General features: G+C 64.0%; 2 protein-coding genes across 3 annotated transcripts; one reads left to right on the top strand and one right to left on the bottom strand.

The window, feature by feature from the left end:
- Positions 1 to 33,526: 33,526 nt before the first annotated feature.
- WFS1 (wolframin ER transmembrane glycoprotein) lies at positions 33,527 to 64,680 on the top strand. The gene is made up of 10 exons (XM_028507156.2): positions 33,527 to 33,684; positions 37,880 to 38,112; positions 41,121 to 41,203; positions 41,886 to 42,030; positions 42,993 to 43,163; positions 43,962 to 44,042; positions 44,837 to 44,988; positions 48,157 to 49,963; positions 57,068 to 57,072; positions 64,669 to 64,680. Exons 2-8 carry the CDS (start codon positions 37,881 to 37,883, stop codon positions 49,960 to 49,962), a joined length of 2,670 nt encoding a protein of 889 aa, XP_028362957.1. The 5' UTR covers positions 33,527 to 33,684; position 37,880; the 3' UTR covers position 49,963; positions 57,068 to 57,072; positions 64,669 to 64,680.
- PPP2R2C (protein phosphatase 2 regulatory subunit Bgamma) lies at positions 59,674 to 135,757 on the bottom strand. Of its 2 annotated transcripts, none has more exons than XM_028507130.2 (9): positions 135,532 to 135,757; positions 93,652 to 93,749; positions 91,456 to 91,621; positions 90,201 to 90,313; positions 87,759 to 87,936; positions 76,763 to 76,927; positions 68,949 to 69,118; positions 66,615 to 66,706; positions 59,674 to 61,103 (listed from the first exon to the last, which is right to left on the bottom strand). In XM_028507130.2, exons 1-9 carry the CDS (start codon positions 135,599 to 135,601, stop codon positions 60,812 to 60,814), a joined length of 1,344 nt encoding a protein of 447 aa, XP_028362931.1. In that variant the 5' UTR covers positions 135,602 to 135,757; the 3' UTR covers positions 59,674 to 60,811. The 2 variants fall into 2 exon arrangements, with proteins under 2 accessions (XP_028362931.1, XP_035874535.1); XM_036018642.1 differs by lacking the exon at positions 135,532 to 135,757 and adding an exon at positions 135,455 to 135,524.
- Between the last annotated feature and the right edge of the window lie 2,311 nt (positions 135,758 to 138,068).

The raw sequence follows: 138,068 nt of genomic DNA, 5'->3' as shown, positions 1-138,068 counted from the left end.
CCCCGCAGGCGGGTGGGGAGCACCAGAAAAGGGCAGGTGCCTGGGCCCCTCTGCGCCCCACTGAGGTGGGGCCTCTGAGTAGCAGGGCCCAGGAATTGGGATTTTGCTGAGTGCCCCGGTGATTCCCACTCGGGCTGAGCGGTCCTGGACTAGGGGATTCCCAGCTCGCCTGGTGACTCGGAAGGTTTGCAAGTCCAGGTCTCCCTGTTGGAAGAATCACCTGGTACACCTGGCGTCTCCTCCTCCACCCAGAGACTCTGGTGCCAGGCCCCCTAACACACGTTCTGACCCTGCAACCCTGGGTGGGCACAGCATGGGGGAGGGCAATCGTGGAAGCCATTATACCTACCCGGGGAGTGGGAGCTTGACCTTCGCAGGTGGGCTGGGAGCCATATAAACACAGCCCATGAAACTCAGATGAAGGCGTGGCTGACCCAGCTTCCTTCCACTGCTTCCCCTAATGCCCTCGGCCACCTCAGCACCCTCTGGTATGAGAGGAAGTGTGGTAACAGGAAGTCAGAGGGAAAGACAGCGGGTGTTACGGGCTAACTATGTCCCCTCAAAATCCATATGTCGAAGTCCTAACCCTTAGGACCTCAGAATGTGACTGTACTTGGTCATCAGGTCTTTAAATACGTGAAGCCATCGGGGTGGGTCCTGATCCAACCTGAGTGGTGTCCTTATAAGGAAAAGTGACGGGACACAGGCACAGAGGGACGACTGTATGGGGACACAGGGAACAGACGCACCAAGGAGAGGGGCCTCAGAAGGAACCAGCCCTGCCCCAACCCTGACCGTGGACTTCTGGCCTCCAGAGGTGTGATACAATGAGTTTCTGGGCTGCCCCAGCCGCAGCACTTGTTACGGCAGCCCGAGCAAACCGATACAACCTAACCCACTCACACACGGCGGGGCATCTGCCCAGGCACCAGGGACATGGCACGCAAACAGCCAGTGTCTGTCGTCAAGAGCTCGTGGGCGGTGGGAGAGACAGAAGAGCTCGCGGATCCCTGTGACGGGGGAGCCCAGGGCGGTGGGAGGGCAGGGGAAGGAGCTCCTAGAGACGCCTCAATGAATCAGAGGGGCTTCCTGGAGGAGGGAACACTCAAACTGAGTTTAAACAAGGAGGGAGGAAGCACAGGGAACAGCATGGAAGGATGAAGACCATGACACGGGTGTCTGGCCTGCTGCCCCCTAGAGGACACACACATTTAAGAGGGGACTGCTGGTGATGAGGGCATTTGGAAGAGGGCGGGCACGGCTGCAGTGGGGGCAGACTCCTGCAAGAGCATGGAGGCCGATGGGAAGTGGAGGGGAGAGGCAGGTCGAGGGCCAGATCCGGGGCAGTTTCAGCCACGGTCCCACCAGGACAGGTCAGGACCCTCTAGGTGGCACATCCTCCCCCCCCCTTAACCGGGTGGTTGAAAACGATCCGAGGGATAAGACTTGCTTTCTGTGTGGTGAGCTGTCCTGGGCTGGGGTGATGGGGGGTGGGGGCGAGCAGCAGTAGTAACAAGAGCAAACAATGGTGGGGCTGGCTCTGAGCAGGCCCCCAAGCCCGGTGCTCCGTGAGGATCAGCTACTCAGTCTGCACAACAGCCCTTGGCAGGTCGCGGTTGGGTCATTTGCCAAAGATCACACAGCCAGTGCAAGCAGGACTCAACCCCCAGCAGCCTGGCCCTGGGGGTACGGGAGTGATTACATCATTAACTGACAGTTATTGAGCACTTACTGGGTTCCAGGTACTATGCTGAGCCTCACGTACATTAACTCATTTTGATCCTTAGAAACCACGATCCTTTGCCCATGTCCTTAGAAACTGAGGAATGGAAAGGTTCAGTAATTTTCCCCAGGTCACAGGTGGATGAGCCGCATAGCCATCTCCTACTATAGCAGAAGGGGACTCAGCTCCCGCCCTGCTGCAAAGGGACAGCCCCAGGTGTCCCCCTCCCCAGGTGAGGGGCACGGAAAACCAGTGCTGGGCAAGGAATGGGGAGTGCTGGCCTTGGTCCTTGGCTCGGCCACAAGTTGGCTGTGTCCCTGTGACACCTCTCCATCGCCTCCCTGTCAACTAGAAATGATGCCACCCCCACTCCCGCCAGACAGTCTGGAATGTGGATTCTGCCCCACTGTTGGCCTCCTATGTCATCTTGAGCCTCAGTTCCCTCATCTGAGTAATGGGGATAGCAGCACCTACCTCACGGGCCGGTGAGGCTATCGAAATACCACGAGGTCGGTCCACAAAGTATGCAGCCATGTGATAGGAAAAATAGAGACATTTACTGAAGAAGGTACAAGAAACATTGCACATAGGACAATGACACCTCAGTCCCCTTTAAAGTAAGCACTCTGGGATCTCACACAGTTCTCCCAGTCGCCATCAGCTGCCCCACCGTATCTCCCTGAATCTTCTTGATGGTCTGAAATCTCTTCCCTTTCAAAGGTGGTTTTAATTCTGGGAAAAGCTGGAAGTTGCAGGGCACCAAATTTGGGCTCTAGGGGGGCTGAGTCACCTGAGTGATTTGATGTTTCACCCAAAAAACGCATAAAACGTGGTGCATGAGTGGGCGCATTGTTATGACGATCACCAGCGGCCCACAGCTGAGGCCTTCTGAACCATCCAAATAGTTCCTGCAGAGGAATGTTCAGGCTTAACACAAAATTGGATGCAGACTCATTGCTCTACTCGCTCAGTCATTTTGAAGGTGACGGCCACACAGCACACATGCTCACTCCGTGGCATCTACCGCCCCCACTGACTAGTGCAGTGAAGTCGTCATTGTTCACACGTGTGCATTCCAGCCCACGCTCCTTGGCTGCCAGGTTACATTGGTGTCGTGCAAACCGTTCTCATTATAGTAACAATGGCTGGACTTTTTCAAGACAGACCTCCTCGATCATGACCGTGGGGCACCTCAGACTGAGCCGGGGCTGCTCACTGTGCCCAGGTGGTGAGCACCACGTGTATCCAGAGCAGAAGAGCTTGCCTCTTTCTGTCCCTGCAGAGGGGGCTCTGTGAGACCCATTTCCAGAGGGGACAACCAAGACCTGGGGAGTCCCAGGGACGCTGATGAAAAGGATCTGGAAACCCCAGCCGGGTCTCTGTGACCCTGAGGCCACGCCCTCCACCAGTCAGTCCCCTTTCAAGCCCAAGAGGACGAAGACGAGACCTGGGCTGCGTGACGCTGAGCTGCCCGGCCCCACGGACGTCACCTTATCGAAGTGACAGATTGGTGAAACGGAGAACTGATTAGTGGTTGCCAGTAGGTGGGGGGCGGGGCGGGGGCGGGGAGGCGGCTGCAGCTATAAAGCGTCAGCAGGAAGGTTCCTGGTTTGGAACTGCCCTGCATCTTGACCGTGGAGGGGGGCACATGAATCCCCACTTGGTAAAATTACACAGAACTGAACACACACACACATGCACACACACGCGAGCTCACGTGAAGGCAGGGAGATCTGAGTCAGCTGGGTGGACTGTGTCCAAGCTGATTTACCTGCTTCGTCCTGTCGCCCTATCGCCCTCCCGTCTCGGGAGACGGCACCACGGGGGAGTCTGGGCGAAGGGTGTACTGGGTCGGTCTCTCTGTACTGTCTCGTACGGCGGCATGTGACTCTACACATTGTCTCAGAATGAAACGTTGTCCAAGCAGACACCGGGGGACACGAAGGCCACAGACCGAGGCTCTGGCACGGGGCACAGGGGGCCCATGGGCTTCTCCCCCAGCGTCAGGTTGAGCCACCAGGAGCGGGGTGAGGCGGGCAGAGCGCCCATGTTCTCCGTCACCGTGTCCCCGTCAGTACAGGGGGCGTCCGGCCTTGTCAGGGTCGAGGTCCCTGCGCCAGGGCATGCTTTTTGCCTCTCCTCGGATACCTTTCCGTAAAAGCAGCTTTCTGTGGGCTATTTCTGGGTCTATGAATAATGCATGCTCGTTGTAAACCATGCAGACAATGCAGGCAGCCCTAGAGAGGAAAACGCCGGTCACCTTGAATCTCGCCACGCCTGCTAGCCCCCACGGGCCCTCGAGTGACCAGGCCATGGTGCCTCCCACGCGTGCCAATGCACAGGTGTTGGTGCACAGGAACAGGCCCTTTTGTGGGCACTGCCTTTACTTCGGGTGCCCCCCCTACTCCCACAACACCCCCCACCAGGTGGCCCACGTTCACTGCCTCGCTGGCTTTGTTTCATTGTTTTCTCCGTAAACCCGTGTGTAAGTACATACCACACACGCACGCACATTGACACATGCATACAGGGGCTTGGAGGGGGGGTCACTCTTTTACAAAATGAATCCATCATATTTGCATGTACCTGCTTCTCACTTTTCACGCTGATTGTCACCTGGTGAGAATCCCTGCCATCGCCTCAGGGAACTAGCATCACCCTGTGAAAGTCCGGCGGCACCCCAGGCTGCAGCCTCATCCTCACTGACTCAGGGCAAGGGGGGTACATCACCTTGCGCGTCCATAGGGGTCAGTGCTTCTGTTTCTGTGGATGAATTCCCAGCAGTGGAATCGACGGTACAAAGATCTATCCTAATAGATGCTGCCAGCCAGATGACCTCCCCAAGGCTCTGTGACATGTTGCCCTTCGGCCTCCAAGCACGGCCTTTCGGCTTTCCGTCCACGGCCAATGCCACAGTGCGCTGTGAGGGCGGCCACTCCGCCGGGCGGGAAGGCGTATGACCCTGTGATTTTAGTTTGCATTCCCTGCCTACTGGGGAACCGGAGGAATTCCACGTATATGCTTGAAAATATATGCCTTCAGCTTCAGTTCCTTCAGAATCGTCCATGTAGATCCTTGGTCCACTTTTGTCGGGCTTTCTGTTGGTCCATTTTAAGCGCTTCCGGCAGAGCAGGTGCCCCTCCGCCCGTGTCCAGGCCCAGCGACCATCTCCCGACTTTGCTTGTCACGCCTCTTGCCACGAGACGACAAGCTTTTTATGGAGTCAGCGTGTAACTCTGTCTCCCACTCTCCTGGCTATTTCTAACTGTTTAGAATTACGATTGAAATTGTATTTTGAATTTTTTAACGTAAAGGAGGCATACTAATAAGTGACCAGGTGCTTGGCTCGGAAGTGCCGGATTCCTGAGAGGGGCTGCTCTGAATTTTCTAATTTCCCCACAATGTATTGTGCATTTCTGTATGATGTAAACATATTAAAATACGTATAAATAATTTAGAGATGAGCCTTCGCTGATCAGCTCTTTCCAGCTAATTGGGTACACTTACGTAACTGCGGGGGATGGCAGTGGGAGGGCGCTGGCGGGGCTGAGGGGCGGGGCTTCTGGCCTCCGCCCCGCCCACTCACCCGCCCCGCCCCTCGCCCCGCCCAGCCCGGGCTGCTCAGAAAGCCTGGAGCACGGAGTACCCAACGCGGGTGGGACTTTCGCCCGCCAGCCCTCCCAGGACCCCCGCGGTGCGGCGCTGTGCGGTCTGGAGCGGACCGAGCCAGCACCCAGAGGTCCGCAGCGCGCTTCGAGTCGCGGGCCCCGGCGCTGCTGATCGTGCGGGTCCCTCAAGTCTGAGCGCAGGGCCGGGGGTGGGTGGCGAAAAAGAGGGCACAGGGAGGAGCGAAGCCGGAGCTGAGTGCATAGGGCGGCGACCCTGGTGGACGGGAGAAATGCATCGGGGCAGCGGCCAGTCTGCGGGTCCCTGGCTGGACTTGCGGCTCCCTCCGCGTAGCGCGCGCCCCTCTTCCTGGGAGTGTGGGTGTCGTCCCCGGGCCGGGGTCGGGGCGCCCCGGTGTTGCCGAGTCAGGCCGCACGGGTGCAGATGCCGGGGTGATGCCCAGGCCCTGGCACGTGACTCGGGTCTGCGCTCCGGTGCAGTCGGCTTCCTGGTGTCCGGCCAGTCCCCGTGCCACGGTGACCTCACCCGGCCCAGCCCGGCTCCGTGCGGCCCTTGAGGGGGTCCGGCGCCCTTCGCGGCCGCCAGTGCTGAAGGAGATGCGGCCCGGGCTCCAGAGCCGTCCTGCAATCCTGGCGCCACCGCCTTCTCGGGGCGCACCGGACACTCGGGCCCCATCGTGACCTGAGTTGCCAGCTCTGTGGGCATCACGGCTTGTGAAGTAATACCCAAGGAGAAACTGATGTGGCCACCCTGAGGACGATGCCTTGAGAGCTGTCACCGGCCACTCAGGATGGCTCCGACCCCCGGGCTGGCAGCCGGAGAGCTGGGAGCCGGAACTCACCTGGCCGGCCCCACCTGTGTGATTCTGGGCCATCACCCTGCCTCCCTGTGGGCTTCGGTCTCCCTCGCTGTGCACCGCCTGTGTGTGTGTGTGTGTGTGTGTGTGTGGCGTGTGGGGGTGGGGTGGGTGGGAGGGAGCAGGTCCTGCGTGCCCCTCGTAGACCTGAGCTCCGCAGGGCCCGCCCCCACCTTCCGCCCGTCTGAAAATGAGGTCATCGTCACCATGCCGCCCCCTGTCTGCGGACCGGGGGATAACCTGACTGCAGTCGGCATTCTGGAGGGACAGGTTTCTGCAAATGCGCCAATTTAAAATGCCACTGAAATGCCACAGTGACATTTCCTGAGAGCCTACTAAGTGCCGCGTGCTGTGCTGAGGAATTTACAAGGTTTGGTTTAAGCCCCGCCCCCACAACGTGGACTCCAGGCACCGAGTTTCCGTCTGCTCTGCGCACGGATGCCCGCCACGCCCAGCTCCCAGCGGGCGCCCTGTGAGCGCCTGTTGTGTGAGCAGGCCTCGCCACAGCGCCTCGGAGCGCATCTGCATCCGCCCTCACCTACGAGGGGGAACGGCCATCCCCACAGTGAAGCGAGCTGCTCATGGCAAGAAGCTGATCGGCGGGAGCTGGGGTTGAACCGCATGGTCCGGGTCCAGAGCCCGCACCTGTAACCACGACGCCCCACTGAATGCGGGGCCCTAAGCCAAGTCCAACAGAGTGGGACTTGAGGGACAGGCCCTGGGCCCTTGGCTGTGCCTGCCCACCAGGAGCAACTTGCTTCTACGTACCGCCCCCCCCCCCCATGTAGCTAGCATGTGTGCCCTGGGAAAGTGACCACCACCCCAGTTTCAGGCGTTGCTGTCACCCGTGAGCATTTGAAAATGTGAAAGTCGCACTGCAGAGTGCCTGTGCTGGACAGGCTCTAGGCACGGCGAGGATGTCAGTCTCTCCGACCCTGCGGGCCGTTCCTCGCCGCTGCAGTGCCTGCAGAACCCGCCCTCCCACTGCCACACGGGACAGGCAGCCTGCTGGCCGCGAGCCCCATGACCCAGACCCTCCGCCAGGACCCGGCATCTCTGCCTGTGCAGCACATCGTGCGGGCCGAGAGGGGTGACGCAAAGGGGCAGGCCACGGAGGGGCCAGAGGCACGTGCGGTGCCCAGACCCGGAGCGGAGGACAGCACGCGCTGCGCCGGCATCGTACTGAGCGGCAGCACGGCTCACTCTGCTCCTTCGGTCCTCCGAGCTCGGGGCCCGCCGTTCCTGCGCATCGTCTCTTTGAGCCCTCTCAGCCCTCCGAAATCGGTGGTTTTACCCCCATGTTTCCAACACAGATAAAATTGAGGCACAGAGAGGTCAAGGAACTTGTCCGGGGTCACACAGCAAATGGCAGAGCAGAATTTGAGCTCTGGGAGTCTGGCTTCTACCCTAACCATTCCAGAGAACTTGGGGTTCCTGGGGAAGGTTCTGGGGTGAGGGGAGCAGTTCCGATCTGGGGGGCAGCCCCAATCCATGCTCTGTGTTTGAAAAGCAGCTGGGGAGGCGTGGAGGGCACAGTGGGGGCTAAGTGGGGGGCGGGTGGGCTTTGGAGGCAGACACTTGGGTACTGGGGTCCCAGTTCACCACCTCCCAGCTGTGGCACTTAGCACAAGGCACGCCAGCTCTTTAAGCCTCAGTTTCTTCTGGGTGAAATGGGGGTACACTGCCCACTTTAAAGGAGTTCCTGAAGACTGAATGATGGCAGTCACCTGACAGGGGGTCTCTGGTCCCTTGTAGCTGCGCAACAACGGTTTTTTTCCTTTTCGTCTTTTTCTCGTAATAGCTCGGCTGAGAGAGCGCCGGGTCTGCTGGGAAGTTCCAGAAAGGAGCAGTGACCCCTTCTGGGCCAGGGCCAGGCTCAGCGGCACGTGACAGAAACCCCGTGCCGTGCACAGCAGCGGTGCAGAGGAGACAGAGTCCGCTGCCTTCTCGAGCCCGGGGAGGGTGCCCGGAGGGAGGTGGCCCAGGGCTGGAGGGGAAGCGTCACAGGCGCTGCCTGTTGCGGTGTGACCAGGGAAGGCCCGGGCCGGTCAAGAATCCTATCGGAGTGGGTTTTTCTCCCTGGAATGTCGCCAATCGGTTGATTCTTCTGCTCTGCCGTTGGCTACACTTTAAAAAAAAAAAATCCACCTTCCTCCACTCCATTGTCTCCCACCTCTCCCCTCCCCGTTCAGCTGACAGACCTGGGTGCGTGGGAAATGCCCTCACGTAGTGACACCCTGCGCTAATGATGACCAGCCCCCGGGGCGCACGGCTCCATGCAGGGCAGGCCGCTCTGGCGCGGACCCTGCGAGAGAAGTTCAGCGGGAACAGTGGTGCCTCAGAGGAAAGCCCGCTGGCAGCCTTTCCCGGCGCCTTTGTCTCGGTAACTACGGTTTCTGGGCGAGCGAAGAGAACACGCAGAAAAGCTTTTCTTTTAATAAAGGAGCTGAAGCGAAGAGCCCAGGGTGGCAGTGAAATGACAAGCCCCTTCACTGTGAATGTTGACTTAGAGTACCAGAATGTAGAGAAGCATGATAAAATGGATTCAAGTATTACTTCCAGTTAACAAAAAAAAAAAAATTTTTTTTAGAAACAGCCTTCTTTCTGTGCTACAGCAGGGGGGCTGAGCAGGGGAGGACGGAGGGTGGCTGCTGTGCTGCGGAGCACAGGTGACCTGACCCACGTCCCGCGGGACCCCGGCGGCCGGGGGGCTGCCCTCGGGGGGCGTGGCTCTAGCAGAAGCGGGGTGTGCTCCTGGCTGTCCGCTCCGCACTGCCACTCGGCGGCCAGCTCGCGCCATGGCTGTGAGTGTCTTCCTCAGACGCGGTGTGACGACATGTGCTGTGACCGGGGAAGGAGACCCGCACTCAGCGGTGCTATCGGAAAGCCCCAGCGACGATTGGAAAGGGTGGTTGCCGTCCGCGGTTATTGCAGAAATCAGGGCCAGCGGGCCCTGGGAGCTCTCCGTGGTGCTGAAAGGGCGGCCTCCTTCCCTTTCCGACTGACTCCCGGGAACAGCACCAGGGACTGGGACGGGAGGGAGGTAGGAAGCGAGTCCTTGACTGTGCACTCACCGCTCCCAGGCGCCTGCAGCCCTGTCGCACTGATGCACGTGTTTGGCTACCGGCTCTTGGCCTCTGCCTGGCCCGCCCTTGACCCTCCCGCGATGCCCACACCTCTTCTGTCCTTTGGTCCTCGGCACACCTGGCAGGTGCCAGGGCCTCACCCAGCAGCCTTTTGGGCCACTGCCCAGCTTAGTGCCTCCTGACCCTTGGGAAGGCCACAGTGGGCATGTCCGGGAGGGAGCGTTGAAAGCTAGAAAGCCCAGATGGTTGAAACAGATTTTCGAGGCCACATTTTTATTTACTCTCCACCTTTTCTGGTGCCTGTGTGCGTTTGGTTTAGGAAAATGTGAAACTGGGCCCTGAATGCAGGACGTCCAGGCTGCCGCTGTGGACCCTCTTCCCCAGGAGCAAATCATTGTGACTGTTTCATACCAGTCAGTCTCCACCATTAGCCTGTGAGCTGCCGAGGCCGGGCCTGTGCCTTATTCAGCCCTCTGGCCTCCGGGCATGGGGTGGGGTTCTGAGGATACAGCAAGGGCTCAGGCACTGCCAGTGGACCAAGGCATTGGGTGAAGGGCGAGCCTGAGTCTCCCTCCCGAGAGCCGGCTTCAGCGGGAGAGGGCCCTGTGTCCGGGCCCAGCAGCCAGCGCCAAGTGGCCGCTTCCTGGGTGCCTGGCTCTGTTCTAAGAACTACACACACATTAACACATTTAGTCCTCACTGCACGCCACACACTAAGGGCTGTTTTGATTCCCCAGCTTATAAGTGGGGAAACTGAGGCACAGGGATGTTTCTGATTTACCCAAGGCCACGTGGCGAGTAAGTGGCGGAGCTGAGATGTGGATCCAGGCTGAGGGCCAGTCAAGCTCAGATTTTAGCCCCCCCACCTCCCAGTGCCGAGGCTCAGCCCCAGCCCCCTGTGAGCCCAGTAACCTGACCCTGGGGGTGCTTTCTTGATTGTGCCCCATGAATGCCGTGCAGTCTTAACACAAGGGGTGGGACCGTCCCAGCTCCTGCACCCACTGGGGGACACTGGTCCCCTCATCTTCCAGGGGTGATTGCTGCTACTCTGCAAAGGTGCTCGGAGGTTGGAGGCCATGCGGGTGGAGCCCAAGGAGGACACTCCGGCCTGTTGTCATTATTGTTGGGAACTGTGATTCGCATCTGGTAGGTCATGGCTGACAGTCTTGGGGTTTCCCCTGCTTCAGAAAAGGAGAGGAGGCCGGCCCAAAGGCAAGCAAAGGAAACCCCCGAGGGACCTCTCTGTTCCCCGAGCTCCTACAGCAGGGTAAGATCGGGGCACTTGCCTGCCCTGGTGTGAAGGGACGTTTGGGCTCTCCTCGTGGCCTGTGCTGTGTGCCGGGCACCGCCACGATCCCATCCCAGCTGTCACCCCTTTTCCAGGGCCCCTGGTCGTGAGGGCTTCACACCGCAGGGGGTGAGGGCGGGCGTTTGGCTCCTGAACCTGGGAGGAAGTTCGCACGCTCAAAGGAGAGGCCAGAAGAGCTGGGCTTGGGCCACGGTCGGGAAGGGGGTGGCTGTGGGGCCGGCGTCCGGGCTCCCTTCCAGCTCACAGACACGGGCGTCCTGGGGCCTGGGGCGGGGGTCAACCTTCCTCAAGCCTTGAAAGCCCCTCCCAGCACCCTGAGACCTTGTCCCCTGTCCCCTGACGTCTTGGACCGCAGAGGAGAGGTCCCATGCTCCTCCCTTCCCCTCGCTCTGGGGGTCTCTGCTCCTCTGGACGCCCATGTGATTTCTTCTTTGTCCTCAGGGCCCACCACTCATTTCTGAGAGCGAGGGGGGTCTTTTCTGTTTTCTCGCTGGTCCCCAGACTGGTTTGTCCCACTTCAGACCCTTCTGGCCGGCAGGGTGTGGGGCCCGTGCCTGGAGCACGGAGGCCACACGATAACCCTGTTAGCAGGGGACATTGTGTCCATCAGACGGAGGGGAAACTGAGGCTCCAGCAGTCACGTGACATGCCCACCCAGGCTTCATGCGCCTCGTGCCCCTCTCCTGAGTCCTCGTCTCCCATCGGTCCCTTGATGAACCGCCATTCGAGCATTTCCCCTGTTGGATTAACCTCCGTCCCACGGGTTAGCCTGACGAATATTGGCAGCGCCACGATGGTTTCTTTCCATGGAAACGAAAGTAGAAGCAGCTGCACGGGCCCCACTGACGCCCCTCCCACCGGTCCTCAGAGCTGCTGTGTCTGTTCCGTCCTGGAACAGGTACCTGATATTCCTAAACCAACAGAAAAGCCAGCTGAGGGCCCAGCACCCAGACCTGCCACTTACGGAAATTACAAAGCGGCTGGCAGTGCAGTGGGCTCAGCTGTCGAGAGAGAAAAAGCAAGTGAGTCCTTTTCCGTGAAGAACCAGGAAAGCAGCCCGCGGTCCGCAGCCCCGATTAGGGGCTGCTCCTCCTAGACTGTCTTTTCTCTCTGGAGGCAGAAGGAACTTTCTGGAACGCAGGCACAAGTCGCTTCTCCCCCCTCCCCTTAAAAGCGATGGCTGGTTCTCTGCTGCTTCTGGCACGCGCCCTCCCCCAAAGGGCACGATGGTTCCTCCAGCAACTGGGATCAGCGTGGGAAGCCCTGGAGCGAGCGCCCTCTGCAGGAGCTTTCGGAGCACTTAGTATAAGTCTGTGCACGGAAAACACTGCAGCAGAGGCCGTGCTGTCCGGGGGTGAGGAGTGGGGGGAGGTGGAGCAGAGAACCTGGGGGGGATGAGGAGCTCTGGGGCCATCCAGCACTGATGTGAGGCGTTTCTCAAATGCATTCTACCACGGAACCCCCCTTCCCCGCGCCTGTTAACCTCCTGCACAAGGATGCTGCGGGGCCACCTGGAAGGAAGCACCAGCTTACGGGACACAGTCAAAGCCCTTCAGGAACACATGCTTCCAGTGCCCACCTCTGCCCGCCCCCACCCTGGACGGCTCAGCCGCACTGACCAAGGCACGCCCTCTCCGACCTCGCCTCCCCCAGGAAGCCCTTCCACACCCGCCTGAGTGTGTCCCACCTCAAAGCCTCTACTTTTCCCGAACCACCCTAGATTGCCCCAAGCAGGTTGGACAGGAGGACCCCCAGCCCCCCACATCAGAAGGGTCTCAGAACCTCCGTGTCCCTTCCCGAGGTACATTTACGAAGCAGATGAGGACAAGCGGTGCTACCTCCGCGAGCTGCAGGCCCCCCAGAGCTCCGCGGCCCGCCGGGACTTCTTGCGGAGGCGGGCGGCCCCCGCGGCGCAGGCGCTGTGCGGTGAGTGGGCCTGGGGTCGACCCCTCCTCGGACGTGTGCCTCGAAAGCATTTCCCCCATTCTGTGGGCCACCCGTTTTCCTTCTGTTGACTGTTTGCTGTGCAGCGCCGTCCAGTCTGCTGTGGGCTCCCTCGTTCCCTGTTGCTGTGGCCGGCTGCGCTGCGGGTGTGCGGGCCCCGCGGTCAGGAGCTTCCGCCAGGTTTCCTTCTAGGCGTCACGTGGCGGCCAGTCTCACGTGTAGGTCCTGAGTCCGTTTCACGTTCGGTTTTGCGTGGGGGTGAGATTAGGGCCCAACATCACTCCCCGACGTGGGGCCGTCCATCTGTCCTTTCCCTGCCGTGTGCTGGGATGTGCTGAGAGGGTAGATCGAGTGTTCTTATCACACACGCAAAAAAAAAAAGGGGGGGTGACCATGTGAAGTGGCGGATGTGTTAATTGGCTTGGTTGTGTTCATCATTTCACAGCGGACACGTATATCCATCATCATCTTGTACACATTAAATATATACATCTTTTACTTATCCGTGAAGCAGGTTGGGGTTCGGGGGAGCCACGGCTTCCCTGCACAAAGCAGCTGGCCACACGACCTTCCTTGTCGGTGAGTGTGGCCAAGGTCAGACACACCCTGAACCTGATGACCCCGGAGAGGTGTCTCCCTCCCTCCCACTCAGCGGGTCCCGGAGCCGCCAGGCACTGCTGGGGCCAGCCGTTAGGTTCAGTCCTTTGGAAAGGGAAAAAGGAGCGGCGGTGAGGGAGCTCACCGCGTCGCGAACCCGAAAGCACCGCTTGGATCCCGGGGAATCCTGTTGAAATGCGGTTCCCATCCAGCGGGTCTGGGGCTGCGTTTCTAGCCTGGTGCTGCGGCGGCTGGAGGCCCCTGTCCCTGCAACAGCCACAGCCCCCCCAGTGAGCGTCCTACCGCAGGAGACCCCGGCCGGGCCCGGCCAGAGGCACACCAGATCTGCCGGGGATTCACACGCCGAGCATCTGCAAACCAGTGCGTACGGGAAGTGGCAGGCAGATCCCCGGTCTCACTCTCCGCCCTCCAACGGTGCGACAACTCTGAGAGTTTGCGTGCACCCCCTAGAGGCTCCTTGCGGGACTGCACCCCATGGACTGTGGTGGCCAGTGCTCAGCCAGGCCCACCATACTGGCTTTCTTCCTTCCCCCGACTCCCTCCCGCACTCCTCTCCCAGTGTCTCCTGGGACCACTGCCCAGAAAACCCACTCGCACCAAAACCGGCGCCTCAGGGTCGGCCTCTGGGGGTCCTAGGGGCCTAGGAGAGGAAGGGAACCCCACATTCTGAATATCTCCCCTGGTCCCCTGTATTTATGGGTTTCCACTTCACATCTGTCTTCCATCAAGCACCTGCGGCTAAAAGCACCCAACGGGGAACCCCCCGGGGCTCACAGGGAAGCATCAGCACATACCTGAACCCCTGGGCCTCGTGGGGTCTCTGGCGGTTCTGGGGGGCGGTCGTGAGGCCCCTGGTCTCCTCAGAAGTGCCAGCGCTGTGCCCAGCAGTCCCCAAGAGCCGCTGTCACTCCCTGCTCCTGCTTTTCTTCCTGAAAACACCACATGTCGGACTCGGCAGCAAGCCCGTCCTCGTGCGTGCCCCCCGGGCGCGCTGGAGTCCCGCGGCCTCTCCCGGTTTCCGTGGCCGCTGGCAGATTCCGGCCCAGGTGAAGCCGGCGTGTTGCGGTGAGAGGCCACAAAGATCTTAATTTATTTATTTTTAGAGAGGGAAGGGAGGGAGAAAGAGAGAGAGAGAGAGAGAGAAACATCAATGTGCGGTTGCTGGGGGCCATGGCCTGCAACCCAGGCATGTGCCCGGACTGGGAATCGAACCTGCGATGCTTTGGTTAGCAGCCCGTCCTCAATCCACTAAGCTACGCCAGCCAGGGTTGGTTTATTTTTTTTTAACAAACAAATAAGGTGTGTCGCTGCCTTATTTAAACATAGTCATTTCTAAAGTGTATATAAATGTGATCATTATAGGGAACAAGCGTTAAAACATCACCCAGAATCTGCCATGCCAGTAACAAACGAACCCTGTCCGTTTCCCCTCCTCCCCCTCCAGCCTTTGCTCCACACCCGGCCCGGCGTCCCCATACCGGACTCGGAGGCCGGGGTCTCCTCGGGCTACGGGGTTTTCAGACTCAGCTGAAACCGAGCAGCGGAGCCCAGCCCGGAGCCCCCACTGGAAGGGTGGCAGCCTGCAGACCCCCGGCTCAGCCCCAGAGGGCACCTCTGACCCTCGAGTGGGCCCCCACCCCCCTCCCAAATCAAAGCTGAGCCCTCTTCTGAGACAAATGCTTTTTAAAAGGATGCCGTTTGTTTCTTTGTCCGGAACAGGCACACCAGGAAGTGACTTTCAGAGCAAGAGCCTCGAGTGCTTGGCAGTTGATGTAAGTGTTTTGGGGGTAAAAAGGTGGTTTTAAGGTCATCACACTCCCTGGGGATGGCCAGTGGCCAGATGTCCCCCGCCCCACAGATGTGGGTCCCAGTCCCTGGGGCCCATGGATGTCACCCTCTGGGGTGACTCAGGGGTGGTCTGAGAGGGTGTGGTTAGGATCTGCAGATGGAGGGCATTACACAGTCATGGTGATGTGGAGTGGGGTGTCCCCAGGGGGGACTTGAGCCCCAAGCCCAGAGGGCTCTTGGCTTCGTGCAGGAAGGAATTCAAGATGCCAGCCAGATGAGAGGCTGGAGAAAAGCAGGTTTTACGCAGCGGAGAGAACAGCAGGAAGAGCCACTCGGTTGTCAGGGCAGCGGGCTCTCCCCCCGAGAGAGGGAGCAGACCCCACATGGTCTCTGAGCTTTCACCTGTTTGCCGTGGGTGTGCAGAGTGGCCGGTGTGAGGAAACAGAGAGCAGGGAAACGCTAGGACTGGCCTCAGCCTCTACAAGGTGCATTTGGTGGCCTCGCCTGTCCCCTCTATGCAGAGCTCTGTGGCGTTGGTACACGGGAGGGTGTGGGCCAGCAGCTACTGATCCACGCCGGCGGGAATTTCTTTGTCCGGGGGCCCTTGGCGGTGGGCTGGCATCTCAGGCCGGCCGTGTCCTGTACCGGGCAGCATGTGGCAGGCCCCTGACGCACCTTGGCCTTGAGTGACTTTGTGCAGGCCGTTCTCCTGCCCCTCTCCTCCACCAGCGGTGCCCTTACCGGGAGGAGCCGTGCATGACGAAGCGTTTCTGCAAGCCCAAGGGAGGGTGCGGAGCGGTCGTCCACCCGTATCTGCAGCTCCCGGGCGATTGGCGCCGCAGCGCTCTCTCCCGCCCCGAAGCCCCTTCCAGACCCAGCGCTCCCCGCCCGCCCCCTCCCCCACCCCCGTCTCCCTCTCCTCCCTGGAGCTCCCAGGGCTGCTGCATGGCCTCATCTCAGCAGGGCCTTTCTGCTCCCTCGGCGAGAGCCAGAGCCGCACCTCACAGAGGGGGTGGGGGGAGCTGCACCCCACTTCCCCCAGGTCAGGGCACATCTGGGGGCTGAAGGAGCCCCCCTCTGACAAAGGAAGGGGCTCCTGAGCCTCAGCGAGTCCTCAGCGTGGTCACTCCCTGGCTGGCTGGCCAGAGAGACCTAAATGGAGTCTTTGTCAGGGACCACCCCTGGTCAGAGCCGGGGGCCGGGGGCAGGGTTCACATCTCTGAACCCGTGAACACAAGCAAGTGCAACACAGCTACACACAAGGTGTTCGGCTCAAAAAAAAATAACACGTGCGTGGCACAAAGCATGATGCACACAGTGCACAGCGGCTCTCAGTGACGGGAGGGTCCCGACCACAGGCCGGAGCCCCATCCCTGGCGTCCCCCACCCCACCCGCACCTCCCCAGGTGACCTCTGACCCGTTTCCAGTGCCACTTCCAGAGCCGGCCCGTGGACACTCAGGCTCCCACGGGTTGGCCTGCTGGTATTGGGAAAAGGGTGCATCCTTGTCATTTAGTCACAGCGTCCGTCGGCTTTAGGATTTCAAAGCCAGCTCTTTCAGGCCTGGCTGTGGGCTGCTCCGACAGCACCTTCGATCCTCAGCAACTGCCAGGCGTTCCCTCTGCCACGGGCCTAGCACGTCCTCTCCCAGTGGAGCCCGGGGGCCTTGGGATGATCGGCAAGTCTGCCCTGTGCTCGGAAAGGCCTCCGGCCGAAGGTGGTTTCACAGGGGGAGAAGGGCCCGGCCAGCCCCCTACTCCCTGGCATCCCCATGCCCTGTGCCTCCTCCCTGCTCCCTGCTCCCCGCTCTGTCTGCAGGGGGAGGAGAGCAAGGACCCGCCCTGTCGGACCTGCAGGCAGTCCTCCAGCTCCCTGCGCAATGAGAGAGAGCACCTGCTGGGGAGGCCGCACCTGCAGACGCTCACAGGTGAGCCCCGGGTGTGCATGGAGGAGCGGCGAGGGCAGGAGTGGGCGGACGGATGGATGACATGTTCAGCCAGTGACCCCTGAGCGAGTGTTCTGTCCCAGGTGCCGAGCCAGGTGCTGAGGACAGTGAGCCAGAGCTGAGCCCCCAAGACACTGCATCCACGGACTGAGAGGCCTTGCGCTCAAGGGAGCCGAGACCCATGGATTGCAGCCAGGCCCCACAGCGGCACCGGCCACAGAAACCCCGGGGTGCTGGGGCAGCCAAGCTCCCCTAAGGATGAACACAGTCCGACCAGGAGCTGCAGTAAAGGGGGACTTTTTTCTCTCTTTTTTTTCACTTACGCTTCAATGTTATTAAAACAGGTAGACCTGACTTAAGTCCCTGCTTTGCACCGAGCTTGCTGAGTGCCTTGGGGCCAGTTGCTTAACCTCTCTGTGCTTCCACTGCCCCATCTGTACGGCGAGCATGGAATCGCCTGCCTCGCGGGGCTCTTCTGAGGATGTCCATCAGAACGTGCTGGCCTGGCGCAGCCGAGAGGTCACCTCCCCCAGGAAGTCTTCCCTGACCCCCAACTTGGGTGGGCTCAGGAAAGTGCGATGCTCCTGGGCCTCCTTTCCTTTGTAATGATCGCCCGTCATTGTCACCACCACCCCGCAGCACTCACACGTGCACACGCACACAGAGACACGCACACATAGGAGACGCTCGATGCACGTTGACGAGGGAGGCACGGATGTGCGGGAGGCCCGTGCGGAGGCCGGTGTTGGAAAGGAAACGAGCTGTTTCCAGGGACGTCTTGTTTCAGGTGACTAATGGCAACGCAGACGAAAATGCATCTCATTACCTGCCCTTGGGAGCAGCGTGTGCTCCGGTGCGGGGAGTCGTGCTGCTCCAACTGCCCGCTGGAGAGGGCTGGGCTCATTCTGGGACCTGCAGACCCGCGTGCTGGGCGCCGCGAGGCCGTGGGTGGGTGTGGCTGTGCCCCGGGGGGCTCTTGGAAGGCCTCTGCGGGTGCTTAAAAGGACACAGGCATGGACAGTCCCCACTTCGCCCTCCCTCTGAACCACCTGCAGATTTCACAGGGGCAGCCGGGCCCTGGAGAGCTTTTCCTTGTCTGGTTTCATTGCGGCGATGCCGCTGGAAGCGGGGCCCTGGCGGCTGGAGCCTCCGAGGCTGGTCCTGGCCAGAGCGGGGGGTAGCCTCCCACCCTTCAGCATTCACATGGACACCCCGGGCCAGGGTGAGCCCAGGAATCGCCTCCCCCACACCTGAGCTGTCCCGCCCCCAGGCCCCCGCTGCCTTGCAGTGGAGCAGACGGGGGAGCCAGGTCCCAGACCTGTGTTTTAACCGAGTTGTTGAGATCCAATCCTCGGACCGTGCAACTCACCCGCGGAGAGCGGTTTCTAGTGTATTCACGGATGCCCGCAGCCGGGCCCGCACACGCCTTTGGGAGGAACATTTTCGCCACCCAGAAAGAAACCTGGTGCCAATTCCCCCCCACCCCTAGGCACCCGAGAATGTGCATTCTGTCTCGTGGGAGGGCCCGGTGTTTCGAGATGCCCTGTCTCCTGTCCTTGGAGGGGCCACCAGACGCATCCACCGCAGTGACCCCGGAGATGGGCTCTTCCCTGTCACTGGGAAGGGCCGGAGTGCGAATCCCTGCCCTGCCACTCACTGCCCTCCATGCCCTGGGCAGACCGCCCACCCGTCTCCTTCGTTCCCTCGAGGGCAGACACGGGCGTAGCACCCTCGAGGGCATGCTGCTGGCCGACCGCACGGTGCCACTGTGGGGCTTAAGAATTAATCACGGGACGGCCTGTAGCCAGGCCAGCAGGACCCGGTCAGTGTCCACGGTGGCTGTAACCGGGCTTGGGGTGAGGCATAGCCGCAACCCCCTACCTCCCACCAGCCTTTGCAGGACTCCCAAATGGCCAGTGCCTCCCACAGCCCCCTGCTCCTCGGTCCCTTCGTGCCCCGCAAGCTGGCCTTCCCGCCTCAGTGTGCCCGTCCACTCCTGTTCGTCCTTCAAAACCTGACCCCAAAGACTTGAGAGAGCAAGGGTGGGGGCAGAAGTGGAGGGATTGTCGCTGGGTTCGCTGCCTGTGGGGACGGCCGAGACTGCGGCCGCCGTGGAGGCCATCTGGCGGCTCCCCAAAAGGGGAAACGTGGAGTCGCCCCCCGCCCAGCGATGCCGGTCCCGGGTGTGGACCCGAGAGAACTGGAAGCCTGTGTGCACACGGCGTGCTGGGTGTGCGTAGCGGCATGGTGTCCCAACGTGGGAGCCGCCCGAACATCCGTGGGCTGATGACAGACACAGTAAATGGCCCGTCCATTCTGTGGAACAGTATTCAGCCACGAAAAAGAATGAGGTGTTAACACGTGGGTGAACCTTGGAAACGTGGTGAGTTACAAAACCAGCCTCAAAGGAGCCCGTACTGCGTGATTTCACGCACAGAAAATGTCCGGAACAGGGGGATCACGGCAGACAGAAGGCCCCACTGTGGCCGCCTGGGGCGGGCGGAGGGGCTGGGGGTGGGCGGGGGGGGGCTACAGGGTACCGCTTCCCTTCAGGAATGACGATTGCGCTCTAAAACAGACTGTGGCGATGCTGCACGTATCTGACTGTCCTAAAAGCCATTGCATTGTCTACTTTAAACAGGTGGGTTGTATGGCGTGGGAATTAGATCTTCATTAAGCTGTCAGGACAGTTACCCATCTCAGCCAAGGACCCCCTCCTCCAGGGAGCCTCCCCTGCTGCCCTCCATCCAACACTGGCCCCGTGCACTGTGCCTGCGTGTCTGTCCGCACCCCTGCCCCGACTGGGGTCCGGAGGAGCTGCTGTTTTTTTCTCGTGGGCTGCCCTTTGCCACGGGATTTCTTTGCTTCTTAGGGGAATTCAAGAGAGATTCCGCCGAGTGCTGAAAGCACGTAGGACCCCCGCAGGAGGAGGACGGCCGGGATGTGAACGAAGGGGACCCCGGGCGCCCTGACCTGCTCCCCTCGGACCCCCGGTTGCACAGACGGGTTTCACCCACTTCTCTTGACTTGTGTTTAGTGCAAGAGTTGATCTCCAAACTTCTGAAAAGTGAGTGGCCGGGTTCGGCAACCCCCTGGCCACTCGGGCGATCTAGAATGTTCCGCCCTAGTCCGAACCACCTACAGGGCAGGTTGTGCCGTGACGTGGAACAAAAAGAGAAAGGCCGATGCCTGGGGGAACGACAGTACGTCGGACAACAAGCAGGTGGGGAACCCCCGAGGCCCCGCCGAGCCAGGCTCCGGTCTACCCGGTTTACGCCGATTACCGTGTAAGCAAGCCCCACAAAGTCCTGTGAGCGCGGTGACGGCCTCTCCGCCTTTCAAAGAAGAGGGCGGGGCAGCACAGAGAGGTTCAGGAGCGTGCCCAGGCTGGCACGGCCCGTGAGTGGTCGAGCTAAGTGTCGAACCCAGGCCACCGGGTTCTCCCCGACTTCCCAACAGTCTCAGCTGCGTCAGGTTACGAGTGTGCGGCTGCTCCCTCCAACGGCCGGGCATCTGGGAGCCTCAAGGGGGGCGTGTCCCACGTTCACGCCTTCCTGTACCGGCCACCGTCCCCCACGGACAGATGTCCCTTACGTGTGCCGAGAAGGAAAGCAACTCCGTTAAAGTGGATTGTGAGCAGGGCCCCGGCACCTGCCTGGGGGAGCTCTGGTTCGGAAGGGAGGGCGGGTTCGTAAGCTGGAAAGAACAGAAAATAAGGGTTTTCTCTCACCTTTCCTCCCAGTCAAGGAGTTTGAGCTGAGAGCTGAGGAAGGCTCTAGAAAGAGCTCGGGTGGAGCGGGAGGCCCTCCAGCGGCAGCTGGCGGAGTTCCAGGTGAGGCGCCCCAGAGAGAGCCCCCACGGCTCTGTCGCCCACTGCCCAGTGGGGTCCGGAAACGGGGTGCAGGCTGCGTGGTCCACGTGATACACCACAAACCCCAGCGCCCCTGGCCTCGTGGGCACTTAGGTGTCCCTAGAAGGCAGAGAGCGTCCTGGCTGTGCTCTCGCTGCGTGGAAACGAGCCGTGGGCCTTCTGGTGCGGCGTGCTCCCCGTGCCCGGCACCTGCGCTCTTCCACACGCCACGTGGCCTCCCAACTGTGACCCCGTCCCCGCCGCTCGATGCCGGCCCACTCCCTTCCCCGTGGCCCCAGTGGGTCCCCGCACCCCAGGGTGCAGCTGAGGCGCCACGGAGGAGCTGGCTTATACGTCTCCAGCTGTGATGGGCGGCCCGGGCCACACCCCGGGGGCTGCCCCGGGTACACCGAACCCGGCAACGTATGCCGGGGTCGAGGGGGGTGGGTGTTTTCATGAAATCGAAGAGAAGAAAATGAGGCAAAACCATGCATAAGGTCACAATTTTAGATGTGATGTTATTCTGGCTACAAAATCACCTTACCGCGTGTTTGTTGGAGAGCGTTTGAAATTCCGGAAGGGTCCGTGAAGGAAACTCAAATGCAGTCGTCAGAGACGCATTGTTAACACCCCAGCGCGGCGGCTCCTAGTGTCGTTGTCATAAACATCTGACTCCGTCCGTTCCTGCGGGCAGGTGTGTTTGTAGGCCGTTTGCCATATTTCTGTATCTGTATAGTCGCCTCAGGAGCATGTCTGTCCCACGGAGATGGCAGGAGGGCAGGTGGGAAGGGAGGGACAGACGCAGGGACAGAACTGGCTGTGCGTCCCAGCACCGGGCGTTTCGGTCGCACCCGTCTCCACGGTAACCCTGGGCGGGGCGCCATGTCTGTCTTCGTGCTCGTCCCACCGGGTGGCCCCCTGGGAGGGAGCCCCGGAACACAAGGCCGACTTAAAGAGCAGGAACCTCCGAGGTCCCGGAAAGGAGCAGGGCTGGTGAGCCCCCGGAGCACAGGTTCTGGGGTCCGAGCCCGGGCTCTGCCCTCTGCATCTGGGTCAGCGTTCCTGTATCAGCTGTAGGCCGGGGCGGGGGGGGGGTTGCCCCTTATTGTCTGGGGCCTTGTTAGCAAGGCGGCTCAACGAGCTCCCAGCCCACGTCTTCGGAGGAAGCAGCTGTGCCCACCTCTCGGGGACATGGGGAGGGTCCGAGGCCTGGCAGGCACCCTTTCTCCGGCGGGAGCCCACTCCCTGCACACACACCCCTCGCCCTGGGGCCGCCCAGCGGCTGTCTGCCCTGATTTCCGCGGTGGGGCTGCAGAGGGGCTGGCTGGGAAATCAGGCCCAGCTCCCCCCACCCCCGAAACCTTGCTCCCAGGCCTATAAAACGAGGCGGGGACACCCTGAAGAACACAGAGCTGGGCTGTTAGGAGCATGCACTCTGGGGCCAGACTGGGTGTCCAGACACTGCCACTGACGGGCTGGGTGGCCCCGTCTGTGAAACGGGGACGAGAGCAGACCGCGCCGGACTGCTGGGGGATGAGGTGGGTCCTGACCAGCACCTGGCGCTCGGTGAGGGCCAGAAACGGTGGCGAGGGTGCTGGTAGGGCTGGCTTCACCGGCGGCGGCCTCTGCAGGCACACAGGGCCCCACCCCTCAGGGGCCTGGCACTCGCTCAGAATGATGCTCCCCTGTCACGGCCTTGAAAGTCTCAGGGATTTGTCTCGGAGCTTGTGTCTTGTAACGTGCAATAGGGCAGCAGGGCGTGCGTGTGAGCAGAGGGGGTGCACGCAGGTGAGGTGGGGAGTACTCCAGGCAGTTGTCCTGGCCACAGGGTGACACGCATGCCTGGGACAGGCCGGGGCACTTGTGGGGCCGGGTGGCCAGGCCTGGGACTTAGGCCTGGGTGCTGGTGGTGATGGTGGCAGCAGACAGGGACCCTGGGACACAGGAAGGGCTTCCCGTGGGGTGAGTGCCCAGACCATGGTGGGAGACCCACGGGCCCCTTGGTCCCTGGGGCCTGTCCCTGCCGCACCTGCTTATACATTAAGTGTCGCTCCTGCGCACCAGGATGGGACCTGCCGGGGCCCAGGCAGTGGGCGTCCGCAGTGAGCGGTCACAGCCCGGAAGTGCGCCGGCAGGCGCGGCAGCACAGCATCCGGGAGCTGCCAGAGCCCCCTGCCGTGAGCCCAGCACCCCCGGCGTGGCCAGCTGTGGGGCAGCTGAGGGGGGCCTGCTCCAGTGTGGTTGGCAGGGGAGTGACGTGGCTGCGATCATTTACAGGGTCATTCGCCTAAATGTCATAGGGTGTGTCCGAGTGTGATATTGTTATGTTACAGAATTACATGCTTATAATTTGGTGATAAAACAGGGGCGTTATCTGTGCCGGATCCCGCATTGTAACATTGCAAATATCCAAAGGCTCAGAAATATAAATTAAATGCACACATGGTCTCATCTGATGGAAGAAAATCCTATTTCTGCGTCAAGCTTGGATGAACCACTTGTGAAACAGAAAGACTATATTTTAAAAAATTAAGTTTCCTGGAAAGTCTGGACAGAGTGAAAGAACACACGAACAAACGAGTGGACTGGACACAATCATGAGGGCCACGTCTGATTTCTTGTGTGATCCCCCCCCCCCCAGTTACACGAGACAGACATCGAAGGAGTGCCAGACGTTAAACAAATACCGTCGTACGAATTCACGTTTCAAACCGAGTTCGGACTGACATGGACCGCTTTGTTTGAGGAGTTACATCTTTTTAGGTAGGATATTCTGCCCAGATGCCAGTTCTAGATGAGTTACCATCTGTAGTTCAGAATTATGAAATCTGTCTCAACATTATCACGGGCTGCACACGTCCCTTCAGAGCGCCAGTGCCGGTCTCCTCGGCAGGGAAGTTCTCAGAACGGAAACTTACCAAAGGCGACTTGCGGTCTTGCATTTGCCAAGAGCCACAGACGCCACTTTCCATGATACCGATTAAAAGTGAGTTGCTAGCCCTGGCTGGTGTAGCCCAGTGGATTGAGCTCGGGCTGCGAACCAAAGTGTCCCAGGTTCGATTCCCAGTCAGGGCACATGCCTGGGTTGCAGGCCACGACCCCCAGCAACCGCACATGGATGTCTCTCTGTCTCTCTCTCTCTCTCTCTCTCTCTCTCCCTCCCTCCCTTCCCTCTCTAGAAATAAATAATAAAAATAAAATCTTAAAAAAAAAGTGAGTTGCTAAAAATGTGAGTTTTGGTGACCTACTACATGAACTTGCAGAAAAGCAGGACACAGACCTTTATCATCAAGTCATGACAATGACAAGGTATGATTTGTCATATGACATAAATTGTGACAGCAAAATATCCTTTTACAGGGTGTAATTTAAGGTGTTACACGTTGCTATTGTTTCTGCTATTGTGTCTAAGTGGTCACCTGTTCTGCGGGGGGAAAGCTTTGTATTTAACACCTTGAACCGGACTTGACCCTGCTTTTGGGGGCCCCACATTTTCACTCCCCACTGGGCCACGCGACGGTGATGCAGGTGAAAACTCAACCATTGCCAGGGGCTGCCCGTGGTGTTTTCTGTCACGTTACTGTGGATGGGGGGCCGCTGGCTCTTCGAGGTCCCCGGTGAAAGCCCCACCTCACCCGCAGCAGGTGTCTGGGGCCTGTCTCTGCCGTCAGGGTGGTGACGCAGCGCGGGGAAGCTCCTCCCACGGCCACCTGCTCAGAAGCAGGCAGGTGGGAGTCCTCCTGTTCTCCCTACTCACGTGCGGCAGCAGCCGCATGCACGGATGTCCCCTGGGAACATGTCACGAATGCGGAACCTCGTGCCCACTCCAGACCTGCGGAGGCAGACTCTGGGCCGTCATGACATCCCCGGGCGATCTGTAGGCGGGGACAGTCTAAGAGCACAGCCCTCCACGCGCTGCTTGGGGGAACTTGGTCTGGTCCCCTATCCCTGTCATTGCAGTCAACGTTGCAATTAAAGGTCTGTCCACTAGAGGTCGCCAGAGCCAAGTGATTATTTATTTGGTTTGACAACCAGGAGCTTGAATGGAGCTGGGAGAGAGTCAAAAAGTCATCCTCCTCCCCAAGTACACACCACCACCACCACCCCGCCCGCCCCCCATACCTGCTCCAATACAAGCACTTTCTCCCCACCTCCTCACAGGCCTGTTTGATCAGGAATCTGCATTTGCACAGGAGGTGTGCCCTGGGGCCGAGCCCTGGCGTTCCCAGTGAGAACCCCCTCAGTAGGGACCTGGAGCCCGGGGAACCGAGTGTTCACACTGCTCCCGCTGCCGCGGGGCGACCTCAGCAAGTGGCTGCTCTCTCACCTGCATGTCTACAACTATAAAGTGTGGGCAGTTGGGCCACGGAGATCCCCAGGGGCCCTTCCAGTCCCAGAGCCGAAGCTTGGGTGGCCTGGGTCTCCTCTGTTGCAGCTTTCTGTCCTGCGCCCCCCACTTTTCCAAGGAAATTGCCCCAGCCGGGAAGCTCACTTAGCTGGAGCACCACCCCTATGCAACAAGGTTGCAGGTTCAATCCCCAGTCAGGGCGTGTACAGGAATCAACCAGCGAGTGTACAACAAAATTGCCCTCTCTCTCTCTCCCTCTCTCTCTCTCTCTCTCTCCCTCTCATCAATGAGTAAAAATTTAGAAAAGAAATAAAGAAACAAAGCAACAGAACCAAGCTCCAGGCTCCTGTCTCTACAGAGAAGATGTTTTCTGCTTCCTGACATCGAGTACTTGGGAGGCCGGGGCCCAGGGCTGGCCCTGGGAACTCGGGGTGCTGGCAGGCAGGCCTGGACCGTTGTGGGGCCCGGCATTCTGGAGCCAGTGGCACCTTCATCTCTGTGCCAAGCCGGGTGGGTTCTGGCGTGGGGGGAGAGGTGTCAGGTGATGGAGGGACAGAGCAGGACCAACCCAGCCATTTCGCAGATGGGGAAAGTGAGGTTTCAGCAAGGGTGTGACAGTACCCCTGGCCCCTCTAGCCCAGGGTCAGCGTGGGGCTGGGCCTGGGTCCTACGCACCCCAGGGCTGAGGGCAGAGGCCTGTGCTGAGTCTTCCCCACAGCGGAGCTGGACAGATTCTCACTGCCTGGCTCCCTGGGGGCGGGGGGGGGGCACTTAGTGCTCACTGACCCACGTTCTCCCAGGGACCTGCCGCCCAGAGCGGAGCCCAGGGCCTCGGCCAGCGGAGCGAGCCCAGGTCAGCAGGGGCAGGCTTCTGCCAGGGGGACCAGAGCAGGGGTGTCTCTGCCCACAGCGGAGGTTTGGCCGGGTCTCCACCTGGCCCCGGAGACCTTAACTGGAGCCCTCGAGCTGTGTGGGCCCCAGCAGTGGGCTGTCGTCCCGGAGTGCAGCCCCCACCGGGCCACGCCCTGCTCAGAAGGCCTGGTGGCTCCTCACTGCAGAAACCGTCTCACTCCTCCTCAGCCTGGCTGCCCTGTGCCCCTGCACCAGGACTCCCCGCCTTGGCAATGCACACGCGGCTGCCCTGCCCAGCAGGCCCCGTTGCTGGTGGGCCCTTGTCACCCCAAACTCTTGCCCCTGCGCAGCCTGTCCTCACCCTCCTGCCTCTACAGCCCCAGTCTTCTTCCAGGAAGGCCCTTCCCACCTCTCGTTTCAGACCTAATTGCAGGTTAGCCTGTCCCAGCTGCCCCCAGCCCGCTCTGGCCTCGATGGGCCTCCACGGGCCTCCATGGGCAAGTCTGAACCTAATTCTGGCAACAACTGTCTACTGCCCTTGGTGTGGTGCACACCCTGGGCCCCAGCACCCCCGGGTGGGATCTGTGTGCTGCCACAGGCGAGACCGAGGGCAGAGGTGCACCCAGGGTGGCAGCTTGGGGGGTGCCCCGGGTCGGGGCCAGGATAGAAGCCAGCTGAGCTGAGTATAGCCACCGGAAACTGTCCAATCCAACACATTCACGCAGCAGACCATGCCCGCACGGGAGCAGTCCCAAAGCACGGCCCAGATCCCCCCTCACCCCCACGATCCTTCTCCTTTCTCGCCCACAGGGTCACTGGCATGTCACAAAGCAAGTGGCAGCCAGGAGTCTGACAGCCTCCATTGTATCAAAATGTAAGGAAAACAATTATCTAGGATCACAGTGAGCTTTCCGGGTAATTTATATTGTTAACAAATGTCAAAAACGGTATTTCTTTTGTACAGCCATCCAAACTGCTCCCACAAATTTCACGAGTGCTGCGCCCTCCCCCGGCTCTCCCTGCCAGCCCGCACATTGACGCGGGTCCGCGCCCTTCGGGGTGCTGTTGCTGGGCCGGGCGGGCGTTGGCAACGCCTGGGGGAGGGGTGCAGCGGGGTGGGTTTCAGCTGCTCCTCATTCGTCCTGAGTGCCCCGAGTGCCCTATGCCTGCGTTTGCTCTATTGTTTCCTGCTAAAGTGACAGGAAGTTCCCCCTCCCACCACCTGTGGGCTTTGTCAAGCTGACAGTAGGAGCTCAGGCCCGAAAGCTCATCACTTCGGGCGGGGGGGGGGGGGGGGGGGGGGGGGGGGGGGGAAGGCCGCACCCCCACGCACCCACCCACCCGCCCACCCAGGGAAGGCACAGGGAGTTAGAGGCCCCACCCTGGGGTGGGGGTGTAAAATGGCCTTTAGTGGCCACAAGGAAACTTGTGTTCTCTTCTTAGAGCCACCCGATCCCCCACCCCGGTGAGCCTGCTGGGTTTCAGGCACAGGGCCTGCGGGAGGCGTGGTGGAGCAGCAGGGACTGGGGACAATCAGATGAAAGAGTTCTCGCAGCATGGCCTTGGACACGTCCTTGACCTCTCGGAGCCTGACTCCCAACCTGTAGCCTGGGGACAACCCGCCTCCCAGGGCTGAACGGGTCTCAGGCCCCACCGAAGGGAGGAACCACCTGGGAGCAGAGGCGGGATTTGGGGTGTGACGTGGAGGAGGAAGCCAGTGTCCAGCCGCCCCACTGTGTGCTGGTGCGGGGCTGGCCACCTCCCCACAGGTAGCTCACAGACCTTCCCGACGACCTGTAGGGTACAGGGCCCTGCCGGGGTGACCCTCAGAGAGGTCCAGGAGTCACCTAAGCCAGACTTCCGTATGGCGTCCATGCTCGATTCTCAGATTCAAGGGCGGCCCCTCTCAGGAGCCCCAGGAGGTGAGGAGTAAGTAAACCGTGGTCCGTCACACAACGGACCATCATTCGGTGCTAAAACGAGGTGAGCTAGCAAGGCACGAGCAGGCGTGGAGAAACCTCGCACGCGTGTCACGGACCGACAGAAGCCAGCCTGAGAAAGCTGCGTCCTCTGTGAGTCCAGCCACCTGACACCCTGGAGCAGACAGAACCGTGGAGGCAGTGAAGTCGTCGGGGGCTGGGGGGGAGGAAGGTTGAACGGGCGGAGCACGGGGCGTGTGCAGGGCGTACTCCACACGAAACTGTACGGTGGGTACGTGTCATCTTGTATTTTTCCAAACCCACAGAAGGCACGGCAGCACGAGTGACGCCCACTGTACGCTGTGGGCTGTGGGTGACAATGACACGCCCGTGGGGGTTCATTGATTGCCAGCAGCGCACCCCCTGGGGGAGCATGCTGATGGAGGGGGAGGCCGTGCCCGTTGCAGAGCGGGGATTAGGGAGGAACTCCGTACGTCCCGCTCGGTTTTGCTGTGAACCTAAAACGGCCCTAGGAAATAAAGTCTCTTAAAAGAAGACGGAGGAGGGGGAGGAAGAAGAGAGGGAAAAAGTTAAGTTGGCACCTCCTCCAGGGAGCCTTCCCTGACCACCGCAGCCAGCGGCAATCTCTCCCCCTCCCGGGAACCTGCAGGCGGCGTGGCCTCCCCGTGGTCATCCCGTCCCTCTTCTCTGGCACGTGGCCAGTGTGTCCGGTGTCTGAACCGGAAGCCCCTCCAGCGCAGGGACGAAGGGTTTCCACCTCCGCCGAGGCACCCAGGGCGGCTTTGGAGGGAGTGTGTAATAGTGTGCAGTGCACACTTCCTCCGCACCCTGAACTTTGTAAGATGGACTCAGGACTTCCGGCCAAGACGGAGGTGTAGGCAGACACACTGGGCCTCCTCGCACAACCAAAAGAAGGACAACAACAAATTTTAAACTAAAAAATAACCAGCACTTTCAGAAGATCGAACTGTAAGGAAGTCTGAAACCGAGGAGGTAAAGAAGAAACATTCACCCAGACTGGCAGGAGGGGCGGAGAAGGGCAGCCGGGGTGGACAGGACTCATGGCGAGGCAGAGGCTCGGCTGGCGGAGCGGGCGGTCCCACATTCGTGTGCGGATAAACCCGGAGGAACAACTGGGGAGTGAGACAGACCGAGAAACCCAGGGTTCCAGTGCGGGGAAATAAAGCCTCAAAACCTCTGGCTGTAAAAACATACGGGGATTGTGGCAGCGGAAGGAACTCCCAGCCTCACAGGTGAGTTTGCTGGGGAGACCCTCAGGGTCCTAGAACGTGCACAACCCCACCCACCCGGGAATCAGCACCGGAAGGGCCCAGCTTGCTCTTGGGGAGCGGGGAAGGGACCGAAAGCTGCAGAGAGCTGAGAGGCTGCAGTGACCCCTCCTGGACCCTCCCCCACGGACAGCGCTGCAACTCAGTGAGGTGGGCTGCCCGGCCCTGGCCAATACCTAAGGCTCCATCCCTTACTACATAACAGGTGCGCTGAGACCAAAAAAAAAAAAAGCCCAAATGAAAGAACAGATCAAAGCTCCAAAAATAGAACTAAGCAGTAAAGAGACAGCCAACCTATGAGATGCAGAGTTCAAAACACGGGTAATCAGGATGCTCACAGAATTGGTTGGGTATGGTTGCAAAACACAGGAAGAAGTGAAGGCTGTGCAAAGTGAAATAAAGAAAAATGTACAGGGAACCAGCAGTGATGGGAAGGAAACCGGGTCTCAAATCAACAATTTAGAACAAAAGGAAGAAATAAACATCCAACTGAAACAGAATGAACAAACAAGAGTTCAAAAAAATGAGGAGAGGCTTAGGAACCTCCAGGACAACTTCAAATGCTCCAGCATTTGAATCATAGGGGTGCCAGAAGGAGAAGAGGAAGAGCAAGAAATTGAAAACTTATTTGAACAAATAATGAAGGAGAATTTCCCTAGTCTGGCAAAGGAAATAGACTTCCAGAAAGTCCAGGAAGCTCAGACAGTCCCAAAGAAGTTGGACCCAAAGAGGCACACACCAAGGCACATCATCATTACATTACCCAAGATTAAAGAGGAGAGAATCTTAAAAGCATCAAGAGAAAAGGAGACAGGAACCTACAAAGGAGTTCCCATCAGACTGCCAGCTGATTTCTCAAAAGAGACCTTACAGGCCAGAAGGGGCTGGAAAGAAGTATTCCAAGTCATGAAAGGCAAGCACCTACATCCCAGATTACTCTGTAATTTAGAATGGAAGGGCAGATAAAGTGCTTCCCAGATAAGGTCAAGTTAAAAGAGTTCATCATCACCAGACCCTTAGTATGTGAAATGTTAAAGGGACTTACCTAAGGAAAAGAAGAAGATCAAAAATATGAACCATAAAATGACAACAAACTCAACTACTGACAATCAAACCTAAAAAAACAAAAACAAACTAAAGCGAACACAAACTAAGCAAACAAGTAGCACAGGAACAGAATCACAGAAATGGAGATCACGTGGAGGGTTATCAGTGAGGAGAGAGGAGAACAGGGGAAAGGGTACGGAGAATAAGTAGCCTAAATGGCAGGCAGGAAACAGACAGGGGGAGGTTAAGAATAGTATAGGAAATGGAGAAGCCGAAGAACTTATATGTACGACCATGGACATGAACTAAGGGGGGGAATGCTGGTGCGAAGGGTGGGTGCAGGGTGGAGGGGAAGAAAGGGGAGGAAAAAATGGGACAACTGTAATAGCATCATCAATAAAATCTATTTTTTAAAAAGATGGACTTTGGCAGCAAAGGAGAGACCTGGGGTGCCCCGGGTCCTCGGGCATGCTCAGCAAACGTCCCTGCCGCGCCCGTGTCCCGCTCTGGGTACGGAGCCCGGTGGCCTGTGGGCCGAGCCAGCAGGTGGCCAAGCCAGCTCCTCTTGCCATGTGCCTGGACTCAGGGTGCCCAGGTGGCTGGCAAAACCTTACCCCTCAGCATGTTGGGGTGTCTCCGAGAGAGACTGGCATTCAAGCCCGCCCCTCCCCGCAAGGTGGGCGCACACCATCCCTTTCCGGCGGGAAGGACCGAAAGGCCGGAGGCGGCAGGCCAGCCACCTTTTCCCCGCCTGCAGACACCGGTGTCCCTGTCCGGGGCCTTCGGGCGGGGTGGACTCCACCACCGCCGTCCTGGGCCCCAGCTCTCGGAGGGGGGCAGATCATGGGGCTCCTCAGCCTCCGCCGCCATGTGCATTCCGTGTCTCTCCGCGTGTCCCGTGGGCTCTGTGTCTCTGGAGAGCCCCCACACATGACTCATGAGTACGGAGAGTGGGACGGCGGGCACCCGGGGGAGGCCTCGGGACGGCGGCGCTCCTCCGTGCGGGCAGGTGTCCTCCTCCTTCCTCCTGCCCGAGTCGCCTTCACAGCCTCAGTGTTCCTTTTTCCATATGGAACTTCTAAATGTACTGGGTGACTCATGCAAGGCCCTTGAGAGGCATCGCTTCTGTGCCTTCGGAGATGAGTAAGTGACCCTCAGACGCACGAGGGGCTCGGAGCTGTGTGGCAACGAGGCGGTGTGTGTGGGTGGGTGTGCCTGTGGGGGTGTGGAAGTGCAGGCAGGTACCGGTGGGTGGGACGGGGGAGCCCCCCACCCCGATATAGCTCCCAGCCCTGGTGACACAGAGCCGTGTGACCAGCAGCAGGCCCTTGGTCAGAACTCTGGCCACTTCTGTTGCAATCCCAAGGAGACTGCAGAGTGGGCTATGAGCTCAGGTTCATAGGGGAACACAGACAAGGAGGGGGCCGCTGGGGGGAGGGGGGCCGAGGGGGAGGCGGAAGCTAGAGGGAGCATAATTAAATTGCTATTTCCCCGTTAATGTATTCAAAGTAAATGGTGATGACGCCCCTCCCATGAGACTTTCCTTTCCCAGTCCCCCACCCCGGGCACCAAAGCAGGCCCTTGTACTCCTGCCCCCCCAAGCGGCTGTGACCTTAGGGTGCTCTGACTTCACTCCAGCCCTCGCTCCCTCAACTCCTGGGCTGCTGAGAGGGACTCTATTCTTCATGGCCCGGTAACACAGGTGTCCCTAACCCGCGGCCACTCCTGGACAGCATCCCGGGCATATCCAGAGTCACCCGCGGGTCTGCGAGGGTCGCCGCTCACCACCACTTCCTGCGCCCCACCGCGGCCGCTCTGCCCTGAGAGTCTCGGCTGTGACCGAACTGTCTGGGGGAGAGGGGAGCTTCCCCGGGTCCGTGGGACCAGCCTGGGGCTCTCTGTCTCGTCACGTCACCGTGTTCTTACCTTTGTCCTGGAGGTGAAGCCCATCACCGCGGGGCGGCCTCCTCCATCCGACAGCCAGAGTCCCTGGACACTGTTGCCAAGTCCCCTCCAAACCTGCTGCTACTGCGGCTCCTGCCCGTGGTGGACGTGACTAGTCCTTTTCCGGAGTGTGCAAGCGTTTCTCCTCCCCCGCGGAGCCGAGTCCGCCCAGGCCAGCGGGACCCAGAGACATTTGCTTCTAGCGTTTCTTCCACTTCTGTTTCCCCCGCAGCTCCCACCGCAGCCCCTGTTCGGGGAGGGCCGGGCCTCCTGGAGCAGCCCCGCCAGCCTCGCCTCTTCTCCCTGGTGGCTTTCACGTGCTCTCCCCCCACGTTTCCTTCCAGTTTGCGGACGCTCCTCAGCCCGACAGTTCTCCTTCTGCCCTTGCCTGTGACTTTCAAAGTGTTTCAGTGCTGTGGAGTGTGTTAGCTGTTTCTTCGCTCTGAATGAGGCTCCTTGCGCAGCCTCGTCCGTCTGTACCGCAGTTCATTTTCTCCCCGCCCTCCGCCGCCTCTAGGAGGAATGGTTCCCCATTCCCTCCGCTTACTGAGTCTCCTCCAAGGACCTCACATGGAGCAGACACCGCCCAGGGGTCCCCCACGCCACCGGCCAGGGCCTCACAGTCCCAAGGTCCCCACAGTCTAGCAGACAGACCTTTGCCCTCGTCCCAACCCACGCCTCTGAGACGCGGGACCGGATCAATGCAGAGGGTTTCCAAACTGCCTAGCCGTGCGTCACACCCTGAGCTGATATATGTCCTTAAACACATCCCTCGGCTACTTTGTGAAAAGTGTGCTACGTGCATTTGCTTGTGTGCATTTCAGGCAACACTGGGCTGCACGTACACACTTACACCGGCCACGTTTTTCTATCCCTGCTGCTCTACGGGGGAGGCCCTCTCTCTAGCGGGGCTGGAATTAAGTAAGGCATCTGGCGCATAGCGAGGCGCTCAGCCTGTTAGTTAATACTGCAACAGCACGTATAACGATGAATCTGGAGTTGAGGGCCCGAGGGGTGGGCGAAAGGCGGCACGGGTTTTGTCCAAAGGTCCACCCACCTGTCACAAGGCCAGAGATCCCGCCATGAGACACGCCTCCCTGTGGGCGTGGCCAGGGAGAGGCGGGCCGAGGCTGGAGTCAGCTCGGAAACTTTAGCGGTTGGGTCCGCCCCCGCGGCGTGGTTGTGCGGCGGTCCAGTCAGCGCCAGCTAGGCGAGGCGCCCCGTGATTGGCGGAGGTGCGCAGTTATTGGCAGGAACGCCGGCCGCTCAGTGGGCCGAGCCAGCTCCGCGTCCTCCAGGCCGTGTCCTGAGTGGAGCGAGGTCTGTGGCTCCGCCCTCGGCCCCGCCTCTCTCTGAGCCCTCGGCCGCACTAGCAGTCTCCCGCGGCAGCTGGCGCCGCCCGCTCGTCCCGGCTGCTCGCCTCTGGCCCCCGCGAGTCCGGCTCCTCCCGAACAACTTTGCACCGAGCCAAAAGGCCCGAGGACGTCGCGGCGCCGCCTGCGGCCCACTTGCGGGCCGGTGAGTACTTCGAGTAATGGGACAGCCGCTCGGGGGGCTGGAAAGAAACTCGAGATCACCGGGAGGCGCTCCTGTTCTGGGCCTCAGTTTCCCCGTATGAGAAGATGGGCGGCTGGTCCCAGCGTCCCCACATCCCCTGCAAGTTCCCCAGATATTGAAGAGCCAGGGCCCCTCCCGCTCCTCGAAGCCATGACGACCCCTGCCCCGGTGGGGTCTTTCTAGGAGGTGAGCGCCCCCTGAACCCTAGCGCCTCGGGAATCGTGGGACACTGCTTGCCCCGAGCACGTCACTCCCGCGAGCCCCGACGCGAAACCCCCTTGCGGCGCGAAAACAGGCCCGAAAGGCAGGCGGCCAGTGGCGCGGGGTCCCGCCGGGTGTCAAGGGGCTCCCGGTCCCGATGGCATCGCCTCGAGTTGCTCCGTCATGGCCCTTCCCCCGCAGCTGTCGGCGGGACTTAAGGCGGTCCTCAGTGCTTGCCAAGCCGCTGGAAAGCGCCTGAGCCCCCACGTGGGAGCTCAAGAGGGAGTGATGGGGGTTCGGTCCCCCAAGGGAACCAGCCCGCCTGAGTAGCAGCCTCTGGATCAGGCTGAAGCACTTGCAGCCCACTTAGAATCTGCGTGAGTTCCCTTCCCCCTGGGGCTCCTTCTGGGGGGGGGGGGTGTGGGGAGTGGGCAATGGCAGCCCCTGTTGGATGGCTGATGTGAACCTGGCCCTGGGGAATGCTAATTTCTGTTTTGAAAGATGGAAGCTTTCTGGGGAATCTGGCCCGGCCCCTTTGGGCTTTATGGAGCCATGCCCTCACTGCATTTTTGGTTGTTGAGGTTAAGGAGTGTTAAGGAATGAACAATATGTAACCCTCTGGGTCATCTTAGCTCCATTTCACATGAGGAAGCTGAGGCTGGCTGGGGTTGAGTGACCTGCCCCGACCCTGGCAGCCCCGCCTCTCCTCACCTTGGACGGTGACCCCGGTGACCCCGAGTAAAGGGCTTTCCTGGCTGCCCAGATCGGGGGCTGGCTGAGTGCCCTGCGTACCCTCAGTGCCCGCTGCCTGGCCTCACGCAGCCCTGGCGAGGGAGCTGCCCTGCGAGCTCGGAGGCTCGGCTGGCCCGTGTCCCCTCCCGTGATTCTCATGGGAGCCCCCTGGCCCCCCACCCCCATCCAAGCAGGGATTTTGACGGACTTTTTTGTCCTCCCCTCCCCCAGCAGGCGGGCCTTTGACTGCACACGGGAGAGGTTGCTGGGAGACCACCTCTCACCTCCCTTCCCAGGATGGAGGGGCATGTGGAGGGCTTCCCCACCGGGGCGCCCTCTGCCTCCCCCAGGCCGGAGCCGAGCAGACCTCTGGGACTGGTCACCAGGGGACCCCAGCACAGAGCTGGCTCCCCGAAATGCCTGTGCCGCAGGCAGGGGCCAGGCCTGGCCCACGGTGGTGGCGATGAGGAGCAGCACGGCACAGAGGGAGTGTCAGGCTTTATGGGCGCCCCGCCTCTGCCACGTCCCCGCCTCGGAGAGTGGCACCGCCACGGGGGTCCTCAGCCACAGACCCGCCCCCCCCCCACCGTCTGCTTCCGCATCCCTCACATTCAGTTGTGTCTCCGGCTCCAAAGCTGTGCCCGGATGCCTGTCTGGACCGGAGCTCCTCAATTTTCCCTGGACGGCCACCGGGCCCTTTCCCTGGCCCCCAGTCAGGTCCCCACACAGCCCCTGTGGCTCTTTAACGGCTGCTTGCCAGCTCAGCACTGTCCTGCACTTCCTTCTGGCCCTAAGCCTGGCGCTCGCCCGTTCAGACCCCCAGGACCTGCCCCTGCCACCCACTCATACCCGGGTCCCCCACCCAGGCGGCACTTCCCAGCCGCCTGCACCTTCCCAGGGATGTTGCTGGCTCACTCTCCCCCTGCTGCTTTTCCTTCTGGGCAGCCCCTGCTGGAAGGCCCAGCACCTCCGCACCTCCCTTCCTCCACCCGTGCCTAATCAGGCCCGCTGATCCCAAAGGCTTAGTCCAGGCCTCCCTCCCAGAATCCCGGCCCTGCCCCTTTTCCACCGCCGGGTGCACTACCCCGCCCCTCCCGCCCCGCCCCGCTGCGCCTGCAGCCCCACGCTCCGCTCTGACTCTAGAGTGTCTGTCCAGGTGTCGTCTTTCCCGCCCAGACCGTGCTCTCAAAGGCCGGCCCCACGCGAGTTCTTCCGGGCACGGAGGCCCAAGCGGTGCCTGACACAGGATCGGGCCAAGCTCAGACCAGGCGCCCGGCGTCCGGTGGGGGCCCAGCCGCTGGGGAGACGCTGCGGCTGTCCATGGTCACTGCCCCGGCTTCCCCTGTGTCCCTGTGAACTTGGCCTCTGGGTAGAGCCGGCATGCTCCTGGTTTGGCCCTCGGTACTCTGGGGCAAAAATAGGCACCTGGGAGCCTCCCAGGGCCCGTGCCCTTGTCTTGAGGAGCAGCCCTGCGCCAGGGGCTGGGCTGCAGCCAGACTCCCCACGCCTGGGAGCCCCCGGGCCCGCTCCTTGAAGGGCTTGGTCACAGTGGTTTTAAAATAACATAGTATTATAGTTCCCGAAACCTTGCACATTCCTTATACAAAATTAGAGAAATATATTTTGAAAAAAGAATAAAATAAAAAACACTTGCAATTCCTCCACCCAGGGATAGTCGGAATTTACCTTTTGGGAGGCATCTTCTTCCGTGTTTTTCTGCAGATGGGTTTTGTCTTCGTCTCCGTGGGCTCAGGCTGGTGTCTGGTGCTGCTTTAAATCCTGCCGAACAGTGTTGCACACCCCCCCTTGTCTGTGACCGCTCGTGTGCGAGGCCGTGTAAACAGCTGTGTGGTGCAGGGCGCCCCTCAGAGGGGCCGTGACGCCCGTCACCGTCCCCACTGGACGGCCTGGGGAGCACAGCGGGACGGGCACCAGGAAGAGGGCTGTGCGAGCGCAGAGGTGTGGGGTCAGAGGCCGCAGGTGGGTGTGGCAGAGCGCCAGGATTTGGGAGAGAAGGTGCGGGGGCTCGGCTGCAGAGCCTGAGTCTAGGGAGGAGCGTGGCATCTGTCCTTCGGGAGCCTGAGGAAGAGCCTCTCAGGTCCCGGCAATTTCGGGGGGGTGAAGTCCCCCGAAGCCCCGCCAGGGCTGCAGGTTCAGCTTGCAGGCAGGCCTGTGGCCAGGGGCCGCGCCAGCCTGTCGGGGGTGGGGGGAGTGGGGGGAGTGTCCCTGCTGCAAACAGCCTGCGCGGCGCTTCTGTGGACGCACAAGCCCTGCCCCTTTGTCATGAGACGGTCCCAGAACAGGGGCGCTCCTGTCTGTCCTCGGCGTCGGCTCTCAGACCCCACCGCCCGGCTTCCGTCACTCTGCCTTCCAGTGTGTGTCCCTCTCTGGCGACGCTCGGGTTCAAGATTTTTGTCCTTCCTCTGGCCCGGAGTGGGGCGGATCTCACTGAATCCCGGCCCCACCCCCTGTGGTCCTCCCCTGGCCCCCTGCAACCCTTGTCCTCTGCTCCTTCGGGGGAGGGGGGGGGGTCCTGAAGGCAAAGCCTCCCCGGCCTCTCTCCAGCTTCCGGTGGCTGCTGGCGGCTCTGGCGTCCCGCGGCCGCAGTTGCACAGCTCCGGTCTGTGCCTCTGGCTCCTCTCCGTGTGGTCCCCCCTCTGTCTCTGTGTTTCCCTGCTGGCCTCGCACGAGCACCAGTTATTGCCCCAGGGCCCCCCCCCACCCCCGCCCCAGCCAGGACGGTCTCATCGGAAGATCTGCACTTAGGTCTGCAGAGACCCCTGACTCCAGGTCGGGCCACTGCCGGGGCCATGGGGTGGACACGTGTGCAGGCCGCCACTCAGCCCCCCACAGCCAGGCAGCGCCTGCTGCTCCGCGTGGGGTGTCTTGTCGCCTCCTCACTTCAGTTTGTCACCCGGCCACGTGGCTGCCGCCCTGTGGGGCCGGAACTCGGGGCCTCCGATGGCAGGGCCTGGGCCCCCGGCTCCCGGGGCCTGTTGAGCCGGACGGCCTTGGGTGCGTTTCCCCCTCCGTTTCCTCGTCTGTGAAATGAGGGCGGCCTTCTGCGGGCCGTTGCGAGGCTGGGTGAGGTCACACGGAGAATGGTGGGCAGCCCCCGCCCTGTCTCCCCTGGCCGCCCCTCGTTCTACCAAGAGCTAGAGGCCAGGGCAGGCTGAGCTCGCTGGTCCTGGCGTGTCTGACCCCCAGCTTTTCTCGCCGGCAGGATGGACTCCAGCGCCTCTCCGAGCCCCTCCGACCCGCAGCCTCCGCCACCCCCGCCGCCCCAGGCCCGCGCGCGGCTCAACGGTACTTCCTCGGTGACCCAGGAGAAAAGTGGGGTGTCCCAGGCCCCTGGGCCCCAGGCTCATGGACCCGGACCAGATGCGGGAGGTGCAGCGGCCCCCACAGTGTCCCGGGCCCTTCGTGCCAGGAGCCGAGAGAGAGCAGACAGAACAGGTACGGAGACGGGGCCTGGGAGGCTGGGCTGCCCTCAGCCGGGCCGGGGCCACTCCGTGGACACGGCGTGAGCACCGCGTCCTCACACGGGGTCCTGGCACCCCTTGAGGTTCCTCCTGGGGGGCTTCCCCGGCCGCTCGGGGCCCAGCCCCTCCGCCGAGGCCCCCTCAGCCCTTGCCTGTGCAGCGGGCCCTGCTCCCACGTTCACAGACTAAGAGAACAGCAGCGTCACGTTTTCTTCTTTGATTTGTAATCAAACGGCCCCGCTCCACCCTCTGGCTGGGGGATGGTTCCGCACCAGGTGCCGGGACGGTGAGGCGGGAGAAAGGCGTTCCCTCCAGCTCTGGTCCCACAGGGCGCCCGGGGAAGCCCAGGCTGTCCCCTCCACACCGCGGCCACGCCTCGGGCCGTGTGCGCGGGCCTCTCTGTTTGTTCTGCGGCCCCCACGTGGCCACCCCCTCGGGGCCAGCCGCCACACCGGCCTGTGCCTAGGGCCGGGCCCAGGTCTCCGCCCCCTCTGACCACTGTCCGCCATCCGATCTTCAGTCTCCTGCAAAAATCTCCACATTCTCTGCTCTTATCTGCAAGCCTGTGGGCAGGCCGGGGCCTGAGCCTGGAATCTCGGCCCGGGGCTGGGCTGGGTTTCAGTCTGGCTAAGGCCGACAGCGCTGGGACGACAGAGCCAGGACTGCAGGTTTCTGATAAGAAGAGTCAGGAAACAGATGTGGTTTCTGTTTGGTTCTGCCCCTGAGAGGGGGGGACCCGTAGCAAGGCCAGGCAGGCTGGCAGCCTCAGGCTCCCAGCCCCCCACGTCTGGGCTGGGCTCTCGCTGCCCAGCTGCTCCGCACTGTCCCTGGTCACTGACGTGGGCGCCGCAGGCCCGCCCTGCAGCGGCCCCTGCACAGGCCAGAGGGTCTGCCCGGGAGTGGCTGTCGGCTCATCTCGCTTCGATTCGCTGCCCTGTCCGCCTGGCTCAGGTGCGAGCAGCCTCAGTCAAGTCCCGACAGGTCACGTGAGAGCGGAGCTTCACGGCACGCTCTGTGCCAGGCCCCACTTCCGTCCTTGTCCACCTCGACTCCCTTCTCCACCAGTTTTCAGATGGGCAGACCCGGGGAAGGGGTGCGGTAACGCCCCCAGCTGGTGAGGGCGGAGGTCAAGTTTCGAACACCCTGTGAGTCCGTGCTCACCCACTGTGACGGGCTGCCGGTGACAGCCGTGACCTCAAATAGAGCACCGGCATGTGCCCAGTGCTTGGGTCACCTCCTCTGGGGAGCCCTGTGTCACAGAGGCAGAGCAGGGTGCTCTGCATGGGCAAAGCAGAGGTGGCTGGAGCTGGGACTGGGCCTGGGCGCATTGGCCAGGCTCGGGCAACAGGGGTGGGGGCTCAGGCCCGCCCCCACCCCGGGCCCTGGGCAAGGGAGGCTGCACACGCACCTTCGTCCTGGGGGTGAGCGCTGCGTGGGGCCCGTGGTGCACGAGGCACCCTTTCCGCCACCCTCCGTGGGTCACCGCAGGTGATCGGCAGGCAGTCGCCGAGGCCTCCGGCTGTGGGTGCCAGACCAGTGCTCGCCTAGACGGCCGAGGGGCCACAGACAGGGACAGTGGCCAGAGCCCCTGGGTGCAGCGGGGCCTGCTAGGAAGGGTTCACCCCAGCGCTGTCCAAGGGCCGCCTGCCTCCTGCTAACTGGGGTGACCTCGCCCTGGAGCCTTGAAGGCTGCGTCACCGTAGGCCACTGTCCCTGCTGCCGCCTCCTGGAGGGCTGTGTCCCATAGACCTGGGTGCCCGAAACACGGGGGAGGTCGGAGGCACTGTTGCTGCAGAGCTGGCCCCACCCTGGAGCCTGGCGGGAGCCTGGACAAACGGACGGGGGAGGCTGGACATCGGGCAGGGTTAATGGGGACTGCTCCTGTCTCCAGAAACATCTAGAGAGGGAAAGCTTATTAATGTCTAATAGGCACCTGCTGTGCGGTGGGCCACGCTGCCCTCGTTTCGCTGCCCGCCACGCGGGGTGCGGCCATGGACGGAGGTGGGTGTGGGGTCAGGCACGGCCCCGGGCATTGCTGGGCAGGTCAGAGAAAGGGGTGGGTAGACCGTGATTTTTCCAGAAACTTCACTGTTATGCTGCCCCCCCGCCGGGAGGTATAGTGAAATCTGTGTAGGAGACGAGATGTTTTTGTGAGCTGGGCTGCCTTTTCAGGAAGTTCAAGTACAGCACGAGCCATGTGACATTTGGGCCCTTGGACCTAGTAACTCGGCAAAGGGTCTGTGTCAGGAGAGTAACCTCCCGCCCCCCAAGAAAACCGTGCACGGACTGGAGCGTGGCACCGTGCTATAAATGGAAGGAGCACAGGGAATGCCCGGATGGCCAGGCGGAGTGAGAGGCCGGGCCCGGGACTGTGTCCCTCAGTGGGTCTCCGAGCCGCTGACACCGTCAGTCTCACCACGGCGAAGTGTGGGGAATCAGTCGTGACATACCATTATAAACATGTAAGTAAACACGTGTATATCAAAACACGTGCACACTCATGGCTTCCAGAAATCACGCGTGCGGGGACTGCAGTCTCAGAAAACACGAACTTGGTCTGCTGGGGGGCCGGGCATCGGGGTGCAGGTTCGTCACTGAGGCCGGGGCCTTCTAGAGCTGAGGTTCGGCCGGCCTGCGCCCAGCTGCTCTGGTGCCATGCGCTGGGGCAGGGGGCTGATGCTGAGGTCCAGGCGCGCCCTCATCCTCCCACACGCACCCCCCCAGAGAGACCGAGCAGAGACGGAGCTGCCACTGAGAACCGCCCCTGCCACCCCGGGAGTCTGCTCTCCTTGCTCCATGTCGGGGGCTGGGGGGTACCCCATGGGGTGCTCTCCCCACCTCCCCCCTGGCACTCCTGACCGGGTGGGTCTGTGCGTGAGAAGCTGCCCCAGGTCTGAGGCCCAGGCCTGTGTGCTCCCCAGCCCTCTTCCCGGCGATGGGGACCAGCTTTGTGATGTCACGACTGTTCTTTCCACGTTGCAGGGCCCGTGAAGGGGGACGTGGAAGTCCCCTTTGAAGAAATCCTGGAGAAGGCCAAGGCCGGGGACCCCAAGGCACAGACAGAGGTGAGGACCGCGGTGCCTGGTGCAGCCCCGGGCCGTGGCCCCCAGGACAGTGGGCTGGGTGAGAGCTCCAAGGCCCACGGGGGCCGGCGCCACAGGTCGGTGCAATGTGAACGGGGAGCAGTGTCCGCGTGGCTGCCCCTGCCATGTCCCCGGCCTCCTCTGAGGTGCCACCCCTCTGGGGAGCTCACATTCCTCTCCTGTGGCCTGCTCTCACCTGGCCTTGGGTGTCACCTCCTCCAGGATGCCTGCCCTGCTTCCAGCCTGTCCCTGGTGCCCCACCCCCACTCTCACCGCTTCAGTGCAGGAGGCACCACGCCCCCTCATTCTGTGAGGAGCGAGCACCAGAGGGTCCTAGTGGGACCCCTTTCCTGCCACCTTTCCCCTTGGCCTGGGTGACAGAGGAGGCTGGCTGGCCCACAACACGCTGTGGCACCACGTTATAAAATTAGGGAGTACCGGGCACGCCCCAACGGCCTGGCGGAGTGAGAGGCCCGGCACTGGGCTGTGTCCCCTCTGCCCCAGAACACAGAACGCGGGGGAGGGCGGGGACCCAGGAAGCCCAGGGTTGCCCGGCTGTGGGGAGCAGGCCCGGGCCGGACCAGGAGCAGGCACCCTCCCCGCGTGGAGGCCGCTGCGGAGCGGGGCTGAGCGGCGGGCGTGTCCCCCGGCGTCTCCCTGGCAGGTGGGGAAGCACTACCTGCAGCTGGCCGGCGACGCGGACGAGGAGCTCAACAACTGCACGGCCGTGGGCTGGCTGATCCTGGCCGCCAAGCAGGGCCGCCGCGAGGCCGTCAAGCTGCTTCGCCGGTGCCTGGCGGACAGAAAAGGTGGGTGCCTGAGGGGTGCGGCCCCGCCTGCTGAATCCCAGCTGCAGCAGGAGCCACAGGGAAACCCAGCGGGGGCCACACTATTGAACGAGGGTCCGGTTTCTGTGGGGCGGTGGCTCTCGCAGAGCTCGCGAGACGTGCAACAGAGGAAGTCCGTTCCCCCGTCAGCTCACGTTGGTGCCCCCGAGTGCTACCCCAGGTTTCCGTGTGGACTAGGGGGTGCACCCCACACCCCACACCCCGCCCGAGCAGGTGGGCCTCACCGCGGCCCAGGGGGCGAGCAGGGCAGCAAGCACCCCCTCAGACCCGCTCGCCGCCAGGAGGGGGTGCTGTCACGCTGCCCCGCCCGGGGAGACCGCCAGGCCCTGGCGTCTTGGCGGACGCACACCCCAGAGGAAGGGCGGAGTGTGTGTCGTCAACGGCCTTCCCCGTGGCCGCCCGCTCAGACTGCAGGCCTGGCTGGCGCGTGCTGTCTGGCGCGTGCTGCCTGCAGCAACCACGGGCTGCGTGGAAAGCGCAGCGCTACACAGGACCCACCAGGTGTAAAGACACACGGTGCCCGCCACCCTGACCCCCAGAGCGGAGCGCTCCGAGGTCTGCTCTGTCCCCTTCTGGTTTTGTGTCACGGCGCTCTCGGCGTCACCTCCGCCACCCAGACTACTTCGGAGGGTAGGACGGCCTCAGGCAGCGCCCGCCCACGGCCACTTGGGGGTGTCTGCTGGGGGGCCAGGCCCAGCCTCTGACCTGGAGCGTGGGCCGGGCAGGGACGTAGGTCCAGTGTCCCCTTTGGTCAGATGTCCTATTCTGCCCTGGTGGCCACCGCTGCCTGGAAAGCCTCTTGCACAAGCCGCTCCCCAGAGCCCCTCAGGCCGAGCTGGCCAGGGCTCGGGCCTCACCGAGGGCTTCCCGGTGGAAGGACGAGGCTCCTGATGCCCCCCCCACCGCCCACCCCCCTCTCTCAGGCATCACCTCCGAGAACGAGCAGGAGGTGAAGCAGCTCTCCTCGGAGACCGACCTGGAGCGCGCCGTGCGCAAGGCGGCCCTGGTCATGTACTGGAAGCTCAACCCCAAGAAGAAGCAGCAGGTGGCCGTGTCGGAGCTGCTGGAGAACGTGGGCCAGGTCAACGAGCAGGGTGCGCAGCCCGGGGGCTCCCCGTGTGGGGACCTCGCGCCCTGGGAGGGTTCTCCTGGGGACATCCTCCTGTTCTCGGGGACCGCTTCCTGGGGCTCGGGTGGCACCCCAGGGAGGCATGCCCCATGCGATGGCTGCAGCCCCCCAGTGGAGCCCCAGGAACCCCTGCAGCAGCACCACCTAGCCCCCACCTGCTGCCCCCCTTTCCCGCTGGGTCACAGAGCCTCTCCAGAGCCTCTGTCACTGCTGGCCCCCCGAGGGGCTCCAGCCTGAGCAGCCCCAATGCAGCCCCGATGCTCAGGAACGCTTGCCCAGCAGGGGTGCGGCCGGCAGGCCGATGCTGGCCAGAGGGCAGAGTGTGTCCGTCCTGGCCGGGCTCGCCCACCGAACAGACTCGGCGGAGCCCCTTGGCCACCCGGCCTGGGGACTCCCGGGAATGGCCTGGCCCTTGCCCTGGGACCTCAGAGTCTACTCCGGGGGGAGGCATGGCAGGGGACAAGGCCAGCAGAGGCGTCCGGGGACAGGGGACGCTGACCAGAGATCTCGGTGTGTCCAGCGCCACGCTGGCCTCCACAAAGGGGGTGGGCCAAGCCCCGCAGGGCGCTGCGTCGTTGCAGTGGGGGAGGCCGAGAGGGGGCTGCCCATAGCAGCGGCCCTTGCCCTGGAGGCTGCAGGCCCCGCGGTCCCCAGAGCTCGGGGACCCCGCCCCCAGGAGCACCCAAGCTGGTGTGTGGAGGGCTGCAGAGCACGAGGGGACAGCCAGCCTCCCTTGATCCCCCATCCACTCTGTCCCCTGCAGAGGGAGGCACACAGCCAGGCCCCGTCCCCAAGTCGCTGCAGAAGCAGAGGCGGGTGCTGGAGCGCTTGGTCAGCAGCGAATGTGAGTACGGCCACCAGTCCTCTGCCTGAGACAGCTTCCCTCGGTGTCCTGCCTGTCACCCTGTGCCCCGTGTCCACTCTGTCCTGTGCCGTCCAGGCTTGGGCCTCCTCGAGTTCGAGGCGTAGTGGGTGTCATTTCTGGGCGCTGAGACCTGGACCTGCCCGTCGGGAGCCCACACATTTGTGGGCAGACAGAAGGGGCGGAGACGCAGGGGCGTGGGCGCACTGTGGGTACCTGAGGGTCGGCAGGGGTCAGGCAGCCAGTAGCAGGTGCAGGGAACCGGGGACACCCGGCAGGGAGAGTGGGGGCTCTGCACCTAGCGTGGGCTGTGGGGTGTGGGGCAGAGCATGCTGGAGGGGGGACGGAGGATCAGGGGCTATGGGACACCAATGAGAAGACACCTTTGTGTCCTCTGTGTGCGGTGCCCGCCACGTGGGTGGGCTCTTGGTCTCAGTGTCCTGGCCCAGAGGAGTCGTGATGGGTGGGAGGGCCTAGGACTGCCCAGCACTGAGGGCTGGGCTGTGGGGCGGCCGTCACCAGTGGCATGAGCAGCCAGAGCCGAGGCAGAGACGGTGGCCAGGCGGTGCTGGGAGCTGGTGCTCGAGTGGGACTCAAGAGTAAGCGGGGGGACGCCTCAGGGAGCGAGGGCCTGTCACCAAGGGGGGGAGGCAGGTGTGAGGGCCGGCACTCAGCAGCCCTGCCTGCCTCTCCCCCTGCCCTGCTGGTCGCACAGGGGACCCGCACACTCACTGCGTGGGCAGGCCCCCCACATCTCCTCCTCTCTCCCGCCCTAGCCAAGAGCTACATAGCGCTGGACGACTTCGTGGAGATCACCAAGAAGTACGCCAAGGGCATCATCCCGGCCAACCTGTGCCTGCAGGACGAGGACGAGGACGAGGACGAGCTGGCCGGCAAGAGCCCCGAGGACCTGCCCCTGCGCCTGAAGGTGAGCGGGGCGGGGGCGGGGCTGCCCGCCGCAGGGGCCCTCCTGGGTCTCCCTCCGGAAACCAATGGCCTCCGGCTCTGGTTCAGCTGTGCCGTTTGAAACATTGTTTGTCTACAGAGAACCGAATGGGGGTGGGCCCCTCAGAGATGCCTGCCCCCCAATACTAAGTCGGGGTGCACAGGAGTCCCAGGGGACCTGCAAGGGCTCGGGGAGAGAGAGGGCGGTGTGGGGAGGGGTGAGGAGGTGACGGTGGGCCAGTCTGCAGGCAGGGAGCAGCCCCCTGCCACCAGAGGCCCGGGCCCGAGCAAGGGGCACACAGCCCATGCTGAGAGCCGGAGTGGCCCCCGGGTCAGGCCCCTGGGGTGACTGTCAGTGTCCTTGGCCGTGTGGCTGAGACGTCGGTTACAGACAGACAGACAAGGCGGCCATGCTGCCCTCTCGCAGGTTTGCCCCCCGCTCCTTCCCAGGGCCGAGTCCCCCGGGCCCGTACCTCCCTGTGCAGAGCTCACTGGGCTCCCAGGAGTCTGACTGCCCGGCCCACACAGGTCCATCAGCTCTGGGGGAGGGGGGGGTCCCATGGCAGACAAGGCGTCACAAAGCCCGGCGTCTGTCACCCAAGACCCCTCGGGGTCTGTGCATCTCACAGACGGGGGCGTGTGTGACGGACCATCCGTGTGGCAGAGGGGGGCGCCAAAGGGGTCAGGGTCAGGGCAGGAGACCGACCGCTCAGCCCAGAGGGTGGGAGTGGAGGGGACAGGATGTCGGCGGACGCCCCCCCGTGCTGGAGACAGCTCAGTGTCGGCACCGCTGGGAGCCCGGCTGGGGTGCCCAGGCCAGGCCACCCTCCAGGCGGGAGGCGGACACAGACCGCGTCCCAGAGTGACAGGCAGGACAGCCGTGCTCATGACCCATGAGCTGAGCATCCCCCAAGGGCAGGTAGCACGGCTGAGGGTGTGGCTCTGGGAGGCGGGGCCAGGATGGCTGAGGAGGGTGACCAAGGAGGTCACAACCTGGGTGGAAGGCCCATGCATGGTGGGCCTGGGCTAAGCTGTCCCCAGAGAGATGCCACTGGTTTCCTTGTTACATTCGAGAGGGGAGGTGGCCGCTCCCCCAGGGCCGGGGAGGGTCCTGGGGAGAGGCCGCCCGGAGGCCTCCCCCAGCCCCGGCCCCTCATCTTCGGGCTGTAAGTCCCGTCCCCCACTGTCCTGTCCCCGACCTCGCGCTCCGTGCTGTGACCATCTGCACGTCCTCCCTGGGAAGGGATCCGGCACGCTCTGACGGAGCTGTCAAAGCGCTTGATCCTCCGCAAGTTTTCCCATTAGAAGTCTCTGCGCGAGAGAGGGAGTGAATCATAGCAGGTGTCTCCCAAGACTGAAAGCTGTTCCGGCTTTTAATAGCCTTTCGGAGCGCAGAGAAGGGGCCGTGCGCTTGGGGGGGCCGCAGGGGGGGTTGTCGCCCCCAAGGCGAATGGTGACAAGCGCGTCTGAGCTGACGCGACTCCCACGGAATGTTCCAGCCTTTTGTGACAGAAGAGTCCCACTTGGAAATAGATGGAGTGATCCGAACCGTTTTCGTCTCGAAAGATTGCAAAGTGCAACGTGTGAACATGTTCTCGGGGCTGACGGCCTCTAGTCTACGGGACCCGCCTGGACCTGGGGGTCGAGGTGGCCTCTTGGCGCGGCTGCCGGGCTGCGGCGTCCTGGGCTCTGGCTTTCTCGTGTCAGGGCAGCGGCCGGCGACCTCAGGCCTGGCCGGGCGCTCTTTACTGCCCTCGGGGGGATCTTGACTCCCCCCTCACTCTGACAAATGCCTCTCCTGGTCAAAGAAGAGTTGTCCTCCCTTGGGCTCTCTCTGTGGGAAACGTCTCGAGGTTCGGTTCGGTGGGGCGGCGAGGAGCGGAGCCGGAGAGCGGGGGCAGCGTCAGCTGGTCCGTCCGTTTGTTCCCTGTCACTTGCGGAGCGGAGAGGGGGCGGCTCTCGCAGACTCAGGCTCGCTCGTGTGTGCGTCCATGCTGTCTCCTCCGGGAGCCCCGCCCCCCGCCCCATCTGCAGGGGGCTCTCGCGCCCGGGTGCCGGCAGGTGTCCTGGCCGTCTGGGCTCGATGGCCGTGGCTCTTGGGCAGATGACGGACACAACTCGGTCTCGCTCACCCGGTGTCCTTCCTGCTCTGCCCCCCAGTGGGGCAGGCAGAGGGCCTGTGCTGAGGGCGTGGGGGGGGCACTGGTGCAGGCCCCCCCGCCCTCCTCCACGCTGCACGGCGTGAGGACGGGCGCTGTCCACAGCCGCCTCCCCGTTCCCCCCTCCAGCTCCTCCCCCGTCTCCCCCGAGCCCTGGCTGGGCTACCCGTGTCTGGGAATCCTGCGCAGAAAGCCAGGCGGGTGTGGGGGTCCGCCCTGGAGGGCAGAATCACCCCCACCTCCTCCTCCAGGCTGCCCCCCAGTCCCCCTGCCCCACAGCGCTCCATCCGCCCTGTGCTGCGGTCCAGCCAAGGGCCACCTGTGCCCTGGGTACTGGGTACAGGGCGGGGGGTGGCCCCCAAGGCAGGGAAGGGGCTGCGTTTGGCGTGGTCGTGTGGAGTCGTGTGTCTGTTCGGAGCAGCATGGTGTCGGTGGGTGTGTATGGGGGTGGGCGTGGCAGGCGGCTGGTTCTTAGGGTCTCCTAACGCTGGCCAACAGGTCCCATCCGCCCCGTTACAGTCGCTAAAGGTGGGCCACGCCCCTGCTCAGGCACGGTCACACAGAACTCTCCCTCCTGGAGTCCCCACTCCCACCGCCACTCCTGGGACTGCTGGGCGCCCAGCGTGGCTTGTGGGGTACCGGTTCCTGCCCCCCGAGTGGATGGGGAGCTGGGACACAGGAGGCGAAGCCCTCCCAGCCGGAGGGAGATGAGACACCAGCCGGGCAGCCCGGGGCCCCCTGGGGAGGGAAGAGGGTGGCGGGTTCCTCTGGGCGCCGGAGGTCTCGCAGGGACACCAGCACACGTGGGTGTGGACTCTGGGGCAGGGGGTTGGGTCAGGCCTGGGGCGGGAGAGGATGGCGGGGACAGGCTGCAGGGGCCCAGAGTGGGGTGGCCAGGGCCACAGAGCACAGGGAGGGCCCAGGGCTCCAGGGGCGGCGCTCTGGGCTCCTGTCCCAGCCCCGACAGCCACCTCCCTCCCCCTCCCCCGCAGGTGGTCAAGTACCCGCTGCACGCCATCATGGAGATCAAAGAGTACCTGATCGAGATGGCCTCCCGGGCCGGCATGCACTGGCTGTCCACCATCGTGCCCACCCACCACATCAACGCCCTCATCTTCTTCTTCATCATCAGCAACCTGACCATCGACTTCTTCGCCTTCGCGGTGCCCCTGGTGGTCTTCTACCTGTCCTTCCTGTCCATGGTGATCTGCACCCTCAAGGTGTTCCAGGACAGCAAGGCCTGGGAGAGCTTCCGCACCCTCACCAGCCTGCTGCTGCGCTTCGAGCCCAACCTGGACGTGGAGCAGGCCGAGGTGAACTTCGGCTGGAACCACCTGGAGCCCTACGTGCACTTCCTGCTGTCCGTCGTCTTCGTCATCTTCTCCTTCCCCATCGCCAGCAAGGACTGCGTGCCCTGCTCGGAGCTGGCCGTGGTGTGCGTCTTCTTCACGGCCGCCAGCTACATGAGTCTGAGCACGTCCGCCGAGCCCTACACCCGCAGGGCCCTGGTCACCGAGGTGGCCGCCGGCCTGCTCTCCCTGCTGCCCGCCCTGCCCCTCGACTGGCGCTACCTGAAGCTCCTGGGCCAGACCCTGCTCACCGTGCCGCTGGGCCACCTGGTCGTGCTGAACGTCAGCGTGCCCTGCCTGCTCTACGTCTACCTGCTCTTCCTCTTCTTCCGCATGGCCCAGCTGCGCGGCTTCAAGGGCACCTACTGCTACCTGGTGCCCTACCTGGTCTGCTTCATGTGGTGCGAGCTCTCCGTGGTCGTCCTGCTGGAGTCCAGCGGCCTGGGGCTGGTGCGCGCCTCCATCGGCTACTTCCTCTTCCTCTTCGCCCTCCCGATCCTGCTGACGGGCCTGGCGCTCATGGGCCTGGTGCAGTTCGCCCGCTGGTTCGTGTCCCTGGAGCTCACCAAGATCGCGGTCACCCTGGCGGTGTGCAGCGTCCCGCTGCTGCTGCGCTGGTGGACCAAGGCCAACTTCTCGGTGGTGGAGATGGTCAGGTCGCTGACGCGCAGCTCCGTGGTCAAGCTCATCCTGGTGTGGATCTCGGCCGTGGTGCTGTTCTGCTGGGTCTACGTGTACCGCTCGGAGGGCATGAAGGTGTACAACTCCACGCTGACCTGGCCGCAGTATGGCGCGCTGTGCGGGCCGCGCGCCTGGAAGGAGACCAACATGGCGCGCACCCAGATCCTGTGCAGCCACCTGGAGGGCCACCGGGTCACCTGGACGGGCCGCTTCAAGTACGTGCGCGTGACGGACATCGACAACAGCGCCGAGTCGGCCGTCAACATGCTGCCGCTGTTCCTCGGAGACTGGATGCGTTGCCTGTACGGCGAGGCCTACCCGGCCTGCAGCCCCGGCAACGCCTCCACGGCCCAGGAGGAGCTGTGCCGGCTCAAGCTGCTGGCCAAGCACCCCTGCCACATGAAGCGCTTCGACCGCTACAAGTTCGAGATCACGGTGGGCATGCCCTTCGGCACCAACGGGCCCCGCGGCCCCGAGGAGGACGACGTCACCAAGGACATCGTGCTGCGGGCCAGCAGCGAGTTCAAGGACGTGCTGCTGCGCCTGCGCCAGGGCAGCCTCGTCGAGTTCAGCACCGTCCTGGAGGGCCGCCTGGGCAGCAAGTGGCCCGTCTTCGAGCTCAAGGCCATCAGCTGCCTCAACTGCATGGCCCAGCTGTCGCCCGCCCGGCGGCACGTGAAGGTGGAGCAGGACTGGCGCAGCACCGTGCACGGCGCCGTGAAGTTCGCCTTCGACTTCTTCTTCTTCCCCTTCCTGTCGGCCGTGTGAGGCCGCCAGGACCCTCCTCCCGGGCAGCCGCCCAGCCAGATGGCACGGCATGGATGCTGAGCCTGTGTGCGTGTGCACACGTGTGCACATATGTGTACACACTCTGTCCCTCGGAATGCCCAGTGTCGCCGGAAATTGCATGCGTGGTCTTAACCCCCATCCTGACCTTCCCGAGTGCAGCTGGCGGGCCAGACGGGATGGGTGCCCGTCCTGAAAAGCACTCAGCACCCACGTGCCCCCCCCACCCCCTCCGAGCACTGTGGCCCCTTCCTCACTGCTGTGTGGGATTTGTTTTGTGAACGTGCTGCTGTGAACATGACATAACACTTCTTATTTATTTGGTTGCTGCTAAGCCCGGACAGCTGTTTGCGGGTCCTGCCGGCTCCCGGCAGAGCGCCCTGAGTGGTCACATGGTCGAGGCCCCGCCCGGCTCCTTCCAGACCCGGGCGGGGTGGGGGGGGAGCGGCAGCTCTGGGCACAGCACGTCCACGCTGAGCCCTGGGTCCGCAGCTTGTCTCGGGAGTCTGCTGCCTAGTGGGTAGTGGGTGCGTCTGGGAGGGTCTCGCATGAACCCTCCAGGACTGGGAGGCAGAACCCCGGGTGCCCCTCCCGGCCCTCGGAAAATCTTGCCGTGTTCCGTTAGGGAGAGCAGAGGCAGGGCCCGGAGCAGCTGAAATAAAAGCCTGTGACGGAACCTGCCGCCCTCGGCTGCCTTTCTTTCCGAGAAGCCCCTTCTCGAACGTGCCTGAGGGTCAGCAGGTGTGTGCACTCGCACTGAATTCAGTGCAGGTGCCGTCTGCGTCCCGAAGGGCAGAACTGGCCTTCTCAGGGGCCGACAGGCCGCCTGCCAGCGAGCCCACCGGGCACCACCTCCAGGCCAGGGGCCCCTGCACTGCCAGCCTCGACTGCCCTGCGTCCGCTCGGGTCTGACCACGTCTGAAATGCGCACGGTCACCACCGTGTGTGACACTCAGATCACCGGCAGCGAGGCGCGTCCGCAGTTATTCGTGGGTTGACATAGCTGCTACCCTGCCCGCCAGTCCTGCGTCTGCTCCGCCCACAACCCCACGTCCCGGGGTTAAAGGTCAGCCCATCCCCCCTCCCTGATCCACAAAATGCACCACCGTTCAGCTTTGCTACCCCCAGACTCACCACTAATGGGGGGGAGGGGGCACTGGTGCTTTCTGAGCAAACAGGGTGACCTCTGATCCCTGCTCTGCGTGAGGGGGGTACCGTGACAACCCCCAACCACAGAGCCACAGAAAGGGGCTCAGGGAGGGAGGAGGTCACACCAGGTATTAGTGGCAGAGCCAGCATGGGACCGCGATGTGCCTGTCCCCTGGGCCACCCCTCTACGCTGGCAGGCGCCCCAGCAGAGCCACCCTCCTAGAGCAGGGGACGGCTGGTCTCTTCAGGGTCACCCCGGATTGGCCTTTGGACCCCAGCTTGTACCTTTGCCATTTGGCCCGTCCCCGGGCCAGTGTCCCCATCTGTGACACGGGGAGCCTGAGCTCGGTCAGTGGCTTTCAGAACTTCAGGGTTATGAAGCCCTTTTAAGAACTCCACGACGCACAGGACCCCAGTCTGGAGACACACAGGTGTCCTTCGTAAGTGCGGGTGCGGCAGGCGCAGCAGAGCGGAACAGAGGCTGGCGGCTTCGCCTGCATCCCACCTGGGGGGGCGGGGCGGTGGGGGGGGGGGCTCCGCTCTGAGAGCTTGGCCGGGTCCACGCCGGCCAGGCCTCCGGCTCCTCTCCTGTAAATGGGGTTATAACAGGACCTGCCCCGTGGGTGGTTTTAGGCTTAAACGAGTGAGTTTCTTGCACGGTGGTTAGAATAGGGGCCAGGCACTAACTAGTAAATGCTCACCAGATATTTGTGAATTGTTAAAGGAGTTAGATGCCCACGGAAATTCAGACCCAGATGAATTGTCCCTTCTGGCTTTTCACAAACGTAAACTCTGTGAACATCGCTGTTTAGATTGGCACCGATCGGAGCAGCCCGACCCAGGCAGGGGGAGGGCCTCGCGCCTGAGGGCGCTCTGTCTGCTTGCTCGCCCACCCCCTGCGCGCGCCCCGGGAGGCACAGCCCTACCTCCGTGCCTGCGTCACGGGTTTGGTTCCTCGGCCCCACGCGGCCAGAGAGGCCTGGCCAGTCCCTGTGACTTAGCGCCCTGACTAACCAGCCTGGAGCGCACGGCTGCCGCCCCGAGCAAATGTTTACTGCCCGGCCATGCTGAGCACAGCGGTCGCTCCACAGCGGGAGCCGAACCCGGGTCCTGCCCTGCGCACACGCACCCAAGTCCCACCCGAGAGGCCCCGGTCCGGAGCAGGAAGTGCCGCGGGGGCCCAGAGGGAGGCGCCTCCAGCCCGGGCGGGCGGGAGGGAGACGGATCGGGAGGCTCCTGGGGGCAGGTGGGGTTGGCCCACTGTGTGAGCAAGGGGGGGAGCGGGACTTGGGAGGCCAGAGGAGACAGACGTTCCAGCCATCAGGGCAGCCCTGGGAGGCCCGGCACAGCCAGACGCCTGCGGGTCCCGAGGCCCGAGCTGGAGGTCCAGGCCAGGCTGGTTGGAAGTGGGCCCCGTCCTGCAGGCAGCTGGAGCGCTTCTTGGCTCTGCAGAGGGGGCTGGGGAACCCTGAGGCACAGTCTGTAGCCCCACCCCATTGAGCACCCCGGGGGGGCGGGGGGGCATTCCTCCACGCAGCCCACCCCCTGGGGTGGCGGAGAACGGTGCCAGAAAGACCGCCCGGCCCCCTTGCAGAGGAGCCACCGCTGCAGACCGCCCAGCTCCCCGGCTGCCCAGCTCCCCGGCCTGCCTCTCCGTGTCTCAGCGGCGTTCTAGTGTCCTGATCCCTCACCCTGTAACTCAGCCGTCCCCGGCGTTCACCGGCACCAGGGACCGGTTTGTGGAAGATGATTTTCCACAGACCGGGGGTGGGGGGGCGGGGGGGGGCAGGGAACAGGAAGCAGAGCCCAGGCGGTAACGCGAGCCAAGCTCCATTTGCTGGCCGCCGCTCGCCTCCTGCTGTGGGGCCTGGTTCCTAACAGGCCACAGACAGGCACTGGTCTGAGGCCCCGGGGCAGGGGTTGGGGGCCCCTCCCCCTCTGTAAATGGCCTCTCAAGTGGCAAGCCCCACATCCCTGCAAAGTCTCCCACAGAGCAGGAGCGTGTCTCTCTGGAATCGGCCACCTGACTGATGACAGCCCCCAGCCCTGACGGGCAGGTGTGGGGTCGGAGGTGAATAAATACCTCGTCTGCCTGTGGGCACCGCATGCCTGTTGCTGATGCACACAGGCCTGAAAGTGGGGATTTTTATTTATATATATATATATATATATTTTAAAGATTTTATTTATTTATTTTTAGAGAGAGGGGAAGAGAGAAAGAGAGGGAAAAAAACATCAATGTGTGGTTGCCTCTCATGTGCCCCCTACTGGGGGCCAGACCTGCAACCCAGGCATGGGCCCTGACTGGGAATCGAACCCGGGACTATTTGGTTCGCAGGCCCGTGCTCAAGCCACTGAGCCACACCAGCCAGGTGAAAGTGGGGATTTTAAACCGAAACTCCTCACCTCCCCACTTGGCCTCCTGAGGGTCCCTGCCCCCACCGGTCCCGAGAGAGCCACTCCGAGGTTCGCAGCTCGGGGCTAAGCCAGGTCCCTGTCTCAGGACCCTGCCCCTCCGGGCAGGGTCTTACTCCGCCTCTCCTGTGGCCCCACCTGGGACCTGCCCACCGGGACCTTCCCCCGCTGCCCCTCCCCCTGTGCTCCGGTCCAGGACGCGCCTGCCGGCGTTCACCATCACTGAGTCGTTACTCTCTGTGCCCCTGGGTGTAGCTGCCCACGGGTGAATCAGCTGCTAGGCACTTGCGCTGGAACCGGCACTGGGAGCAGCCCTGGATGGCGCCAGGACAGACACGCCAGGAAGGCATGAGCCTCTTCCGCCGTCACCGTCGTGGGGGCCAGCCACAGAAATGACTCCCGCTGAGTCCGGCAGGACAGTCCCCTCGGAAGGGCAAAGACGAGGGCTTCTCTGGGGGCTGCGGGACTCGAGCCCCAGAAAGATCGGGCAGCACCCCGTCATTCTGTCTGCGGCACCAACGACCACGTGCCCCCTAGTGCCCTCTCTGGGGGAAGCCCTGACCGGAGCTGGAGCTCCGGCTGCCAAGGAAATGCCTTTCCCAGCCTCGCCCAGCAGGTGCCCGGCTTGTGACCAGCGGGGGGACCGGAAGGGATGCCCGCCTGTCCTTCCCGACCCGTCCCGCCGTCTCTGCCAGCCTCGGGAGGGAAGCCACATCCTGGCGTAGGCTGTCATGTTGGAAACGGCCCCGTGAGGGGCCTCCACCACACGGGGCCTCAGACAGCGTCTCCTGGCTCTCCAGGGTCAGGGCTGAGTGCTGGACCCGCCTCTCCCAGGCTGCACACAGACCCCTCGACTACCAGGGCGCAGGACCCTTGGACCGACCCTCCCACCCAGCCTGCCCACACGGGCTAGAGGGGCGAGTGTCCACCACCTCCCACTGCCTGGCGGTAGGACACCCAGAGTCCGGGCAGCAGCGCCAGGGCCCGGGGAAGCCCGTGGACCCCTAGACCCTGCTGGCTGATGTCGGCGGGCTCGGTCAGCCTGCTGGCTCCGGGCTCCAGCGAACCCCCTCTTCTCCCCACTCCACCTCCCCCAGCTCCCCCTCCCTCCTGCAGGCTGCCCTCCTCAGTGAGGCCTCTCTACCCTCAGCATGGACCCAGACTGTCCCAGTTCCCCCAGGGGTGGCCAGGGCCCAGCGGCAGGGGTAGCAGGACCGCACTGAAGCCTTGGGGCAGTGAGGTCGCTGACAGGCTTTGGGGGCAGGGGTGGGCTCTGTGCGGACCACACGAGCACGGACTTTCTTGTTGGGTCCCACGGCCCCTCCCGGTGGGGGCTGCCGGTGCCCACACGCTGCAGACTGGGGCACAGCCAGCGCAGGTGGTGTCCCCGAGACCACAGCTACCACCTGAGCCAGGACGCGAATTCTGGCCACCAGGCCTCGGCACTGCCCACGACGCAGGTGCTCAGAAAACGTTTGCTGAGTGAATGCACCAGTGGCATGCAGAATTGCAGAGAGCTGGACATCCTTGCAAGGCGACGTTCGTTCTTCTTGGTGGCCGTTGGCACCCCTGGCGGGCTGTGCAAGGGTCTTCCACAGACAACCCCTTCTCCAGACACCCGCGTCTCCGCTGCATGGTTGGCACTTTGGGCATGATGGCAACAACGGATCCCTTCCCGTTTCCGTTTTCACTTTGGCCCCGACGCTGCCACCCGTGGCGACGTTTCCGTCCCTCTCTGAGGGTCACCGTGTCCTTGGGCTGTGAGGGCCCCGGGCTGACAGTGTCCAGGTGGAGAGAACGAGGCTTTGTTTTTCACAGAACGACCGAGGTGTTTGCCGTGAATCACGCACGACCCAGGCAACTGTGCACAGCTGCTCTAAATGCTTCTCGGTTGCTAGGAAACCCCCCACCGCCAGAAGCTGCTGAGCCTTTGCTCCGTTTTCATCAGGTGGTTGAACCTGTGCAGGCCCCGGGCTGGCGTGGGGGGTGGGCAGGCCCCAAGCCGGCAGTCTGGGGGGGGGCGGTGCAGACCTAGTTCCGGCAGAGGACCAGGGGGGGCCATGGCTGGAGAAACCCCCCAGAACGCACCTGCAGGGGCCTGCGGTGGGTGGCTCAGGTGGCAGCGAGTCCTGGTCCCCATGCGGGGCCACACTGCCTGGGGTCTGATCCTGGCTCCAGGACTCGCAGGTTTGCGGCCGTGGGCCAGTCACCCGCCTCTTTGGGCCTCAGTTTCCTCATCTGTAAAATGAGGGAGACCTTGGCCTCCTGCTAGGGTGACTGTGCAGGTGGAAGGAGTGGGGTGACGGACACTGCCCGCTCAGCGGGGCACCTGGGGCAGGGCGCGGCTCTCAGGTGTCCCCAGTTAACACAGTAATGGCGCCGTGGGTGGGGGAGGGAGTGGGGCAGCGTGCCGGGCCCATCACCAAGGGGCCCACGTGCCAGGCCGGGCAGAGCCCAGAGGGTGTGGGGGGTCTCAGGGCTGAGGACCGACAGGGTGACAGTGACCTTTCCATCAGGGTGCACAACGCTCTGCAGCTGGCAGAGGAGCGGGGAGGGGAGTAGAGCTGGATCACACCTGCACGGGGCCCAGCCACGGCCCTGAGCCCAGGGCCGTCCACCTGGGTGCGCCCAGCGGGATCCGGCCTGGCCGCCCCGCCCAGAGACCCAGCTCCCCACAAGTCCCTGGCCTGCTAGGGGCCCCTGCCTGCCCCTGTGTGTCCCCACCAGGCTGCACGCCCCCCGAGTACTTCCGGGAGCTCCCCAGCGGGGTCACACCCTGCCACCCTCACGAAGGGCGGCATGGCGTCCGATCCCCCTCTGCTGCCCACTCAGGGGTGTGTGACTCGGGCCAGTGGCTGAACGTGCCTGAGGACGCTCCCCTGTGTAGCCACACCTACTCTCTTGTAGTCTGTGCTCAGAAGTCTCACCTGGGGCCCCCGGGCTCAAGTCCCGGTGTGGACGGGGCTGGTGCCTCCAGAGACCCTTGCTAGCTCCCCGAGCTGCCTCGAGTCCCGGCCTCTGCCCCTCCCTGCTTCTTCCCAGCCAGCGGTGGCAGGCGGAGCCCTCAGCCCCACCTCCCCCGCCCCCTCCCATTGATGCAGCTCCCTCCGAGCACGGCCAGCGGAGGTTCTCGCTTTCCAGCACACTCGTGGCAGGCAGGTCCCCCTGGGGACCCGGGCTACTCTCCCCACCTCAGGGTCCACACGCTCAGTCCCACCTCAAAAGGGAGCCTAAATGAGATGACACATCGCGTCCCCGCACAGTGGCACCACAGGGTCAGGAGTGGCATTGCTCTCTGGCCCACAGGTGCGGCTCGGAGAGGTCGGCCTCACGTCCCAGGTCACACGGCCAGGAAGCGGCTTTCTCCCACTTCACTCCCCGTCCGGAGGGCTGCATGGCTGATGGGGAGTGGAGCTGACGCAAGCCCCGGCAGCAGACCCTCGGGAAGGGCTCCCGCCTCCCTCCCACTGGGCCTGGGTGTGAGCACCCCTTGATGGAGGAGGGGCGGGGCCGAGGCTGTGAGGAGGGGTGCCCACACGCGTCCCCACATGTCCTCATTCACCTCGGCTGGGGCAGCAGCGGGGAGGGGCCTCTCTGGCACCCTGTGGTCTCTGTGCTCTCCGGCCCCCTTTCCCTGGGACACGGAGGAACGGGGGAGGGGGCTTCAGGGTGTTACAGAACAAACAAGGGGGGGGGCCTGGGACGATATAAAGAAGCCCCCAGGTCCGTTATGTCCGCCGCCAGAGGAAAGCTGTCTCTCAATGCCAGAGATTTGTGAAAAGGAAAGGAAACATTTATTTAATGCTATACAAACTTAAAGTAGGGACCTAATGTCTTCACCAAAAATCCTAAAGTCCCTAAAAACACCCACAAACACACAGTCCTTCCTTCCCCCCTTGCCCAGTCCAGAGTACCATATCTTCTAAAGCTGCAGGGGTCCCTACTCTGGCAAAGGCACATGGTCCTCTCTCCCCGGACCACGGGAGTCCCCACTCTGCCAGAGCCGCATGGTTCTCCCTCTCAGGCCTGCGGGAGTCTCCACTCCATCAAGGCCGCGTGGTTCTCTCCCTCAGGGCCGCGAGAGCCTTCACTCTGCTAAAGCTGTGTGGTTCTCCCTTGCAGGGCTGCGCATGGCTCTCCCCCTCCAATGGCTGCCAAGTCTCGGTTTAAATCCCAGCTCCAATCTTCCTCTGCAGCCCCATTTGCAACTCCTCTCACAATTGGCTACAGCTGCCAGATTCTGGGCAGGTGTGGCCCTGTGGTGTGGAGCCAATTATCTCCAGGCTCTTCTGGATCTTATTACAGATCCCTATTTGAGGCTCCCCTCTTGGCTGCACCCTGTTACAAGGGGACCCCTGGATTAGGAGGCAGCCAGCCCAAGCTCAGAACCCAGCGCCTGCACACGCTAGCTGCGTGGTCTCCAGCAAGCGTCTTGACCTCTCCGAACCTCAGTGCCTCCTCTGTGCCGTGTTCTCGTGCTGGACGTGAGGGTCTAAGTAGATCGTGGGGCAGTGTGAGGGTCTTTGGGAATCCGGGCAGGTTACGCTCACTGGCTCCAAACAACCACGTGTGTTGGGGGCTTGCGTGCCCGGCACTGGGCTCCAAGGCCGTATCTCGCCCCTCCCCCAGGATGGCGAGGTCGATGCTACTATGAGCCCCGTGTCCCCGGTGAGGACCTCAGAGCTCGGAAAGATTAGAAGCTGCCTTAGGAGCTGGAGGCAGCAAAGCCTCGAGGGAGACCAGGCTCCCCCAGCGCCCCTGTGCGCCCCCCTCCGCCGTAGGGCCCCCCGCCACAGGACCCACCGCCCTGCGCGGGGCCTCCTCAAAGACAAGCGCGACGCCGAGCCTCATTTTCGATGTAACATTTGTTATTTTATTGGAAAAAGCTGGTATTCACATATTTATAGTTTTATTCAACAGTTGGATACTTTGTGAGACACCGAAGAAAACAATGCACCTGTGAGTTACGGGGGCCGCGAGGGCCCGATCCGCCGCCTCCGCCAGCACGGGCTGCGCGCCCCCGAGAGCTCCGGCCTCGGAGGGAACGAAACCAAAAACAGAAACCACCCCACCACTTCACAATGACGATGAGCACGCCCGCCACACAGTCCCCGGGGGCAGAGCGCCCGGCGGAGCCAGGACGCAGGGCCCACGGCTGCTCCGCTGGTCCTTCCCCCGTGTCCTTCCGCCGGGTCCCGCCTCGCCCCCGCCCCGCCCGCCTCTTCTCGACACACATTTTATTCTTCGCGGTTTGCTTTGGCCATTACTTCCCAGGCTTTTCTTCGAAAAAGACCCTTTTTTTTTTTCCTGGTCCTTTTTCTATGTTTCTTTTCATTTTGGTATCCAAAGTTTAAAACAGGTTAAGGAACTAGGAGCTGTATTAAGACCTCGGTTCGAATCCAGCGTAAGACACGCACTTGGAAGAAGGAAAGGGCGAACCCACTATCGGATCCGACTGGACAGTCCCCTCCAGCTGCCGGCGCGAGCCGCCTCTCGGCAGCCGACTCACGCAGGGGCGTGGGCGGGGCCGAGGACCCCCAGGAGTGCGCAGGGCCCTCCGAGCTGGACTGTGGCTTCAACAAGGTTTCTGTACAGTTGACCACATTCGTGAGCCTCTTTACAAAGGGGGAAAGAAGGACTCGAACCCCGTGATTGTTCCTCTCGGTCAGGACAGATATGTACATATAATACTGTCCGGAGGGCCTGGGTTGTACAGTGACATAGAAACAAACATTCTTCATTCGTGTTGATTAAAAAAAGAACCCCGGGACCCGTCTCCCTGTGTAAGGACCGCAGGGCCGGAGCTGAGTGAACATGCGTTTTGTGCTTTGACACACACAAAGGTACACCGTCATCCACGGAGAAAAGTCTCGCGTGGGTCTGTTTCCTGGGCAGCAGGTGGGTGGGTGGGTGGGCGGGGCTGGCCTTGACCTCTGTGGCCCTGGGGGAGTGTCCCGAGACTGAGTGGCCGAGAAAGAAAAGGTGCCCTAAAATGGCCATAACATGCAAGTTTCTGTTGGAGGCGGTTCGGTGCATTGGGAAAGGAGCCAGGTGCAGCGTGGGTGAAGGGGGACCACGGGATGGGGGGGCCACAGGAAGGGGGGGGGCATGGGATAGGGGGACCACGGGGCCAGCCGGACTTCTGGCACCACCGAGAAGGGCGAGGAACCTCCAGGGTCTTCTCCATTCCCCCTCCTGCGCCTCAGTGCCCCCCGGGACCTGTCACTGTCCCCCATCACTGTCCCCCCTGCTCTGTCCCTCTTCACACTGAAGGTCGCCTTCCAGGTGAGACTGTGGGCTCACTGTGAGCCGCCGACATGGGTAGGAAAGTGCCCGTGGGAGGGCCCGGGTGGGCTCTGGATGCCACCTCGTGGTTGGCACGTGCCATGGGCCACCCGTCAGTCCCTGCAGGGCCTCCATCTCCTCCTGTCTCCGTTTTCGCCCCCCGCACCTGACATGGACAGAGCAGTGAGTAGTTGGTGTGTGTGAGGAAGGTTCCAGAAGGTCAAGGACAGAGCCAGGTGAGTTCCCACGAAGTGTCCAGTGACGGGTGAGGAACGAGGGTGCACAGGGGGACAGGGGGACCGGGGGACCCGGCCCACGGCCAACGCCGCAGCAAAGTTGGGTTAAATGGGCTGAGAGTTACAGGTGCACATGGGAAATGCCAGCCCCGCCCCTTCCTACTCAGAAACCTAGCAGACCGGGGGATACTGAAAGACACTGAAAGAACCCAAAAGACGGGCTTGCAGCCCCCAAGTCTCAGCATGAACTCACAATCCAAAATGCAAAGGTGAGACCCTCAGCTCTGAGACAGTGGAGACCACCCCTTTGACGATCAGAGGACCCCTGGCTGGCTCGTCTGAGCTTCATTCGCTGCCCCCAGAGGCCCCCGATCTGGGGCCACCGAGGCACGAGAGTAACAGCTCCCATTGGCTCCCACTGGGCTTAAAAGAAACCGCTGAAGTGAAAAAGTAACCTGGAGATGTAAAAACCCTAACGATGTGGTAAAGACCGCAGGCAGGTCAAGTGCAGGAATGAAAGAACCCTGAACTTGGAGGCCGACTCTCACGTCCCCGCGTTTCAACCTGCAGCTGGGACGGCTTTGCGTCCCTCACGTGACACAGGTCCCAGCAAAGGCGCCTGGCCCAGGGAAGCCCCGGGGAGGGGCTGGGCCCAGGGGCCACGTCCTTTCCTCCAGTGGCTGTTCCACCGTCGTGTCGGGGACAGCCACCACGGGCGGGCTCCCGGGGCGGGGCTCCGCGCCCGCCTAGTGCATCTCGGAGTTGACCTTGTCCTGGAAGATGTACAGGTTGTTGGTGGCCGCGATGGCGATGATGTTCTCGGCCGGGTGCCAGGCCGTGTGCAGGATCTTCTTGGTGAAGTCCAGGCTGTCCACGCTGATGTCGTCGCGCCGGCGCTTGCCGCCCACGCACACGCGCCGCGGCTTGAGCACCGCCCGCGGCTTGCTGCTCTCCCTCGAGGCCTCCAGGGTCACGTCCCGCTTGGTGTTGCGGTCGAACATGCGGAAGAAGTTGTTGTAGGCGCCGGTCATGATGACGCTGGCGGAGAAGGGGCGGAGTCAGGCGCGCAGGGCGCGGGAACGGGAGGCCCGCCCCTTCCGGAAACACACACCCGGGGCTGCGGGGGGGGGGGGGGGGGGGGCCCTCGCTCCCCGGAGAGGGAGCCCGCGGGAGGGAAGGGGATGGGACCCGGGGCCGGGCCTGCCCCAGAGACTCCTTTCTCTCGGGGTCTCGTCCTCAGACCTCAAGCCCAGGAACCGAGGCCCCGTTGGGGCTCTGCCCCGAACGCCACGGCGCTGTTCTCCTGCCCCTCTTCCCCTCTGCCCTGGAGCGGGAGCCCCGGACTTTTGGGAGGGGGGTCACCCGAGAGTGGGGCAAAGGGAACGAACACAGAAGACGCTGGGCTGCACACCTGGGGCTGACCAAGGGCCACCCCGGAGTCGGCCCGGCGCGCCCTTCCCGCAGGACGGGGGGATGGGGGGGACCCTCTGCTCTGCGCAGCGGGGTCCGTGAACGCTGTTTGCACGCCGCCCCCGTGCAGCTGCTCACGGGCCGGCCCCGCCCTGCTAAGAAGGTTCTGTCTGTCCATCCACCAGGGAAACCAGGGGGCTGCCCTGGCTGGCGTGGCTCGGGGTGGGCGTGGCCCCACAAAGCGAAGGGGCACTGGTTTGATAACCCGTCAGGGCTCATGCCTGCGCTGCGGGTTCGGGGCCTGCGTGAGAGGCGGCCCGCCGATCCGTGGTTCTCTTTCACATCAACGTTTCTCTTCTCTCCTTCCCCTCCCTCCCCCTCTCTCTAAAGATCAACAAATAAAATCCTTTTTAAAATAAAGAAAGAAAGAAATCAGGGGGCTCGCCTCTCTCCTTGCTCACCGTCAGCATAAGGTGGCCCCTCGGAGCTCTGGCCAAGAATTCCCTGTCGGTTCCCGCCCACGGGCGGCTTCGGGGCTCCGCTGCGCAGCGGGCACGGTGGCCGGAGGCAGCCGGAGCCCACCATGTGCACAGTGTGTTTGGGGCCACCCCCTTTGACACCCAAACTGTTTTCTCTGCCCTCGTGTTCAGAGAGCAGCGGGTGGGTGTTTGGGGGCGGTGGGGCTAAAGCCCGTCTGTAAACTGGCTCTCCTGTGGGAGTCCTGGGGTGTGCGGGTGCACCCCAGCGGTGCTCACCCGGGCAGCCAGGCCTCTGAGCGAGGCCGGGCCAGCGGGGCGTCGAGGGCCTCTCAGAAGCTCTCTGGGCGGGGCTGGGGGGGCGGTGCATGCCGGGGAGGGCGCCAGGCACACAGTTCTGCCCGTCTGAGAGCTGTCATCTCCGAGAAGAGGGGAGGGTGGGTGGAGAACCCGAATGTATTTTCGGGCTGCGTTCTTTTCTGCTCTGAGATTCTGCCTCTAACACCTCGGTTCACGTGGCAGAACAGCTGGTTGCCGAGACAATTCAACGGCGTGTGTGGAGGGAGGCACACAAGGACGGGTGGGGTGTCCGTGAGTGGGCGGAGCCCACCCCAACTGCTGGGGGAGGAGTGCACCCGCCGCCCCCCACCAGCCCAAAGGAGCCCCTCTTTGCTCTCAAGGGAAGGCTGGGCTGGCTCTGACATCCCCTCAGTCATGGCCCGGGGGGCCTCACTGCAGTGGGACCCCCCAGGGAGGTAGCAGGGAGTCTGCTGAGCCTGAAGACACCCCAGAACCAGGGGTGTCTGCCCTTCGGCTGGCGACTCGGTCATTGGCAGAGGCGTGAGGGCCGGCGGCTGCCCCTTGGTGTCCCGGCGTCTGGCCATTTTGGCCAACAGGAGGCCACCCAGTGGGGGCCCTCAGCCAGGTCATGCCCAGGAGTGGCCTCGACCTTCACTGGGGGCTCAGGACAGAGAGCAGGCTGGAAGGAGGGAGTGGCAGCGAAGTCCCCAACCCAGAGTGGTTCTCCTGGAAGACACACTCTGGCCTTAGGACCCAGGAGAGCCCAAGCAGGACCTGGGAACCTCTGTGCTGGTGGTTTCTGTGGGCCGGGCTTTCCAAGGGCCACCCTGGGGGACAGAGAGAGCCGGGGGCCAGGGAGGCCGGCATTGCAGCCGAGGCTGAGGACTCCAGAGAGGCCACACAGCCCTCAGTGCCACGGTGTCCCTGGGCCGGGGAGGGGGGAGCAGGGGCTCAGGGTTAGCCCTGGCAATAACGAGTGGACACCGGAGGCAACCTCGGCCTGTCATGGACACACTGGTCCCCAAGCAGCCATGGTGACAAAGGGGAGCCACTCCCCCGGGGGCAGGAGAATAGCGTGCATAGGGGTGTGAGAGAGAGAGAAGGAGGGTGGGGGTCAGAGAGCGAGAGAGAGAGAGAGAGAACAGCCAGCACCAACTCTGACCTCCCGACCCCGGGAAGCACCCCACCAGGCCTGTCTGGAGCAGGCGACAAGAGGGGGGACGTGCCTGTGGCCCTGACAGCCACCCACGGGGGCAGGCTCTGTGCCCGGCTGGGTCGCACCTGCCGGGATCCCACAGGAAACTGAGCCAAGTGGCCGGCGCTGACCGGCCCCACGCCCGTGGGACCAGCAGTTTCGGAGGCGACTTCTGCTCTCCCTCCTTCCTGCCCCGTCCTGCTCCCCTGCTCCCCGCCAGGCAGGCCAAGGGACCCTCGGGTGACATGCTGGGACGACAGCGACAGAAGGCGGGCTCTTCTCTCCTTCCCCCAGGGGGGCCAGGCCCCCAAGCCCTGCTCTGTGACCTCTCGCCCTGTGATCTCCACCCCAGCCCGGGCCGCCCTCTTAGGCAACTGATGCCCAGAGCCTGTGGAGAAGAGGGGACCCCTGGCAAGCCCATTGGGCCCCATAGCAGCCCTGGGGTGCACTCAGCCGCCCGGAGTGGGTGCCGCCCTGGTCCTCAAGCAGGCCCGCTGGTCCAGGAGCTCAGACGGGGGTCAGGAGCCAGGCAGGGCGGCCCCAGAGGCTGGGTGACCTGAGGCCGGTAGCTGCCCCCTGTAAAGGCGGGGACAGAGGGCTTGCTCTCCCCACCCAAGTTACTGGCCCCGACAGGCAAAGGCTGGCTCCCAGGCTGGTCAGTGCGGGCAGGTGCTGGGCGTTGGCCAGTGCCCCTCGGGTCCGTCCAGCTCTGCTTTTCCACCTATAACATGGGGGGGGGGGGTGCCGAGGACCCCCGGCCCCGGGTGGGGTGTGCTGGGTAACGCAGGCAGGCACTGAGAAGGGTGCTGGGCTCTGGAGACCCCGTCTCCTAAATGCCAACAGGTGCCTCTTATTCTAATCCCCGTGGCCAGAAGCCACGCTGACTCATCGGAGTGGGAGACCAGCGAGGCGTGGGAAGGCTCCGGGGGCGGGCTGGGCCCTGCCTGCCGGGGGCTGGGAGCCCGGGGCCACACCCGTCCCTCCACAAAGGCAGCCCTCCTTTGTTCTTTAGCAAACACAGCACACCCTGGGGGTGCTTTCACGCAACACCCATTCTTCTCCCGATAATTGCGGGGAAGCAAGAGTCGGGCCATTCAAGTGAGCTGCACCCACAGTTACTAATCCTGGTTCTGTGAAGGGGCAGGGCCCAGGCGACAGCTCCCGGGGAGACAGAGCCTCCTCCCCACCTGCAGGAAGAGGGTCTCTCCCCTGGGGACACCAGGTCCCGGCCCCGAGCAAACCACGGCAGGCATTGGTAAATGCTCTTCCATCCCAGAGGGTCCTCGAACAGGGCAAAGGGCGGTGCCTGCCCTGGCTTGCACCGGGGCAAGTTGCTCCCCTCTGTGGGCCTCGTTTTCCTCATCTGCATGCGGGGTCCGGGGCCTGCCCGCTCCCACTGCCCAGGTCTCCTCTCTCCGCTGCTGGGAAGGGGCCTGCCCCACCCCTGTGCTTCTGGAGGGTCTGTCGACCACAGTGCTCCACCTGTCCCTGGCCGGCCAACTGTGACATGTTCTAATGCTGTCCATGCTGACTGGTCAGAAAGGGGGCATGTGACCCAAACAAAGCCAATCAGATCCTTCCATGGGAATTTTTCCGAGGCCCTGGTAGGGGTTATGAGGACCAGGGAGGGGCACCATTTGGGGTCATCACCCCCAGCAGGGGGCGATGTCTCCAGCAGGAGATGATGAAGCTACAGTATAAGGAGACACAGCGGGGAGCACAGGGGAGACGGGACACAGAGGAGATGGCCCCCAAGCCACAGCCCTGGGGTAGCGGGGCCCAGAACTACTCAGAACCAGCTTAGGCTTGTCTGACTCCTGCAGCCAGAAGACGCTTTGTTGACACACATCCCTTTCTCCCAGGCAGATCAAGGAGAGCTTCCTAGAGGGGGTGGCATTTGAGGTGGGTCTTGGAGACTCGGTAGGCAACCAGGGCGGACAACAGACCCCTGCATACAAACCACTGGACCGCCCAGGGCCAGTGCGGACCCGTGGCCTTGCCAGGAGCTTCATGCGCCTGCTCTCAGCCTCAGGGAGGTCCTGGAAGGCCACCTTCCAGGTGAGCAGACTCGGGAGGTCCAGGGGCTTACGCTGGGCTGGAGAATGTGGGAGTGTGGACCAGAAGTCAAGGCATTAGACCAAAACCTTTCCTCTACCCCAGGCTGCCACCTAAGTCTTGCTGAAGGCGGGCTAGGCGCCGTGGCGAGGTTAGCAGACACTGGCAGTCTGGGTGGCCACACTCTGGGGACCTGAAGTGTCCCATCGGCAGGAGAGGGACGGCACACGCTGAGCCCATGGGATTCAGGTTGGCTGGGTCTGCAGGGGTGAGGCCCTGGGGGGCAGCACTTGCCCTCCCCTGAGCCTCTGGGCTGGGGGGGTGACAGAGGCTGGGGCTTATCCATCTCGAGATCCCTGTCCACAGGGCATGCCGGGAGCAGGGGGTGATCGGGATGAAGGAGAGACGGCAACACAGGACCACGCCTTCCAGACCAGGCACTCCTAAGCCCCGGGCGAGCCGCTCAGAGGGGACCCCAACTGGTGGGGGGGCAACCAGAGGCAAGGAGGAAATATGATAAATGCCAAGACAGGAAAGGAAAGCCCAAGAGGTTCAGGGGCAAGTTGGAGAGGATCCGGAGGCCTTCCTGGAGGAGGCGCCTGAGTTGAGTGAGTCATATGAGGTGACAGGAGTGGGCAGGGTTCCAGGGGCAGGAGCAGAGCAGGTTATGGGGGGTGGGGGGACAGTAACAAGGTGGCGGAGCCCACCAGGGCTGGGGGTGGCCAGAGTGTGAAGTCCATAGCAGGAAGTGGTGTGCGCCCCGCAGCAAGGAGGAGCCAGGCTTTGCCTGTTCGTGCGCGCCCCCTGGTGGCAACGTGAAAGAAGGGCGGGCAGTGGTCCCAACCCATGGGGACCCCCAATCCTCGCACCCATGCAGTTGGATTTACCTTTGGCCAGCACTAGGAACAGAACCCCCACCCCCCACCATGACCCCCAAGCCCGGCCCCTCGGACAGAGAGCACAGCCCGGCTCCGGAGGCCCCATCGGCCAGGGGGCCCCAGGGTGCCAGCGGCAGCTGCAGGAAGGAGACCCCCACTCCTGAACATACGGTCACCCCACTGGGGGCGCCCCTGCCCCCCCCCAGCAGCCCGCCGGCCCGAGGTCGGAGGTCACCTGTCGCTCCCGTTCCAGGCGCACTCGAACTTGTCGAAGATGCAGTCGTTCTCGTACAGAGAGCACAGCTTGCTCCGCAGGTACTCGTGCACCTGGGGGGGGGGGCAAGGGGAGGGGCCGGTGAGTGGGGGGGCCCCCGCGGTCCTGGCCCCGCCACCGGGAGGGCCTCACCGACCAGCGAGGGGCTGTGCCCCCCGGGTCTGGCGGCCCTCCCCAGCGGGCCCTGCTCGTCGGGAAGGGCCCACAGCCCGGCACGTGGCCCACCCCGGGCTGTGGCCAGACAGGGGACACAAAGGGGACTGAATCCTGGCCCCGCCCCTCCCCAGCTGTGTGACCCTGGACACGGGGCTTCTCGTCTCTGAGCCTCGGTTCCTTCACCCTTAAAGCGATGAGTGTACACCTCGTGGCTTCTTCTGGGACCACGTATGGGACACCGCTGGTGCGGGGTCATGCCCTCTAGGGTGAAGGTCACGTGAGCACAGTGTGACAGCTGTCACTGAGAAAGGGAGAGGCGGGAGCCCTGCTCTGAGCCCCACCCCCTAGCACACGGGCGGCAAACACGAGGCCCATGGGCCGAATCTGGCCCTCCACCCTGTTTCATCCGGCCCGGAGCCTTGTTTCTACCCAGCGGCAGCGCTGAGCTCCTTGACCCATGTGAAGGGGTAGTTACATTCATACAGTCCTGACACTACATTCGGCAGCCTCGAGGCTGGCGTGGCCCCCGGGGACAGTGAGTCAGACACCTCTGCCCTCGGGTGTTGCACATGCCACCCCCCCTGCCCACCCTGCCTCTGCCCACAGCCCCGGCCCCAGTCCCCCATGCGGGCAGCAAGAGCGGTCCTATGGCACCTGTGCTCCAAGCTCCCCATCGCCCCAAGGTCCCCCTGGCCGTGCCTACTCACCTCTCGGACCTCAGACTCTTCTTCCCTCCCCTCCCTCACTCCGCTCCAGCCTGCTCCCCCAGACCCTTCACCTCGTGAAGCTCGCCCCTGCCCCAGGGCCCTCACACAGACCGGCCCCGCCTCCAGGAGCACCCCATGCCCCAGACCCCTCAGGCCCTTACTTCCCGGGGGCCTCCGAGCCCCGTGAGCACGCACGGCTGAAGGGGAGGCCGTCCCAAGGGGCCGTGGTGGCCCTTGCGGGAATCGACCCAAGGCGGGGGGGCGGGGGGGGGGCCATCGCAGGGAGGAGGTAGCGGACCAGAACATGCCAGACATCCTCGTGGGCATGCGGCTTCTGGGAACACCCCGTCCGCTCCTCCCAGCCTTGTGTCCCTTCCGGACGGGCCCCGTCTGCCCCCACGACACTTCCCGCCCCCGGCCCTGCCAGGGAGAGAAGGCAGGAAGGGGGTACAGGACTCTGATGTGGGTCAGGAACCTGCCACTGCCCAGCTGTGAGGCAGCTCCCACACAGCCCAGCTGCTCAGAACCCCAGCTTCCCCGCCTGCAAAATGGGGCTGGTGGCACCCCCTTCCCAGGGACAGTGAGGAGCAGAGGTGACAGATGTCAAGTAGGTGGAACCCTGTGCGTACCTTGGTGACACCATGAGGGTTTGGCTGGGGCTTCTCAGGGTAGGGGGTGTTATCCCATTCACATCTACGTAACCAAATCCTCCTACTCATCCTACCAGGTCCAGCACAAACATCACCTCCTCCAAGAAGCCTCCCTGATTTCCCAGCTAAAGGCATGACTGGAAACAGCCTTAAAACAACTTTATAGCAGTCTCACATTCCTTTCAAGTCTCCTGAAGTTTGCTTTCTACTCCCCAACATATCTGAGCAAATCATCACAGAACAATAATTAATAATAGAGACTTTTCGGGAAGGTGCCCCATGCTCCACCTCACAGGCTGGGTTCATGGGACCTGGGTCGAGGACTGGCACACACAGCACGCTCCCATTTCGCCACCACGTGCACTGAGGACACTCCCCGGAGAGGGTGGAGCCTGCCGCCCTGATGGCCGGACCCCCGATGTTGGCTCCGGGGAGGGATGCCACCATCCACCCCCTCAATCATGCGCACCCATAACCTGGGCCCAGCCCAATGTTCATCCTGCTGCCTTGGGCGCCGGACCGCAGGCCGGCCCAGCCTCAGGGCAGGGGCCGAGAGCAGAGGGCACACAGCTCCCCGAGGGGCCGGGCTGAGCAGGGCCTCCCGCCCTGGGCCCAGCCACGTCGGCCTCCCTTCCTGAGCCTCCGTGTCTTCGCCTACGCCATGGGCGTCCGAAAGCCCCCCCCATGAGAAAGCCCCCCTGTGGGGGTTCTCAGCAGAGGAAAGCGCGGCGGGGGTCTCCCACCAGCTGAGGGGCTGCAAGGGCACCCACGCCGCTGCCCACCTGGTAGGTCTCGATGGGCCTCGCCTCCATGTTCAGGTCCCAGACCTTGACCGTGAGATAGTCCCGGGTGAGCATGTACCGGCCGCTGTGGCTGAACTTCACGTCGGACACGGAGGAGATGATTTCCGAGAAGAAGGAGCGGTTGCTGGGGTCCTCGGGCTCCTCAAAGACTGCGGAGACCAAAGAAAAAAAAAAAGACAGTCGTCACTGGCTGCTCCTGCCCACGGCCTCAGAACCACACGCGACTCCGCTTCCAGCCTGTGTGCGTGCTGCGCAGTCACTCAGTCGTTCATCAAACCTAAGGCTGAATCCCTGTCAGGCGTCAGCCCCGAACGATCCTACAAAGAGGGAAGCACCAGCAATGTTTACTGAGCACTGACGCTGAGCCAGAGTCCGCGCCGAGCATTCCTTGCAGAGAACCCCCGACAAAAAATAGTATTTTTATTCCCATGTTGGAGGCGAGGAAGCCGAGGCGGCTCAGATGGCGGACAGCCTGGCCAGAGGCCTCAGAGCTGGGAGAAAGGGTGCAGGCGGGGTTTTGAACCGAGCGGCGCTGGCTCTCGCTGCTCTCTACTGCCCCCTGGTGGTGATCCTCACTGCGCTCCAGGCCAGTGAGGCGTCTTGACCTCCTCCACTTTCTGGACTGAGTTCTGGTGGAGGCAGGGCACTTGTTGGGGCTCTGCCTGGCCCTGGGGCCTCTGTTCGTGGGGTGCTGGGTGCTCAAGGCTGAGCCCTGCTTGCAGGAGCCTTCTGTTTGACCGCCCTGGGGGCCACAGTGCAGTCAAGCCTCGATTCCCCGTGTGGGAGCTCAAGTCCCATTTGTCACCCACCCACCACCTGCCCCTTATTATTGTACTAGATAGAGCAGCCACATCACCCCAGGATTTGCCTGCCTGGCCCCTGACGGGGACAGCTTGCTGTCCCTGCTGGGTGGTCCCAGTCTGGGACACAGTGCACAGCGTCCCCCGCCCACTGGTTCCCCCGGGGCAGCAGGACAAGCCCTCCCAAACTCCCCGCCATGGCTGGCTGTCCTGCCCGTCTGCTCACCAGCGCCCCCACTGGCCAGTCAGACCCCTCAGTGGTCCTGGGGCTGGAGCAGGGTGGGAACTAAGTCCCCCAGGGCAAAGCTTGGACTCCTAGGCCCTGGCCACAGGTGGGCCTGGGATAGTGGGGGGGGGGGTCTGGGGATGGAGCAGGGGGTGGGCAGCCTCGGACCAGCCAGTCTGGAAGGACTGAGACATCTGACCTCCTGTCCAGCTGTCCCCGAGGAGGCCGGCGGAATGGCTGCCCTGCTTGCCGCCCGTGCTGAGCCTCCAGGCTGAGGCCAGGGGCGGATCAAACCTCCCCAGAGGCTCATGGGAGTGCCCTCCCAGTCACAAGTCCCCGCCTCCCGCCTCCCAGGACTGTCCCAGCCCTGTAACCCGCATCCGGCCCTCGGTTCTCCCTGTTGTCCAAAGTACACGCTACTCCCGCCGTTCCTGCCTTTCCCAGAGACGCAGCTCCGCACCCAGCCCCCCTCTGCAGGGTGGCTGGGGACCCTCGGAGCTGACCAGATGCTCGCCTGTAATCACTCACTCACTCACTCATTCATTCACTCGTTCTCTCAGTCCCCCCCCACCCCCACCCCCGTCCACCGGGGCCTCCACCCTGTGCCAGGACCAGGGAGCTGCTGGGAGCGACCCAAGGCCCCTGCTCTCCCGCAGCCCACACGCTCCTCGCAGAGACGCACGATAATGCCCAGGGACGGGCTGTTCCGTCTGGCAGTGACGGCGCTGGGAGGCGGAGCCCAGAGGGAGAGGGGACGGGGGCGGGGCTGTAGGAGTGGACGAGCAGGCCTCTGCGGACAGGCTGAGTGAGCGAACAGAGGTCCCAGTGAGGTGAGCGGGGGAGCCCTCCGGGCAGGCGAGGGGCCCGTGCAAAGGTCCTGAGACAGGGACAAGCCGAAGGCCGGGGAGACGGAGAAAGGAGTGGGCGAGGCCCAGGGAGCCGGGGGCAGGAGGCCATCCCGCAGGCAGCAGGGAGCCACGGAAGGGCGTGGAGGGAGGGGGGCCCAGGGAGCTGCGGGCTTCTCTGGGACTCCCCTCCGGAGGCCTGCTGGTGGGCGGGTCACCGTCGCCCCCTAAAACCTCCGAACTCTGACCGGCCATCTCACGAAACCACGGTTGGTGCCCGGGTGGCAGTAATGACCACGCTGCCCCCTCTGTTGACTGCTGCGGGCCCAGACACCCGTAGCTTTTCTTCGCTGAGCCCCAAAGGGATCAGTGGCGTGTCCCTTTCCTCCCAGGAGCCCGGAGTAAAGGGAAAAAAATCAATACCGGACTACTTCTTACTTCAATAAAATGGACAGTGAGAGTGACCTGATGTTGGGAAGGAAGTGGGCAGGGCGCCGGAGAGAAGAGGGACCCCAAACTCCCAGCAGGGGCCCCCGGTTGGTGCACGCCCGCCGCTCAGGGTCAGAACAGCAGGTGGGTTACAGAAGCACAAAGCCGGGTCTGCCTCTTGCACCCCGACTGTGAGGGGATCCTCTGTACCCCCTCACCCTCTTCAGTGGCTTTCGCTGGCCAGCCCCCACCAAAGCTACTCGGGCTGGTCCGGCTCACCCCGCCCCTCCACCCTGGTGGGGTTAGGGTGGGTGGGGGCCGGGTCACAGCCGTGGGTGCACCCACACAGGGTGTCACAGGGCCACGACTATACCTTCTGCGGCTCCGAGGGTCAGGACGCCGCGCAGGCGAAAGGCCAATGGGAAGACCTGATCAATAGTTGGAAACAGACCCCGGACGGCCCTCTGTGGCCTCCGTTCCGGCCGCACTGGGCGTGTGTGTGATGGGTGTTTAAACACGGAAGGATCAGAGCAGAAAAAGATGAATGGGAAGGGATTTTAACAAGCCCGAACCAAAAGTTCTTGTTTTTCTTTTCAAACATTCCTACGAAATTATTGGCAGGATTGTTCAATCAACTGACAACAGAGTCTGCCGAGCCCCCTCCTGCGTCAGGCCCCGCCCACCCTCCCCTCACACCACGGTGCGCCTCCCGGGGCATTAAGAAAAGACACGGGGGTCTTCCCTCTAATGGACAGGACCACTGAGGACATTCCCCAGTGATTACTGCTGCAGAGAGTCCAGGGAACCCTCCCGGAGCCCCTGTCCCTCGTGAGGGGCTCAGCGCCACCCCCCTGCCCCGCCCCCGTCATTGTGAACTCTGACGCCTCCCAGTCAGCAGAAACCCCCGTCCTGCCTCTCTTTCATGATTTTGCGTAACTAAGGCCCTCTTGGCCCTCGCGGGTTCCCTGACACCCGTGACCTCTTCTCTGGGTGTCTCCCAGTGTCATACTGCCACGCACAGGGGACGGGTGAGCAGCACCCCCACCCCCGTGGCCAGAGTAGAGCGAAGGGGCCCTGGGGAGCCCAGGCGAGGCTCCGGAGCACCTGAGCGTCCGAGGGATCACAGGTGACGGCCGGGGCGGGCACCAACCTCCCCTCGGCCCGGAGCCTGCAACGTCCCCACCTGCTCCTGCCACTGCACGCAGGACCAGACCTCCCAGGGGACGGAACCCGTGACCTCCCTGCTGGCCCCCACCTGCACCCCACCGCACAGAGGACCACCCCCACAGGGCGGCCGGGGGACCCTGTTCTCACACAGCCGGGCCAGGTCACCCCCGCCCTCCCGGCGTGGCCCCGCCTCTGGCCACAGGCCCGCCCCTCGGGCCCCGCCTCCCACCTCGCCCCTGCTGTGCTCCCGCCCAGGGCCTCGGCACCCGGCCGCAGAGCCTGCCCACCAGCCGTCCCCTCTGCTGGGGGACCCTGCTCTGCGCCCGGGGGTCTGGAGCCTCCCCAGCAGCGCGGGGCTGGGTCCGGTCTTTCCACTCCAGACCCCCGACCGGGCTGAGGCCTGTGAGCCCCCCACCTGGCCCCGTTCAGCAGCCCGGGCTCACCCACAGTGCCCCCGAGAGTCCCCGGTTCTCAAGGCCTGACGAGGAGGGGAGGAAGCACACAGACTGGCAGGCAGAGACCACCGCAGTCTCTCTCCTGGCCCGGCCCGGCCCGGCTGTGTGGCCTCGGGGAAACGTCTCAACCTCTCTGTGCCTCCCTGTGGTCAACTACAGCGGCCCCCCAGGACACGCACATCCTCGTCCTTGGAACCCAGCGTGCATCGCCCCACGTGGAAAACGAATCTGCGGACATGATGGAGGGTCCCGAGCGGCGGAGACTGTCCCGGTCCCTCCAGGGGCTGCTGTGACCACGGGGGCCCTGAGAGGGGACAGGAAGGTCAGGGCCAGGGAGGAGACGGGTGCTGGAGGCGAAGGTGGGGGTGCCACACTTTGAAGACGGAGGAGGGCTGCAGGCAGCCCCTAGAAGATTCTCCCCTGACGCTTCTAGAAGGAAGGCGGCCCTATCAGCGCCTGGGTTCTGAGCTCCAGGGCTGCAGAAGCACCCGCTGGTGTCGTGAGAGCCACCGACCGTGCGGCAATGTGTTGCAGCAGCCGCAGGAAGCGCGCACACCCAGTCTGCGGAGTGAGCGGCAGGCTCCCTCCGACACGGGCTGGCTCCGAGGACTTGACGAGTCACCAGCGCAGCGCAGTGCCGGGGCGCATGGCAAGCCCCCACCTCGCGCTGGCCACGGCGGTCATCTCGCCCAGCACAGGGCGGCCCGCGGCAGGGGTCCCGGCAGGGGCGGCGATGGTCATTATCGCCTCTCCTAAGAAATCTCCGTGCTCCGGCACAGCCCGTCCTTGGGCAGACACAGCGCTGTTAAAAGCAGAAATAACTGTCTATTTGGAGGACTCCTGTACCGTCGTTTCCATGGTTACGCTGTCATGATGACGAGCAGACAAAAGACCTTGATCGCTACTGCTTTGGGGAAAGACGGGAAACGGTGGGCTGCAGCCACGGCGGCCGGGCACCCCAGCTCTGCCCCGGTGGGGGCCCCAGGGGGCTGCCGGTCTTCTCGGGGCCTCGGTTTCCTCATCTGCCCAATGGCAGCACGAACACCCACCTGTGACACGGGACACCCTTCACACGGGGTGCAGCCACCACTGTGTCACCTGCTGGGGAGGTGACGCCGTGAGCATCCATCTCGGAGTGTCCCAGTCCAAGCCAGTCCCCAAGCTGGGAGCAGGAGCTGGGTGAGTGGACGGGAGACATAAAGGAAGCTCTCATCTCCAGGTCTCTTTAAAGCAAAAGATCTAGCTCACCTGGCTGGCGTAGCTCAGTGGATTGAGCGCGGGCTGCGAACCAAAGCATCACAGGTTCGATTCCCAGTCAGGGCACATGCCTGGGTTGCAGGCCATGACCCCCAGCAACTGCACATTGATGTTTCTCTCTCTCTCTTTCTTCCTCCCTCCCCTCTCTAAAAATAAATAATCTTAAAAAAAAAGATCTAGCTCAGATACCAATCACGTGGGTTCCAAACCCCACCACCCCCCGCCCCGGGGCAGTCGGCGGCTGCCCGAGAACTACGGGCTAACGCAGTCCGGGCGAAGTCGACCCAGGACCGACAGGGCGGCGCCTCCCCGCTTGAACCGGGAGCTGCGAGGGCGGCCACAGGCTGGGGAGCGCCGGGCCACAGCCTCTCAGGGGTTTCCGCCCGGGAGGTCGAGTTGGAGAGTGGGAAAAACGTAGAAAATTTTAAAATACGCCATGAACTCCGACAGACGACCTGGGCAAACCAATCATTAGAAGACTGACACTGAGTGTTACCGAGACTTCCCTTATTGCACTAACTGTTTCGGGATAAAAGGGAAACGCAGGCTCAGCTCGTTTCACAGGAGTAGAAGAACCTTAACAAAACTGTGCAGAGCCCTGGCTGGCGTAGCTCAGTGGATTGAGCGCGGGCTGCGAACCAAAGCATCGCAGGTTCGATTCCCAGTCAGGGCACATGCCTGGGTTGCAGGCCATGGCCCCCAGCAACCGCACATTGATGTTTCTCTCTCTCTCTCTCTCTTTCTTCCTCCCTTCCTTCTCTAAAGATAAGTAAATAAAATCTTTAAAAAAAATTGTGCGGAGAGAGTGGAGGAAAGGCAAAGATCAACTTCACCTCTAACGTTTAGGCAAAATTTCTCCACAAGAGCCCTGGCCCCCGAGACATCACCCACAGCGACAGCCCACGGTGGCCAGCAGTCACAGCGCCCTTCCCTCCAAACCTTGGCCTTGGCGAAGCCTTCCGGAGCCACAGGGGTGACCCACGCCCCGGCCCCGGCCCTGAAGTTAATGCTCACGGCAGCCCTGGGGTCGGGGTGCAGGGAAGGTGGGTTACCGAAAGTGAGGCTATAGCCCTCGCACGTGAGTCTGGGCCGGTTCCCACGCAGCTCGCCCGGCACCTGGTCTGGGACGGTAAACGTGCCGGGAGGCCAGGCTGGGGTGCGCCCCTGCCTGGGAAAGGCACAGGCATGGCTGTCCTGGGGGTGGCTGCTCAGCCTGCTCAGACCCCCTGGGAAACCGGACCACGAAGCTACAAAGGCCCTGGGGTGGGGCGGGGGAGCTCACACGTCCCCCTCCAGCCCACCGGAGACCGTCGCTGAGACATGTCCATGAGACACGGCGGGGCACGCAGAACCGTCCACCCGCACCCGTCTGAGCACGGCCCTGTCTGCACTCACGGGGCCCCGACTCGACACCAAAATCCACGCGAGGGTGCAAGTGCAGAGACAGGCGCAGGTCGGGAGGGGAGTGACAGCCGCACCCTCACTCGGGTACCCTCACTCGGGCGTATTTCCTCCCAGTGTTTTCCCTGTTCCCGGGTGTGTGGGCCAGGCAGGCCCCGCGTGCCTGCGCGAGGCTGTCTGCGTCCTCATCACAGGCCCGAGCGCGTGTTGCACTCACGGCCAAGGGGGACCTGAGGCTGACGGCTGGCTGGCCCCGAGGTGGGGGTTCCTGGGCTGCCCAGGTGCGTGCCCAGTGTCACCTCAAGGCCCTCAGAGGTGATGGGGAGGCCTCGGTGTCAGCCGGTGTGAGGCGGCTGGCTTGGAAGGTGGGGGAAGGGGCCCCGAGCCAAGAAATGAAGGCAGCCCCTCGAAGCTGGGGGAAAGTGAGTGCAGGGATCCCCCCCCCCGCCCGGAGCTTCCAGAAAGGAGCCAGCCCTGCCCGCACCTTGCTCCCGGTCTGGTGAGACCCACCCGCACTCTGAGCTGCAGGACTGCAGGGGGAAGAGCCTGCGGTGTTGGGGTCTGCGCTCACCTGCCAGGGCGGTGCTGGGATGTGGACGGGGTCCCACATGCGGGGTCAAGCGCACACTCACACCACGGGCACCGTAGGTGGCGCCTGGGCTTCCCGTCCAACGGATCCCAGAAAACCCCCACGCCGGCACCCCCTGCCGGACCCCGCCCCCACTCCAGACACCAGCTGTCTTCTCGGCCCTGCTTGGAGCCCGGTGCAGAGGCTGCCACACCTACCGCGCCAGCAAGCAAACCTGCCCACCCCCTCTGCCCCACCCCCACCCCCACCCGTGCCTGTCCCAGCAAAGGGCCCGCCTGCCCCCCATGACACAGACCGTGGAGTCACCGGGTCCACACGCCACTCGGCAAAGCCCGCCGTCACCACCCTCAAAGGACACCCCACAGGGGGCCGCCTCCGGCCTCTGCCGCCCCACCCTGGTGTCCTCCCCCCATGTCTTCTCCATGACCGTCTGCAGGGGCTGCCCCAGGTGCTGCCCCCCCTGCCCCCCGCTCCACGCGGACCCTCTGAGGTCACTTCTCCCCTTCAGGTGCCCATCTCACACGACACACCCTTGCTCTGCCCGCAGCCCCCCCTGCATGGTCTCACGGTCTCTCTCGCTCTCTGGAACCACGCCCGGCAGGGGTGATGGGGGGGGGCACTTACGCTTGGAGTGCTTGTCGCACAGGGCGGCGGCCCGCATGTCGCACAGGCGCAGCGAGCCCTTGCTGCTGCTGTAGACGAAGAGGTTGCAGTGGTGCGGGTGGAACTCGGACGCGGTGATGACCTCCGTCAGGTCCTCCATGTTGGCCGGCTTGATGTCCACGATGTCTGCCCGGTCAAGGAAGGCGCCCGGCCGCTGGGGCCCCCCCACCCCTCTCCCTGACAGACCCGTCCAGCCGAGGAGGACCCTTAGATCCTCCCCATCCCCCCGGGCTCCAGGACAAACGCCCGCCCCAGAGGGTCCCCAGGCCGCCGGCCCGCACACTGAACCGCCTGCTGGCTGCCCCTGCTGGGCGCCCCTCCGCGCTCCCCCGAAGGCTGGACGTGCCACCTCCCTCTGGACCGGACCCTCTCTGCAGCCAGTGCCCACCTGCTGCCCAGCCCCCCCCCCGGCAGGGTGACCCCGGAGGCCTCCCCACTCCACGCACCTTCCCCGTCAGTAGCCCAGCAGGCAGCCAGGGGTGCCAGTGGGGTGCCTACTGCGTGCCGACACCCGGCGAACTGTGCCTGGGTGCGTGTGAGGCAGCTGGGGCTCCCCTCCCACCCCACACCACTCCCCTCCTTCTGCACACGGTGTGGGCTGTGGCCGTGGAGGGGCCCCAGGACCTGGGGTACTGGGACTGTGGGGGGCTGCTCCGTCCTCTCTGCTGGGCAGTGAGGAGGGGGGGGTAGGACGGGGGGCTCGCATCTGCTGCCGTGACAAAGGGAAACCCAGGAGCCTGCGGTGAGCAGACAGCCCTGAAGATGAAGGGCAGAGAAAGCTCTGGCGATGCCTTCTGAATCCTGGATCAGGCTGCACCTGAAGCCATGCCCCCTGGATGTGGGCGCCGTTGAGCCCACCTCCTGCTTAGGACCAAGAACATTGCTGCCTGCCAGGGCAGCACGCCTGACGGGCACACGGGTGCCCAGGGAGGGCAAGCAGCCTGTCCGGGTGGCCCAGTGAGCGGCCAGGCTGCCGTCGTGTCCTCTCCCGGCTGCTGTGACAGCCAGTCGGAACCCTTGGTGTGGCATTCCAGGCTGGGGACGCACCTGCCTCTTTATCTGCGTTTTCGACTTAGATCCTACTGGCCGACTTGCCCTACTGGCCTCGCCCTCCCCGACACCCAGGAATGACGACGCCCTTGGCCTCTGCTCTTCCCAGCCCTGCCTGGGGCTCTGCACAGCCTGCTCCCTCTGAATGCACCCCCTCTTCCCTCCGCACGTGCACATGGCCCCGGAGTCACAGTCTGGAGTTCGAATCCCAGCTCAGCCAGCTCCTGGCTGCGTGATCGAGGGTGACTTCCCCAGTTCTCCAGCCTCAGTTTCCTCATCTGTAAAATGGGTTCACAGCCCTAACTAACCTCAGGTTTGCCGTGAAGGTTAGAAGAGGCAGGGCCTTGAACCACTGCCTGGCATGTCTCAGAGTGTCCGCTGCTGCCATCACTGGCCCCACGGGAACACCAGTGGGAGCTCTGAGATGGCTCCCGCCAGCCCCTCCTCCGCCCCGCCCAGCCCAGGCTGCTGCCTCTCCCAAGAGACAGGGGCATTTCCTGTCAATGCCCGTAAGTGGAGAGTTCACAAAACACCAGAAACGCCGTTGAGCCGTGCGGTCAGACGCAGGAGGGGGTCTCTGTGCTCACGCTCAGGTCTGGCTTCCTAGAAGCGCGCCGTTAACCAGAAACGTGGAGTCGCACACGAACGTGAGGAGTGGACAGGGAGCTGCGTCACCAGTGCCTGAAACGGTTTCCCTGGAAACCGTGGCTTTCTGGTGCCACAGGGAGCAGAGAGGAAATCTCGGAAAACGAGGAAGCTGAAGGTTGACTGGGAACAAGAGCCGAGGCCACCGCCCTCGGCCTCGCAGCCCCCCGGCAGCCCCCCGGCAGCCCGGGACCGAGGTTCTCCCGGCCCGGGCGTCAGGGACCCTCGCTTGCTGTTTCCAAAAAGGGGCTCTGGGGACAGAGGGGGCTGGGGAACGGCAGCTGTGAAACACAGAGGGTTCGTTTCCGCACGACCCTGGCGGAGGGAGGCACAGGAGCCACAGTCACGGTCAACGTCTGTCTCTGCATGTCGTGGCCCAGAGCCAGGCCCAGCACCCCGGGCAGCACGAGGACACCTCCCCGGGGCCACGGTCGCCTGGTCCCGGGACGGCCCCTCCGAGACCCCTGCCTCCGCTCACCAAGGACCCGGCAGTGCCTGCGGTGTCACCAACCCCCGTGCCTCGGGTGTGGGAGAGGCAGTCGCTACTGGGTGGGGCTGTCCCCGTGGAGCCCCTCACCCCTCCGCAAAGCAGGGCCCTGAAGGCGGACCCCTGACAAGGGGGGCAGGTGCGGAAGAAGACTCCGTAGGTAGCGTGACGAGGGCGCCCCAGACAGACACCGCAAACACCCCGCCCGGACTCACACCCATGTGGCCACATGCTGGTGAGCCCTGACACGCTTGGTCCCACGGTGACCGTGAGCAGCGGCTCTGACCTCGGCAGTGACCTTGGGCTGTGGCCTGGGCCTCGGATCTCGGCTGTCTTTGGAAGGTTCTGTGCCACTCGCCCAGTCATTTCCGTCCCGGGAGCCTCCATGTCCCTCACTTGCACCACGAGGCGTGGGCAGCGCCCCGGAGCGCCCTTCCATTTCCTGGTCAACACCCCGGTGCCCCCCCACCTTCCGTGGCCAGCCTCCCGAAGGCACCTGCAGACGAGGCTCTGCAAGGTTCCGGGCGGGACCAGCCGCCCTCGGGGACCACAGCGATTAGACTCGTTTACAAGCCCCGCCCCTGGGAAAGCCGGAGGAATTATTCCCGCCCTGTCTTCCCATCTCCTTGCACTCTGTCTCACGGGCTCTGCTCAACTTCCAGTCTCTCGAGGGCAGCCAGGAGTGACTGTGCCTGCGAGGAAAGCTGGGCAGACACAGGCGGGGGCACCGAGGAATGGGTCACACCGGGGGGGGGGGGGGGGGGGGAGGGGAGGGAAGCCCAGGCCAGGCCCGCAGCCCTCCACAGAGCACGAGGTGCCGTTCTGCCGCGCAGGGCGTGGAGTGACGCCCCCCACACATCGGTCCACGCCCACCCCCCAGCCGTCAGAGACGTGGAATGCGGCTTCATCTAGAAAGAGCAATTCCGCTGATGTAATTGAGGACCCCGAGATGAGATCATCTGGGTTTGGGGGTGCCTAAATGACAAGACGAGACCACAGGGGCGGGGGTGGGGCCTGGGCCCCCCAGGAGCTGGGAGAGGCCGGAAGCCGCGCCCCAGAGCCTCCAGGGGGAGCCCCGCCCGGCCCGCGCCTTCCTTTCCAACGTCCAGCCTCCAGGACGGGAGCACATGTCTGGGGTTTTAAGCCCCCTCGTTTGTGGAAATTTGTCACGGTGGCCCCGGGAAACTCAGACCCCGGGCCGCTGCCCGCAGGCAGGGGAACCCCGAGTGGGCGCGAAGCTGGCCCCGGGACGCGTGTCTCTCCGCCCGCCCTAGACCGCTGCCTTCACCGGCACCCCGTGCCGCTCCCCCGGCCCTGGGCCGCCAGGCCAGGGATCAGGGGGCTTCCCACCCTTCTTCCCTCTCCCCGCTTTGCCACATCCGAGGGCCTCCGAGTCCAGGGGCCCCTTGTGCTGGAAGGTCCCTGCCTCTGGCTGCCCTCCATCTCACTTGGCCAGAGGGAGCCCCCAGAAGCAGGGGTGAGGCTCCCACCGCCCCGCGTGGTGGCCTCCGCCCTGTCCCCAAGAGAACTCGAACACCTGGCTGGGCCTACAAGACAGTCCTGATCACCTGACCCTAGTTCAGGCCACACCTGGGGGACGCAGCAGAGCTCAAAATCAGGGGCCTGCCCGCCCCGGAGGGAAGTCTGCAACTCTTCCTGCCAAGGACACAGGGACAGGACCGGACGGGATGCAGGCGGGCCTTCTGCACAGTCAGCAGGTTCGCAGAGATTTTTATAGACACTCTGTCATCTCCCACTGCCAAGGGCAGCGAGGGACGCCCGGCAGCCACGGGGCTCCCCCCAGCACCGTGCAGCGTCGCCGGCCCTCGGTCCCCCAGACGTGCGGATCCCAGACGGCGGGCCATGACGTGTCGGCGGGGAGGCCTCTGGGCCGCACCTCCGCGAGCCTCGGCCCCCCTCGCCTGCGAGAGGCACAGGAGGCCACCATGCGCCCACTGGGCCGGTCTCTGCTACTGGCCACAGAGTGGGTCGGGCACGGGAAGTGGGCAAGCATGGCCAGTGCGTGCCGCGAGGAGCTCACGTGAGGCGGGGCGGGGGGCAGCAGCCCGCACACCCCAGGAAGCGCACGCACGGGCGGTGAGGGGCGTCGCGACGGGCTTCACGGGGACGCCTCCTCAGCGGGTCGCCCTGCGGCGCGGCGCCGGCCTGAGCTTGGAGCCACGGGCAGCCCCCCTAGGAGCTGCGGAGCGAGGCACCACAGGAAGGGGCCCCCACGCCCACCCAGGGAGGACGCGCCCAGCGCTGCACACGCAGGTGGCAGAGCGGAGGCAGAACCCGGCTTCCCCCCTTCCGGCCCCTGGCCCTCCCCCGCCCCTCCCCCTGCCCCTCTGTCCCGGAGTGCTGGCGTCTCCCCAGCGTGCAGCTCCCCCCAGGATGCCGCTGCGGGGCTCGCTGGACCAGGTCGTGTCCTCTGCGAGGTGGACGCTGAGAGTGGGCGGGGGGCTCAGGGATGAGAGCGGCGTGGCCTTGGGCTCCATCGATTTAACGGAGCAAGGCCGGCTTCGCCCCGCTGTCCTGGCAGGAGCACACTCTCGGGATGGGAGGGGCTGTTGCCATGGCGACAGGCCTGCAGAGGCGTGAGGCTGGAGCCAGGGCCACGAGGGGCCTCCCACGCGGGCCCCCGGGGATGCCGGCTGTGCAAGCGCCTGGCAGCCTCCCTCCCCCACACGGGGGCGGTCTCGCTGGGGCACAGCCAGCCACGTGGCTTTCTTTCCAGCAAACGTTCCCCGAAAGATGACCTGGCTGCAGCAGCGGCTGGGCCCACGTGGGCCGAACCAGGTCGGACGGATCGGAGGCTTCCTGACACCCTTACGGCTGCGTGAGCTTCACGGGCTGCTGTGGGCGGCTGGACGCCACAGCCGTGGGCTCCAGGGGCAGCACGCTGCTCTCTCAGCTCCGGATAAGGGAAGGCCAAGGTCAAGGTGCCCACAGAGCTGGGGTCTTGGAGGCCCCTCTCCTGGGCCTGCACACGGCCGCCTGCTTGCTGTGTCCTCCCATGGTCCTTCCTCCGCACGTGGGTCCCCGGTGTCCCTCTGTGTTGTGACCAAACCTCTTCTCACCAGGACGCCAGTCGCACTGGCTCGGGGCCCACCCGACGACCTCACGTCTTTGTAACGACCACTTTAAAGACTGCATCCCCACACCGTCACCTTCTGGTGTCCTGGGCTGAGGACTTCAGCCCACTGCTTTGCGGGGGCTGGAGGGGGTCACAATTCGGCCCATGTCAGCCCCTTCCCATCTCTGCTCAGAACCTTGACCTCCACAGCGCCAGGTGCTCAGGAAGAAGGGCCCAGATTGCTGGGGGCGGGACCGTGGGGGCGGGGCCTTTCAGCCCACGGGAGCCCTCGAGTGTTTTCTCTGGGCGGTGAGCCAGCCTACACGTCCCCACCGCAAGCCGGGTCATGTGACCCCCAAGAGCTCAGACAGGAAAGCAAGTACTGAGTTCTCGGGAGCACGGAGACCGGGGCTTGAGCCCCCAAACCCACCGGGTAACGGCCAGGGGGCTTACAGAATCCTTCTCAGCTCTCTGTGCCTCGCTCTCCTCATCTGTGGAATGGGCTGGTCGTGTCTGCCTTGCGGGGCCGCCGTAAGGGTTTAACGCGACGGCCTACGTCGAAGGCCCCAGCACAGGGTCAGCACTTTCAGCAACAGCTAACGACATCAGATTCAGAGCCTTTCTCTTCCTCCGAATAAACGGGGACACAAGCAGGCTGCAGAAGCGGCAGGGCCCGCCCGGGTTTCTGCAAGCGCGAGGAGAAGCCCGGGTGGAGGACGAGAGCGGGCACTCACCCCCAGATGGCTGCCGTCTCCTGGCTCCGAGAGGGGCGAGCCGGGGCACCACCCCGACTTCCCGGCTCCTTGCCCAGGAGCGCCGCCAGGTACCAGCCACACGGTTGGCACTGTGGTGGGGGGGGCATTCCAGGAGCACGTGACGGGGTTTGTAAGGAGGCCCTGCGGTGGGCCGGAGAGTCAGGGAGGGTCCTCGGAGGCAAAGGCCTGAGAGTGAGCAGGAGTAATCTGGGCGGGGGGCCGGGGTCGGGGGGGACACGCAAGGCTGAGGAGGTGCGAGAGGCCAGAGCCCTGAGGGGGAGGCGGCGGAAGGGAGCAGGGCTGTGGCCGGGGGTCCACGGGGTCTCCACCAGGAGCGTGTCCCAGCAATGCCACGGAGGCCTGTGGGAAGGGTCAGAGCACCACAGAGCGGCACGTCCCCAGGTTAGAGAAATGGAGACACACACCTGCCGGAGCTCACGCATCCGGCCGCCTGCGTGACGCACAGTCCCCAGCCTGCACTGTCACGGCGTGGAAAGCACCTGCTTCCCCTCGGGGTCTGAAACAAGGGCCAGGAAATATTATGCCACGGACAAGGCTGGGTGGGCAGCCCGCGTGCCCGGGACGAGGGGAGGGCATGGCAGGTGCCTGCCCCCCTCAGAGCTCGTCTCCCAGGAGCGGGGCGGGGGGGAGGGAGGGGGGCAGCACCACCTCCACAGGACTCCTGGGCTCTGCTCCCGGGCTCTGCCATGCCCCGCTGGGGGGTGGCTCCCAGTAGGTCCCCTACCCTCTCTGTGGCTTAGTTTCCTCCTGTAAAGGGGGCATGGTCTCGATACCAACTCCACAGTGTGGCCGAGAGGAGGAGCTGGGTTAATGTGCGCACGGTGCCTAGAGCTCCGTCTGGCCCCGAAGGGGGAGTGCCCGCACTCAGCCGGAGGCGCAGGTGGGGTGGAGGTGGCGAGGGGGACAACCACCCAGTGGCGGCTGCCAACGCAGCAGCACCGTGGACAGTGCCCAGCGCCCCACCAGCCCCGGAGGAAGCTCACGCGCCTGGTCCAGCCAAGGCCCCACAGCCGCCGCCGCGTGCTGGTCCCGGGTTCACCACAGGTTTTCCAACTGGAAAACTGGTGTGGGGGATTCGGACTCGGGCCCTCCTGAGCAGAGGCACCCCGTGCCCTCCGCTGCGCAGTGGCGCTGGGGCAGCAGGAACAGACGCGGCCGGTGTGGGGGGCCCACAGTGCTCACGGGTCTGGCACTCCACCCGCCCGGCCCCGGCACCAGAGTGGCAGGCCCCACGGAATGCACCAGAACCGGGAGGCTTAGAAAGGTTGACAACTGTCAGGGACACTTGTGAGGGACAGAAGCCGGCCAACCTGCTTTCGGTTTTCCGGGCAGCAGGGAGCCTGGCAGGTGGGGGCGGGTTGGGGGGGGCCTTGGGCGGTCCCCTCCTCCGTCCCTGGCTTCAGGGACAAGCCCAGGCCGCAAGCTGCTGTAAGCTGACGAGGTTCGGACCCCAGACCGCTGCCTCCTCCCCCAGCCCCTCTCCGGGGCCGCTCTGCGGACGGGAACCGGACATTTGTTCCAGACCAAGGGCTGGTGGGATGCCAGCGTTCGCCGTGAGAACTTGCTCGGGGACGAGGAGAACCAGTGGGACCGTCTTCGCGGCTCTCCGGAGCTAAACGCAGAGCAGAGGTCCGTCCGCCAGGGCTGCCTGCGCCGCACGCTGCCTTCGAGAGGCACTGGACGCAGGAGAAATCGCCCGGCGGCGCCCAATGGCCTCAGGATGCCGGCACTCGAGGGCAGGAGGGCTTCTTAGAGAGGCGTGAAGGTGACACGGGAGCAAAGGAACAATCCGAGAAGAGGCAGGAATTCTGTTGTTTAAGGGGGAAATAATGCCAGCCCCCCCGCCGGGGCCCCATTCCTGCCCGCCCTTACGGGACTAGTTCCTCTGCCCCCCACGGGCCCCCCTCCCAATCAGGGCTCGGTCCAGGTCCCATCCGTCCAAGAAGTTAAGTGGCAAATCGGAGCCCGGGTCTCCCAGGCCTGGCATGCAGACGCTGCTCTGCGGTGTCTGGGACCTGAGCGCCCCACAGCCCCCTGCCACAGGGCGGTGTGCGTGTCCCAGGACCAGCTGGGAACTGTGGGCCTCCCCGCCCGAGTCACCGTCTACCACCGCTCATGAGTGCCTACTATGTGCTGGTCCCTGCGTTGCATGTGGGATACAGGTAGGGCGAGGACTGGGTTCCTCATCTCGAGCGTTTTGCCAGAATGGGGGGAGGTGGTCGTATCAGCAGATGAGGGAGGCCCAGTGTGATGGGGAGTGTGGGCCTGGGGGGGGGGCTCTGACCAGCCTGGGAGGGGCACGGAGTGGACCCCACACAGGTGGCCGAGCGGAGGGGGCCCACAGGAGCCAACCCGGCTGTGACAGCGAGAAGGATGACCAGAGGCAGGGCCGCAGAAGGCGGAGCACAGCCCCAGCCCCGTGACGCACACGAAGGGGAACCCAGAGGCCTGAGCCGTGGGCCAGCCTGATGCAAAGGACCCAGGGGAAGAGGGCAGGGCCGGTCACCAAGGGCCATGGGACACTTGAGGGAGTCAGACTTCGTCCAGGAGCTGGTGGGGTGTGATGTGGTCAGACCAGAGGATCCAGTGGGCCACTCTCACGGCTCTGTGGGGGGCAGGGGGGGTGCTGGACAGGGTGGGGTCCAGGCAGCGGGCTGGGCAGGACCAGTGTGGCCGAGCTGAGCCTGATGGGGATGGAGAGCAGGACCTGATGCCAGAGCCACCGGGGGGAACGGGAGGGTCTGGCACCTCCTCCCCCGCTGCGGGTGAGGGCGAGGGAGGCTGGGCGCCCTGGTGTCAGCCTTGCTGGCAGGCTGAGGGAGGGTCTGCACAAGAGAGGCTTGGGCGGTCCCAGCCCCTCCCTCCGTTCCGAGCGGCCAGTTCTGCGATTCATGGCCAAACAAGGCCCACTCCTCACCCTTACTGAAAAGCTTCCCTTTCCCTTTAAAACCCTTGTTAAAAAGCAATTCTGCTTATAACTGGAAAGTGTCACTGTTTGGACACAAGGACACGGTAGCGCAGCTGAGAACTCCCTGGACAGCAGCAGCGGCAGCAGGACAAGCCAAGACAGCAGAGAGCCAGTGTCAAAGGGGCGGAACCCCCAGGTCCGGAGCTCCCTGGCAGGGACTTGCTCCAAGGGCGTCTCAAGTTCAGCGCAGAGCTGTAGCTCAGCGTCCAGCAGGGGCTTCCGGGCCTCCTCCCGCCCAGAAAATGAGACACCTTTTCTCCTTGCCGGGCTGCTATCCGACCCCTCGTCGCACCCGCCACCCGTTGTCCTGACTCTGTCCCTGGGACAGGCGCCCGGTCTCCCTGGGTCCTGTCACTCTGGCGGCCCAGCAGCCACAGGCCACGTGGAGACCATGTGCAGCCTGATTCCCTGAAGAACCCGTCTGACCAGGGGAGGTCTGCAAGCCACCCCAACCCTAGAGACCCTGCCCACTCCTCCCGTCTGCCCAGTGAGCCCTGAGGGTCCACAGGCTGTGGCTGCTGGGACCCCCCCCCCACTCCACCTTCAGCAGAGTAACAGCCACTGAGAGCCAGGATGCTCTTATATTCAATCAACTACCAATGCATTTCCACAAAATTGGAGGCTACACACAGGCAGGACCTGCAGCCAGGAGAGCCCCCAGGTTCCCACAGGGATCCACGGACGCTGCCTTCCTGTCACGGGGCCTGGCCTCCCCCCCACCCCCCAGGCTTAGATCCCAGAGCCAACTGCTGTTTCCGCTGCCACGCATATGCCACCAACCCCATGTCCCCTCGTTCACTTGGCAAAGCCGCCGCCCCCCGGGCTCCCTCTCCACCGGCCCCGGCCTGCAGCCTCAGTCGACCGGCCGGGGAAACACGCTCACCAGCACGCTCGCCGGGCCCACCCAGGGACCAGCTCGCAGCCCCCATGCCCTGCCGGGGGGCCGGGTGTTTTACGAGTTCTCGTGTTAACAGTCTCTGACCCGCCGCTCTGGGAGGGCTGGTGCCTCCATCTGATTCCAGCCTTGGGAACGGGGCCTCCCTGGTTCACACACACCTAGGCGGCGACCTTCCAGACAGCAGTCTGGTGTCACAGTGGGAAACGCAGGCTTGGGGGCCAGGGCGTGACCCCGGCCAGGAGTGAGCCCCCAGCACGTCAGTCAGGACTCCCCGTGACTCAGTTCCCCCACCCCACATGAAGAGGAGGGTCGGGGCAGGGCCTGCGTCACTGGGCCGTTGTGAGGGGGAGAGGCGAGGGCGTCATATTAACACGTGTTGACATTGGACAAGAGCCGCACTGTGATTGTCACTATTATTGTCACCGTCGGTCTTCAGCATAGTGACCACCGGACAGCCCGCCTGCTCCGTCCCCTGCAGCCCCCGCCGGGCTGGGTCTCAGCCCTGCCCCCGGCCCACGGTCGTGCGTCACCGGCTCCTTCCTCACTGGTCAGTGGGGGCTGGACTCAATCCCATGGCCCCTCCCTTGTCCAAACACAGGGAGCCACCAAGCAGGGCCCCCCCCTTGACTCCATGTGGCTGGGCCGCTCACACCCAGTTGTCCCTCTAAACCCTGGGTGGGGCCCAGGGAAGGGGGTCCAGAGGAACCTTGGCGGATTGTCTCAGGTGGGTCGGCTGTCCCTCCCCCCCCCACCCGGCCCCCCCCCCCGGAGGTCTGACTCCAGGACCCTTACCTCCCCCCTCCCTCCCTGGTGAGGTCCCAGGGGGACGGGATCCCAGCCACCCTGCAGGTGGCGAGGGGTCACTGTAACCTTCGTAGCCACGGTTTTACAGCGTTTGTCAATGAACTCTGCACAATCATACATCTGGGCTTCAGTCACACCCCCACCGTGGACTCGCCGACGAAGCCGAGCGAGGCGGAAGCCCCCAAGCCCGCGCGCTCGCCGGCCAGGCAGCCAGCACCCCCCCCACCCCCACCCGGGAGCCGCGGAAGGATACTGAAGCTCCGGTCGGTGATGGCCAGGTGCCAGAGGTTGATGCGCAGGTCGTCCGCCGACATGTACGTCTCGCAGTCGCTGTTGACGGAGATGGAGTTGATGTGGTAGGTGTGGCCGTTGGCGAAGACCCTCCGCGGGCTCACCTCCACCATCAGGTCCATGGGCTTCAGCACGGGCACCTACGGGGTGGGGGGGGGGGGGCAGGGGCGTGAGAGCGGGGCCGTGGGGCGGGGGCACCCAACCATTACACGTGTTGGAGATCGGCAGTGCCCTGCGGCCAATGTCCGCCACCGCCAGCCTTGCAGCAAAGCCCACCTCCCTCGCTTGGCCTCCTGGGATTGGTTCTGAGCCCACCATGCGACTTTGATAGGTGACTGAACCCCTCTGCACCCCAATTTCCACATCTTTAAAATGGAATGAGAAGATCCTACGGCAGAGTCCGCTGATTCCTCACCAAACCTTGGCAGCCCTTCCACCAGGAAGTGACAAGGGGGATGCCCAGACAAGGACTACATTTCCCAGTGGCCCTTGCAGCCAGGTGTGGCCACATGACTGGTCCTGACCAATGGGATGTGAGTACAGTGATGCCTGGCACTAGGGGCTCAGGTGGTTAAAAGGTGAGTGGGCCATTTCTACCCTCTCTCCCCTCCCACCAAAGGAAGCGTCAGGGGCGGAGGCACATGGAATGGAAGGGGCCTGTGTGTGCCCAACGGGGACACCCACACTGCACTGCTCTAGGACAGGGAAGGACGTTCTTGGGAGCCATGACCGGCAAGGCTGGGGTCATATGTTACGGCCCCAGGGTTAGCCTCACTGCCCCGGAGAGGGGGCGTGAGGAGGGCTGGGACGGGGTCAGGGAGCGCACCTCTGCCTCCCGCCATGCCCTCCCCCTGCAGCGCTCACCCCTCTGGACAGCCAGGGACCCGTGACTCCTCCTGCAGGGTCCAGGGGCAACAGCGCCCAGGAAGGGCGGCTGCCCTGGTAGGGAGGGGCGGCCCACCGCCCACCCTGCCGTCAGGGCTCTCCTCGGACACAGCTGCGTGTGCCGTGCCCCTCCACCGCGAGGTCTTCAGAGGTGCAGCCGCATGGATCTCTCGCGGCCGTGGCCTGGGCTCCACGCTCAGGAAGCAGGGGCTGGCACGGCCACCCCCACATCCCCAGTGAGAAGGCCGGGTGCCGAGGTGAACCCGACCTGTCTAGGTCACGGGGTCAGGAAATGGCAGAGTCCTTTCTGAAGACAGTCGTCACTTCCCGACACTCCTCCCCCCTCCTTCAAGGCACTCGGCGGCCACCCCCTCTGAGCCAGGCCAGGGCCAGGCATGGGGACACCCAGAGGACTTCGACCCCGCCCTGCCCTCAGACTCTGTTCACGGCAGTCTCCCAGGCCTACAGCAGCCCGGCACACAGTAGGTGCTCCACCAGTGGGTGCACTGAATGAGTACTCCCATTAGCTGTGCGCCCGCACCCCTTGGCAAACACGTCCGACGCGCCCACTGCGCTCCGGGCAGGGTTCCGGGCACCCCGGACAGACAGGGCAGTGCCGCTGTGCGTCCTGTCCTGCTGCAGAAGGGGGGACGGACTTCTACAGTCCTCCCTCCCGGCAGCACGCCAGGAGCCGGCCCGTGGCTCTCCCGTGACACAGGGACCGAGTGCCCACGTCACAGAGGAGACGGGACTCCCCGGGGTATAGATCCCTCATCTCTGAAATGGGGGTGATAGCCCCACGCAATAGGGCTGTGGCGAGGGTCCAACGAGCTATTCCAGCCAGAGTGTGTGGCAGGCACGTGCTGGCCACAGGTTCAGACTTGGTCTCGATGAAGAATCGGAGGCTGGCAGAGGCCGACAGCCTGGCCCGGGGTCACTCTGCCAGGAAGTAGCAGACGTGGGATTTGAACCCAGGCCCTGTGACTCCAGAACTCTGTCTTCCACATCTCACTGCTGGGAGATAGAAGGGTCCTCTCGCCTTTTCACCACAGTGAGGACTGCAGTGCGCTCCAGCACGGCTCTCTGGGCTTTTTGTAAACCAAAGGCAACCCATCCCTGTCCCCCTCAGCAAAGGGCTTGAGCCCACTCAGCTCCGCCCACAACCTCTGCCACTCGCTCAGCCAGGCGGCTTCGGGTGACTCCCTGCCCGCTTCTGGGCCTCAGCGTCCCTCTCCATGTGACCAGGGTTACCGGACCCACTCTGCACACTCAGGTATGGCTGCAAGCTGCATGCGCGGCCCCTCACCCCATCCTCGCCGGCACGCCAGGAGGAGATGGCCACCTCCACTTGGCTGCCGGGGAAACTGAGGCACAGAGCAGGGAGGTGACCGCAGCCGGGACCTGAACCTGACTTGGGCTCAAATCTCAAGGGCCCTTTGCACCCTAAAACCCTGGTTTTAAGCGAAGAGCCACAGGTGTGCTTCCCGCGCGCCGGCCTCGCCCACGGCCGACACCTTACCTGCAGGGACGTCACCGTGGACAGGTCCTTCAGTTTCCCCTCTTCGTCTTTCAGGTTGTAGCCCTCGGGCCTTTTATCTCGCTCGGTGATCTTCCACAGCTTGATGGTTTTGTCTTTAAAAACAGACGGAGTGAAACAAGAGGCAGGATTACACAGGGAGCAACCTCCCTGGTCCACGCGATACGGACGCGTCTCTCGGAAATTCCTCAGCCCCCGCAGTGGGTGCCCTCTGATTCTCTCCCGTGTACACGGATGTGGCGCACGCCTTCGCCTGCGGGACGCCTGTCTTCCTCCTCTAGCTGCTCACCAGAGATCCTAACGGTGGCATCGCTGGGTCCAAGGGCATGGCCCATTTAAGGGCGTTTGTCAGTCTCTCCGCTGACTTCCAGAAAGACTGTCCTCACTGTGACCACACCCCAGAGGGGGCTGTGTCCGCCCCGGTGCACAGATGAGAAACTGAGGCTCAGGGGGCTTCCCCAAGGTCCTCAGCCTCTGTCCCACAGGAGTGCAGGCCTGCCCGCCTGTGCCCCCAGTGACTCTGATGATGGGGTTCAGAAGAGGGGGGATAAGCAGAAGGCGGAGCACAGGGCAAGCGGAGCCTCCGGCCCCAGGCCCAGTGCGGGCCAAGGCAGGGCCGCCCCAGGGGCCGCGCCCTCAGAACGGACCACAGCGAAGCAGGAGTCCAGCCGGGAGCCTCCTCAGGGGCCTGAATGGCAAAGAGCCAGCCAGGTTCCCCAACCCGTGCATGGTCACTCCACCTAGGGGTGACCCCCACTCTGGGCGGACTGGGGTTCTGGGGTGCAGAGGAAGAGGTAAGTTTGCCTCACGTGTCCCCGTGTTTCCTGGCCTCCTCCATCGTAAATGTCAACCCTCCACCCGGGAGGAAAGTGTCCCCAACGATGTCCAGGGACTGCCATGTAAACCGTGGGAACAGCCCCGTGTCCGGCAGGGAAGAGGCCGAGGACACCAGAACACGCCCACTGCGTGGAACTCACGTGCTGCTCAATGCAGTTTGCGAGGGGCCCGCAGACCGGGGAAAACGCTGGCCGTGAGAGTGAGGCGAGAGTAGCATTTGATGGTAAATTGCTGCGTCACATGCCCACAGCTGCGTGCATGCACGCTCAGCCATGGAGGCACACCCACACACTCGGGCGCACACACACACACACGCTCGGGCACCCACACGCTCGGGCACCCCCACGCTCCGGCGCACAGGCCCGAGTGCGCGCAGGCGCGCCGCGCCGCGCCGCCTCACCGTTGGTGGACAGCAGGGAGTGGGCGGCGTTCTGCTGGGGGAGCCATTTGATCTTGTTGATCTTCTCCTCTATCTCCAGGCTCTTGAGATAGTCGAACTCGGGCTCGTGGCTCTGGAAGGTGCTGTACACGTCGTACTCGCCCTGGCTGCGGGGCGCGCTCTTGCTCTGCGAGGGGACCCACACGGGGCTGGGCCGGGGCCGGGGCGGGGTACCCCACGGGGGGCCGACAGCCACAGCGACCGGGTGGCCAGCAGGGCCCCTGGACCCACCCAGGGGTCCGGAGAAGCCCCACTTTGTAAACCGCCGTGCTGTGCGCCGTGGCCAAGCCCCCGCTCCTCCTTGGCCCGGGAAGTTAGGGCAACAGTAACAGGGCTGGCTCGTGTCTCCTGAGCACCTACTGTGCGCCGGACCCCGAGCCACATGTGTCTCACGCCTCATCCCCCGCTACCCTCGAGGCCCCTCTGTGTGGGGTGCCGTGACTCTCCCCATTTTACAGGTGCGGCAAGTGCAGGCTCAGGGGTGGCTGGACCTGCCAAGGCCACGTGTCCACTGAGCGCAACGTGCTCCCTGGGGTCTGACCTGCCCCCCACGTCCACGTGTCCAGCCGGGGCCTGGCTGAGGCACGAACACCAGGCAGAACGTCCGGTAACGTCAGACCTGAGGCAGAACACTGTCCCCCGACTTTCCTCCGAGGGCGGGGCCCACCCTGGTGTGGGCAGCACCCTCCTGGGGGAGCCCCTGAAGAGTGAGGCAGGGAGTCCATCCCGGGCACCAGGGGCCACCAGGGGCCAGCGGACAGTTCAAGTTCACGTGACATCGTGGAAGTACAACCAGAAACGTAACTGCCCGGGAGCAAATCCAAGACCCTCAACCAGGCGCATTCTCAGGTTTTCTGTTCATTTTTCTAGAAGTACCCATGGTTCTGTGGCTTGACCTGTCTTGCTTCCAGAGAACTTTAAAGTTCTTCAATACTTTCTTATTCTAATTCACTACGTCTCCCTAGAGCCCCAGCTACGACCGAGGTCAGCAGGGCCAGAATTAATTTAAAAAATTACAGGAGAAAAATTCAAAACCAAGAATCTGGCCTCACTCATTAAATTTCTCTCTACAGTGTGGCAAAATGCAGGCTTGGCTTTGCCATCCCCGGTGCGGGGCGCCAGCTGCTCCCGTGAGATTGCCACACTCCAGCCACGGTCCCGCATGTGGACGCCAAGTGTGGACACCGCGTGTGGACCCTACTGTGTCCTCGCTAAGCTCCCCCAGGACCCCGGAGCTCCAGTCCGAGTCTGTGAAGTCAGGATGACCACAGCACCCCTAGGGCTGTGGTGAGGGGGGCGCTGGGAGCAAACACGGGTCAAGTCAGACCTTGAGGGGGTGACACTTAGGGACTGAATGCGACACCCCTCCTCTCTCCCCCTCCTTCTCTCCCCCTCCCCCCCCAGCTCCTCGTCCACCCTAGGACCCCAGCACCTGTGTGATGCCCGAGCCGCCCCCTCTCGGTCCTGGTTTCAGGCCCCGGGGTTTGCACACTAGCTGGGGTGACCACTCCAAGTGTCCTCACCTGTGAAATGGGGGTCAGTCCCCACCCTTCGAGGTGGGAAATGAGAGTCAATGAGAAAAGTGCGTAGAGAATGTAGCAAGGTGTCTGCACATAGTAGGTGCTCAGCAAGTGGGAGCTTTTTTTACCACAAGTTCTTTCAGTGGTTCAAAAACAGTACCCCTGGGTGGGGTGTTCCAGGCCATGCCTGTCTTACCCGAATTTTAACGGACCACGACGGTCGCTGGGCAGGGGCCCAGGGCTGAGCAAAACCCCCAGCCCAGCCCGAGGGCCAGCCGCACAGCCACAGAAGGCCCCTCGCGTCCTCCCCGTGTGGCCACGGCCGGGACCGCGCCAGCTCACCCGGGCAAAGAGCGGTTTAATTGGAGGCTTGTCCCGGGACAGCAGCTGGCTGCGCTTTCCTGCTTCCCGGGGTCCAGGACACGGCCAGCAGTGGACAAACATCCACTGGGCAGCCCGGAGGGCTCCCTGCCCGGACCGGCCGGTGCCCGCCCCGCGCCCCAGCACACCCTTGCCGTCCGGCCCCGGGATCCTGCCGGGGAGGCAGGCAGCTTCCCCAGGGACCCGCCCAGGTGGAATGCAGGGTGGCGCCCTGCAGGATACACCCCCCCAACCCACCCACCAGGCCCCGCCGCACCTCCGGCTCCCGCTGGAAGATGACGACCCGGCCACCCTTGTCGCCGGTGGCCAGCAGCTCTCCCGTGTGGTTGAACTCGACCGTAGAGATGATATCGGCTGGCGGGGGGGAGACAGGAAGGCGTGGCTCGTTAGCACCCCCGTGCTGTGCAGTTCAGCACCCCAAAAGGCCCTGCACCCCTGAGCGGGGCCACCCCCGGGCGGCAGGAGCCCCAGGGTGGGGGCCCTGAGCAGGGACCCGCTGCCCCGGCCCCGCCCCGCTGGCTGCAGAACAGAGACCTGCTCTTGGGCCACCTTCCAGAAGCAGCTGACGGGGTCCTCCTGGGCTGACCAAGTGATCGGGGTGCAAACCAAACACTTACTAGCCCACCTCTGGGGGCCCCTGAGACCAACTATGCCCCTTCCTTGCCCTTGCCCCTGCCCCCCCCCCCCACTGCACTTCCCAGGATGGGACCCCTGTGATCTTCGGGTCTGATCTGATGGAAACAAACTGAGTCTCCTTTCAAACAAAACACAGATCTGACCCCCCCACCCCCACCCCCAGAGGACCCGGGAGGCCACTGAGCTGACCCCGCCCCCTACGTCCCTCTTACAGCTGCCAGGGTGACACAGGGTGTCTCCGCTCAAAACCCTCCGTGGTCCCCAAACCGGATCCTGACCCCTCCCAGCCTCCCTCCTCTGTGGCAGCCCCCACCCTCTGGGGATGCACCCCTCTACGGGGCCCGAGGGTCCCCTGACTCCCTCCCGGCCTCTCCCTCCCTGGTCCCGGCTCTGTCTCCACGATGCACACATTCCGGCCCCTCTCTGCCTCTCCTGGGGTGGATGACCGCGCAGCCTCCCGCGGTGTCCTCGCGCCCCCCCCACCCCACGCCCGGGTCACGGCGGGCCTCCACAGGGAGGAGGCGAGAGGGGGCCCTCCAAAGCCGCCAGTGGCTGCCCGTCTTGTCTTGGAGTAAAGCAGAGGCCTCGGAGTGGCGAAAACTTTGTGACCCGCAGTCCCCGGAGGCAGACCCCGTCAGAACCTGGAAGCTGTGCCCCCTCCTGCACCCGCACATGGAACCTAGCATGGCTGCCCCCCCCCGCCGCCCCCTGCTCCTGGTGACCTGCTCCGGGCCGGCCCCGGGGTTCCCTGGGCCTGCGGGACCCCAGCAGACAAGCCGCTGCCCGGGGAAGGACCTACCCAGGCTGCCCGTGGGTCCCCAGGAAGGGGGGAGGAGGCCAGAGGACTTGTCCGTGCCAGAACTGCCCCCCCCGCCCACCGCCCTCAGCCAAGCCAGCCCCAGGCAGGGCCCCAGGGGCCCCAACAAGCCGCCGAGTCAGCAGACGCGTGGTCACGAATATTTGGAGCTGAAAGCCTGAGAGTTCCGTGTTTCCCGCTCAGTTCAAGGTAACCGACGCCCTCCCTCCAGCCTCGCCCCTGATCAGTCTGCTCCCCACTCCGGGCTCCTTGCTTTTCTCCAAAGGACCAGCCGCCTCTCGTCTCCAGAGCCGTTCGCTCAGCACCGAGTGCTCTCCCCACTTTTACTTGGTAAGTGTGTTTCCCTTTCCCGGTCGGCGCCTGGCAGAGGCAGCCCGGCCCGGCACCGGCCTTCGCAACCACAGGTCAGCGCCAGCTTTGCCAGCGGCCAAGAGAAGTGGAGAAACAAGGTGTGTCGGAGGTAGATGACCGGCTGGACATGTTCATCCGTCAAGAGAAACGTGCATTTCGTTAAACTTAGAAAGACCAGACCAGGCCAGGAAGCGGCTCTCTGGGGAGCGCTCCCTGACTCCGAGATGCCCGACACCGCCCCCCCCCTTCAGCCCCGGGCTGGGGACCCCCAGGGGCCAGGGGCCGCAGCCAGCAGCACTGGGGCCCCGACGCCGCTCTGGTTCTTGCTATTTCCCATCAGGGCCCCCTAAGGGGGAAAGAGCAGGATGTAAAATTGTATCTAAAATGTTTTTAATTATATAGACCAGTGATCACAACCATGTTAAACAGCAACTAAATCGGCAGAGAGAAAGGCTGGAAGGGAATTTTCCATCCTGTTAGCAAAGGTTGCTGAAAGGTCATCGACATAAATGATTTTTTTTTGTTCTCTTTCTACTTTTCCCTGTTTTCTGGATTTTTCTGTAATGAGTGTCTGTCTTAATAGCTCTCCTGAGGTATAAATGGATATGCAAAAACGCACGTATTTAACATATACGGTTTGAAGAGACTGCACATATGCATAATTTATATTACTTTTATGATGGATAATAACAATGCTATTAAATTAAAGTGGCAGTGTAACCCCGGTGCCCAGCGCCAGCGTGGGCGGGCGTGCAGGCGGTTGCCACAGTAACAGACCCTAACATCTGCGGGCAGCTCACGGTGGACACCCTCCCTGCCTCCTCCGCCCCCACCTCCCCCCTGAAGGAGGCGGGACCGTGACTTCTGTCGCAGCTACGGAGAGGGACACCCCCTCCCTGGCCCCAGGACATCCCATTAAGCTCTTTGTGGACCAGCCAGACCTCCTGGCATGGATCTGGGCCCCGGCACGTTGGCTGTGCGGCCACGGGCTGGTCACACCTCTCCTCCGACACTCAGTTCTGTCTTCTGCGCGTGGGCAGCACCGCAGCTGCCCGGGGTTGGAAGCCCCAGTGAGGCGGTGGAGGCCGGGGGCTCAGGAGGAGGAAGCACGACTCGAAGGAATCACCAGCCTTGACCGAACAGAAGACTGAAGCTCCTCCTCATTCTCCCTCCCGGCCTCCACGGAACTCACGGCAGCGGCTCAGAGGCGCGTGCCACGGCTCTGTGACTCCACCTCATGGTGCAGCTTTCGGGGCACTGGCCCCCAGGCCCTGCGCCGGCTGTCCCACGAAACACCTAGGGAGCAACGCCCAGACCGCAGAGCAGGGCACGCGTCCCTGGGCCTGGGCCGCAGGACGGCTGACTCTGTTGGCGGTGACTCCCAGCGTCTTCGGGGAGTGGTCTCTGCTGCAGCTTTGGGGACCCCCCCCGAATGGCGGGGCAGGCTGTTCCAGTGGTCAGGCTGCAGGGGTGACGCCCAAGGCGGACCCCAGCACAGCCCTCCAGGTGCCGCCCCGCGATCAGACCCCTGTGGGCTGTCCAGCGGTCAGATGGCCCGAGGCCAGCAGGTGGCCCGAGGTCAAGGTGAAGGGGGCCGAGAGAGGCCGGCCTGCTCTCGGTTATCTCGCAGCACAAGCCCTGAACGGCGCACAGCTCCGTCACCGGCTTCTCTCCGAGGGTCCCACCCGGACCCCCTGGGTCAGAATTGCTGGCACCTGGAATCTGCATTTGACCAAAGCCCCCTGAGGGGTGCTGGGGTTCGAGAGCCGCCAGCCAGGCGCTGACTGGGCTGGGTGGGGGGACCGCACTCTGCCGGCCGCCTGACTCCCAGCAAGGGGCAGATGTGCCCTGAGCCCCTTCCTGGTCCCTGAACTGGGCAGGACTCGGCTGTTTCGGGGCTGTGAGGGTTTAACAAAGCAACAAAGACTGAAGTGCCTGGCCACAGAAAACTGCCCCCAAATTGTCACTGTGCTCAGTGCTACGTTATTGTCACCTGCGTGCACACCAAGTCACAGCGCTGGGTGGATGTGGGAAGAAGGGGAAGGGTGAGAAATCCGGAAAGGAGACGAAGACGAGAGAGGCCGTGAGATGCGCTGGATTTGCCCTCGGGCTCCCGGCTTGGAGCCCCACCCTGTCCTGGCTGCCACTCTACCCCTCTGAGCCTCAGTTTCCCCACTTGTGTAATGGTGGCGACAGGAGCAGCCCCTGCTGGGCGGCTCTGCACACTGCAAAGTGCGGCCTCGCGCCGGGAGGAGGAGCTGCCGTGGGGAGGGGAGAGGCAGCCTGGGGCAATCCAGACGGGTCGCCTGCGTCTGTCCGTCTGTCCGGGCAGCTGGCCGGGGCTGACTTCCGTCCTCCCACCCTGGCTCCTGGAGGCTGCATGGCCCTGCTCCGGCTGTGGCCAACCTCTCAGGCCTGGCAGGTGGGCCGCAGGGCCAAATGGCCTGGCGACCAGCCACCCTTCAGGCCTCGTCACATCAGTGTGCCCATCAGCTGCCCCCGTGTCACCAAATTGAGAGGCAGCCCCTCGTGGCTGTTTTAGGCCCACAACGGAAGGTGCGATGGGCTGCAGGCGGTGCTGGCTCTGACACGTCGCGGCCAGGGGCCTTCCCCCCGCCCACCCCCCTTCTCTCCTTCCCGTCCCCTCCCCCTTCCTTTCTCTCTCCTTCCATTCAGCAGACATGCGCTGTGCCTCTGCTCGGGGCCGGGAGTGAATCAGACACGGGGACCCCCGCCCCGAGGAGCCCCCCCCATCTCCGGGGGAATCTGGGATGTAAGCAAACACCACGCGGTGTGGCCAGGGGCGGGACCCATGGGGACTGTGTGGGCCCAGCCCGGGGAGCAGGGATGGATGACTTCCTGGAGGAGGAGGCATGGAAGCGGAGTCCTGAAGGGTCGGCCTAGGCAGGGACGCTGCGGGCGGGAAGGGAATCCAGGTGGGAAGGGGCTCGCGTGCAGAGGCAGGACCACCCCCCACCCCAGGGAGGATGGCGGCAGAGCGAAGGGAAGCGGACGGGGCCTGAGACACCCCCTGAACAGCCGCCCGAGGAAGACCCACTCGGTCGAGGAAACACAGGGGTCCCCTTGCTCTCTGGACTAATTCACACCTTCTAGGACCACCTGGCGAACAGGGAGGCAGAGGGACAGAGCCAGGAGGAGCCACTCCGGGCTAATTAGAACCACAGAGCCGCCGGAGCACTTCAATTACCGCTCTCAGCGGGAACGTGGGGTGGGCACCTCCACGGGGATGTCGCTCACCGTGCAAGGCATGAAAAAGGGGCGGGGCCAGAGCAGCTCTGCAGGGCTGAAAGGGGAGGCTGTTCCTCTGGGGGCGGGGGGGTGGCGGGGAGCCTTGCAGACAAAACTCAGAGGGGTGCACAGCAGGGCCTGGTTTGAAGATGAGAATGGTAAGAACAGCGCCCGCCCTCCTCCTTGGCTCCACTGCCCCTCCCTTAGTGTTTTATTTGGTTTTTTAAAAAGGACAGAAACAAAACCGCACTCAAACCACAGCTCTGGGTCCAACCGCGTGATGCGCACGAGAAACGAGGCTCGGAACCTGTTCCCCCGAGCGTCTGGTTAGTGCGGGGGGGTTAAACATTCAGCCACCGCCCTCTGCCACTGCACGCCAGCACTGTCCCCCCGAAAGGCGCACCGGAGTGGCAGTCGGGGGCCCAGCTCCCACCCAGGCCACCACCACCTCGCTGTCGGGCCTGAGCTCTGGTGCTTGGCTGCCTGGGGTCTCGGTTTGGTGAACCGCCGAGTGGCAGCGGTGGCTGGACCAGGAAATCAGACCCCCCGCCACCGCACAGCTCCCCGAGGTGCCCAGGTGCTAGAGCTGCCATGTAAATGGCGGGACCTGATTATTCTTCAGTATAAAAGTATATCCTAAGTATTGTATGTGACATGCTTACCCTATTAAAATTTTTTTTGCTCTGGCTGCTGTGGCTCAGTAGATTGAGTGCCAGCCTGCAAACCAAAGGGTTGCCGGTTCAATTCCCAGTCAGGGCACATGCCTAGGTTGCAGGCCAGGTCCCCAGAAGGGGGTGCATGAGAGGCAACCACACACTGACGTCTCTTTTACTCTTTCTCCCTCCCTTCCTCTCCCTCTCTAAAAATAAATAAAATCTTTTTTAAAATTTGTTTTCTGAAATCAAGCTTGAGGTGGGCAAACTGTCTTTCCGTTTGCTAAACCTGGCGACCCCATCAGGGCCACCGCCCGTCCTCCGCAGGCTGGGCCGTGGTTCCAACAGGGTGCAGGGGGGCGGGGCCTCGGAGGTAAGGGCGGGGCCTCCAATTAGAATCCCTCCCCCCCCATGGTCCCCTCTGTCTGAGAACCGCTGAGCCAGGGAGACCCGACCCCACGGTGTCCGAGGGGCCCCTGCGGCCCGTGGGGCCCCGTCCCCACCGTGTGGGCCTCCTCCTGCCACCGATGAGGGAACCAAGCAAGAAACGGCTGAAGGAATTTCCCTCGGGGCTGCGAGAAGAGACGGTCGGGGCGACCCCCAGCCTCTTTCCTCTCCCTCCTCCGCGTGCCCAGCGCGGCCCAAAAACCGGCCCCCAGCAGACACTCAGCGGGGGCCGGCCGAACAAACGGGGGAGTAACTAACCAATGAACATGCAAAGGGATGAATGAACCAATGAGCGCGCGGACAGGGGCGGGGGTGGGGGAGTGAGGGACCCCCACGGCGCGCACGCACGGGCCTCCTTCAAACTCAGGGACAGAAGCAGAGCCCCCAGTGTAGTGACGGGGAGGGGCCCCAAGGCAGCCCCCTGGCGGCGGGAACCCAAACACTTGCGTTACTGTTAACGGCTGCCCCGGGCTCACCAGCGAACCCCGGGCCGCTGGGGGCGGCTGGGGGCGGCTGGCGGCGGGAGGGGCCGGCCCGCCCCGGCTCCAGATGCTGACGACAACATCGGGGAACCCCATCTGCAGACGCAAACCGGAGCCGTCCTGACGGGCCGTATAAGAGAAGGACGGGCGCATACAGCCAGCCTTGAACCAGCGCGACCGCGGTAACGGGGTACCCCCGAGAACTCTGCAGGGAGGGCTGCCATCCTCGACACCCCTGCGGTGGCTCTCGGGCACAAGTCTTCCTGCTGTACGCTGGCGGCCGGACCCTCCTTGTCCCTCCGTTGATCAGTCGCCCTCCTCACGGACACCCTGGGACCCGGGGACAGGCCTGTAGACACACAGTCCCCGTGGCCACAGTCTCGGAGGTGGGATTTGGAGGGACCGGCGCCCCGCTGAGCCCGGCCCGTTTCAGAGCGCGCGGTCAGCATTCCCAAGTGTGTTTGGGAACGGTTGAAGGCGCGCTGGCCCTCCGGCTGTCTTTCCATTTGCCCTCCTGAGTGCACCTGCTGTTCCTGCTCACCGGGTGGCCCCGCCCCCAGGCCTGGCCGTGAACCCCCGGCCGCCCCACCCAGCGCTGACGCTGCTGCCACCGGTCTGCCCTGCGTGAGCCACCTCCGCGGTGCGCGTTTCCTGCCGGAGAAAAACAAAACTGTCGCATCCCCTCACATCTCCATTCTCACTGTCAAAACGCTGACTTTTCACTGGCCGGGGTGGGGGGGTGGGGGGACCGCTGAAGGCTGGCCTGCAAAACATACGCCCCCATTCTAGTCCCCAGAATCTGCAAAGGGTACCTTCTTTGTAAAGAGGGTCTTTGCAGATGCCGTAGTTCAGGATCTCGAGATGAGCCCACCCTGGATACCCCGAGTGGGCCCTAGACCCAGGGGCGTGTCCTTAGAAGGGACACACTGAGGAGGAGGCAATGCAACAAGGAAGGCAGGAATGGGAGGGTGTGGCCACCAGCCAAGGAGAGCGCGCAGCCCCGAGAGGCTGCAAGGAGCAAGGGCGGACTCTTCCCGAGGGGCTCCGGAGGGGGCACAGCCCACCACCCCCACCCCGGATCCCCGGCTTCTGGCTGCAGAACCGTGAACAAACACCCTCTGTCATGCACAGCCACTGCGTCTGAGGTCACAGGTCACGCAGTCCCAGGAAACGAGCGCAGTCACTGCTCGGAAGTGAACACGGACGGCAGCCAACCCGGCCCGGTCAGCAAGGACACAGCACACACACACACGACGTGGACAGTGGGGACCAGGGGACATAATCCCCCAAAACTCCAGCGGATTTTACCAGCACCTGTTGCAGGAAACCCAGCACTCCGAAGCCAGGTACCCTCAGACAAGTAACTGAAAAGTCCTCAAGCTACTGTAAGCTATTCAAGGGTGCGCAAAGGATACATTAAAAAGGATGCAAAGCAAAGACCCCACTCAGCCGTGCTGCCCGGTACCACGGCCACCAGCCATGTGGGGCCCCCGGACCCCTGAAACCCGGCTCGGGCTGAACCGAGAGGGACTGCAAGTGTCAAGCACACACCGGCATCCGAAGACCCCGTGTGAAAAAACAGAATGGGAACCATCTCATGGCTAATTTCAGTATTGATTGTACGTTAACGTTACTTTGGGTCTATAATTGCCTCACAAGATTAACGGCACCTATTTCTTGCTACCTGTGCGGCACGGCTACTAGAAAATATAAAATTGCACGTGCGGCTCCCCTTGCACTGTGGTGCCCAGTTGATGCTGCCCAGCCAGTGAGGCCGGCGTCCTGGCCTCACCGCTGCCTGGCTGTGTGACGGGGGACCCCTCACCTGCCCCCTCTGACCCTCAGCCTCCTCCTCATTACAACGGGGGTAACGGAAGTCCCAGCCCCGCAGGGCTGCTGTGAGAATCCAGTGAGAACCACATGACGTGCAACTGAAGGGCTTGAACCTGCACAAGTCTATCTGAACAGGGGTGACCCGCCAGGCTCCCTGGGGTGCTGAGCGGCAGAGCAGGGTGGCACCCAATCTGCCATACTCTCCATGGGCCACTGGACCCTATGCTCAACCAGGCCCTGTCCATGAACCAGCCAGAACGTGCCCTCGACGGCCCCTTCCTGCCACCGTCCCACAACGGTCCCGTCACCTGGAATGCGCCCCTGTCGTTCCAAAGTTGCATCTCCCGTGTACATCTGACCTCAAGTCCAGCCCCCGTGGCTGGCACGCCAGCCCCACTCCTCCCCGTGCGCACCCTGGTGACTACATCCCTGCTGCTCCCATGTCCGGCTGGGGTCCCCTCCTCCGATTTGGGTGACAGGCGCACCCAGGCTGGAGGGTTAACTAAACAGTGCAGCGAGGGCTGTGGGACAGGAGAGGACGCTTCCCCAGGCCCTGCGCGGGCAAGCACACCCAGCCCGCTCCCGCCCCCTGGAGGGCCCCGAGCTGGTGTCAGCACAGCCTCGTGAGCTCCGCGAGGCTGCCAGGTGGGCTGCCGCCAGGTGGGCTGCCGCCAACCCCATGCAGGCGTGTTCCTCTCTTGCCAGCCTGCGAGGGTGCGGAGCTGAGCCCTCTGTTTCATTAAGGGCATCTGAGGGACGTGTGTCGGGTTCAGATGGTGACAGCAGGCCGGCTCCTGGCTGTAAACAGTCTCCTGAGAGATTTCCCCAAACTCTGAAACCCAAGAAGGCTGCAGGGGGTGCCGAAAGCGGAGCTTCCGTCAAGCACATGAGGAATGGAAAGCTTCAAGGGCAGCCCAGGGCCGCCCGCTCCACGCTAGTGGGGAGCCTGCTGGGGCCGCACTGGACGGGGGACTGTGTGGGGAGGGGGACCTGCGGTCTGTCTGGTCATCAGAGGCAGGGCCTGAGCCTCTGGGTAAGGAGACCCTGCCACCCCCCGCCGGCCTGCGCCAGGGCGAGCACCTGGCTTCCTGCAATGACGGCAGAAGCCGACACAGGTCTCCACCGCCAACCGGTGCGTGGTCTGTACTTTTCCATCCAGACGCCCCAGCAGCCCTGTGTGTGCAGGCGGAGAAACGGGGGGCCCCGAGGAGCAGAGCGACCAGCCGGAGACCACAGCTAGTGAGGGACAGAGCTGAGGTCCCCACCCAGTGCCCGCCGGCCCCCAACCCACCGCCACCCCCTGAAGCCCCAGCTCACCACCCCCTCCGCCCCCTCCCCTGGGCTCCGTCCTCCTCCAGCCCCGGCCATACGTCAGCGTCGGCATCGGAGTCCTCACCCCCCGGGGGCTCAGCAGCCTGGGCCCCGTCACCAGCCAGCAGCCCGGAGCAGGTCCACGGGCCCACACCGTGGGGACATGCTCCGGACAGCACAGACCCTGTGTGTGCCCGTGTGTGTCCACGTGGCGTGCGTGTAGTGTGTTTAGTCAGTTAAATACTCCAAGCAACAAAATGCAGCCCGTTTTTCTGCCCCTGGCGGGCGCCAGAACTGGGGACCAGCTGAGGGACAGTGGCGGGGAGGGCAGGGCAGGCCCGGGCTCACTCAGAGGCCCTCGCCCTCCGCCCCACCCTGAGCTGGGGGGGTGGCAAACACTCTGTCCACGTGCCACGTGGAGATTCCGGGAGGAATGAACAGGGGCCCGGCCCCGCCCGCACCAGCCTGGCTGCCACTGCGGGCCTGGTGGGGGCTCCGCACCTCTGAACGGGCCAAGGGCGCACCTCAAGGTCAGGCTTCCAGATGCTTAAACCATTTGCACTTGGCGGCCACACAACACCTTATTTTAAAGGCACACTTGTGCCTCTTTCTTGTTTCTGCTTTAAAAACAGGAAACCTCAGTATGTTCGGCCAACCGGAGGCTCAAGTGCTCTCTCTGGACCCGGCAGCCGCTGCGCAGCTCGGTGCTCAGCACTGCGACCTCCGGCCCTGCCCACCCTCGGCCCCCGGCCGAAGGCACTCTGATCAGCCATGATCTCCAGGGTGAAGCGGGGCCCTGGCTGGGCGCCGACACCCCGCCCCGGCCTCTGCTCCTGCTGCTCCCCCCTGCTGCCCAGGCCCGGGCTGCCAACCTGCCGTCCAGCTGTACGGATGCCAAGTGGCAGAGCTGGGCGCAGCGTCCAGCTCCTTCTGTGTCTTAAGATCTGGGCTCCCACCCCTGGACCACACACCCCCGAGGACGGCTGGAGCCATCTGTCAGGACTGGGGGGCTGTGGCGTTGGAGAACTTTCCACGGGGCGGCTCTCCCGGGTGCACGCTCCTGGCCTTGCTCGTCCTTGGGGGAGAGGGGTGACTTCCAGCCTCTCAAAGCAGGGCCGGGCCGGGGACGCCAGCCCCCCACACTGGGGGCCCACGCTGCTCTGCCCTGCACGCCCGCCAGAGTGTCCAGCTGCAGGCAGACGCCGGCCAAATCCTGGGCTGCACCGTGGGGAAGCTGCTGGGGCCGACACGCCCAAGGCAGGTGCTGCAGTGGCCACGGCGCTGCATCAGAAGAGCCTGCTGCATCTGCAGGCTGTCGCCCAGGCCATCCTCACGATGGGGTCAGAGCCTGAGCTCAGGGCACCCGGAAGGTCACCACCAAGGATGGGGAGGGGGCGGGAGGGAGTGAAAAGGACCAAGGTGGGGCGTGACGGTGGCCGTAAGGCTTCTGAGGAAACGGGAAAGGAAACAAGAGGAGGACGGAGACCCGGCCCCCCAAGGCCTGGACTTTCAGGGAGGGAGGCCCCCCCTGAAAGTCCCGTTCACTCAGGGCGGGGCCCTTCCCGACCCCACTGCCTGTTGGCCTCTGGAATCTCCCTATGAGAAGCACCCCCTTTCTGGGGCTCCTGGCCCCTCCTCTCAGTGACCTCCATTTGCCCCTCCCCCTCCCCCTCCGGGCTCCTAGATCCCAGGCCCAGCCTGCCGGCCTCCCTCTGGTCACACAGCTCCACTTCTGGGTAAACACACCCCCCTGCGGAGACTCTGGGGTGCGGGGCCCCAGGGACCCCAGGCTGTGGCCTTGGCCTTGCACGATAATCCAAAGATGCCACCTAGTCCAGGGCAACCAAACGGGCCTTCCCGGGAAGGGGTCTGCGTAAGGCCAGAGACCCTGAGCGGGGTGGGGGTCCCTGGCAGTGCAAGTGTGTGGGGTGGGGGGTGCGGGGTGTGCAGGGGGCGGCGATGCAGGGAGCAGCCGCCAGGGAAGCAGCTGTGGTCCTGGAATGTGTGAGTCATTCGATCCAATGGTCCGAGGTGGTGAAGTTTCCTTTCCCTCTGGTCAGCACGGCCTGACCGTCCACAGCTGGGACAAGGCCCTCCAGGAACAGGCGGACCAGGGACGAGGGACAGGGAGGAGGGGCAGGAGGGGGGCCAGCGGGGTGCCTGCCCTGCCCCTTGCCTCGACTCGCAGCCTCAGGTAACCCTCACTGAGCCTCCGTGTCCTCATCTGTGAACTGGGGTGACCCCAGCAACCCTGGGGCAGCACGAGGGCGGGAAGAACCCCAGGGGTGGGGACAGGGACCCACTCGGGGTGGAGAGAGGGCATGACAAGCACTGGAGCCCACGGACGGCAGAGCTGTCCCTGAGTGCGCACCCCTGCGCTGCCTGTCCCGCCACCCCGGGACCAGGTGCCCTTGGACGAACCCACAGGAAGGGCGGCCGCGGCCCCGCAAGCCCAGGGCACTCACTCCGGCCCCCACGGCAGCCGAGCGGCAAAGGCGGATTTCAGATCTTGGTTGCGCTCCCAGCCCCAGCTGGAGCTGCTTCTGGGGGTCCTTTCCATCTGTTCCAGGCCCCGACCGCCACCCCTCCCTCTGCCCCCCGGGATGGACCCGGGCCCAGCCCCTCGGCTCTGCTCGAGCGGCAGCGTGGGGCTCCAGTCGTCCCACCAGCCTGGACACGGGTCAGACACGCTGCCCTCGGGCGGACGCCCCCCTCTGTCTGTCATCAAACACTGTGGGGGACGACCCCGCAGAGCCCCCGCCCCCCCCTCCCCAGGGACAGTGACACCACGGAGTCACTGCTGGGACAGAGGGAACTCACAGACGACTCGGCCAAGAGAGGGCTTCCAGAAAGGCCCCTTCGCTCTTCAAATGCCCCTCCCTCCCCTGTGCGCCCCCCGCCCCGCCCCGCCTGTGCCCAGCCCCGCCTGTGCCCGCCCTGCACCCAGCACCGCGGAGTGAAGTGCAGGCGGGCAGGCTGGGCATGAAGACCAGGAGGCACGCGCCCGCCTCACAGGGTCCCTGGCCCTTCCCGCGGGAAACCAGGCACGGCCCCTCCCACGGGCGAGAAACCCAACGAGTGAGAAACCCAATGGCCGGGGCTGTGGCCCTGCTTCCCCGCGGCAGCCTGCGTGCAGCCCGGCCGCAGAACCCCTGACCATCTGGCCTGACGCGGGTGGCCGGGGCTCCCGCAGACAGTCCAAGCCTCGCGTCCAGGGGCTGGCACACGCAGCCCGCGGGCCGAATCCGGCCCAGGACCAGCGACCACAAAGCGAGGGAGAATCTGCAGCAGCCACTGAGCGTGGCCTCAGGTCGGAAATATCTCCTCTCCGGCCGTTCACAGAAAGCTGTCACTCCGACCCGGCCAGCACCCCCTCTGCAGAGGAAGAAAACTGGGGTCACAGAGTCGGGGCCGGGCGGGTCTGTGCCTTGGTGCCTTCTCCCACCACCGACAGGTGCAGAGGCGAGAGCGACAGAGTCGCCTTCTCTCGGGGCTCTGGAGGCCAGCACCCAAGGTCAAGGGGCCTGCAGGGCGGCTCCCTCTGCGGGCCCCCAGGGCGGCCCGTTCTGGGCTCTGGGCCTCGCCCCATGGGCCGGGGGTCTGCCAGCCGCCCTGGCTGGTCCCTGGTGCGCAGACGCGTCACTCCAGTCTCCGCCTCGGTCCTCACGTGGCGTTCGCCCCGCAGGTCTGTGCGTGTCCGGCCTTTTCTCGTAGAGACACCAGCTGGACCAGGCCCCCCCCCCACCCCTGTGCCCTCGTCTGAGGTCACTGCATCTGCAAAGGCCCTCTTCCCGGTAAGGGCCCCCGCCGAGTTCCGGGCGGGCGTGCATCTAGGGGGCGTTGTTCAGTCCTCTGCTGTCCGGAGCCCCCGATTTCTCCCTCCCGTTCATGCCGCCTCCCCCGGAGCACCCCCCGCACCCCCAGGGCTGCAGGCACTTCTCTCTCTCACACACACATTTTACTCCCCGTGACAGGTGGGCGACACGTCCCAGGGACAGGCTGTGCCACAGCAGGCGGGCTGGTGCCCAGCCATGACAAACGGCTTGTTTCTTGCCAAGCCCCACGGCCCGTGTCTCCTTCCACGAGAAGGAGCCACCGGAGACAAAGGTGAGAAAAGGCTCATTGGCTGCGCACGACACTGGAGCACGCACGCACGCCCACCCGCCCGCCGAGCAGTGGTGGGGCTCTCCTGGGCACTCAGGGACCCGTCCCCGGGCCGTGCACCTTTCCTGCAATGCATCAGCCACAGCCATGCCTGCGAGCCCCTCTGCCTGCTCCTGACGCCCACCTGCTCAGGTCTGGAGAGGGGGCTGTTGGTGGCTGAGAACCTAGGATCTCCCGGGGACACGGTCCCCCACGATTTGGTCACTGTGCTCTTCAGCCACATGCTGGCGGAGTGCTGGCTCTGGAACCCACGGAGGGTAAACAGAAGCTGAAGCCCGGGGAAGGGTGGTTGGGAAACGCGAGACCCGGACAAGGGTGGCACCCACAAGCACCTGACGCGCAAAGAGGGTCCTGGCGCCCCCGGGTGCCACACGTGTACCGTACACTCCCAACGAGACGTCCGGGTCAGGGCGTCATCCGTCAGGTGTTCACAAAGCGCCCCCTGGCCCAGCCCACCAGCCAGCCAGGACGTATTTTGATTGAAAAATGCAAAGAAAATGGCAAAGAAGTCAACAACGAACTCTAACAGGAAACCCCAAAATAAGCAGCCACGTATGATCAAATCCACCCCAGCCCTGTCGGTGAGACTGACCACGGAGGCGTGGTGACGGTCAGCACCAGGGCTGGGCGGCCTGACCTCGGCTCCGGACCCTGCTCTGCGGGACACACCTCGCGGCTCCGTCCTGCCTCCGGGCTCCGGAGCCAGGGGCTCTGACCGGGACGAGAAGCCGGGCTGCGGCCTGCCGCCTCGCCCTGTTTGACCGGCCCCGGAAGCCCTCCCTGTGCACTAAGACCGGGGCATCGTCCTCCATCAAGCGGAGCCCGCTGTCAGGGGAGAGACTGACGCCCAGCCACGGCCTGGAAGACGGGGCCTGAGCGCAGCTGGCCCCTGGGAAGCGGGGTGTGCGGCGGGGCCTGAGGACCCTCTCCGGGGGTGGCCTGCTCCTCCCGGCACAGGGCGCACCGAGGACGCCCAGAGAGGTGACCGCAGGGGCCTCGTCCCCACCCGAATGCTCCGGCTGCATAACCTTAGGGTGTTCCCCAGGACCTAACAGGTCACATCGCCTTGTATTAGGGCCAAGATCAAACTTGGGGACCGGAATGTCTGCTGGGGATGTGGCCCGAGTGCATCCATGTCCTTTTCCGTGACAGGACGCCACCCGTCCCCAGCACCAGGTGCAAAGACAGTTGCCACAACTGTGTCCTTGGTGCACCGCGTGGTGCCTCACGGTGGCTGCCACCTGTACTGTCTCCCCTGACGCCCGCAAAACCCTGCAGGGCCCGCGGGGACCGTCCCAGAAGGAAGCCGAGGCCCAGAAATATGGATGCAGTGAAATATTACACAGCCATGAAAAAGAAGAAAGCCCCACCATTTGCGACAACAGGGACCCCGAGGGCATCGTGCTGAGCAAAATAAGGCAGACTCAGGAAGGCAAACACTACAGCGTCTCGCCGACACGCGGAATCTAAAATGAAAACGAAAACGAGCTCACGAACACAGAGAGCAGACTGGGGGTCCCCAGAGAAGGTCCCAACATGGGTGCGGGGGTCCGGCTGCACGCACATCCAGTTGTGAAGCACACGAGTCAGGGGATGCCGTGTGCAGCACAGCTGCCAGTACGGTGCCGCACCACGTGTCCCCAAGCTGCTGAGAGAGACCTGGGACGTCCTGGTCACGGGCAAGAGCGATGTGTGGCCCCGGGCTCACCGACGTTCACCAGACCCCCCGGGGACGGCCGTGTGTGAGCGCGCGGGGCGGATCACCGTGCTGCACCCCTGGCACCAACGTGCCACACCCATTACAGGTCCGGTAACTGCCGCCACTCCCCCGGAAGGCTCTGCATGCACCAGCAAGGCCTCCCACCCCGCCGCCTGCTGCTGCGGAGCGGGGGCTGCAGCGCCCCCCACAGGTGACCGTGCAGCCCAGCCTTCCTGCCTGTGCTCCGCCACCCGGGCGTCCTGTCTCCCCCCAGAGCCTCCCGCACCCACTTCCGGCCTTCACGGAACTCCCCACACACCAGGTGGGGACGGCATTTGCATTTCCTCTCGTGCCATTTGTTGCTTCGAGATGATTTCCAACAGGAGCAAAGGGGAATGGTGTTTTCGCTGCTGAGACCGGCACTCCCTGAGCCAGGCTCTGAACTCGGGCCACTCTGGCTCCACACCCGCCGTGCCCCCCACCCCCCGCCCCACGGGGACGCGCCGATGCAGGCCGGGGGTCAGCACACGTCCTCCGAAAGGACCGGACAGGGGCTACGTGAGGCTCAGCAGGCCACCTCGTCTCCGCCACCCCGCTCGGCCCCGCTGCGGCCCGAGTCCCACCCGGACGGAACCGGGAGCGGTGGCCCTGGGCACCTGGGCTGTGGTTTACCCACCCCCGGAGTACGGACCAACAGCAGAGGTCACACAGGGCCGCAAAGGCCGGAGCTGACTTCAGGCAAGTCAGCCTGCACCTGTGCTTCGGCCCAAAGGGCATTTTAAAACTTCTCCGTGAACATTTAAAAATGGGGCATTTGTACTACAAACCTGAAATTCTGGTTTCTTTTCAGAAAGGGTAAGAGCTGGCCCCGCTGGAGTCCCACAAGGCTAGGCTTGCCCGCACGCCACAGTCCCCACCACTCCCTGACGCCCGGTGGAATGCCACTCCTGGCATTGCACAGCACTGGGTCTTCCTTCACACCCTGTACTTTGCTCCCTGACACGACCCGCCTGGCCCCTCTGGGCACCCAAGTTCATGGTCACCGAAAGAGAGGACAAGTGTCTTGCTCCATTTCCTCATTAAGAGTCTGGCATAGTGCTGGACATGGCTGTCCAGACGTACAGCCGGACCTCGAGGGAGTAAATCACACCGGGCCTGGGCCCCCACTCTGTCCCGCGCACAGCCAGGGAGCTGTGCCACGCGAGGCCCGGGGAGCCTCCGGGGTCTGTCGGCCCGGACGCCGCTGACGTGCGAGTGGCAGATGAAGACGTTCCTCAGGGACACACGTGTCCTCTTTGAGCCGAAACACCTGCACCGATCTTCAGTGTTATGCGGGGGGCTGGGGGGGGGGGCGGCTGGTTTTCCATTTGTGGCAGAAAGCCAATTCTCAAAGAAGAATATTAAGTACCTAATGATGGGGGGGACCCAGGCGGTCCCCCCTGGAGGGGGGTAGGAACCGGACGTGACTCGGGCCCCACGCAGACACGGCGAGTGACGAGGCAGACCGAGGGGCTTCGGAACGCCGGGGACAGACCGCCTGGGACAAATGTGCCTTCGCACTGAGTCCCTGAACAGCGCCAGGGGGGTGGCACGAACTCAGGAAGTGTTGTTTGTTACTATTTCCAGAAAAGGCGGCAGAGAAATCAACAGGAAGCCTCCTGCCCAGCATCGGGCAGGGGAGCAGCGGCGGCGTCCCCAGCGACAGTGCAGGCGGGTCAGATGCGTCTGCTCGCCTTTAACCCCGCAGAAATGACTAATTACTCTCATCTGAAGCCTAAAAAGATAAAAAATTAGACTGATTGCGAGTGTGAGGAGGTGCACGCGTGTGGAAATGACTTGTCCTGCAGCCCGTGGCGCACACTGATTTATGGTGCCGTGTCCGTGCACACGCTGCGTGTTCGGCTTCTAGCGCCCGACAGGAGGCACGGATTGAACGAGTTTTTGAAATCTGACTCTGGCTTGATTCACAATAGCTCCTTTCAGCCCTGGCTGGCGTAGCTCAGTGGATTGAGCTCGGGCTGAGAACCAAAGTGTCACAGGTTCGAGTCCCAGTCAGGGCACATGCCTGGGTTGCAGGCCACGGCCCCCAGCAACCGCACATTGATGTTTCTTTCTTTCTCTCTTTCTCCCTCCCTTCCCTCTCTAAAAATAAATAAATAAAATCTTTAAAAAAAGTGAAAATGAATTTAAAAAATAGCTCATTTCCATCCCAGAAGAGCAGAGGGGAGAAGTGCCCTCCCTCTCCTTTTGTTCTAAATTAGGGAGACGTGATCCGGGCTCCCAGATGCTTCTGGTCACTTCCTCTCACAGCCAGGCCCAGCAGCCAGCTGTCCCCCTCCCCCAGGGAAAGCCTGAACATCCCCCCCGACCACCCTCTCCCACCCCCCAAGGCTCCCCGTCTTGTCCACTCTCCCTTGCAGGCTGAGAGACCTCCCTGAATTAAAAAGCTGGCTGCCTCCCACTCCAGCTTAGAGACCAGTGCCGGACGGCTGCAGCACCTGGGGTCGGGCCTCAGGCCCCGGCCCCCCTCGGAGTCCTTACTAACTGATGCCCGCCGCTGCCCCCCCGCCCCGGCCGGCTCCAGCCCAAACCACACCTTGCCGTTTTCGAAGTGTGCCACTTCAGGCCCCTAGAGACCAACCCCTCCACCCAGCCGGCCGTCACCTGCACCCCCCTGCCGGGAAGACCCCTGCTGAACTCTTAGAAGCAGCTCCAGGAACACCACCCCCAGGTGCCCCGCCCTCCACCCCAGCGCAGAGGTCCCGAGCCCCTCCTTCCCCGGAACTTGTCAAAATGATACTGTAGTCACCTCTTGGCCCCAGAGCAGGACCAAGGGCACCCCGGCCATCTCCAGGTCCCCAGGGCCCCGCACGGGGTCAGCAGACGACGGGAAAGCCCGCCAGGCGGCGTGGGTGGATAGATGGACCGCGTCCTCCGTGGACCCCTGGTCCGGGAAGCCCCAGGAAAGGGCGTCCACCTGCACCTGCAAAGCCGAGAGCCTGAACGACCCGTCCCGCGCCCTGGCGAGCTCCCGCCGGAATCCCAGTCCCATGGCCAGGGAAAGCAGGAACAGGGAAACCCACAGTCTGGTCCCCCAGGGCCAAGGACTTGCGGGGTGGGTGCGGCTCCCTACGGGAGGCCACGCCCCAGACATGGCGGCACTGACCGGAGAATGACCGGGCTTGTAACCCACAGGACACGGCCTCTCCGGGGCCCCTGGGGCCCAGCCAGCGGGGAAACAGGCAGCCACCGAGGCGCGCCCCGCCCCCCCGGCGCTGTCCGCGGTGCTGACTCCCAGACTCCGGCTCCTCCTCCGGCCTCTGCACGCCACTTCCTCCCGGCTTGGCCTCAGAGGCTCCCGGCAAAGCTCACTCATGGCCACTGCCTGGCCCAGTCTCGGCGTACGTCCCCCGGCCTTCCTTCTGAGTGAGCTCCTGAGCCCCTTCTCTTCGCCACCCTGCGTTAGGTTGGGTCCAGAAGCAGACTCAGACACAAGGATTTGAGCAGAGGTGCTCCCAGGAAACACCAGGACAGGGTGGGGCGTGGGACCAAGGAAAGTCCCCAGGGCGGTGACCGTGGTTCAGTCCTGTGGGGAGGCCTGGGGACAGTGTTGGCACCCGTCAGGGTGTCCTGATGAGGAGCAAGGGATGGGGTGTTCGGACCAGCGCACAGGTCAGACACTGGGTGAGGGTCACCCCTCAGATGACAGATTCCGGGGACTCCCAGCTTCCCAGGGACAGGTAAAGGGAGTGCCAGCAGCCCGAGGGAGACCAAGGCGAGGTTCTGGGGAAAAAAACACAACTTCCTGCCCTGGCTGGCGTAGCTCAGTGGATTGAGCACCAGCCTGCGAACCAAATGGTCACTGGTTCAATTCCCAGTCAGGGCACAGGCCTGGGTTGCCGGCCAGGCCCCCAGTAGGGGGTGCTCGAGAGGCAACCACACACTGATGTTTCTCTCCTTCTCTTTCTCCCCCCCTTCCCCTCTCTCTAAAAATAAGAAAACACAATCTTTCTTTTTTTTTTTTTTTTAAAGAAAAGCACTTTGGGGGCCCTGGTGCCTGGGAACAGCGAGGGGTCTGAGTGGTCATGGCAGAACCCCGCAGCATCGGCCCCGCCCTCCCTCCCACATCCTCACCTTCAGGCCCCTCCCACCCAGTCTGCTCACCCGGGCCCCACCCTTGGCCCCAGCCACTGCAGGGAAGACCCAGCCAGCGTCCTCGCCCGCCCTGCAAGGCCCCACACTGCGGCGCCCCGGCCCCCACCTGCCTTCACAGCCCCACCTCACCCAACACCTGCTGGCCCCGGGCTGTGCGCCAGCTCACGTCACCTTCCACTCTGTGCCACCCACTTGGCACCCGGGCCCCCACCCCGCACCCATGCCTGGGCCTCGCTGCTCAGCCTGGGCCTCTGTTCCCCTCGTGACCAGCCCCGAGAGGGGGGCAGGGACCTCGGCAGGGAGCTGGGTTCGTAATAGGGGCATGGTGCCGTGGACAGCGAGGGGACAGGCCACCACACCCAGGCGAGATGACCACTCCACCGCGTGTCTCCAGGAAGGGCCCAGCCCTGGAGTCTCAGTGTCCGTCTGTGACTCAGCTCACAGGCCCTCCTGCTAGAGCTCCGGCCACAAGTAGGTGCCGGGGGCCTGAAGTCCCCAGCCCCGCACAGCCTCTTCCTCCTCCGCCCTCCGCCCTCCACCCTCGGAGCACGACGGCAGGAGACCCCAACCTGGGTCACACGGCCCCTCTGAGCCCAGCACTGGCCGTGGGTGGCAGAGGCCAGCTGGTAAAGACAACCCCCACATTCTCAGATTCGCCCTGTCCCCTGAGCTGTGAGCTCAGGCTGTCACATTCTGATTGGACTCGGAAGGCTGTGACATGTGGCATCTTGGCGTGCGACGGACCTGCCGGCGGCTTGGGCGGGCCCAGGGTGAGGAGGCCGCCAGACTGCCCGACGTGCCCGCTCCCGCGAGGGCCCCCAGCACCTGTCCTGCCCCTCCCGGCCATCTGTCCCCACCAGCAGAAGGCCCACGCTCCCCGCCGAGCCCAGGGCTGCAGAGGATTCTCCCGCCGGGGGCAGCACCAGCTCCCACCCGCTCTTGGCAGGAAGGTGGGCAAGTGGGCAAAAGTCCGGGCTGGGGGCCAGTCTACTTAGACCCTCCAGAACCCCACAGGGGGGCGACCCCACCTTCGGCCACCTGCACCAGCCCCTGGGGACGCTGGTCCCCGATCGTGACGTTTCACTGATCATCTGGTTCAGGTTAGTTCAGGTGGCCCCGGCCCCACCGCGCGCCACACACGGCACGGAGCCAGTGGGCTGGGGCAGGACACAGGGAGGACGACAGTGACCATGGCCCTAGGCAGAGCCGCCAAGACAAACGGAGCCCTCGCTGTGTCCCCGCCCTCACTCAGTGTGGCGCCCAAGTAACTCATTTAAGTTCCCAACAACCCCAGGGCGGGAGTGCACGGTCTTGTCACCCTCGTCTTACAGATGAAGGAGCCGAGGCACAGAGAGGTGGGGCAACTCCCCCCAGGCCACACAGCTGGTAAGAGGAGTGGGGGCTGAACACACGTGGTCTGTCTCCAGGGTCTGGGCTGTTGCCCGCAGCACCAAGCCGCTGCTGGCCGTGAGGGGGGCCCAGTGGGCTCTACAGCGAGCTTTGGGCCCCCAGAATCCCCTCCAGAGGCACCTGCCTTCCTCCTACCACAGCCCAAACGAGGCTCAGAGAATCTGCGTGACTCACCCAGGGCCACACGGAGGTCTTGACCTTGACCTTGAGTCAGCTGAGCTCCAAAGGCCGTGATGTGAACCACCATATATGACGGCCTCCCGGCGTGATCACCACCACTCACCACGCGTGTCCACACACATGGGGACGCTGTTTCCACCGGAGGCCTCACAGCCCTAGGATGCTCCCCCCACCCTGTGTAAACTCGCAGAGGGCACAAGGCCCTGCTCCCTCTCAGGAGGACCTCAGGCGGCCCCCGCCCCCGCCCCGCAGCCACCTGGGAGGACCAGCTCCACAGGAATGTACCAGAAAGCTCCTCCAGGCACACGGTACCTCAGCACTCCCAGCCCGAACCGTCCCTCCTGGCTGCCCCACACCGCTCCGGGAAGCAGTCCCACCTGGCGGACAGAGGCCCGAGGACGCCCCAGGACCTGGGGGTCATTGGTCACTAGGGGAGGACGCAGTTACTCCTGCACGAGTCTCCCCTACGTACAAGTATTTCTATAAGTCACTGCCATGGCGTTCAGCCGGAACGATGACCGCAAACCTCAGAGCCCAGCGGGCAGAACGTGAGCTAAGAAGTCGGGAAGCCCTGGGTTCAAATCCCACCTACCACTTCCTGGCTGTGTGACTTTCACTGGCAGCTCGACCTCTCTGAGCCCCGTGTTCCGGGGCTGTGAGAGGCTCTGGGCAAGGCTGGGTGCTCGGTCAATGTGTGTGCCCTCCCCACTGTCCCCTCCGGGAGGTCCTTGCGGGCCATCTGGTCCAAGGGCCCCTGGCATATCTTGCCCGGCTGCCTGGTTCGGCCCACGAGGGCGTGCAGGCGGCGTGACCAGGCCGGTGTCGGGCTGGCCCAGGACAATAGCAGTGCACACCGCCATGGAGGTCCTGCCGTGGACCAGCCGCAGCCCTTGTCACGGCTGAGTGTGGACCCCGACCTGGGTTCTAACCCCTGACGAGGAGAGAGACGTGACAGGTCAGAAAAGCGACAGCCTGGAGCCAAACAGTGGACGCAGATGACTGCCGGTGCCCACCCCGTGCCCAACCCAGACACAAGGGTGTCTGTCGCCCAGGAACGGGGTCCAGACCAGTGCCTGTCACAGTGGGAGGCCTGCAGGGGCGGAGCCGGGCATTCCCACAGCCTCTTCCCTGTGCGGTCCCCCCACCCCCACACAGCCGTGCGGTCACTCCCCAGCGGACAGCTTCTGGCCGGGCCAGGCCCAGGGGCCCTGAGGAGGGGGTCCCTGGGTCCCCTGGGCAGGAGCCTCGGGGGCTCGGGCGGGCAGTGCCCGTGGCGGGGTCACACTCACTGGCCTCTGTCGGGCCGAGACCCCCGGTCTGAGACCCGCAAGGTGCAGAGAAGGTGCCGGCGGAGGACCCCACGCTGCTCAGCCGGGGACACGCAGCCACGGCAACTCAACTCCAAGGAGCTGACGCAGCCTCCTCCCGCTCCCGTTTCCATGGGGATCCCCTTGAAATAACCCCGTCCCCGGGCTGCGGCTCCTCCCCTTGGAGGGAGAGCTGGGGAGGTGTGCGGAGGCGGAGGTGAGCACTCACCAGCACCCGCGATGCCACAGGACGGGCGAGGCCCAGGGCCGCGCCCAGGCCACCCCCCACCCCACCCCCCAGCAGGGAGGACAAAGGCCGGGGGGCCGCGAGCCTGTTCCCCTGGTGATGGAAAGACACGAGGGACATTGGCAACGACACTGGCAACACGCAGCTACCTCGCTCTGAGAAGGCTGCAGGCCGGCCCAGGTTCCCAGGGACACGGCCTGGGGCCCCACCCAGGGTCTGTCACCACAGCAGCCAGCGGGACCTGGACAGCCCCTGGACTTAGAGCCCCCCCCCATGTCTCAGGTGCCTCGGGTGAGAGCAGAGGGACCCACGCAGGCCCGCCCACGTCCCACAGCCCCAAACCGCCAGCCCCTCCCGCCCTGAGGCAGGAGGCAGGAGGCAGGAGGCAGGAGGCAGGAGGCATCAGCCTCAGGCCCCTAACAGACGGGGAGAAGTCTCGGGCCCACACAGCGCGCACTCGGTGAGCCGCCCTGGTGGCGGGGGGGGCGGCCCCGTGCACCTGCAACCACGGCCACAATGGCAGCCCGCAAATGAGCAGAGCACCGCTGGGTGGGGGGTCTCCAAAGACCACCAGGCAGGGAGAAGGGAAACTCCCGCAAACGTCTACTGGGTGCTTTCTCTGTGGGAACAACTTCCAGGACTTTCCACCCGTCCCCCCACAGTTCTCACAGCCACCCGCCGATCTGAGAGCTGCTACCCCACCCCACGCCTCTGCTGATGGGGACACGGGGGCCTGCCTGAACCCAGGCCCAGGCCTCCCGACTGCCCCACCGTCCCCGGCCAGCTCCAAGCAGTGGCCGGCAGACAGCTCGGGCCCAGGTCCCCGCTGGATCATCAGGGACACTGGCGAGCCGCCGCCACAGCACACCACTGTCCCTCAGGCCCTTGGCCCACGCCTCCCCTCTGCCCACCCAGGGAGGTGGGCGAGCCGGGGCTGTGGCAGCTGGGTGACCCTCCCGAGGCCTTCGGCCAGGGGCCCGTGGGGCGGGGCCGAGGACGGGAACTGCCACCTCCCAGGCCTTCTCCCGAGTGCCGGGCTGCGGCGCCCCTCACCCAGGATCGGCAAGGCACCACAAGCCAGTGCCCAGGACCCCAGTGGGACCAGCGGGTGGCAGACACATCCCTGCCGAGAGCACGCCCAGCTGACAGGCCCCCCACAGCACCCCCCAGCCCACCTCCATCCCCTCAGGGGCGTCCCTGCAGGATCCTGGCCAGGTCAAGTGGCCGAGTGCCCCCAGAGGGCAGCGCCTGGGCTCACTCCACCCAGTGTCTTCCCAATAGGCTGCCCGGGCGGAGGGGGGGGGGGGGCTGAGGAATATTCCTGAAGGAATGGCTCTGTGAGGGTGAGAAGACATGAACACAGGTGCCGGTGAGGGCGGGCGCCGGTGAGGGCTGCAGGAGCTGGGCCCCGCTGCGGCGGCCACAGCAATCACGATGAAGACACACGCACCCTTGGACCCTCCAGCCCCCACTCGGGGACGACTCCTCAGAGACACGGGGCGGCGGGAAGTCGCAGCAACACGCAAAAGGGGCGGAAACCAAACCCACCACCGCCTCCGGTCTCGCACGGGCGGCCCCTGAGTCGGCGGCACTCCGTCCCCGAGGTGACGCCTGCCGCGGGCACCGAGCACCGGCCGGGTCGGGAAGGGCGCGCCCTGAGGCTCGCCGCCCCCGTGGGTGACCTGCACTTGACCCTGTGAGCGTGGAGGGCTTCAACTCCCAGTAACAAAATGGCTTTCGTCCTTAATGACGGTAAAAGTAACTGATGATGGAGTCCCACTAAATACGTGTTTGAGAGAAACGAAGACACAGAATTTTACCGCTACGAGGCACAGGGAACCCCCGAGCCACCTACGGCGCGGTCCCCCCGGGGGGTCCCCTGCCCGGTGTCTGTGAGAAGGGACCCCCTGAGGGGGCGTCCACAGCCCCTTGCACGCAGGGCGTGTGCACAGGACCCGGCAGCCCCAGCCGGGCACTCGGCGGGAACGAGGACCATCCGGGCTCCCTCCAGCCCCCGCCTGAGGCTCCCAGAACAGGGGCTACGTCCCTGCCAGGGGTCTGCGCCGAGCGGCCAGAACCTGCTCTTCCCCCCTCTCTCCGGAAGCCGGGTGCCGGTGGGCTCCCATTTCCGGGGAAGTGGGCCACCCCGGGGGGGGGGGGGGCATGAGCAAGGCCTCCCGGGGACCAGCGAGGTGGAGAGAGGAGAGGCAGAGCTGCGGGGCCCCGTTTGGCCAGGGTTCCCTCCCCGTTCTCTTCCGTGGGGTTGCCTGCCCTACATCGCTCAGCGGGGCGGGGTTCCCGCGGCAGCGAAATTAGCTCTGGGAGCCACCGGCCGCGGTGGGAACGGCCTTCCCGCGGAGTCAGGCAGAGCTGGGCAGAACCCCAGGCCCGCCGCCCTGCCGCTGGCTGTGTGGCCCCGGCAAGGAGCCCACCGCCCTGAGCCTCCGTGTTCCCCCCTGCTGCAGGGTGGGGGGCACTGTGGGGCCCCAGCCGCGACCACAGATGCTCCTGGAGCCTCTGGCCGGGACCCAGCACCTGTTCCACGACATCTGTCCTACCAACACCGGCTTCCCCCCGCCCTCCATCAACACCCCCGTTTCCAGCGGAAACCCGGGGTCGGCTGCATTGGGAGAGGGACTGCCCAGTCCTTCATCCGGGTCCAAGAAAACTCAAGCCGCGGCCCCACTGCCCTCTCGGAGCTGGCCAAGTGCTTGACGGGAAACGCCAGATGACCACACGGCGGGACAGCTCCGGGGACGCTGGTCCCTCCAGCCTCCAGGATGCTCAGAGCATCCCCGCCAACAACAAAGGCAGGCGGGGGTGGGGGGGTTGCCAAGGAGCCCCTGAGCCACGTGGACGCAGTACCCGCCCCCCAGTCCCGGGGGTGTAAGGAGGTCGCTGCCGACCTGAGCAAGGGCTGGGTTTGGCCTCTGCAGACCTGGGTTCAAGTCCCAGCCCATCCACTAAGGGCTGTGAAACCCCTGCCTCCATGTCCTTGTCTATCAGTGGGAGAAAGCAACCCCACCAGCCACAGATGGGCCTTGAGCCGGGCCCCGCCCCAAGCGTTGCCGAGCCAGCTCCCGCCTGTGCCTCCACCAGGCCAGGCTCTGGAGACCTCCCCTCCTCCCCCCCCCCCCCCACACACACACTCCTGCGTCTCCTTAGCTCCTAGAACTCCCGCAGGGCTCTGTGTCTCCTGTGTCTGCAGCACCAACCCACACGCGGCAGGCTCTGGTAAATACGCGCTGGTTGAGTTCATTTCCTCCAGGAAGCCCTCCCTGGCTTCCCGCCACCCAGCCCGGCCCCGAGACCCCTCCCCACCACGGCCCCAGCACAGGTCCCTGTCCCGTCTGGTCTGTTCTGGGGCTCCTGGGTCATGGACCTTGTCAGTCCCATCCACAGCCGTGCTCCCCGCCCCCACCCAGCAAAGCACCTGACGCATGGGAGGTGCCCAGAAAACTGTGGGCCGTCCAGGCGCATCGATGCACAAAGACTCCCCCCGCTCCTTATGGGAATTCTCCCAAACACACGGGTCCCCTTCCCCTCCGGTGGGGCCAGGCCTCGCAGCGTGGTTCCGTCTTCCTACCCTTCCTTCCTCTCCTAAGCATCCCGTGCTCCCCAGCCCCATCCCACTTCTTATCGAGACCAATTCCGTCTGAAACTCAAAACCCAGCGTGCCCTCTCTTCCACTCGCTGTGTTTTGTGTTCTTTCCAAAGAGCAGGCCGGATGGGGAGGGTGGGAGGGGTGGGCCCTTGGGGGCAGCCCCGGGGAAGGGCCTCGGCTATCCAGCCAGCCACCAGCCGGCCTGTTACACGGGGCCAGGCTTATACAGCCGAAGCACAGGAACACCCAGCTGCCCACAGTCCCAGCCGGACCCCTGCAGCCCTGTTTGGGGGGCCAGGGGAGGGGAAGGGGGACACCCTGAGTGCCCCTCCCTCGCCCCCTCCTCTGGGCCTCGGTCCTCTGAGGGACTTGGCCGGGGTGTCTTCGGGCCCAATAAACAGCACCCCCTGACCACATCTGGAACCGCCCGAGGGGACGAGGAGCCTTAGGTCTGTGTAGAGTCGGTCTCAGCAGAGCGTGGGGCTCCTGAGAAAGCGCCCCCAGGGGAGATGGGGCGTGAGCCTCATGCCAGCAGGACCCACTATCCCGGAACCCAGAGCGGACTTCACCCACCCCACCCCGCCCCTGCCACAGGCCCGTCCCCTTCCGTCACGACTCGTCCCAAACCTGCAAATCAGAGCAGCCCTCCACCCCTGGAGGAGACTGGCCAGGGCGGGGAGGATCGGGAGGGCCGGCAGCACGAGGGCTGGGGACAGGGCCTCCCAGCAGCCCTCGCGGGAGACGGGAGGGGCCGGGTCCGGCTCTGCTGCAGAAACAGACGCCTGCCTGCCCTCAACCCCCGGATGCCGCCGGCCCCTCGCTGCCGGCCCGCTTGACAATGGTCCCCAGTGTGTGGGCGCCGAGTGTGACTCTGAGCGACCCTGGCTCAGCCTCGTCCCCCCGCCCCAGCCCTCCTAGGCTCCCGGGCGGTCCTGCCCCCGGGGCGCGGCCTCACACCCCAGTGCGGTCCCTCCTGCAGATGCCCTTGCTCTGGGCGACACTCCTGCTGGGACACCCACAGTTCGTCTTACGCAGGAGGGAACTGAGGCCGAGGAGGCCGTGCGGCCTGCCTGGGGCCACACAGCCGGTCCCAGCTCCGCCCGGGCCTGCACGGGGGTCTCCGGGCCGCCGCCACCACCTGTCACCACACAGCATGGCCCTCGACGAAGACATAGACACAGCGGCCCCAGCCGCCAGGTTTCCAGCCACTGCCCCAGTTTATCACCTGCCACCCCACGGTCCCCATATGGACATGCACCTGCACCGGACAAGTGCCCCAGTTCGGGGTTTTGGAAATTGGGTCACCTGCAGGGAAGGGGCCAGCAGAAAGGTGTGTCTGGGTCACCGAATGGGCCCTGAGTGTTCCCGGCTCCACCCCCACGGGTTCCCAAGCCTGGGACTCAGGGACACGTCGCCTGCAGGCGAAGTCTCCGCCGAGTGCTCGTCACGGAGCTCATGTGGGTCCTGGGGGCCCAGCGGACGCCCTAGCCCAGCTGCACGGCCCCCCACAGGCTGCTCCCCCATCCCTGCGCTAAACTGCAGGCTGCCATTCATGGTTAAGGGGACCGAGGTGGGTCAGAGGGGAGGGTCAAGGCCTCAGTCCCCCTGCAGTATCTTTCCCAGGGACAATGACAAGCATGGACCGGCTGGGTGTGGCTTCTTCCTCTGTCCACACACCCACAGTCGGTCGGCAGAAAGACGGCGTCTGACGGGCCTTTCTGAGCGTCATGCGCACCCAACGCGCGGTCTCGGTCCGCCCGCGAACAGCCGCGAGGGGGCGCTCTTCCGGCCCCTATTTAGAGCTGCAGACACGGAGGCCTGGACAGGCCCACGGCCCACGGGGCCGAGGACGCAGAGCCAGGCCGGCCCAGGGTGTCCCCAGTCCCTCTCGCAGGTGTGCCAGCACCACCCAGGACACGGCGTGGGGGAGGGGCCCCAAAGAGGAAGGGGCGGGGTTAAGGGTCTCGGGAGGCTCGCTCACAGCACCGGGAGCCAGCCGCGGCTCTGCCTCCTCCTGGCCGGGAGGTCGCGACTTTGATTCTCAGTTTCTCGCCTGTGACGCGGGGAGGCCGCGGCGCCGCTCAGACGCCCACAGTTCAGTAAGAGGAGGGGCCGGAAGAGGACAGTGGCAGGGTGGGCCGCGGGTCCGCCCACACCTGCTTCCGCGCTGGGGCGCGGTGCCTTTGGGAAGCGTCCCCCACCTCTCCCTCCTGCAGAACGCCAAGGCCACCTCTGTGACTTATTTCCTCCCCCCGCCGCCCCAGGGAACCTCGGCCTGTCGAGGATCTAACTGCCTTCCCACCGTGGACCCTAGCTCCGCGCCCTACCCAGACCCACCTGCACGCAGCTGAGGCCCCTGGGGGCGCAATCCGCCCAGACAGGAAGCAGCTCAGAGGTTCCCAGGGGCTGGGGGAGGCCCTGGTCCTGGGACACGGAGCTCCCGGCTGGGGTGACGAGTTCCGGAGCAAACAGCACGGCGGTGATGGCCGCACACATGCGGAATGCAGCTAATGCCACTAAATGAACCCCTTACAAACGGCTACAATGGCAAATGTTGTGATATATGGAATACACATTTTTTACCCCAGTCTTCAGAAAATTAATTATGTGACATATCAGAAAGCCGTTGACTTGTGCCCTCGAAACAGGCGAACTGCATGGTGTGTGCCTTAGGTCTTAATGAAGCTGCTGTTTAGGAAAACTTACAGGTGTGGGTGCAGCCACTGGACTCTGTCGGGCCGGTGTCCGGCGGAGCAGGCGGGAGTCCCTGCCGGCCACACCCAGGGCACCCGCCCGCCCGGCGGTGGCACCCTGACGCCCCAGCTCAGGGAGCCCCGGGCACTCGGAGGCCAGGGGCGCCTCTAGTGTGGGCCGATGGCCCCCTCTTCGGAAGAGAAGGGCCTGCCGCCCGTTGCCCGGGCCTCGCAGCGATGATTCTAAGATGATTCCAAAGCTCACCTGTCATTCGGAACAAGCCCGGAAGATATTCCTGGTGGAGGAGGTGCAGGGGCGGAGGTGGGATGGGGTGGGGCGGGGGGGGGCAGACAGGCCCCCGACAGTCCCAGCTCCTCCCCTCCCTCACTGAGACTAGCAGGTCCCTTCTCCCCCTCCGCAGTGAGCTCCGGGCCCAGGGCTGTTGGACGGGGACAATGACAGCACCTGCCTCAGGGACAAAGCCTGGACACCGCCCAGCCCGCCCAGAGCTGGGACACGTGCGTCCTCCCCGAACAGCAGGGTGGCTTCCTTCCCTTCTGGCACATTCACCCCGAGAGCCGTACTCGTCCTCCAGGAGGGGGGTGCATGCGCGCCAAGAGCCGTAGTGGCTTCCGATAAAGCTGCTTCCGCAGGCGGAGCAACCGCGGTGATCCGGGCAGTCCGTGTGGCCTCAGGGCCAAGTCCGCGGGGTCAGCGGAGCAGAAACAGCGGCCAGCCCACCTGCGTCCCCTCTGCAGCCCTGCGCCCGGCGGAGGGGCCACCGTGCACGGTGTGGGCACCTCACAGCACACCTGCAGAAGGGGAGCTGGGGCCACAGACTGGCCGCACCCCAACCGACCTCTGTTGCAGGAATAACCCCGCACGGCGCCCACACAGGGAGGCGGGGCTGCGGGCGGTCTAGCCCACCCCCCAAGAAAGGTTTTCCCGTCCTCGTGTTTCCTGTACTGTTTCTTCCTGGCTTTCCTGAGATGTAACTGACGTGTAACACTGTACACCTTTGAGCTATACAATGTGTCCTCCCACACGTACTGCCACCTTAGCGCTGGCTCACACCTCCATCGGGTTACACTTCCCCCTTTCCTTTCTGCGGGGAGAGTGTTCAAGGTCTGTTTCCTCAACAACCTTCAGGTGTAGAGAGCAGCAGTGTTAACTGGAGTCCCCAGGCTGTTCGTTGGAGCCCGGGGCCGCCGACAGGCCAGGGGACGTCAGCCTCCCGGCCGTCCTCACTGGGCAGGGAGCGTGTGGGTGAAAGCAGCAGGGACTGTCAGCTTGAAAGGGAGACTCAGCCGTTACCACACGGAGCAGGCCGGCCCCGCTGGGCCCCGCGCCAGTTCCTGACCCACAGGATCCAGGGGGCACGGTGAAACGCTTCTTGTCTTGAGTCACTGAGAGCAGAGTGGTTGGTCACGCAGTAAGAGTAACCACAACTCCCACTGTGTGACTTGGGGCACATGACACCCCCCGCCTCCCCCCCCCCCCCCGTCTGTCTCCTGACACATAGGCGGGGTCATTTCCGCAGCCTCCCACCTCACGTGTGACACTCCGGCAAGCTCAGGGCCATCACAGGGTGACACAGGGGCAGTCCAGAAAGGGCAGCTTGCCTTGTCATCACCACCGCCACCGCCATCGTCACCTCCTCAGGCCGAAACAAGCTGGGCCGAGTCCACCACATGGCCAACAGTGCCGCCCGTCAGACGCACACCAGGAGACAATGAGGAGCACAGCCCAGCGTCACCGCGGGCCGGAGCGGAAATCAATCCTTTTGTCCCTTGTTTTTTTTTAAGCCAGAGAGACAGAGAGTGATGGGTTTGCGGCGATCTGCGGACGAGCCCCCGCTGCGAGGTACCTGTGGCCTTGCTCCGCTAGAGGTCCTCCCGGCAGAGAGACGCGGTCATGTTTAGCTGCCCAGATAGCGTGGTCTTTGGGTCTTTGCTGCAGCCCCTAAGGGCGGCCCTGGCTTCTGGCCGAGAAGTTGCGTTCCCGGATAGCCAGGCTCGGGAGTAGCCAGAACGCAGGGAAATGCGCATTCACAACAGGGACGCTGCTCACGTCTTAAAACCCCCGAGCTGGCCCACGGGTGCCCGGGAGCAGGGAGTCTGGCTCACACTCCACCCGCCGTCACCTGCAGCGGCCAGCCTCCCACTCGCGTGCCCTCTGCAGCCCTGCACCCTGGTGCTGACCGAAGGCCACACAAAGAGGGCCACACAAGGAGGGCCACGCCCCTCCCCCCACCCGACCTCCCTGGCCCTCCGCTGCCGCCCACTGGGCGTCTCCCGGCCGATCCTGGGAGTTCTCACGCCCCCGCTGGGCTGCCCACCCTCCACCTCCACTCTCCAAACTCCCACAGAGAGGCGTTGGCCTCTGGGTTCCCTCTCCCTTCCGTTCCCTCCAGCGGCCTGTGTGGTCTGCTCGCCCACAGTGCCGGCCCAGGAGCTCCGAGACCAGCTCCGAGACGGCAGGTGAACACCCCAGCACCCCGGAGGAGCCGTGCTCTTTCTCACCCCTGAGCTTCTGCCCAGACATCCCCGCCCACCCCCCCCCACCACGTGCCTTCTGCCCCTCTCCCTCCCACAGTGCTGGCCCCGCCGCTCCCAGCTCCGGACTCGGCATCTCTGCCCGCCTGCCCCCAGGCTGTGACCCGGCCGCACTGCATCCCCCAGGGCTCCCATCACACTGATGAGGAGCATCTGCCCCGGTCTCCCCGGTTCCAGAGGCTCTGCTCCTCCCCCTCCCCACCCCCCGCCCCACCCACACACCCACCGCAGGCGCTCAGCCGGAGTCTGACCGGGGCACCCGTACAGTTACTGAGTCGATCATGATACCCACGACGGACTATTATGCAGCCGTTAAAACTTGTTTACTCAGAGCGTGTGACAACAAGAGGCAATGCTTCCAGCGAGTCAAATATGTAAAAGGTACAAAACTGTGTTTCCACGACAATCTACAAGGGCCGTGGTAAGAAGGAAATGTAGCAAGAATGAAACAAAGTTTTGGGGGCCATGAAATCAGGATGTTATTTCCCCCCCTTTATTCTACTGACAAAACAAACACGGAAACGAAATCCAAACCTCCTCACAGGGGGGCATCTCAACACACACACGACCTAGCTCCCTCATCTGGCTCGTAGGTGACAGATTCTGTCTGCGCAGCCTCCGTGGAGAGCCCGCCCTCTCCTCGGGGCTGTAAACCAGCCAGGGCTGTTTCCGGCACCTTCCACGCCGAAGCCGGGGTGGGGACCAGCACAGCCCAGGCCCCAACTCCTTCGGCCAGTGCCACCCGTGCCGGGCTGCTCCGGGCGCCGATGGGCCGGTGGGGGGAGCATGTGTCCCTCTCTCAGTGACGCGTGGGCCACCCCCCACCTCTGCAGCAGGGACGTGGGGGAACTTCACCTCCCTGAGCTGTCACCCCCAGCCAGGGAGCACTGACCGCCGCCCCCAGCCAGGGCTCAAACACCGCCGGGGCCGAGACGTGGGGGCGGGCCGCGCAGCACAGACGCTGCCCGCTGGCGTCGGTGCCGGGGTTCTCGCCTTGCCCGGCGTGACCGTGCTCGCCGCAGCCACTCGAAGGGGCCCCAACAGTCCAGGCGGACATGACGGAAGTTCCGTGACCTTTACCTTTCCCCAAGACGTTACAAACCCCCTTACTGATGGTAAGGGAAAATAAAAGTGGCAAAGCCAGCATTTGCTGAGTGCATAGCGATTTAGAATATTGGACGAACTGCGAGTTCGAGTATTTTATTTCTCCCTTTAACATGTGCCGAGAGCAGCGTGCACCGGTGGCGCTGGCTGCTGCCGCTCACTGGCCACACAGCTCGGGCCGGCGGCCAGGCCTCTGTTCCGGGCGTGTCCCCCAAGGACTGTCTGTCCGAGTCAAGGTCAGGTCCAAGGTTTTATTCTCCGTGCCGTCAACATCCTGGGCGAACTTCAAGAGAGTGTCTGGCCACGAGGCGTCCCTTTCCGGTGTCCCTTCCCCTGGCACCGTCATCCTTCTCGTCTCGGCCACCGTCCTGACCTCCACCGCCTGAAGTCTGTGTCCTCGCGCTCTCAGCGCTCCGGCCTCCTGACCCTCTCATTTGGGGTCCGAGGGGTCTCCCACAGACCTTCCCCCTCCTCCTGGACCTCTCTTCCAGCAGCGCCACGTCCACACCGCGGCCAAACGCCCTGCTGGTGGGCCAGGCTCTCCCCGGACTTGGCGTGTCTGGGAAACGCCGCACGGGGAGGCTGGGGGGCCACGTCACCGTGTGCTTTGGGGTCCGTGTGTGAACTCACAGGAGCGCGGTAACCACCCGGTGCCAGGCGTGGCGAGAAGTGACTGGGTCTGTTCCTCACACAGCAATGTGGGGGCTGGAGGACGAGGAGTGAAGCCGGCCCGCTGGGCAGTCACCCCGTTGCCCGGGCCGCCACCACTGGAAACTCGGGGCGGGGGGTGGGGGTCCTCCACCCGAACGGGGGCTCCTGCTGGGCCTGAGCAGAGGGAGGGAGAGCATTTCTGCTCAGGGAACCCGGCCAGGGGAGCCGCAGCATCTGGTTAAAAACACAAGGACCTGGACCACTCTGGGGTTGGATCGGAAGGTGCGCACCACTTGTCCCCTCGCTCAGGCATGCAGACACACTCCCCGCGCTGTGCACAGTGGCGGCAGCAGACATGCCCACCACATGCACCTGGGGAGGCCGCGCGGGGCAGGACCCTGGGTGGGTCCTCCGTGTCACAAAGGCCTGGGACCCAGTCCTGTCTTATGGCCAGAGCTGGGTCGCCCCTCCCGGCTGAGGCTGGGGCTGCAGGCGATGGCTGACCCGGCCTAGCAGAAGCAGGAAGGGGGTCGCTGGAAGCCTCCGGAGGGGAGGGCACAGCCGCTGCACCGGCGACCTCGGAGCAGAAGCTGGGCGGGACCGGGGTTCTGTTCAGGAGCCCACGGCTGTTGCGTTTCTCTGCCACCGTGTAACAGGGCGCCTCGAAACTCGATGGCTCAAAACAAAACAAGCCGTTTGTCCCGCTCATGAAGCTGCAGCCCCAGTGGGTCTTGGTGAGCGGTGAGGGGGCTCTGCAAGGAGAGAGGGGCACCCCCAGGGGCTGCTTCCCAGGATCCGGGCAACCCCACCCCATCAGCCTTCCAGGCCCTCCAGGCAACTGGGGTCCAGACACGGGGTAGGGAAGGGACAGTGCGGGGAAACCGCAGCCCGTGCAGAGCAGCAGGGAATGTCTCCCGCAGCCAGTGGTCTCAAATGGGAGGGACCGGACAGACGGACAAAGGCAGGCACAGGGCTTCAGGTGCAGGTCCAGGCGCCGGGAAGAAGGCTGTGTTGAGACACCTGGGGGCGCTGCTGAGACGGACCAGGATTCCGAGGAAGGAACTCTCCTTGTTCTGGGAGGTGGGATGGTGGCATCAGGTTCTGCAGGAAAGGCCCCCACCTTTCGGAGGCGCGTGCAGAGGCAGGGCGTCCGAGTTTGCTCTGAAGTCCTTCCCCGACAAGGAAGGAGAGTGAGCGGAGAAGGTTCGGTGGAATCCGGAGAGCGGCCGGAGCGAGGGGGTGGGTGAGGAGCCCCTCAGGAGCTTATTTCCCCCACTGCTGCACGGACTCTCGAGTTTTCACAAGACGTTTTTGAAATTATAAACGTTCAAAAGCTGACAGCGACGATGAAAGCGGCTCCTTTGTGTTGAGACTTACGCACAGGACGTACACGATTCCACCGAGCACAGAACGCCCAGGCGGCCGGCAGCCCCGTCTCTGCCTCGCGGAGGGAGGGGCAGCTGGTCCAGAGGCTGGAGAACCTGCAACGTCTCACAGCTGTCCCCGGACGCAGCCCCGGGGGGCAGGGCCACAGCCTCTGCGGGGCGGGGGGGATGCAGAGGGCCAGGCCTGCCGGACGTGGTCCCGGGCCTGCAGTCAGAGATCCCATCCCCGCCTGGGGCAGCCGGGACCTCTGAGCCGCCTTTGTTCTGCCTCAATGGGCCATTCAGCCCAGGGCTCCGGAGGACAATGGTCCCCACTGGGCAAGGAGGCGGTGCCGGCCCTGGGCACACGGCGGGTCCCAGGTGGGTCCTGTTCCCCAAGCAGGCTGGCAGGTACCCCCTGGGCTCAGGCAGAGGAACCTGGAGGCCGCCAGGGACCGGCACATGTTACTTTGCATATGCTGGTCCTCCTGCCTGGAATATACTAGAATGTCGTGTCCCTTAGGTGTTGGAGCACCTGGGGCCCCTGGACTCAGCTCTTCCGTCCCTCCTCTCGCCCCGCTCTCTCCCCCTGCCCGGCACAGAGTGGGCGCTCCCGGAACGGTTGTTGAAGCAGTGAGTGAGTGAGTGAGTGAGTGACGGCAATGACCTTGTGCCTCAGCGCCCCAGCCCAGAGGCTGGCGCCCCCCCTTGGTGTACACAGGGAACGGGGAATGTCTGCTGAACAAAAGTGAAAAGAACGTTCAACCTCATTGGTATTCAGGCAGGAATTAAAACAAATATTTTTCATCCGTGATATTTGCAAAGGTCAAACAAATTAGAATATCTAATGCCGACCGGCGTGTGGTAAAACAGAGGAACTTTCTGGAGAATAATTTGGCAATACATGTCAGGAACATTAAACGCGGGCATAATTTTTACACAAAATTGAGTGCATAGGGCTAGCTCTTCAGAAAATTGTTCCAAAATTTGGGGGAGGGGCGGGAGTAGGGAGTCTTCATACTCAAACAGTGTTCCTTCACGCGGTGTTGGTTATAAAAGCAAGAAAAGCAACCTAGGTCCCCAACCATCGGTAGCAATTCACTGAACATCTATGGCAGGAAGAGTCACCCGACCACGGAACCGGCTGCACACCCTCCTCCCTGCCGGGGCTGGAGAACACGGAAGTCTGCTTTATTAATGGGGAGCCTGGGGGACGAGCTGGGGACTCCTGCCCGCATCCCCTCCCCGCAGCCCGAGGGGACAGACAGGGGTGAAGGCTGGACTCTAAAGTGAAAGAACTCACAGCCACTTCTTGCAACAGCCTGTGGCGGGGCGAGGGGCCCTTTGGATGCTCTGACCCCGCCCAAGAGGGAAAAGCTGCCCAGTGGGTGACATTTCTCGCCGTTTCCACCAATCCCAAAAGCCAAGGGGGTGGGAGGCAGGCCACGGGCTCCAGCTTCCCAGGAAGCCGGGTCCTCCTTCCTCCTACAGCTCGGCAGGGCCGAGCTCGCAGGCTGTGCGGCCCGGGACACAGCGCGCAAGGACACGGCGCGCAAGGACACAGCGCGCAAGCAGAGCCCCTGTTCCAAAGCTGCGGGCGAGCGCGCCTGAAGGTGCTGAAGTATAAAGCCTTTTCGTCATCCGTGGCTTGTCATGGCGTTCCTTATTTGGTATTTAATGGCAGCTGGAGTCAGGGAAACAGTTTAAACCAGGGACACGGACTCTACCGCTCGTCCTCCTGCATGCGGAAGACTTGCAACTGGCGGCAGGATCCCTGAAACACCCCACGCGGGACGGAGCGCCTCCGCGCACGCGCGCTGGTTCTTCCCGGAGCGGCGGAAACGCCGCCGGAAACCAACTCCTCCGCTTCGATTCCACTCGCCGACGCCCGCGCGTTCCGCACTCAGTGATGGGTGAGGGCCAAGAGGAAGAGGAGCCACGGTCCTCCTTGTCCGGCGTTCCCCTCCTTCCATGAGGTCGCTGTCCGCATCACTGACCAGCTAACACGGGGAGCGACCGGAGCCAGAAGGGACGTGCCGGGGCCCCTGGTCCTTGGAGCCGTTCAGAGCGCGCCAGCCTCCGCCGTGCGCGCAGGGCACGCGCTCCGGTTCCCGCGGGGCTGCCGGCCGCTGCTTGCGCCGTCACGGACACCACCGTGGAGGCGCTTGCTGTGCGTGCCACCTCTGCTCACGCACACGCCCCACTGTCCCATCAGACCTCACTTACAAAACAAGGGTGCAAAGATAAAAATTATTAAGAGTTTCAAGACGGTAGCAGCGGAGCATTTACCCAAGCCCGCAGTCCTTCTGGCTTGGGTAAATTTCCCCCCGGAGTGGGGGGGGGGGGGCTGTACACAACTGCGCAGCCGCACTCCGAGAAGCCAGCCCTGCAGCAGAGCCCTGGGAAACTCGCATAGCCTCCTGCCCCGTTTGAACACTGGCCTTCAAAGTGGTTTGCATGGAGAGACGGCAGCTTTTCTTAAAAACGGATGTGGGCGTTGAAAAGGAGACTGGAAGGAACTACCCCGCATCGCTGGCATGTATCTATCTTCGCGAGGGACGGCGGACGTCACTCCGAAACCCTCTCCCTGGAGCCCGGGTCTCCCACGCACTGCTGCCGCCTCGAACACCTCCTCCAAAACATCCCTTAGCTCTGCGGGCTCTGAGGATAAGGACCAAAAGCAGCAGCAAGTACCAACGAGCAGGAGATGATGTGGAAAAGTGTATCAGAACTGGATGTCCACTTTCTTGCAGAAGGAAAAGGAGAAAAGTCGCGCTCCGGGAGCCCCCCCCCCCCAGTCAGGGTTAGTGGAAAGTACGCAAGTGTGTAGCGTACAGCTGGATGTGGCGACAGGAACCCCTCACGGGGCAGACCCCGAGTCCACAAAGCCTTTGCCCCCGCCATCCATAGTGCTGAGGGCTCACGGCCTGTTGCCCGCCCCGCTCCCGCCCCGCCCCCTCGGTCTCCAGGTGGCTGGTGGCAACGACGGGGCTCCCGTGTTCCATCGCACACACGGCCTGGCTTCCTGCGGCGCTCTCGACTTTCCACAGACCGCCAGAGTGACGGCCACGTCCCGCCAGTCAGTGCAAGGGGGACGGCGTGGCCACGCTGGCCCAGGCCGCAGCCCCAGGTCTCCTGCTGGGAACCCGCCGAGTTCTCGGGGGCGTGAGGAGCACTCGCTGTTGGGAGATCAGCCACAATACACACCCCAGGGTGCCAACCTGGCTGAACGCTGGGTCCCCCACGAGCAGCACCCCCTCTCCAGGGTCCTTGAGGCCTGGGCAGGAAGCTGATGCTGTCGGGGCACCAGGTCAAAACATGGGGACAATCCCACGTGGTAGAGGCTCCCTCCCCAAATGCTGGATGGAGACAGGCCTGTGCCCCCCCCCACCTCTCCAGCTCCTAGGCAAGTCGCTCCCCTCCTCGACGCCCCTTCCACGCCCCCAGCTGCAGAGTCAGGATACCTCTGCAGAAAGGAACGATTACTTGGAAGTCCCGTGGCACAAGGGCCGCAAGGGCAAGGCCTGGAGAAACGGAGAAGGAGCGTGTCCTACGAACGAACGAAGCCGCGTGTGCGCAGCCGAGTTCAAGGGCAGAGATGCTGGAAGGAAGGAAAGCAGGGGCCGCAGAAGAACATGCGCCAAAGCGGGTAGCCAGTGAAGTGTCTGGGGGTGACCACTGCTTCCCAAAGGGACCCGCCACCAGCCACCTCCCCGGCCACGGCCCCGGCTGTGAGCTCCTGTGTCTGGTCCATCACTGGCCCCCACCCCAGGGCCAGACCCAGAGGCGCTGTGCAGGGTAAACACCTCCCTGTGGGGTGGATGCAGCCCTGCTGGGTGACGCGGCCGTGCGGGGTGAAAACCGCTGGGTGGCGGGCGGGGGGTGGCTGTCGTCCAGTCTGGCCCAGGAACACCGGCCTCACACACCCTAGAGCCGAGTCCGCGGTGGCGGCCAGAGAGCAGAGCCAGGAAGGACCCTTCCCGTGGCCGCGTCTGACTCTTGATAAAAGTCAGGACAGACACACACCTCCCGGCATTCTCCTAGCCCCAGGGCCCCCTGAGGGCCTGGGTCTGCTCAGTACCCCGAGAGCCTCAGCTGCAGTCCTCCCCCCAACACCCACACTTTCTGGCCAAGTCCTCTGCGCCCCAAGGTGCCCTGCACCCACGCCCAACCCTCCACCCTCAGTCAGCCCAGCTGGGCCAAGAGTTAGGGAAACAACAACAAAAAAAAACAGAACCCATGCTCTCCCCAAGGTGTCTGAGATGTTACAAGAGACCCAAAAACTCAAGCAGGACTCGCACCAGGGAGATGGCATTGAACCTGCGAGCTGAGGGATGAGAATGCGTCAGCCACGGGAGGAGCAAGGGCTAGAGGGCACTGCTGGCGCAACAGCCTGGAGATGAGCAAACCGGCCACTTGAGGACGGGAAGTGCATCGGGCCCCCGGGGGTACTGAGGCACGTCGGGGGACCATGCAGTGGGACACTGGGCCTTCTGCAAACCCCCAGCACCCGCTATTGGCTCACAAAGCTCTTACAGGAACAAGACTTTACATTGTAACGGCGCAGTTTAGTCAACGCTTCTACCACACCCAACGCCAGGCCGCGTGCTTCCCGTCTTAACACAATCACTCATTGTCCCAACAACCTTGTACGCCCTCAGTAACTCCCTCTTTACAGAGGAAGGACGTGGGGCTCAGAAAGACCCAGTAACTTGTCCCAGGGCGCCCAGCACGGGAGGCATCAGAAGCAGGATTTGAACACAGCGCCCTCTGCCCACCATGTCTGCAACCGTGCTCTGAGCGCGAACCGCGGGCAGGAGCAGGGCAGACGGGGGTGCCACGGTGGGAACGGCGGCGGTCGTGCGAGGAGGCCAGGAATCTCATCTAATTCTGACTCGAATCATCACTGCCGTGGCTTGCCCCACCAGGCCCGCCCTCCCTGAGGGCGGGGACTTCGGACTGTGCCCCTCTCTGCACCCCTGGCACCTGGGCCCGGGGCCCTGGAACAGCTGGCGCTCAGTCTGGGGTGCAGACCAAGGCCATGCCTCAGTTTCTCCATCTATAAAATTGGGGCGAGGGGCATGGGGATGTTGTGGGAGGCCCCAGGGCACCATGGGAGCTCATCACACTTCAGCGGCCAACGTGTAATTAATTCCAAGGGGGCTCCTCTTGCAGCATCTCCCCGGACCCTCGCAGAAGCCCCGAGACCCACAGGCAGGCTGGTACTAGTTGCGCCCATTTTGCAGACAGGGAAACTGAGGCGGTGAGAAGGGTCTCCTCCATACCACATCGCAGGAGTCCCTTCTAGAGCACGCGCTGCCCGAGGGCAGGGTCTCTGACCAGTCCCCAGGGCTAAAACAGTGACTGGCACACAGTAGGTGCTCAGGACCTATCTGCCGCATGAATAAAGAGGAAGCAAAGACCGGCCCTTCTACCCTAACTCTGCGCTGGGCCCCCTGCCCTCCCCTACTAAGAGCTGGTGAACTCATGAAGGAAAGGGGGGCAGAGAGGACGAAGGAGGAGTTAATGTTTGCGAATGCCCCCCCCCCTGCCCCCGTGGGTCAGGCAGGGGGCTTTTCACTGTCAATCATTAAGCCCTGTGCGCCCTCCCATCATCCTCCACGTGGAGATGGGAAAAGGAGGCTTTCTCTAGAAAGCAGGACCAGAGCGCCTGCCAAGATCCCCTTTGGCCGGTGCCAGACCACTGAGGCCCCTGCCAGCAGCTCAGAGGCCTTGCACCCTCTGCCACCCGCGGGGACGCACGCGCTGATCCTTCCTCGACCTCACCCGGGCAGGAGGGCAGGCGACAAAGGGCCTGTCAGCTCCCGGGGCCCTAACTCCGGGAAGGGCGCGCACCTGGCCCTGGGCAGCCCAGCCCCCTCTCCCCACACACACCCAGCAGCCAAGCATGACTCAACGGTTCTCCTCCCGGGAGCGGGAAGCGCCACCCACAGCACCCCCAGGCCCAGGCGACACACCCAGCCCCTGCTCTGGGGGTTGGGACGCCCTGGGAGCCCGCTACCCCCAGCGGCCTCCGCAGGGCTCGGCCACCGGCTCGCCTCCGTTTCCGGCGAAGCCAGGCAGCAACGCGGCGGGACTCCACTCGGGAGTCAAGTCGCCGTCGCCGCCGCGGAGCCCACACAGGTTCCGCGACACCGGCACCCACGCGCACCAGCCCCGCGGACGCGGTGCCCTGGGCCCCTCCCCCTGGGGCATCGGTGGGGACCTCCTGCCCAAAACCCACACTTTTCCGCAGCTAGTCCGGCAGCCCCCGGGGATGGAGCTCCAGTCCCTAAGCCCAGGAAGGCCTCCAGCACGCGTCCGCGCCGCAGCCGGCTGACGCCTCGCGCTGGCGCTCCCCGGCCCGCACCGCCGGGCTCCACTCCGCAGGCCCCTCGCTGCGGCTCGGCAGCTCTCCCCGCCCGCCCCCGGGCACGGGGAGGGGGCGCGGAGGGACCCTGGAAGTGACCGGCCAGTGAGAGACAGGCGTCGACCCTCCGATTCCCACCAGCCTCTGGGCGGGCCGGGCTTGGGCTGGTAGAGACAATTTAGGGGAACTCAAATGCAGGCCCCCTTCAGAGCGGCATGTCCCACTTTTTTTTTTTTTTTTTTTTTTTTTTTTTTTTGGCAAATTCTGACAGTTTGGGGCCAGCTGCTTCTATCTCAGGATAATTCACCAGGAATAAAAGACCAACCCCCCAGCCAGCCGCCTTCTCCCACACTGGGGGCCCGGCCTCTGGGGGCACAGGGCGGGGCAAGGACACAGCCCCTCGGGGAACCTGGTCGTGCTTTTTTTTCTGGGTCCCTCTTGGTCTCTGGGGAGTGGGCAGCCTAGAAGATTCTGCAGGCTCTGGGCAGGGCAGAAATGGCAATCCGGGGTTCTAAACCATTACATTTCCCCGCATTTCTTCCCCAGATTAGCCGCAGGGACGGCCGTTTTAAAAATGACGGCCGCAGCGGGTCCTGGATGCCCGCAGGCCTGGGGGCGGAAAGCGCCTGCCGGAGGGACGCGGAGGAGGGCGCTGCCCCCTCGGGCGGCTGGGCAGCGGCGGCCGGGGCCCTGGGGCTCCCTCCCCCCGGGGCCCGGGCCGGGGTGGGGGGGGGGGTGGGGTGGGGGGGACACGACACACAGCGCGCGGTCCAAACCTTCGGAGGGCACTCGGTGCGACGGCATCCCCACGCCGCGGCCGGCCGGAGGGGGCCTCAGACAACACGTACGTTACCTTCAGTCACATAGCTGTGGTCCCGCAGGAAGCTGTGGTTAATTTTCCGCGTGTCCGTGTCCTCGCCCATTGAAGGCCGTGCCCGGTGCCCTGGGCATGCCCCGCCGCCGCACACCGATGCAATCCGCAGAGGTCGCGCCGGGCGCGCGGGCCATGCCGCCGCAGCCTAGCAAGGGCGCGGGCCGCCGGGGCCCCGGGGGGCGGGCATCGCGGCCGGGGGCGGCCGGGGACAGGCAGGGGCGGCCGGGCGGGCGCCGCGGTCAGGCGAGTGCGCGGCGGGCGGGCGGCGGCCGCGGGTGGGGGCGGGCCGGGGCCCGGGCGCGCATCCCGGCCGGTGCGCGCTGCGTCCGTGCGCCCGGCGGCGGCGGCCTGGTGCCGGGGCGCCTGGCTGCGGCGGCGGCGGGAGGGGACGCGCGCGGCGCTGCGCCGACCGAGCCGGGGCCGAGCCGGGCTGCGCGGGCTGGGGCTGCCGCCGCCGCCGCTGTCGCAGGCCCCTCCCTCACGCCGCCCGCTCCTCCGCCCCCGCGGCCCCGCCGCCCGCCGCGCGCCCGCCGCCCAGCACCCTGCCGGTGGAGCCGCGCCCCGGCAGAGACGGCACCTCCGCGCTCCGGCCCCCGCGGGTGGGCACCTTTGGTGCCCGGGTGCGCCAGCGCAGGAGGAAGGAAGGAGAGGCCAGGTTGGGGAGGGGCGCTGGTCAGCGGCGCTTTGCGGGGGCACCTTGACTGCCCAGGTGCTGCAGTGACGGGGGAGACGACCGATTGGAGAGGGTTTGGAAGAGGGGAGGGCAGATGGGCAGCTTCGCCGCGCAGAGGGCAGGGCCCGGGAGAACAGGGGTGGAGAGGAAAGGTCCCCTTCACTGGCGGGAGAGGGTGGGGAGGACGCGTTCTGAGGGCCGCCCGGGGCGCAGAGCAGGAGCCGCGGGAGGGATCTGGGCGGCTGGGAGCGTGCCGGGGTGGGGAGCCCGCGGTCAGCACTCCGCGAGGTAAAGAAAGCTCTGGATGACGGTGCGGGGCGGTTGGCCCCCAGGCAGAGCTCCGAGGTCTCTCCTCGCGCTCACCTTTCCACTCACTGGTGAGAAACAGTGTTGAAACAGCCCAGGCTGCAAAGATGGGGGTCCCACCTCCTCCCGATCCAGGCAGAGACACCCCCCCACCCCCACCTCCCCTCCTCACCAGTGTACCCTGAGTCACAGGGTCCACAGTGCCTGGCACAACACAGGCCCTCAAAACATCTGTCCTTCTTTCATCAGTTGGCCACCTCCTCCAGGCTGGCCCCTTGCTGGATGAACAGAGTCCCTGGCATGGAGCACAGCCCAGGTGGGGGCCTCAGAGGTGTTGGGGAAGGAATGACCAGTCCACACGGTATTTTTCTGGGGGCTTAGCAAACCCTCCTTGGAAAGGGAGGGGAGGAAACCTGTCCACTGCCTGGGGGGTGGCCGAGGGGCGGAGGGCTGGGGGCGGGAGGCCCGGGTGGGTGGGAGGCGGAGCCCCTCTCCCCCAGTTCCGATTCTGTGATGCTCCTTCCTCCTCCGAACTGGTTCGGCAGGGACTCCAGGTAGCCCTCCAGCTGCAGCCGGGGCAGGAGGGTGGGGTTAGGGAGTAGGGGAGACCGGAGCTGCCGCCTGCCCCAGGGGTCATGCTGGGGGGCGGGAGGGGGTGTTCGCAGCTACTGCTGGGCTTTCCTTCCACAGAAGGGCCCCAGGGGGCCTGGGGGGGTGAAAGCGCCCACCCCGCCCCACCCAGTACCCTGCACAGCAGAATGGAAAGGGCAGGAAAGACCCCGGAGAGGCCGGGGGCTGGGCCAGCGCCACGACCTGCGCGCATGCTCAGTGGCCAGACCTGTCTCGTGCCTGCAGTCCACCAGGTGTGCAGATTCAGTGCAGGGACCGGTAAACACAAGGCCCCTGGGGGCGGGGTGGGGTGGGGGCAGGGGGGTGAAGGAGGCTGACATCCATGTCTTCCCTCCCCCACACCCCACATCCTGAACAAGACCCCTCTCTGCACCCCCCCACCTCTTCAGCTCAGTAGAGCAAAACCACGTCAGCCTCAGACACGGGAAGACAGACTGGGTCCCAGTGCTGACCACTCAGGGGCCGGGCCAGCCTGGCCTCACCTGTGAAGGGCAGGTGAGCACAGGGGCGGCCTCACCGGGTTGGCGTGGCCTGCTCTGGCCCAGCAGAAGCTGGCCTCATCGGCACTCCGGAATGCTCGCAGTTGTTATCAGGCTGAGCCTCTCCCTGATTCGGGTCCTGGACCCTCCTCTCTGATCCTGGGGAGACCCCCTGATCCCACGATCTCCACCGGTCAGTTCTGCCAGGACACCACCCTGCCCGCTGGGATGTCCTGGGCCAACACAGCCACCCACCCGAGTCAGCTTCGGAGCCAGGTGCCTGGAGCCGGTGACCTCCGACCTCACTGGGCCCCAGGGCTGGGCACCAGCCCCTCTCCACTCCCCCACCCACACCCCTGCAGTCTCCTCCATTCTCCTGAAGTGCCCCCCACCCCTACAGAACCAAGACCCCTCCCTCGACCTCCTGC

This window comes from Phyllostomus discolor, chromosome 1 (genome assembly GCF_004126475.2).
Source record: "Phyllostomus discolor isolate MPI-MPIP mPhyDis1 chromosome 1, mPhyDis1.pri.v3, whole genome shotgun sequence".
Taxonomy (NCBI): Eukaryota; Metazoa; Chordata; class Mammalia; order Chiroptera; family Phyllostomidae; genus Phyllostomus; species Phyllostomus discolor.
This window is presented reverse-complemented; position numbering and strand designations above follow the sequence as displayed.

Bases quoted from the DNA above. Each gene is read 5' to 3' on its own strand.
- PPP2R2C (XM_028507130.2), bottom strand. From the start codon at position 135,601: ATGGGCGAGGACACGGACACGCGGAAAATTAACCACAGCTTCCTGCGG. The intron at 93,750-135,531 runs GTAACGTACGTG...CCCCCCCGCCAG, and splicing joins CCACAGCTATGTGACTGAAG to CCGATATCATCTCTACGGTC. The intron at 66,707-68,948 runs GTGGGCAGCGGC...CCCCCCCCCCAG, and splicing joins GGCCCATCGAGACCTACCAG to GTGCACGAGTACCTGCGGAG.
- WFS1 (XM_028507156.2), top strand. From the start codon at position 37,881: ATGGACTCCAGCGCCTCTCCGAGCCCCTCCGACCCGCAGCCTCCGCCA. The intron at 41,204-41,885 runs GTGAGGACCGCG...TCTCCCTGGCAG, and splicing joins ACCCCAAGGCACAGACAGAG to GTGGGGAAGCACTACCTGCA. The intron at 43,164-43,961 runs GTGCGCAGCCCG...TGTCCCCTGCAG, and splicing joins GGGCCAGGTCAACGAGCAGG to AGGGAGGCACACAGCCAGGC.